Source organism: Thunnus maccoyii, chromosome 2 (assembly GCF_910596095.1).
Source record: "Thunnus maccoyii chromosome 2, fThuMac1.1, whole genome shotgun sequence".
Classification (NCBI taxonomy): domain Eukaryota; kingdom Metazoa; phylum Chordata; class Actinopteri; order Scombriformes; family Scombridae; genus Thunnus; species Thunnus maccoyii.
In genome coordinates, this window is record NC_056534.1 from 4,538,687 (window position 1) to 4,681,878 (window position 143,192).

The 143,192-nt window shown below is 40.0% G+C and overlaps 7 protein-coding genes across 9 annotated transcripts; 3 read left to right on the forward strand and 4 right to left on the reverse strand.

Moving 5' to 3' along the window:
- Positions 1 to 5,071: 5,071 nt before the first annotated feature.
- On the reverse strand, positions 5,072 to 32,195 carry wipf2a (WAS/WASL interacting protein family, member 2a). Its single transcript, XM_042389490.1, has 8 exons — positions 31,644 to 32,195; positions 27,182 to 27,327; positions 24,478 to 24,610; positions 22,692 to 22,826; positions 20,771 to 21,445; positions 16,028 to 16,270; positions 8,263 to 8,364; positions 5,072 to 7,387 (listed from the first exon to the last, which is right to left on the reverse strand). The coding sequence occupies exons 2-8, from the start codon at positions 27,242 to 27,244 to the stop codon at positions 7,344 to 7,346; spliced, it is 1,395 nt and encodes a 464-aa protein (XP_042245424.1). The 5' UTR covers positions 27,245 to 27,327; positions 31,644 to 32,195; the 3' UTR covers positions 5,072 to 7,343.
- Positions 32,196 to 34,251: 2,056 nt separating this feature from the next.
- Positions 34,252 to 35,107, forward strand: mrpl21 (mitochondrial ribosomal protein L21). Its single transcript, XM_042389491.1, has one exon. It carries the CDS (start codon positions 34,295 to 34,297, stop codon positions 34,877 to 34,879), a length of 585 nt encoding a protein of 194 aa, XP_042245425.1. The 5' UTR covers positions 34,252 to 34,294; the 3' UTR covers positions 34,880 to 35,107.
- A 3,685-nt stretch (positions 35,108 to 38,792) lies between these two features.
- On the reverse strand, positions 38,793 to 41,865 carry c2h6orf120 (chromosome 2 C6orf120 homolog). Of its 2 annotated transcripts, XM_042432482.1 has the most exons (3): positions 41,755 to 41,865; positions 41,050 to 41,078; positions 38,793 to 39,664 (listed from the first exon to the last, which is right to left on the reverse strand). In XM_042432482.1, the coding sequence occupies exons 1-3, from the start codon at positions 41,763 to 41,765 to the stop codon at positions 39,099 to 39,101; spliced, it is 606 nt and encodes a 201-aa protein (XP_042288416.1). In that variant the 5' UTR covers positions 41,766 to 41,865; the 3' UTR covers positions 38,793 to 39,098. The 2 variants fall into 2 exon arrangements, with proteins under 2 accessions (XP_042288416.1, XP_042288425.1); XM_042432491.1 differs by lacking the exon at positions 41,050 to 41,078 and having other exon boundaries at positions 41,755 to 41,862.
- A 2,295-nt stretch (positions 41,866 to 44,160) lies between these two features.
- Positions 44,161 to 71,845, reverse strand: npepps (aminopeptidase puromycin sensitive). The gene is made up of 23 exons (XM_042432470.1): positions 71,497 to 71,845; positions 66,304 to 66,388; positions 66,109 to 66,186; positions 65,807 to 65,928; positions 62,801 to 62,908; positions 58,854 to 59,054; positions 57,593 to 57,689; positions 57,463 to 57,496; positions 56,154 to 56,268; positions 55,449 to 55,613; positions 55,124 to 55,228; positions 54,976 to 55,036; positions 54,767 to 54,876; positions 54,430 to 54,493; positions 54,180 to 54,319; positions 51,286 to 51,420; positions 49,053 to 49,272; positions 48,465 to 48,607; positions 47,849 to 47,905; positions 47,555 to 47,662; positions 46,773 to 46,928; positions 46,077 to 46,124; positions 44,161 to 45,281 (listed from the first exon to the last, which is right to left on the reverse strand). Exons 1-23 carry the CDS (start codon positions 71,617 to 71,619, stop codon positions 45,135 to 45,137), a joined length of 2,622 nt encoding a protein of 873 aa, XP_042288404.1. The 5' UTR covers positions 71,620 to 71,845; the 3' UTR covers positions 44,161 to 45,134.
- Positions 71,846 to 72,935: 1,090 nt separating this feature from the next.
- On the forward strand, positions 72,936 to 82,391 carry mrpl45 (mitochondrial ribosomal protein L45). The gene is made up of 8 exons (XM_042391532.1): positions 72,936 to 73,042; positions 74,554 to 74,749; positions 76,310 to 76,427; positions 76,602 to 76,700; positions 76,826 to 76,874; positions 76,978 to 77,127; positions 78,480 to 78,653; positions 81,824 to 82,391. Exons 1-8 carry the CDS (start codon positions 72,980 to 72,982, stop codon positions 81,920 to 81,922), a joined length of 948 nt encoding a protein of 315 aa, XP_042247466.1. The 5' UTR covers positions 72,936 to 72,979; the 3' UTR covers positions 81,923 to 82,391.
- A 1,091-nt stretch (positions 82,392 to 83,482) lies between these two features.
- Positions 83,483 to 111,668, reverse strand: gpr179 (G protein-coupled receptor 179). The gene is made up of 11 exons (XM_042391531.1): positions 110,070 to 111,668; positions 108,944 to 109,052; positions 101,968 to 102,064; positions 100,869 to 101,089; positions 98,775 to 98,843; positions 92,358 to 92,467; positions 91,267 to 91,505; positions 90,368 to 90,506; positions 90,147 to 90,249; positions 88,707 to 88,853; positions 83,483 to 88,304 (listed from the first exon to the last, which is right to left on the reverse strand). The coding sequence occupies exons 1-11, from the start codon at positions 111,008 to 111,010 to the stop codon at positions 85,101 to 85,103; spliced, it is 5,379 nt and encodes a 1,792-aa protein (XP_042247465.1). The 5' UTR covers positions 111,011 to 111,668; the 3' UTR covers positions 83,483 to 85,100.
- Positions 111,669 to 122,266: 10,598 nt separating this feature from the next.
- On the forward strand, positions 122,267 to 142,955 carry socs7 (suppressor of cytokine signaling 7). Of its 2 annotated transcripts, XM_042389700.1 has the most exons (9): positions 122,267 to 124,088; positions 125,432 to 125,511; positions 132,287 to 132,421; positions 132,553 to 132,698; positions 133,268 to 133,436; positions 137,384 to 137,512; positions 139,964 to 140,099; positions 140,435 to 140,578; positions 141,961 to 142,955. In XM_042389700.1, the coding sequence occupies exons 1-8, from the start codon at positions 122,548 to 122,550 to the stop codon at positions 140,553 to 140,555; spliced, it is 2,457 nt and encodes an 818-aa protein (XP_042245634.1). In that variant the 5' UTR covers positions 122,267 to 122,547; the 3' UTR covers positions 140,556 to 140,578; positions 141,961 to 142,955. The 2 variants fall into 2 exon arrangements, with proteins under 2 accessions (XP_042245634.1, XP_042245640.1); XM_042389706.1 differs by lacking the exon at positions 132,287 to 132,421.
- Positions 142,956 to 143,192: the final 237 nt, after the last annotated feature.

The following is a 143,192-nucleotide window of genomic DNA, read 5'->3' on the forward strand; positions in this document are numbered from 1 at the left end:
CTGTGTCAGTGAGTCCCTCTGGTGAGATAGTGGAGGGCAGCTCAGTGAATCTGACCTGTAGCAGTGATGCTAACCCAGCAGCTAATTATACCTGGTACAAGGAGAATGAAGACTCAGCAAAAGCATCAGGACAGATCTTCACCATCACTAATGTCAGACCTGAACACAGTGGGAATTATTACTGTGAAGCCCAGAACAGAAGAGGACGTCATAACTCCACCTTATATCTGACTGTTGTGGCAGGTAAGTTTTTCCATTCAGCTACACACACACTGCACTAGGAGTCATTACACATCTGGCGTGATGCAGGTGGGAGGGGGGATATCTTTAACCTCCATCTGTACCAAACCCTTGTTGTGAAACTCTACAGTGTCTGGTGAGAAGAATGAATGTGGGAAAGCTGATATCAAGATCCAGAAACAAACCTGCTGCTGCAGTATGGAGTGCAGTCATCAGTGTTTAAGAGCTATTTGTTCCCTCTTGAGTTATGTCTGTATTGTTGGGATCAGGTTCAGCATATCTAATGTGGCCAAAGGCTTCTGTTTTGTTAATTATACTGGAGAACAGAATATCAAGGTGGAGCCCATGCAGGTCTGGAAAGTATCTGTTTCTTATGACGTTGTGACCACCTGTGTGCCTCTTGTTCACATGAGAGTGACACAGTCCAGATGATGATTAACAGCTCCAAGTTTGAGACTAATGTTTTGTGTGTCACTCTAAAGGTCCCGGTGTTTCCTCCGCAGGCTTCACTTCACTCAGCTGCCCGTCAGACCAGCTGCTTCTTCCCACTTTAATCTGAATAACAAACCGGGGCTCGGTGCTCTGGTTGTATCCTCATAGAGAGCCGAGGCTAACGTTAGCTTAGAGGCGAGCGGAGGCTAGCTGGCTGTGCTTCCCACCGGTCATGCTGCGGCTAACGCTCTGCTCTCCTCTTAGCTAACGTTAGCCCCGACTTTCCATGTGGATCCTATCGGAGCACCGAGCCCCGGTTTGTTATTCAGATTAAAGTGGGAAGAAGCAGCTAGTCTGACGGGCAGCTGAGTGAAGTGGAGTCTGAAGGAGGAATCACCGGAACCATCAGGGTGACACAATCTGTTGAGGGAAGCATAGTCAGGTGGTGGAGGAAAAGGCGACATATCGGCCTCTAGTAATCGGCAGAATTCGCTGATGCCGATATTTCATTTTAGAGCTTTTATCAGCCAATACCGATGACGTGCCGATAATATCGTGCATCCCTACATATTGTTATTATTATTGTTGTTATTATTATTATTATCATTGTTATTATTATTGTTATTATTGCCAAGTAGGTTTGCACATTCAAGGAATTTCTCTTGGTGTTGTGGTGCGTAACAATCAAACTATACAAGTTAAGAGAGAATACAAGCACCACAAGTCAAGTAATCATAAATAATTTACAATAAAAATATATAAAATATACTCTAAACTGAAAAGAGCTGTTAGAGTTTAAAATGAAGAGAATTGAATATACATATATTGACTGAAACATTGGAGCCAAACATGCTGTAATATCCTGATTAACTGTCAGTGTTTTCTTTTCATCGCTGTTCTCCAGGAGCAGGAAAATCAATAGCTGCTGGAGTAATAACTGCTGTTCTCCTGTCTATCATCATCCTCTCTGTCTTCCTGTGGATGAGGTAAGCACTTCTGTTTCATTATATCATTGATCAGAATTCAGTCATTTGTGTTTTTAATGAATTCTCCCAACCAGGAAAAAGAGAGCCTCCAATCAATGGTCTGAGGCTGAGGAGAGACCAGACAACAGAGAGAGGGTGAGGAGGGAGAGTTATACTATTCTATCCTGGTTCCACACTTCCACAGTCACTATCTTAAAGTGCAACTAGAAAACTCATCTGACTGTCAAGCACTTCATGTTGTTTCTTAACAATCCTTCTTCACACAAACCAACACTTTCCTCATTTCTATCACCCTCCAGACACAGCCGGAGGAGCAAGATAACCTTCTGTACACCAGCGTGCACTTCTCCAACAACCAGGCAGATCCTCTCTATGCCAACATCAGATCAGCTCAGCCCCACAGACACATGGAGGAACAAGAGGTTGTCCAGTACGCTGCTGTCACATTTAACAGAGCCGGTACTGCCCCGAGGTGAGCAGCTCTTCACACAGGAACATAGTAGCAACACTTTTATTTCAGTTTTTCATTTCTTACATTTGCCTGTTACATCTTTATTATGACTGTTTGAATAATTTAATACAATATCTTCACAATCACCTGATTCATTTTTTTATGTCCTTCTCAGAACCAGAGGTCAGGAAACTGAGGAAGATCCAGCTGCACTGTACAGCACAGTCAACAAAACCTCATGAACACATCAGTAATCTCATGTTTTGTTTTTATTTCTCATTTTTGAAAACAATAAGAACTCCTGCACACTGTCTCGCTTACTGCTGGAATATTTATTAAATTACAACTGTCTGATCTTCATCAGTGATAAATGTCTTTACTTCAACAGTAAAAGTTAAACTGTACATTTAAATTGCTCTAAAATATATTGTCTCTATGATGCTTTCTTGGAGAGGTCCACACTGAGATCTATATTTTAAAATTCAGTGGATACCTGCTTCAATAAAAAGTTTAAAAAATTAAAGAATATGTCTGAATAGGACATGGAGGAAGGTGCAACTCGGATCTCTCTGAAACGTTGTGATTTAATAAATATTCCAGCAGTAAGTGAGACAGTGTGCAGGAGTTCTTCTTATTGTTTTCAAGTTGCACCTTCCTCCAACACACCTGTAACATATTCAGGTGTGCAGATATTTATTTTAATTTTTATTTAAGCAGGTCACTATTGAATTTTAAAACATAGATCTCAGGTCCGACTTCTCCAAGAGTGCATCATAGAGACGAATATATATTTTAGATCAATTTAAATGGACAGTTAAGCTTGTTATTTTGCTGCTGTAGTAAAATTCCATTCAGACTCATTTGGACAACTGAAGCTTCATATTAGCTTCAGATAAACTTTTAAATACATTTTGCACAGAAGGAGGACCGTGGAGTTTGTCCACTGTAGGGTAAAGTCCCTGCATGTTTCGAAGGCAGACAGCACAAGCCTCAAACAACAGACCAGCTCTTTCTTCAACACCCAGGAATGCTGGCCAATATATATAAGTGAGAGTCCCAAACTCCTCACTGACCAGACCATCTAAACAAACTCCTGCAAAGAGAAAGGATCAGATAAGGAACCCCCATCTCCTGCATGGTCACCAAACCAGACCACTGACCCAAACCACTTTTGACCCCTCAAGCTACAAGAGCTAGCAAGATGGGAAGACCAATTCACACCCCCAAAGTGAATTGATAGTACCATTTGAACAAACAACCCCCACCACTGGTTATCATAACTCACCTCTAAGAGCCAGTCACACACAGAGACGAGCTGGTACCAACTTTAATCCCACTGTGGACTCTAATTTTCAGGACTTGGACGACCAACCCGAGAATTGATCACTGGACAAACCAGCATAAGGCACAAGACATGCTGCACAATATTCCATGCTCCAGTGACATATAGACACTCACAAACATTAACCAGAACACACCCTCAAATGACATGGACCCCTGCCGTTTGTAGTCAGATCAAGGAGAACAGAGGACTGTCAAACCCATGGAATTACAAATGTGGTTTTAGATTTTGTCTAAAGACAATTAATATTGTATGTTAGTTCATGTGTGTATATCACAATATGTGTTGTTATGTACTTTAGTTAGACTTTTATTCTGCTGCCTTTAAGCCAAGAAATGTACCATGAACATAATTCCATCATCCTTTATAACATTAACATGTTTAGTACCATTCTGCTTGTCTCACTTTCAGAACGCTTAAATTACTATCAAAAATGCAAAATTAAGAATCATGCAGTTGCTAAATAGTAAATACATTGATTAATGGAATAACCGTATTCAGGAGTTTAATCCGCCTGTCCATGAACAGGAGGGGACTGACTCTGCAACCCCTGGGATTGACCAGGATGCACCTTCTGGGTGGGCAGACAGAAACTTTAAAAGTGTCTTATCTGAGATTCTGTGATGCTATCCGCTGGTTGCTGGTTCTTCTTGCTTTTGTCTTTGTCTTCTTGCTTTCTGTCATGCTGGTTAAAAGCTTGCATTTTGTTAGTTTGAAGATGTGACTCAAACAAGAGGAGGTGAAACCTCAGAATGTAGAGTCATGAGTTGAGGAGAGCATAAACCACTAACCTAAGAGAGCATAAACCACTAATGGGAACTTTTCAACTCCAGACTGGCCAGTTTCCCTTTCCCTCTTGTGTCCTGTCTGTAAAATGTTGTGGTGTTTAATACTTGTAGCTGTAGAAATAACTGTTAAATAACAATAAATGTGTATATAACTAAAGTGAACTTGTTTTCTTGTGCTTGCATCTCAGTCACTTAACCTTACAAGACCTAAGAAAAATCATAAGATTAATAACAATCATAATTCTAATTGACCCCTCTTGTGTGGCCAACAAGGAGGACTATTTCCCTATTATTATACCTACTCTGATATGAGTTATGTTTCTGGGCGAAAAATTTCATATTGGAGTTGTGCACTATAATAACTCATAACTGCCCCCAAAAATCATAAAGCTATTTGAGTGCACAAATTCCTACAAATCACTTACTTATTGTGAGTGCATTATGAAGGGATCTTCTAATGGTCAATATGAACAGGATGAATAGTTTATAGCAAGAAAAACATGTTTCAATGTTCATAGACTTGAAAAATTGTGAACACATTCTTTAATATCAAACTTGTGAAATACAAAGTTTAGATTAAGTTTAAACTGGACTACAGTACATGTACATGGTACTTTCATATTAGCACAATCTGAAATGACCATTCAGAGTACTAATACACTCAAGTACATTTTACTTAAACTTTGCTTTTACTCAACTGAAAGTACTTTTGCACTGTGCTACTGTCACTTTTACTTTTGTTAAGGATCTGAGGGTTTTTTCCTCCACTGTAAATCATATGTACTCATTAAAACAGAAAAAGAGTAGGAAGAGACAACAAAGCAACTGTGCATCAGGTACCCTTTTTCCCCAACAGGAACATATTTATTGAAAATTATTTCAAATGATAAAAACATGGTTGATTAACATGAAATGACCACAGGGTTTTTGCTCTGAGAGTGGACAAGGTGAGTATACATCCAGGACAGGAAGTGCAGTTACATTTGTTGTTGTTTTTCTTGTGTTTTTGCCCTCTTCCACCTCCCAGACCCACCTTCACTACTTTCCTGCCAATTTTTACAAACAGGATCCCCAAAAGTGTTGGCTCGTTGGCAAAACCTCACATCCATCCATCCAGCTCTTTCACCCTTATGGCCAAACATCCAGAGAAGTGCTACAGAGAGTCCGCTCTATCAGACCAAAGCTCACCGACTGGAACATTGTTATAACTCTTAATCATTTCTCTTTCCTATATTACAAGCTTTTTACAACATAAAAATAGATCAATAACTATGATTACCATATTCCTTAATGTAAATATACAATATTTATTGCATTTTCAAATAGACCTGTTTTTTATTTACTTAGTTGTCATCATCTTCCCCCCTATAAAACAAACAAAATAATAAAATCACTGGTACCGCTGAGAGTGACAACAGATTTGTGTAAGGCAAGGACCAGCAGGAGGCGCTGCATCACTGAGAACGGAGAATCTAACCTCAGCAAACTTTTCTTTTTGTTCATTTTCCTGCATTGCATCTTTACTTTGAATATGATGTAATTAGTGTTTTTAAAGTCAAGCTAAATGGTTCATAATAACAAAAAGTGAAGTAAAGAACCTCCATCTGCTAAAAAAAAAAGAAAAACACAGTTCTCTGGCACTTAAGTGTTCCTTTTTTTGTTGTTTTTTTGGTTAGCTGCTACCAACTACAATCTGTACAAACTGCTCCTTGCATAGCAATTAAACAGCAACATATCATCTTTCTCTGGCCGTACAGTCATTCTATAAAAAGGGCCACCAGCAGCAAAAGTAAAATTATGGATTCAGAACAGAGCTGAGCTTTTTAGACCAACTTCCCTGGAAGAGGAATTCTGCAAAAAGTGACAAATGATCCCTTATAAACTCCTCCAAAGCTCTGCACTGCAAACCTGAAGCTAAATCATCTAAACTTGGTCCAGTAAACAAATAATAATCATTTAGTGTTGGCCTGTGCTGTGGCCCACACAGGAACCACAGTGTGTTTGGAGAAAGATGCTGGCTATGTGAACTACAGTTCATCAGACACATCAGGGACAAGTTATGGATGAATCCTCTTGGTGTTTTTCAAAGTTTTGTGTTACATTAACATGAATATACTCCTGATCCCAGGCTCGTTTCTTTTCATAAGTGCATAAATGAGCGTCATGCACAGTGTCTCGGTTGAGCAGTGAAGCTGCCGTGCAACATTGCCTGAAGATGGAAATATAAACACCCCCAAATAAAGGAAAGTAGGGAGAAAAACGCAGGAAATAGTCCCCTCTCCAAATGTAAAAATAAACAACCAGGCGAGGCTTCTGTCATAACTTGGCAAGCTTTCCAGTAATGCATTTGTCCATGAATAAAGAGAGAATTTCAAAATGTCAGTTATATATAGAACATCTATGAAAACTATCCTCACTCTGTGCAGTTCATTCGACTCCACCCGCTTTTGGCACACTGAGACAGAGAGCTGGATTCAAACGCACCCTCACCTGGCACTGCAGGAATGGCTATTTAAGAAAAAAACCCAAAATATAACCATTTATAAGCCCCACGTTCATGACATTATCATTGGTGTGGGAAGACTTCGAGTAGAATTCATCTGCTGAAAACTCAAACACAACTTCAAAGACAGTTTCCGTTCGTAGAGTTGAATTCTTGGCCCACAAATTAACGCTGACAATCCCCCCAAAAAATAAAAAAAGATGTTATTCAGCAAATCACCATTATTATCATAATTATGCATTAAAAAAGATGGAATGCACAGATTTGGAAGTTTCCAGAGTTTGGTCCTGATATGTAGTGTTGAACAGAAGCCCCTGCGTACAGTCAACAGAGGAGGAGTCGTGGTCACAGTCAGAAAGGTCGAGTCTGTTTCTCGAGTGGTTTTGTTCTCTCGTGCAAAGACAGAAGGTGACCGCCGAATAGTGTCAAACCTGCGTGGTGTAGTGTTTACGTTGCATTCCCCACTGTGCTTCCAGCTGGTGGTTTAGTGTTAGTGTGTGTGTTGTTGTTGTTGTTGTTGTGTGTTTGTGATTTGAGTGCTCCCTCCTGACCGTCCATCAAGTCGGCTGACTGAGAGTTCAAGTCCTGAGCTGAGGTCCGTTCACCTCATCACCGGCGGTGCTGGAGGAGCTACTCTCATCATGGCTGAGGGCAGAAGGAGAGACAAAGGTTACTACAGGTTAGTTGTCCCACTTAAACACACACACACACGTAGAAATGATTAACTCAGCAAAACACGCCATAAATTCCACACTGCTGCTGTGACATGAAGACAGATGAAAAGCTGGAAATGAGTAACAACTACACAGATAATCTCACAGCACTGAGAAAATCTTGTGTTAGTAAGTTGTGAAATATCCACATAAACCATTAAGCCACCGCTGCACAGAAACACAAGTCAAGTCACGGCTACACCACATCTGTCAAGTTAAACTTGTGGCTGCAACTAATGATTATTTTCATTATCGATTAATCTGGCAATTATTTTCTCAATTAATCGACTAGTTGTTTGGTCTATACAACATCAGAAAACAGTGAAAAATATCCATAATATCCTAATGCACAAGCTAGCATAATTAAATGTCTTGTTTAGTCTGATTAACAGTCCAAAACTCATAAATATTCAATATACTGTCCCTATCATGCAAATTTAAGAACCTGAAACCATTAAATATTTGACATTTTTGCTTAAAAAATGACTTATTGATTGTCAAAATTGTAATCATTTTTTGTTGATCGAATGATTGTTGCATCTCTAAATGAAACAACACACACACACAAACACAGATTCATCATGAAAAGTGAGTCACAGCAGCAGAGCAACTCATTTCTACCACAACAAAACAGAGTCTGATACTTTGGGACTGTGAGATAATTTATCTTCTTCTCTTCTTGTTCTTTCTTTGCTGTTATACTTCAGTACTGTACTTGTATCACGTCATGTTTTTTCCCCTCACAAGTCAAAGAAACCCAACTTGTCTGACAACAACGGAGTTTAAATAAAACAAACGCAGCCGTACCCTTGTTGTTTTTGCTGGGGTAGACCTTGCTAAAATGCCTGTACTCCTCAGGAGGTGGAAGGTCTTCAATGGGGTGGAAGTTGAACTTGGATTCAAAATCATCTGAGGGAAGAAAAAGTAAAACACAGAAAGAAAAAAATATTATTCAGTTTTCTAAAGTGAGTAAATATATATATATAAAAAAGTTACCAGTTTATACATTTGCATCTGCTTTATGAAGCTTATGATGCTCAGGTGTTGCTGGAGAGGAGTTGGTGTTCATTTTTAATTCTGTATTAATGATTGTAGAGTGCATTAAATAAGTTTTCTAATATTTTATCCACCTGATGTCTGTTAATGACAAAATATAAAAATTTAGTAGCAGTATAGCATAATTGTTGTTTTTATTGTTTTAATATTTAATATAAATATTAAAACTGTCATTAAATATTCACACTGAAACAACATACTCCTACTCAAAATTAATCTCAAAACAATTAACTACAGAAACAACAATTTGTTTTTTTTGTTTTTGAAAGATTTTTTTTAAAAATTGACCATTCATGCATTTTATTGTTTTTGTGTTACCCTGCAGTTGCTAACTATGATGACATGGCATATTTTTCATTGTGTTGTGTCTATAGTCCAGTTCATTGGATTTCAAATGACACCGTGACTGTGAGGTAAAAGTGCTGACTTTCAGCTTTAATTTGAATGCTGTTGTTGTTTTATGTGACTCTGTGTAATCTACCCTAAGCTGCCATTTTGTCCAGAGATAATGTGTCTCAAGAGACTTTCTGGTTAGATTAATACATAAATTTGAAGGTATTTACAATAGATCATCAGTATAGGAACTGTAGCCCTTTTATACAATCACTCAATCCTAGAAGATCAAAAGTAATTTGACAGTTCAACATACATAAATTGAGTCTTCATATTAAACATTTGGTGTCAAATTTTTTGCAGTTGTCAGGTGTCATGCAAGAACCAAACCGATTTGTTCCTAAGAGACACATAGAAGTAATTTAAGAATTTGTGGCATTAATTAAATTTCTTGCACTTAGAAAACGTACGAATGAAATTTACATGCTCGCCCCTGTTGTACAGTAAGTCGTGAACAGATTTCTTTACAAGGGGAGAAACACTTGTTTGACTCAGAATCATTAAGTCTTTATCTGAATGAATTTGGAGTTTAAATATTAAATCAAAATCAACTAAAATTAAAGCTGCAAGCAGCATTGAACGGGCCCTCGCGCCTCTGTGCACATCAGGCCGCAGCGCAATCGAAGGGCTTCTGTCATGGGCATGTAGATGTCTTCAGACCCGGGCTGTTTTCAGACAGTGCAAGAAGGAGATAAACATCACTTCCTTTGTCCACTATTTTGCCTGCTGCTGGGGCTGCTTTGCTGAAATTTCGTAGGGGGCGCTATTCAGCCAGTTTGCATCACTGATGGAATATTGTCATGTGAATGTGTTCAGGCCGGGAGAAGTTTGGTGCAGACTGGAGCATTTACAATAAAGTTATAGCAACTTTCTCTGTCATGGAGAGACATTGTGAGAATTTTCTGATGGGTGAGACATGTCTGTCTTGCTCACACCTGTGTCATCAAAATTATGCAAGTTTTGGGCCCATTCACTTGAATTTCAATTAGTAAATTGAAAACTCTTGATGAGTTTGTGTGTAAAACAAATTAATTTCCAAATTTTCATCAAGTCTATTTTTTAGAAAAGTAAAGACTTTTGACCCACATAACCTGGTCAAAGTTTGATTGAAATGTGTACTGTCAGGTGTGTAGAGACAATAAGTAACTGCAGCTGGACACAGAAAAATACTCATATATTTGAATGGAGAGTGTGAGTGAACCGCTAGGTGCTTGGGCCCTAATAAAGGAAAAACTGCAGTACAGAGCTACAAATTTTAGTTTTGATGATATTTTTCTACAGCACTTTATCACTAAACTGTCACCCTCACTCCATTTTTTCCCTTCCCCTCATAGGTCATCCCCACTACTGAATTATAAATAGAAGACCTATAATTATTGTAAAATAAATGATAATAACACCAAACTGCATACAAAGTTTGTATATAATGTACTGTATGTATATAGGCCTTTCTGCTGTATCCTACAAAAATGAGTTGCATTCAACCCCCACACCAGTGGTGGCTGGTGACTCAAAAAATTGGGGAGGACAGGAGGAAAATCAACATGGAATCTTACAACAAACTGCATCAAACTATATCATTGTCCCCCACCTGATGAAATCGGAGGGGTGGGGAGCAATTTTATATGCCAATAAAACAATTTGCTCTTAAAAACAAAAGCCCTTGAGTAGTGTAAAGGCTGCTTCTTTAAAGACATTTAGCTTATACATATTGTTTCTAAACAAAGAAGAGCTCATTTTAGCCATGGAGTGATTCAGATGTGTGATTTTACCAACAAAGCGAAATTCAAATTTACAGTATTGTTCTATTGTAACGACAGATTTATGTTCTTATCAAAAACAGACAAGATATCACATGATTTACACGTGTTTCCTATGTATTTTCTTAGTATACAGAAATATATAAAGTATCACAAAGCTTATAATGTGATACAGGAACAGATCAGTGCTGAATACCAGAAAGACTGAACACTAAAAACATTCACAGATCTAAAAGTGTAGGTACACATCAGAAAGTATTAATGCATGTATCAAATACATGACTTACACACTACAAAGCTGACATGTTAACACTAGGGGTGCAATGGATCACAAAACTCACGGTTCGGATCGTATCACGGATTTGAGTCACGGAACGGATCATTTTTAGGATCAGCAAAAAAAAGGGGGGATACAAATAAAACTTTGTTTCCATTTATTCTGTAACACACTTACAGCAAGAAACAGCAATGAACTTTTGCCCATGGTCTTAAATAAAAGCATTCAAGACAAACAACATTTAAGATGTCCTATGTTTAAATAAAATAAAATAAAATATATGAAATATTCAATGCTCAATTATTGCAATATGAGGCATGAAACATTCCTCTTTTAAACACGGTAGTGAATGAAATAGCCTCTGTCCACATCATCAAAACTCGACGATAACTTAGAAACATGAACACACGTCTTGTTCTGCAGCTTGTTGAACGAGCCACCAAACAAACATTCACCGCTAACATCAGTTAGCAGCTAGATGCTAATTAGCTGCTCAGCTGCAGCACATCAAACAGTGTGTAAACATAACCACAGATGTCACTTCGGACCCGTTAGATGCTGGTTTGATCGTTACCCTTCAAAATCCCTGTTAGCGACACGCTGTCTGCTCATGACTTGTATTTACAGCAGTTTGTTTACTTTGTCTTAAATGAGACATTAAATTTTGCAATTAATCCACAGTTCATATGCCTGCCGAACCGTGGGGGGCGATCCGTACGGATCACGGATCAACTACAATCAGTTACTCCACTAGTTAACACTTGTTATTCTAGTTACTTTAAGCTTATTACTCAATATACGGCTCAGCTTAAAAATGAACTAAGAAACTGTCAGAAGCAAGCAGCCAGACCTCCTGCACACTAATCATACAACATCAACAGGTGACTGAACAACTACTCAATTAAAAACTGGATCAATTCCACATGAAAGAGTGAGTCCAGACAGCTCACTGTAACTTCAACAAGCAAACTACACACAACACATATGTATATATATATGTATATAAATAATCTGCTGCATTCTTGTTAAGGAGATAAATTCACACAACTGCGCACAGAGACATTTAACCATCAGAGATGAAATTAGCGACCAAAGAGACAGAGAGAGAGAAGCTGTATCTGACTCATGTTATCTGATGTCTTCTTCTTTCTATCATGGAAATGAAGTATTCATGTCATAACATCCATTTGTGGCTGTTGGTCATCTTGTTTGTTAGTTACCAGAACTTAATGGCTGCTGCTTAACCAGTCTGATATCATTAGCAACAATGACAAACAAGCTAACTCTCCTGGTTGTTTCTCCAGTTGCTTCTCTCTCCAGCCTCCCCGGCAGTGTCCTGCTGCTGCTGCGCTGCACAGTCCAGATCATTTCTCCCATTAGCTTAACAACAGTCCTTAACAGTCCTTCCATGGATGTATAAAGAGTCTTTCAGGCTGCTATAACAAGCCAGCTGTTGCATTGGCTAACGCAAGGAGCTATCTACTGCTGCTACTCTGCCTTACAGTGGAGAGAATTGAAGATGGATTCTGGAAACTATCATTGGACCAACTCGATGTCAATATTGCATTCTGGTTGTTGATTGGTTACGGAGGCCATCCTCCCTTGGAGTATCATTTTACGTGTCTCTTCCAAAGAAGAGACAAAAAAATATGTTGTAAATAATACTGAAATTTGGTAATGGTTTATTTCAACCAAATATTCTTTTTTACATTTTGATGTCCCTCTTGCCTCTCAAAAAATAGAGGAGGATCAACCTCCTCTGCCTCTATGGACCAGCCTCCACTGTGTGTGGCACACTCCCCCCCTTTCTCTCTCCCTCTCAGTTGGAGAGGAGAATGTTAAAGTACATTTCTTGTGAAATCTCCTCATAAATCCCATTGTTTTGGCCAAATCTTACATTAAAAATCATATTTTTTTGTAGGAAATTTCGTTGCAATTCCATTGATACAGGTTTGAAAGTGGTCAGACTTATAATTTAGACGTCAGAAGCCTCTGTCTGACACAAAGTTCATGCCTTCCCATTGCTTTACATTGTAAGGGTGATGTGGCACTGCAACTTTCAGGGCTTATAAAATCCAAAACGTTCAAGTTATTGCAAAGTTTTTAACAACTTTTTTTCAGCACAGTGTCATAAGTCATGTATCAAAGTTTGAAATCGTTACCATTAACGCCCTCGGAGGAGATAGCGTTTGTTTGGGGGCCAAAATTGAGGCAAAGTCTTATATTGACAGGCTAATTGCGGACTTCCTGTTGTATTTAGGTCAGAGGTGTCAATGTATGATTTGTAGGTCTTGATGAGACGAATAATTGAGTTTTGGTTCGATCTCTCTACGACATTCCTACGGACCGTGGCGGGCATTTTAGTTACATGGGTGGCGCTAGAGAGCACATTTTGGCACTTTGGGGGTTAATTTTTACATGTTATCAAATTTTTCACCAGACCTGATGTGCGTGCCAAATTTGGTGAGTTTTTTGAGCATGTTTAGGGGGTCAAATTTAGGTTTGATGTCCCGTAATAATAAAGAAACAAACACACGAAATACAACAGGGCCCTTTGGGCTCAGGCCCTAATAAAACATATAACAGAGACAAACTTAATGCAAAACTAATGATCCGTTCAGCATATCATTATCCTCATGGCTTACTGCTTACAAGCATAACTGATGTGCTGATTTATGTCAGTAATAGTTGTAAACAGCTGGCTCAGGGTGTTTCTGCAGCTCGATGTCCAGTATCATGTTGTGTTGCAGCTGACAGTGTAACATCACCTACTGTAGGCTGCAATATTCTCTCCTCTAATATCTCCGTGACTGTCACATGACCTCTCTCGTATTAGTCGTGGAGTGCTTTGCTTTAGAAAGAAGTTTTTCCAGCATCTAAGTTCATGTCAAAGCTACAAGAGAGTTTGTCAAATCCGACTTGAAACAGTTGAATGAACAAAGCTCACAGAAGAAAGTCAGAGAGTTTCAGGAGAAGAATACAGAAATGTTTTTATATGGCTTCACTTCTTGCTTGTTCAGTTTGATCTTATTTACTTATTACACTTGTAAACACCTTTAAAGCCAAAGTGAAAAATCAACTTCAAATTTCATGTGCTGGAGAAGAAATTAACAGCATGTCACTGTCTTAATACTTTGAGTCTGTATGTAGACATGTAGGTGGTCATCTTCCTTGACATGAGTGACATGAATCAGTGATCTAGGAACTATCCCTGCCCTCCTGATTTGTTCCAGTACAACAGGAAACAAAACGGCTTGTTTGCATGGCTGCAGTGGGATATTTGACTATCGACAGTCAATCATCACTGCTACCTGAATCATAAACAAAACTGTGTTAACGACTCTTGTGGAGGAGTATTAGAAACACAGCTGAGGGGATGAAAAAAAAAAAAATCAACAAGGATGCAAAAATAAGAGAATAAACAGCAGAATAAGTGGTAGCTTTTAAGACTGAGAACTGAGGTTTGTGAGGCAGGATAACTGTCAAGAGTCAGAGCATCTCATTTCATGCAGAAAACAGCAGGCAGCCCTAACTATTAATTTAGCAACGACTCTGGCTGTTTTATTTTCCCTACTTCTCTTCACATTTGAATGCGGGTTCAGCCAGATTTTGGTCTTGGCGTGTGTGCAGCGCTCAAGAGTGGAAAGAAGTCTGGCTGCATGAAAATACATCAGTAACAGGTCAGGGTGAGATATTTTGGGATATCTAGGAGGAGGAGGACAGAATATTGTGGTAAGAGAAATGTGATATGAGCACAGGCACGAGAGTGAGATGAGAACATCAATATTCATCTCATATCTGTGCATTTAAGAATAAAGCTGGTGATTTTTATATATTTTTCTTATTGGCGACACATCTCATGTTTGGAGCTAAACCAACTATAAACTGATCTACCTACAAGTATTGTATGTGTGTGTGTGATATATCTTATTTCTCTCTGCTGTAGACCTCCGTTGTTGTCCAAAAACTATTAAAAACATGTCAATGAGTAACACTGCTGCACTGTGTGACATGTTCCTTCATTATGAAGAGTTTTCTCCAGGAGTTTGTTTACAACCGGCTCCAAAGAATAAAAACATCAATAAGATAGTAACCTGCCACTGCTCATGCACAAGTGCGGTTTTGTTTACAGCTTTGTTAGCTTGTTGTGCTACATATCACAACCTCTTGACTTTGTCCTACATTATAAATTTCTCAAAGAACTTCAGCACGAAGTCAAGGGGTTGTTTTATGTTGCACAACAAGCTAGCAAAGCTCTGTAAAGAAAACTACGTTTGTGCATATTTTTACTCTTTGGAGCCGTTGCAGTGCAGCAGTGTGACTCACTAACGTGCATTAACTGATATTTTGGCCACTTAGGAGCAGAGGAAACAAGTTGATACCATGAATTTGTCAGCAAACAGTTGCTTCTTTCCACATCCAGTAGTTACAGAACAACATTATCATTCATTTAGAGTCGTGTTTCTGTCCAACTGGTGAATGTAAGTCCAATATTCACTCTCTTTTAGTTCCGTTTTTGCTCTCTACCAACTCCTGAGGGAAATATCTGGCTCTTGAGCTGCTAAATGCTCCACTATGTTCACCAGCTAGTCTACAGCTAACTGTGTCTGTTTGTTGTTTGGTGCTGAGCAGGTAGTAAAGCCGAGGGGAGCTGCAGAGTTGCTGATAATTCTCTGTAGGTTCATTACTACGAGCCACGACCAACACATTACGCACTGACAGCTCAGACAGTGGCGTTATAAAAAAAACAATTACAGCTGCTTTCACAGTTCTGTTTGTAAAAAAAAAACGAGATATAACAGGTTAATCAGTCCGTGTTGGTAGGAAGGCTAGCTGTTTTCCCCAGCTTTATGTGTCTGAAAAAGATTTTTTTATGCCGTACCTTAAGCATGGATGTAAGTATTTTCTTGCAAATATTTTTTAGTTGACTACTACTAATTGTAATTTATTTATGTATTTAAAAATATATATACTAAATCAGTGAAAGTGTCCAGTAAATATTCATATCTTTTAGCAGCTGTGGGTGGTAAAAGCACAGATGAGGAAGAGGAATACAACGATGGCGAAGCAGTCCGTCCCGACTCACCTATGATGGACTTGGAGGAGGAGATGGAGGAGTGACCGTTCCGGATGGGCGGGGGCGGTGGAGGGGGTCCAGCCGGGGTGCGGGAGGAGGAGGATGATAAGGAGGAGGAAGAGGAGGGAGGCGGTTTGCCCACTCGGCTGTGGGACTCTGAGGTCGAGACAGAGCTGTGGACGCGGTACGGGGGCGGGGGAGGAGGGGCGTCCCGACCGCCGTTACGAGACCCGGGAGGGGGCACCTGGGGAGCTGTGTGGATAACACAAACACAAACAAACAAATGATCAGGATGATGTCACTCTCGACAATAGCTACACCAATCAGAGTGAAGGTTAGAGGCAGGATGTCTGAGGCCTCACGATTTTCATGGATGTTAGGTTTCTGATGCAAATTGACTTTATTAATAATAAATAGATAATAATCTAATTATAGTATCCTTAATACACCTATAAAACTGATTTCTGATCTTATTTTGTTAAAGTGTATTTTCCTTTATTCCCACAAATAACTGTCCCCTAATTAGGAATGTGATCTGATAGCCGGTGGCATTTTGGATCCAGTTCCTGGTCAGCAAGATACCCGAATCTGTTGAGCTCCAGCACTAACAAATCTCTTATCAAACCTTTTATCTGTTGTTGCTCTTTTTTTTAATAAGCAAAGAGCAACGTCAAACTTATAGACAGCAGCTTGTCATTTTTTAGCAGAAATGAAAATTAGCAGCAGATCAGAGCAGCTGCAGGAAAGTTAAATTTAAGACTTTTAAAGACGTTTTTAATACCACAGAGAATATAATTTATTACTTGTTTCACAGTCAGAGTATGAAAGATTAGATAAAATCCATTAGGAATGATAAAGGGTAGAATTATTTACCAATGTTCATGTTGGTCATTACTTCCTGACAGTATATAACAATCATTCCCAATAACATAACTAATTACTTATTAATCATTAACCTGGACGTGGATGAGCAACAGCAGAGAAAGAAAGGATGAATAGATGGATAGATTAATTACAAAGAGAACTAACTGATTTAAGGTCAGAGGTCTGGATTAACAGCATTGGGGGATTTTCAAGCGAGGTTTTGCTAAAATTACATTAAAAAACATTTTATAACTGACATCGCTGCTTACGACGGGTTTGAAAAAATATTAAGAACCTTGTGAATGAAATTTAAGACTTATAAATACCTTCTAAGGCCTTTTTTGAGGAGGAACGTAAATCAATACTTTTTAGGACTTCTCAAGACGTGCAGATACCCTGTGAGCTGTAGTTAATTAACGTTCATTGTGTAAAAGCCAAAAATGAAACGTGAATGTGTCTCTGCTGTTAACTGAACGTGTCAGATACATTTTTAATATATCATATATTATGATAATCACCGAGGAGCCAGGTGATCTTTGAGTTGTAGTTATTTTAGCCTTTAATTCAGTTTACTTTAATGACCACAGAGAAGCTGGTGGGATTGTTGAAAGATAAACAAAATTCGGTTCGATAAGGGATTTGAAAGGATTCGTATTTGATGAGTGGATTTGAATTCAATAAAATGCTATTGAATCCCATCTCTACATCAGCTACTGCAAGATTATTTGATATCATATCATGTTCAGATGATTTCAGCAGCTTTAGTGGAGTTTGACAGCGAGAGAAGTTTCACTGTTGATGCATTCAAGGAAGCTCTGATATCTGAGATTTGAGATCTCTTCTGACAGAAACATTTTTTTCATTTTAGCAAAAAAAAAAAATTACATTATTATTCTCAGAACATCAGATTTTGGCTCATTATTTTTATCATCTGTGTTTAATTCTCCATCAACTTATTGCTTATTATCGTAATTCTGTGACTCTTATTACCCAAATGTTGGAGTTTTCTTGAATGCACCACAAACGTTTTGGAAATGGTAGCTGCTTACAACTGCGATACATATAATGCAATATAATAAACAATAAATATACAGTTTCCTTCTAAATATTCACTATGATTGATTAAATATCTACAGCAAGTTTCAAGACACTTCCAGTTCACTTTCATGTCGTACTGAACTTAACATTGTGCTGCCTGGAAAGAAGGAAATCAGTCTTGAAATTGATGGTATGTTTTGAAAATTGATCAGTGATTATGTCAAAGTGTACACAATCAGCAGTTCATGGGGTAACACATGTTGGACTGCAACAGCTTTAACTTTATATATATATATTATCTGTTAATCTGTAGATTATTTTTCAATTAATCTTTTAGGCTAAAAAATGTAAGAAAATAGTAAAAAATGTTGCAATTTCTTAGAGCCCAAGATGATCAAACAGTTCATCAAAAAATCAGAAAACCAAATATATTTCATTTAAAATGATATAAAACAGAGAAAAGCTGCAATTCCTGTTTGATAAATGACTTAACGATTAATCAAAATAGTTGATCTTCTGTTGATTGACTAATTGATTGATCAACTAATCATTTCAGCACTAAACACATGCAAAACCACACGTATGGTTCTGTAAATGCTGCAAAAATAATGATATCTGACCATGTAAAAATGTCAAACTGTGTTTTGTGGTTTTATGTCATCACACATCAAATCTCATATGCCAAACGCCACATTTTAGCCTCTCAGACAGCAGTAACACACATCACCACCAGTTCAACACCAGCCTGTCTTTGCTTATAGTTAGTTTTCTGATGTCACTAACAGTCCTACACCACCAGTAACACATTTATTCTCTTTCTTATAGTCACTTCTAAATATATATACAAAAAAAAAAGAATGAGCAGAAAAAAAAGAACAATAAAAGAAACATCCTGAGAGTTAATGCATAAAGTTAGGGGGGGGAAAAGCAGAGAGAGAGAGTGAAAGTGAGGAGGAATGCTGGAATATTCCACAGGGCTTCAGGAATGCAGAGAAACCAGGAGGCCTCGTGGCGAAGCGCCGCAGCGTCCAATCACAACACAGAGCTCCGGCTAACAAGTGCCTTCCTGTTTTGTATGTTCGCTCAGAATTCTAATTATGAATGTTTCCAGTGAAATGTAAATCCAGGAGGAAACAAAATCAGGAAGTTTATCGAATCGATTTTTAAAACTAAAGCGTATGTTTGAAATCCTCCAGTATTTCCTTCTCTGTCAACACACACACACACACCCACACACCCTCTCTGGGTTTACACACTTGAAAGATACGGAGGCATCTAATATGTGCCGTCATCTACATAGCATCTACCCAACCAAGCCTTAACATGCCTGCCAACATACAACATATCTGCTCCACATGCTGCCATACTGTAATTTCCTCGACTGTAAATCCAATAATGAACAAAGTAATAACACAAACGCAGATGCAGTTATCACACAGTAGGACGTATGAAACTATATCCTGTTAAGTGTGCAGAAACTTGGCCGGCTGAGGTGAAACGAATCACGCCGCTGCGCTCTGCTCTACTTTCAGAGTCGAACTACAGTCATGTGGAGGAATACTTTTAACACAGAACGCTGCTTTAAAAAAAGGTTCAGAGATAACCAGTCAAAACTTGCTTTGGCCTCCGTATGAACATTCCTCCTCCTGAGAACGGACATGTTTGTTGTCTTCATCGCTGAGACTGATCAAACGCTGAATCGGACTGAATATTTGACATCCTTAAAGGACGGGTTCACAATTTTCCAAGTCTGTCTTAAAACAAGAGTCAGATTAAAGTGAGGAAAACCTCTTTCACTGTTCATTTGGACACCAAATCGAGGAAAAATGTAAAACAGTTTGGATAAAACAGTTAATTGAAATATGTGGCCTTGGGCTCTGATAAACTGTGAGGAGCATTCTTTACTATTTTCTCACATGGATAGATTAATTGATAACAAAATAATTGTTGGTTGCAGCCTCAGTTAAGGTCAAGGAAAAAAAAAGAAATGTATGTATTTTCTATTACAGGTGTGATCAGCCGCCTTACAGTTTCACTTCCTGTCACACTGTGTGAGGTGTGTCCAATAAAATCTATGTCACAACCTTTGTTGGTGCTGATTGATATCAACTTTGAGGAATGTCAAGATTGTGCAATGATCGCCTGGTGAATCATATCACTATAATGAAAACGGATACAAGCAAATCATCAACTTGCGTCAACCATCTGCGATGCTTTAATGTTTTAAAAATGAAAAAAAAAAATGTTTTTTTAAATAAAAATGGTGCTTTCTAAGATATATACAGTACATGCTAATGTGGTATAAATGTGTATATGTCTATGGGCGCTTAATATGTCTGTGTCAGCCAATAAACTCAATAATTTCCAATATTGATTATTATCTCTATTAATCTTTTAGTTGTTTGATTTTAAGAATGGCAGAATATTGTGAAAAAATGTTGTTTTTTGTTCGACCAACAGTCCATAACTCAAAAGATATTCAGTTTACTGTGATAGAGGACTATAGAAACCAGAAAATATTCACATTTAAGAAGCTGAAACCAGAAAATTTTAGCATTGTTTCTTGCAATCTAACTTTATTAAACTATAGCTGCTGCAAATATGTTAGTGTAACATGACATGTGACATGACATCTCACAAGTGTTGTCGGGTGAATATTTGACATCTGTGACTTTTAAAACACATATGAAATGTAACTGACTGCTGAAATAGAAAAATAATGAATCTCTTACTGGTTTGAATGGTTTTTTTTTATCTTATTATTGGTGTTTACTGATCTAATACAGAATCAAAGTCGTGGTCTTGAAGTTTTTAAAGGTGTGTGTGTGTTTGCAGGGTTGATGGTTTTACCTGCTCTGCGACCAGGCGGCTCCCTGGCGGGTGGCGGTGGTCTGTTGACCTGCTGCGAGGATGGAGACGGTGATGGAGGAGGGGGTGGAGCGTGGCTGCGTCCTTGGCTGCTGCCTCCAGATGATGTGTGTTTTTTGTGCAGCGAGTTGTGCCTCTGGGGCAGCTCCGGAGCCCCGCCCCCGTCGACGTGGGACGGCCCGTTGGAGATGCTGCCCGAGTGCGGTCTGTACGGCGGGGGAGGAGGTGGAGCCGCGGAGCCACCGGTGGGGGGTCTGCTGGAAGACGGAGGTGGCTTAACGGAGCTGTGAGCGGCGGGGCCTCTGTTGGGCGTCGGAGGGAGGGGCTTCTCTCTGCTGTGAGAGGAGGATGTGGAAGGTGCTTTCAGGTTGGGGGTGGGTGGGGCGTTGCCGCGGCCACCCCTGTTGAAGGGCGGAGGAGGAGGCGGAGCGGAGGTGCTGTGCTTCATCCCGCTGCCTGTGGAGGAGCTGCTGCTGCTGCTGGCGGGCCGGGAGATGTCAGGCAGCGAGGGCCGGTGGGAGCGCTGGTGCTCCGGCGGGGAGGGCTTGTTGCCTGGGGAGGGCGAGGGGGAGCGGCCTGTGGGTGGACGAGGGGCTGCGGGCCGGGACCCCGGGGGCCTCAGGGCAGATCTGCCCACTGAACCGCCTGTTGAACCATCTGGGTGGAGGACAGAGAGTCGGTGTTTGAAGTTAAAGTTTATACGTCACTCAAACACACATGGACTCAGCGTGTGAATATAGTTGAAGGGTCCAGTGCAAGTCAAAAATACATCATGGCAAAAAGAACACACATTAAATACATATAAAAAAGTAATAAATAATCAATAAATCCCCCCAAAATATAATCTTGTAAAAACGGTACACATATTTTTTTTTAAATTGCGATATAGATATTGCAATATTGTAATTTTAGTTTAAAATTAATTGAGAAACTTAACAGATAAAATACTCAAGACAGACACACATTGATGCAAAAATCATACAAAAACTGTATATCATCATTAACCACCACTAATCACTGATCAATAAATCATGCAGCCTTTACAGAAAACATGTTAATTCATCAAACATGTAGCCAAAATATTTAGAAATAATCACATCAGAAAAAATGAGCAGTAGGTGTGTAACGGTCCACAAAATTCACGGTTCGGTATGTACCTCAGTTTCAGGGTCACGGTTCAGTAGAGCAGAAAAAAAAAAAGGTAGAAAATAAAATGATGGTCTTTTATTTTGAAAAATGTAAACATCCATAATGGCTCATTGGCCAAAACTGTTACTGAAACAGTTCAGTTGTGAGTTCAGCTACAACAGTAACATGCTGCTCTAACACTGATGCTTCAGTGTTAATAATCTCATGATGTCATAAATAATAATATATCAGTCAGAGGGACCAAACCGCTACTTTTACTTCTACATTTTTCTCTTAGAACTGTTTTTTTATGACGTGCTGTCTGACTACGTCAAATGTTTTTGTAGTTGTTCTGAACAGCTTCAATCAAAGGCGGAGTGAAAAGCCGACCGTCACAGAGAGGGGGCGGGGCACGGGGAAACGCGCTATCGTCTCATTATGGAGATAACAGAGCGTATTTTATAACAGCGGTTGCACTCTGGTCAGTGTTATGGGTTTCTGACAGCAGCGACACTACAGAGTAACCAGGGTACGTTGGCTAAGCCGGCTAGCATACATCCATGAACATGCTGCAGATAAGTGGTGCCAAAAATTATTATTGTTCCGCATGTCATAATAAGCGGATTATTAAACTATTTTGACAGTAACTGTTTGCGTCACAGAGCCTATTCTTCCTACGACTACATGCACTGAACCGTACCGTGACAGTTCTTGATGAATATACGTACCGTTACACCTCTAATTAACAGTTTACACTAAAAAGTTTTTTTCTTACCTCCAACTGGGCGTAATTTGGGCACCCCTCCTTGGAAAAGGCCTCCCATTCCCATTGGACCTCCACCTCCAAAACCTCCACCACCACCGCCTCCTCCTCCTCCTCCTCCTCCGCCACCTCCTCCTCCTCCTGCTTCTGGTGAAAAGATGAGGTCAACATTAATATAGGCCAACATGAAAGAGGAAATGGAGATACATTTTGATACATGAAGGTTTTCAACAGTGTGGATGATAAATAAGTGTGCTCAGGAAAGAGAACAATGTGTCTCCATTTTAACACTTTTAACTGACAACACTTCAATATGAGTTAAACCTTTATCAGGTCAGACACATGTCAGAATATTACTGAATATGTGGTTTGTCAAATTAGTTCCTCCTCTCTATGCAAATATTCCTCTTTATTACCAAAAATATCATCCAGGCACACAGAGTGTGTTTTAAGACTTAATACAACACAGTCTGTGTGGTGGTAGGGTTCTGCAATTTGGCTAAACAATATTATATCTCTGTATTTTACAGCCTTTAGGGGATATACAATATTAATGCATTCTTTCTGAAATGTCTCAACTAAACAATTTAACAAATTGAAATGTACAAAACAATTTTATAATCAGTCCCTCCAGGAGTTTTTGTGATTGTTGTGATCAAAAATGTTTGACTTTGAAGTTTTATGTGATTTTTTTTGCAGGAATTGGCAAATTTTTTTGATTTTTTTTTAAAACTACTACCTAATAAAGAAAGAGTCATATGTAATCACTTCCTTTCGTTGGCAAATGAGAGGGATTCACTTTCTTTCATTCTCATCACAAGGTATGGACATTAAATTTATGATGATATATTGATGTTAAAATCTTCCTAGTAGCACCTTTGATGAGGGCAAATCTTGGGAATTTTGCAGGGAACTGTGCTGTTGTTTTGGTCCGAGTACGACTGCCCAAACAAATCACACCGAGGAGGAAAACCAACCAGAGACTGATTCAACCAGACTAAACTATACAAGTTTGAAAACACTCTAAATGGATATACATAGAGTTGCACCGTTACAAATCACAAATTAATCAAATTAAAGTTGTCAAGTATAAACATAGAGCACATGAATTAAAAAGACTCTCTCACTCTTTTGTGGAGCGAGGGACTTATACCTCTATTATCTTGCTTCATAAAAGCTCAAAACCTTTGTAGATTTTTTGACAAAATAATCTTGAAGGATACATTCACAATTTTTCCAAATCTGTCTTAAAACGACAGCCAGGTGCCTGAATGAACATCAAAACATGTTTTTCTTGCTGTAATCATTCCTCCTGTTCATACTGTGATGGGGGGAAAACATCCACAAGCCTCCTTATGTGCAAAAAGTCTTTAAAATGTCCAAACAAGGCAAATCAAGTAGATATCTTTCAACGTTTCAGTATTTTTAGCGCCAAAGTTCCTCTTTTTGTTACTAAACTTCCACCGCAGCTCAACAGGGAAACACTGTCCGAGGAAACAAGTTGTTTTAAGACACACTTGAAAAATCGTGAACCCATCCTTTAACCAACTCTTTATTCTCGACTTTTAACTCCATCTCACTGAGTTTGCTCAGTTGTCAGGGGTTTTTTTTCCTGGGTTTTTGAAGATGGTGAAATTTGGTTGAAATCCAAAAAAAATCCTTGTTTCCACGAACACAACACATTAACTAACTACAGTGACTGACATGTCTGTGCATATGTTTCTCTGTTTGTATGAACAAGCTCACATGCTGCACATCAGTTCAGGTTTGTGTGTTTCTGTAGATAAAGTGAACTTACTCTCTAGAACGGGTGCACTACGGTCATTGACCACGCCGACCTTCTTCAGCCTCGTGCCTTTGCAGATGTCTGACAGCAGCGCTCCTCGGCCTTTAGTCTCAGACGAGCTCAGCTTGGGAGGAGTTGTGTTTGCCTGTGGGAGAAATCAACGAGTATGTGATCACACCTACAGTTCCTCTGGTCTGAACCATAGTGGAAAGTTTGTGGACTTTGATTGTTTGGGTTCACACGGCACACTTAAAAAGACAACGTCAGCTCGAAAACAAACGTCACATGACTCAGTAGTTTTTTGGTAATGTCACCCTGTCCAGTTTGGGATTTCGACAGATTTTGACTCCAGTCCCTGAAACTGCATATTTTTTCTATAAATAACCTCGTCTGATGTTCGTGCCAGGAAAGAACACAATCATGGGAACACGATCATCAGCTCAGACTTCAGGTTCCTTTTTCCAAGAATAAGTAACTGTACTCCAGAGCTCTTCAAGGAAGTATTTGACTTGTTGTTTTCCGCTGGCAGAGCTGATCAAACATGGCTGTGAATGATTGTGCACTGCTGTCACATTGTAGTCTAATTCCTGTTGTGCTTATACAGCATGTTAATACTCAGTGTTTCCTTATCTACACAAACCAAATTGCTTTAAAGCGGACGTATTCTGCACATTTCCAGGTCTTTACTTATATATTGGGGCTCTACTGGAATATCTTTGCATGATTTACAGTAAAAACCTCCTTATCTATCTTATACTGGCCCTTTATGCAGCCCCTCGGTTCAGCCTCTGTCTCAAACAGGCCGTCTTAGCTCCTGTCTCTTTAAGGCCCGCCTCACAATGAGCCCACTCTGTTCTGATTGGTCAGCTTCAGGAAGCTTCCTCTGACTCCGGAGGCTACGTATACAAACTATAGTAGCAGGATTTCACTTCTTTTTCTCGTTATTTACTTGAAACGAACAATAAACAAAGACTAGAGAAAGGACGGTCATTTGTGGGCATGTGCAAACAGTATGACGTCATTATGAGCAGGAAGTGGAGGTAACTTTACAAACTAAGTGTTCAGAGCAGGTTGAAGCTCTGGCTCAGAGGGAACATTTTTACTAACGTTCATGTTTTGGAACCAAGGACCACAATAGAAACAAGTTTTGGACTTAATAATTTTATAGATATGTGTGACCTGAGCTCCTCCCTCTTATCAAATAAACTAAACTAAAAAAATACAGCCAGACTGATTAACGCATTTCTGAGACCGATGCTGATAGTTTAGAGTTAAAAATAAAAATCACATAATAATATACAATATCAGTTAATATTAACTTTACACAACACATAACATAAATACATTTTTGTTAAGTAAGTTTGTTCCCTTTTTAGCCAGACTGCAACAGCAGGGCCAGCCCGTGAGTGAGTGAGTGATGAAGTTACACCACTGGTCGGCCAGTGGATTGTTGGCGTTTCCCCATTGGCTGTTGCGCTTTCAAAATTAAATCGACGCAAACGGTTTTCTATTAGGTCATCAGGGGGCATTCACGGCACTTCCACTCATCGTACAGGAGACGCGCTCTGCAGTGCGTTTGGATTTTATAACTGAACTAAAAACCAGGGCGCAAACTTTTTATTTATTTTTTTTGACGTTTTCACATCACAAACGGTGAACAACAGCATTAAAATACAAGTCTTGCAGGTAAAACATGAGACTCATGTAGATTATATCAGTTTAGTGTAGGTGTGTTTGCTGTAACTGCAGTAACTGGGCGGAGATGAGCGTCAAGAATTTGCACCCAAAACTTTTATAATTTCCACTGCAACCACCAGATGAACATTTAATATCCAGGAATTCACATTAGAGACATTTACACACTAACACTGACTATCCCTGTGACAAACTGGCCACAATTTTGCACATTGTCCAAACATTGTCCAGCCATATACACGTTTTTTTTTTCCTTTCTTTTTTTACAACTGCAGCCAAGAAATGCACAGGACAGAACCTTTTACAGTCACTGGTGGACAGACTATAGAATTAAGACACCGTCTCAAAACATATATTTGGTATTTCTGTACTTTAATTTCACCTGACATACACAGAGATACCAGATAGTTTGTGGTATTCCTCACGCACTTGTCTACTTCCAGTCGATTCTTACCTTAATGTTTATCATCAGCTACTTAAGAATTTGTACCACGGCTCATTTTGAGTTCTCCAACATTTGATTGTCTTACCTCACTTGTAAGTCATTTTGGATAAAAGCGTCGGCCAAATGAAAAAAAAAAAAAGAAAAGGAAATTATGATATTGATATATCTGCACTGAGCTGATATCTGGCAGATTTATCGGTTGGGCTCTACTAAAAAGCAGCTCGTGTGTCATTCTGCACAGATGGCGATTAATAAATTGATGAAGTATGACGGGGAAAAAAGGAAATAAAGCTCCATGAATATAGTCTGATACAACAATGCCAAAAACTACAACCTCAACAGTTACAATAGCAGGTGCCCTGATGGCGGGTGAAGATTGGGTTCAGGCGCCGACCTTGAACCAAAACATCACTGGTTAAGAGTTTAGTTGGAGACGTTTGCTGCATATAATTCCTCGTCTCTTTACCGTCTGCTGTCTAATAAAAAAGGCATAAAACAAACTCTGCTACACTGAACTTTATTCTCTCTCCCTCGCTGTGGCTAATCTGTGCAGGTGTGCTCACGACGGTCACTGACCTCATTGAAGGTGGGGGGAGGCGGGGGTCCCGGGGGAGGAGGGGGAGGGGGAGGAATAGGCATCCTGTCCCTCTGTTGGCACCTTTCTGTGTGGGGTGAAGGACCGGGGACTTCAGCGTCTCAGCTGGGACGACACACTCTGACTCCTGAGAAAAAAAAAAAACAAAAACACATGAGAACATATTTCAGTTCAAGTGAAGCAGAGAGAATGAGAACTGAATCGTCTTTAACTGCAGCTGCTTTCTTGACTCAGCCTCATTCGCAGCCCAGCATGACGTCCTCAAATGTCTTGTTATGTCCCGACCAACAGCCCACAACCCTAATATGTTCATTTTACTGTCATAGAGGAATAAAGAAACCACCGTTTGAGAAGCTGGAATCAGAATTTGGAAATTTCCTCTTTTAAAAAAATGACCCAAAACAATTCATTGATTATCAAAATAGTTGGCCAACATTTTCAGCACCAGTAGCTCCATAAGAAGGTAAGAAATAAACCTTTTCCACAGGATGTGTTGTTGCTTGTTAGATCAAAATTTGAAGGCCATTTTTGTCCTTTTTTGGGGAATATCTGCACTGCACAGCAAAAAAACACCCAATCCCTACTACCAAGATCTGTCATACTATCTTAGGAAATCTATATTTATATGTAGGGCTGTTCAATATTTAACCGAATGTCTCCCTCCTTTCTTGAAGGACCACCAAAACTCTTCATAGGACTTGTAAGATTTGTCATATTCATTAAATCTTAAGCAGTAGCCAACATGAAGAATTGTGCTTGGAAAAAAAAACAAAGTGAAAAATGTTTTTTTCTGAATTGGACAATCTTCGGTTTTGAGAAAACACTTCTTTGCACACACGCAGTCATTTGAGTTGGTTCTCCACTGCTGTAGCTTAGTAATATTGGTGTGAAATGCGGAGCTGCAATGATCAGTAAATCAAGCCGTAGTGTAGCTGTATGACACCATACAGGAATATATAAGACTATACTGAACGGTAAGACAGACCGCTGATCATATATGCTTATGACAGTTACAGTAAATTGTATCTCCGACACATTGCGGTATACTGAAAAAGCGACAGCCCTCCTCAGTGGAGTCCGCCTTACAAGAAATGCTCTTTGAGAGAGATGAAAACTTGATTGCTGACTGTTCATAGTCTTTGGAGCCGTTTCTAAACAAACTACCATAATCATGCTCTTTTGGGGTGAAGGAACATGTCATCTAGTGCAGCGGTGTGGCTCACTGACGTGTTTTTAATAGTTTTTGGACAACAGCGGAGGCCTACAGCACAGAGGAATAAGATATAATAGTAGATCCGTTTATTGTTGGTTTGGCTCTGCACATGAGATTTGTTAGCAATAAGAAAAACAAAAATTGCCAGATTTACTCCTTACACTTTTGCCAATCCGTGTAAAACATCGCCCGTGATATCTCCATACCTGAAACTGCTTTAAGTGTGTCAGCTCTGCACACAATGACTGACTGAGGTCACTGGATCTCCCCAAACCAGTTAGCTGTCTGGGCCCATTGTTGCCTCATGCAGGCGGCGTTAGCTTCTCACCCCACCCTCACCCTCGCCCTCTCCGCAGCTCCAATCCTCAGGCTTGCCTGCTGCAGTGTCGGGGCAGGTTTTCACCGAGGGAAACCAAAGGAATCTCACCGAGCGAGCTCGCCAGTCAGCCAGTGACGTGGTTTTAAACGGAAAAGCACAGCAGCAGTAGAGGGAGAAACTGAGAGTGGGGGGTTATCTCTCCACTGGAGTCCAAAAAAAAAAAAAAAAAAAAAAGGGAAATGTTTCATGATCTGCTGAGTGCACAAGAATTGAAGCTGGTTCACTGACTGAATTAATTATTAATCCACTAATAATCTGAGTAATTATCCAATCACCATTAACATATCTCATACAACCACAAGACAGTTCAGGATAAACGCTCCCATTCCAAAATAAATAATTCGGCAGATCAAGACTTGTCATGTAAATGTTTTAGATTAGATTTACTGGTAAAACAACCAAAAAAAAACCAATCAACTGTTGGCTTTTCCAGTGTTAATCACTCTTCATGCTTCTTCATTAATACTGCAATGATTAGCTGATTAATCCATCAGCAGCAAATTAACAGGAGACAATTTTATTTAAATAAAATAATCATGCAAAGTCATTTATCAACTAAAAATAGCAACACTTGCTGTTTCAGACGCTGCGGTATGAAGGTTTTCTCTGTTTCATATTAATGTAAATGAAATACAGTTTTAACAGCTCAGAGTATATTTGGACTGGTAGCATTTAAAATGACATTATAACGACTAGATTGAATAATTGATGATGTGTTCCAGCTGACATTACTTTCTACTTTTGGGATATCGACTCTCTTCTATTCTGAATTACAGCTGATGCCAAACAAAAACTGGACTCTTGCTGACACAAGTATTTTTGTAAAAACATTAACAGATGTAAGAATTATTGAGCCTCTTGAGGGATAACAACAAAAAAAAAACATAATAAAAAATGTCTCTTGACACAGAACACAAGTATTTTCTGATAATATAAAACACAGCCGCGAGCCAAAGACGTGTGTCAAGGAGAGGAGTTTGATACAGGTCTGTCCTTTCAAAAGTTTACATGTGATGGAGAGCTGGGTTCAGCGAAGAGGGGAGGACGTCATAAAGAGGCTTGTTAGCTTATCCGGGGCTGCTACTAACAATTATTTCCTCATTTAATCAACTGTTTGTTCTGTAAAATGACAGAAAATGGTGAAAACTGGCGATCACTGTTTCCCAAAGTGTGAGATGTAACCTAAAATGTCTAGTTTTGTCCTGACCAACAGTCCACAAACCAAAGATAATCAGTTTACTGTCACAGAGGACTAAAAAAAACAGAAAATATTCACATGTGAGAAGCTGGAACCAGAGAGTTTTACTATTATTTCTTTTAAAAAATGTCTGAAAGTGATTATTTGATATCATAACAGTGGAATTCATCGATTTATCAACTAATTATTGCAGCTCTAATTCTATCCATCCTATTTATATGACTAGGATAGACTTAACATTAGAGCTGCGGCGATTAATCGATAAGTTGCCCACTGTGGAATTGATTAACAACTATTTTGATGATCAGTAAATTGAGTCATTGTTCATCTGGTTAGCTTCTCACGTGAATATTTCTTTCAGTCCTCTATGATACAGACATATAGACATTTTATAGACCAAGCAACTAAATCGATTAAACCTGGAACAAAATCAACAGATTAACTGATTGAAGCCCTTCTAAATATTAGAAACACCTCTCAGTAGTGTTCAACAGCACCATCAACATTATAACCCTCATGAGGGCAGGATTTATTGCAGGCCTGTATTACATTGCAACAGTTGAACCTGGGTGTACCTACTAAACTGAGAAGCGAATATAAACACACACACAACTGGCAGCTATACACCGATAAAACCAACAGGTCCTGACCTTTGACCCCCGTGTAATCTCACTAATCCTTTCCATTCAAGATCAAAGCGAGGTCTTAAAGTAGGTCATGATCGCTGAGGTTTGGTCTCCTTTAAGCTGTTCACCAGAACAGTTGATAAACAGCCATTTAAATGGAGAAAAAAAAAAAGGTTTCCCCACATCAACAGTGTGACGCTGTAAGAGAGAGAGAGAGCACAGAAATACAGCCAGGGAGGGAGGGAGGAGGGCTGTATGAGGAAGTTGGATGCTTTTGTGGTCAAGGAAATACACTGAGCTAAAGGCCTGTGGCTCTGTGTGAGTGTTTCTAGGCTTTTTGGGACACTGACAGCCAAAGTTTAGCAGAACAGGGCCCCAGTTTGTGCTCAGACACAGATTTTTCTCATAAAAACATCCTCCTTTGTCAGCTTGTTTAACTGTGTGACAAGCAGGCATTTATATGTTTGCTTTAGAGCTGCAACTGATTAGTTGTCAGCTGTTAAATTAAATGCCAACTATTTTCATAATCGATTAATCATTCTGAGTCATTTTTAAAGAGGACAAATGTCCATATTTGTGGTTCAAGCTTCTGAGATGTGAATATTTTCTGGTTTCTTTAATTATCTATGACAGTAAACTGAATATCTTTGAGTAATGGACTGTTAGTCGGACAAAACAAGACATTTGAGGTTGGAGGAAACAGTAATCGACATTTTTCACCTTTTCCTGTCACCTTATGGACCCAAAAGCTAATAGATTAATAGCAGATTGATATATAATACAAATAATCGTTAGTTACAGCCCTAGCTCACTTATTAAACCACAAACATGCATGTTATCGGATGAACTCAGAAGGAAAAAAACATGCAAACTAAGTGGCATATAGCTCAATAAAACTGGATTTATCAGGCCTACACAGGTTGTGCAGCCGCTCCCAGGTAAACATCCACTGCCTGAAATTAATAAAACCGACTAATACTAGCTGGCTTTAAGTTAGGTGGAGTAAAGTTAGCTTCAGTTTACTTACCCTAACTCGAAGAACAGGAGCTTTGATAATAGTCTCGCCCTCCAAAACAACATGAATGGAAAGTGCCGTTGTGGCAAATCCTTCGCCGCAGCAGTTTGACAAAAATTGTGATGGGAGGGAGCTGGCAAGTCCTGGTGATGTAACTGAACGCCACCAAAAAACACTCAGGTTAGCCGGCTAGCTGTTAGCTTCCTCTCGACGGTTTAGCAGCTCAGCTAGTGGCGGTTAGCAGTTAGCTGTTAGCACCGAGCTGTTTACTTCCAGCTGTCAGTGGCAGCGCGGTCCGGCCGGCGGGTAAATCTGCAAACAACAGCTCTTTAATACGCTACAGAACACAAGACAAACTGCCCAACGCGTCCAAGAGACACTTTTCTACAGTTTCGGGCAGCTACGGAAAACTTTGGCCGCACTCTGGAGCTGCAGGCAGAGCCATACTCCCCGCTGACACCGTTTATCGGTCCCTTCCTGCTCGGAAACCCGGAAACGGGCCGACCGACACAAAATGGAGGGAGGCAGCTCAGCGGTGCGTTCAAGTGCTGCAGTAAATTATAACTTTCCCACATCCAAGGTCGTAATGTAATGTTTTGTTTTGCAGCGATTCAAAGTAACTAAGTACATTAACTTAATTTGAATTTGAAGTACTTGTATTTACATGTTATGCTGTTTAATATTTCTACTCCATTACATATTCAGAGGGAAAAGTTGTAGTTGGAGTGCACAAGTGTACTTTAATGTCTTATTTTTATTTTATTTTAATGTTTTCGTATTTTTTGTTTTAATATTTTTCTTATTTTTTAAACTATTTTTAATGTTTTTCTTATTTTTAATGTATTTTGATGTTTTTGTGTATACAGCACCTTGAGTAACAACCACCATATGAAAAGTGCGATACAAATAAATAAACTTAAACTTAGCTGACAAAACAATCTCACCATAAGGTCCATTTAGTGGCTGGTCTGGAGCTCTCAGTCATGTCATACAATCTTCTTCAGCAGATTTTGTCCATTTGTCATGGAATTTTAGATGTTCACGTTTCAATTACTCTGAGCACTTTAAGGACTTTAAGGAAATGCTGTATTTTTTTTAGAGCACTACAGTTAGGCCTATGTGACAACCACAATTTGTTTGACATGCAAAACATAACTACAAAACAAAGATGAAGTTTAAAAAATATGAATGTTTTTATGTATTAGCTACCAATCAGTATATAAAGCAGTTTAAGTTAGTCACTGATTACACATGAATGCAACTCTTAATCTTTGATTTTTGCTGAAATATTGGATCATTTGAATGTTTATTGAAATGAAAGCATGTGAGAAGTTTAGAGGGAAAAATCACTATTTGGTGGAGCTGTTAACAACTCATAGACATGTGAAATGTGACCCCGACTACACACTTTGTCAGAAGCCAAAAAGGTTGGAAACCACTGGTTTCATCTTTAACAATGTGTTGTATTTTAAAAGCTTGTTATATTATCCATTGTGTCAAATCTTCATCTGAAAAGTAACTAAAGCTGTTAAATAAATGTAGTGGAGTGGAAGTATAAAATAGCATCACAAGGAAACACTCAGGTAAAGTACAAGTACCTCAAAATTACAGTACTTGAGTAAATGTACTTAGTTACCTTCCACCAGTAAATGTTTTCCCATTGTGATATTTTACTATTTATGTAACTTTTACGTTTATAAAGACTCATATGAACTTTTACCAGCACTGACAGACTGTTTCTGGAAGCAGAAAAGTCAGATGACAGTCAGGTGACATGCATGCGTACTGCCAACTGAGAGCATTTCCTGTCAGGATGGTGCTCAGCAGATGCTGTGTGGGGCGAGCCTCCAGGAAGAGCTCCGGGCTGTGAGAGAAGGCTCTAGCTACAGTCTTACAGACTCACCTTAACCCTACACAACACACCCACTTTACTCTCCCTCCTCATGCCTAAACCTAACCAACCTGACCAACAAAGGCAACGAGTACTAGCCAATCAGATCTAATTTTTTGGGAAGGGTCTAACTGCAGTCTTGCAGACTTACTAGATACACCCACTTCACCACATGACACCCCCTCCATGTTGTTACATGACACACACCCTCTGACCCCTAACCCTAACCATCTCACTGCTCATGCCTATAGCTAACCAAGTGGGTGTGTCATGTAAATACTGCAAGTAGGTAGATAGACCTACTTAGATTTTTTAGCCTCATGCACCTTTGTGCAACTTTCATAGGAATGCACGTTTCCTCGGGCGGTGTTTAACTGTTGAGCTGCAGTGGAAGTAATGTTCACTAAAAAGAGGGACTTTGGCACAAAAAAGACTGTAATATTGAAAGATATCTACTTGATTTGACTCATTTGGACGCTGAAGCTTCTTATTAGCGTCAGATAAACTTTTAAATCCATTTTTGCATAGTAAGAGGACTGTGGATTTCTTTCATTGTAAGTGCATTATGAAGGCATCTTCTAATGGTCAGTATGAACAGGAGGAATAATTACAGCAAGAAAAACAGGTTTAATGTTCATTTGGGCTCCTGGCTGTTGTTTTAAGACACTTAAAAATGTGAACCTGCCCTTTAACTGTTTCCAGCCCTGACAGACAGTAAGGTGACTGTAAAGTCGCGCATGCGCAGCGGAAACGGAGAGCATTTCCTGTAAAGATGGCGCTGAGCAGAGGCTGTGCGGGTCTGTGGAGGACATGCAGCACGTTGGTGCCCAGACACGGTCTCCTGCTCCCCGCTGCTCTCCGGCCACAGAGCACCGTGAGCGGGGTCGTACTGCCCCGGACGTCCCTGTCCAGCCCGCCGTGGCCTGAGCCGAGCCCGCAGCCGGAGGAGGAGCAGCGCGCCCGGCACGCCGCCACGGTGAGCACCGTTAACCAGATGATCCACGGGCAGGACTTCGGTCGTCTGTTCGCTGTGGTGCACTTCTCCGGTCGCCAGTGGAAGGTCACCGCCGAGGACCTGATCCTCATCGAGAACCACATCGAGGCGGACTGCGGGGAGCGGATCCGCATGGAGAAGGTGCTGCTGGTCGGCGCGGAGGACTTCACCCTGATCGGAAGGCCTCTGCTGGGGAACGAGCTGGTCCGAGTCGAGGCCACCGTCATCGAGAAGACCGAGTCCTGGCCTAAAATCCACATGCGCTTCTGGAGGAGACACCGGTTCCAGCGCAAGAGGACCATCATCCAGCCGCAGACGGTGCTGAGGATCAACAGCATCCAGCTGAACCCCGCACTGACATGATGAAGAGGAGGAGGAGGAGGAAGAATAATATATCACACACAGACAGACTGACTGACTGCTTGATTATAAATGTGTAAACAAACATGTCAATAACTTTGTTCGTAGTCTTGTTGTTGCTTTAATACAAAAACAAAACCAAGACTGTGTTTCTCCAGACTGGAGCAGATGTTGTTCACGTGTTCGTTGGGTTTATTATTGTAAATAAATAAATAGTTTGCAGAAATGTGACTGGAAGATATTTAATGTCTCTGTCTCACCAGTAACAGTCGAAGGATGTAGTTTCTTTTCAAATTTTTAGTTTTAAAATCATGAAAAGGTATGAAAAGGTGCAAAATGAAAGTTTAAGATCCACTTCAGACATGTATTAAAGGGCGAGTTCACAGTTTTTCAAGTCTGTCTGTCAGGAGCTCATACTGACCATTAGAAGATCCCTTCATACATTTTTGCACAGGAGGAGGACTGTGCATTTTGTCCTCCATCACTTCCATTGTAAGTGCATTATGAAGGAATCTTCTAATGGTCTGTACGAGCAAGAAAAACATGTTTCAATGTTCATTTGAGCTCCTGACTGTTGTTTTAAGACATGACTTGAAAAATTGTGAACTCGTCCTTTAAGTTATATATGAAAAATATAACATCCACTGGTTCCAGCTTCTCAAATGTGAAGATTTGCTGCTTTTCTTCTGTTTTATGTCACTGTAAATAGGAAAATAACGAGTTTTGGATTGTTGGTCACTTGCAGCTTGAGTGTCATATATATTCAGTAGTTTCTAATATTTTACTGACTAAAAGCTTAATGGAAAGAATGATCAATAATGGAAATAATCATGGGTGCAGCCCACCAGCTAAGGTGTTAGAGACTACACACAGTGATGTTCTGAGTACTGAGAAGGTTTTCTGGTTGTTTTGATAAATATTTTTTCCACATTGCATTGCAGCATTCTCCCAGTTTATCCTCAAGATTCAAACCATCAACCTTCAGCTAACGAGCTGTATCACCTGAGCTCCACTCCACATTCAGCCTGAAACAAACAAAAATGATTTACGAGACAGAAGAATTATGACAGTCTGTAAAACAAAACTGCTTTATTAAGAAACCTGATTGAATCGTCTCTGGAAACAGGAAACCTGCAGAGGACTGATCTGAAGGCACTGTTGAACATTTCTGCTCAGTGGTGACAAGTTTACTTATAAATGAACTCTGATCCCGGAGGTGATGTTTCAAACCAGGAGCTTGTCCAACAGGCAAAAAAACCCCAAAATGAGCTACCGAACCAAATAAAACCTCCTGATGTAGAGCTGCAACGATCAGTCGATTAATCGATAGACGGTAAATTAATCCACAACTACTTAGACAATCGTTTAAGTAATTTTTGAAGCAAAAATGCCAAATATTTGATGGTTCCAGGTTCCTAAATGTAAGAATATACTGCATTTCTGGGTCAATTACAGTAAACTGAAAATATGGAGGTTTTGGATTGTTGGTCGGACAAAACAAGACATTTCAAGATGTTACATTTAACGCTGCAACGATAAGCCAATTAATCAATTAGTTGCCAACTACTGAATTAATCGAAAAACTATTTCGACAATCGATTAATCATTAGGAGTCATTTTTTTAAAGAAAAATTCTCTGGTTCCAGTTTCTTAAATGTGAATATTTTCTGGTTTCTTTAGTGTTCTATGATAGTTAACTGAATATCTTTGGGTTGAAGAGAAAACAAGACATTGGAGGACGTGTTTGGAAAACACTGATCACGATTTTTCACCATTTTCTGACATCTTATAGACCAAACAACTGATCGATTAATGGAGATAACAGTAGACAGATTTATCAACAGTTAAAATAATCGTTAGTTGCAGCGTTACACTGATGTTAACACGTTGGTAGAAATGTCTTCAGAGGTTCCTATTTGGAGCCTAAATTAAGGAAACAACAGTGAATTAGGAATCATGGTCTGCTTTGGTGATCGTCAAGCGTTAGTGGGACAGTATCAGAAAGTATTTTGATGATTGTCCTTTTCAGACTTTACTGTGTGTGTCCAACAACAACCTGTCCTGCTGGAACCTCTTCTCAAAAACGGCTGATGACGACTGTATTGCTCAGTTGTTGTTTTTTTTGAGTGATGTCGATATGTGGAGTTAAGACAAGCGGTTTCATTCATTCGCAGGCGGAAGTGAGCGTCTGCCACGACAGAAATCTTGGTTAGATTTTAAGATGTATGAAAAGTTAAAGGATAGGTTTTTTTAAACACTCACATGTCTTGTGTGCAGCTTTTAGTCGCTGTGATCGTTACTTCTCTCCGTACTGGCTGTGAAGTGATTCCTTCATAACGCTACTACGCTGTAATAGAGTTAAACTAACACGAGGCTTCAGCTGTTTGAGGTAAACAAATCAAACAGGTGTTTTTATCGTGGCAGTTTGCGTGAAGGTGTTTTTTCCTACCAGTTATTATCACTTCCACCAAACCACAGCATGAAAACACAAAGAGAAAGAAGTCGTCTACTAAACTACTTTGAAAGAAACTAGAGCTGTGATGATTAGTTGATTAAGTTTTCAATGGTCAATTAGTAGTTTTGAGTCCAAATTCTCTGATTCCAGCTTCTTAAATGTGAATATTGTCGGGTTTCTGACAGTAAACTGAATATCTTTGGGTTGTTAAGTCGGGACAAAACAAGACATTTGAGGACGTCGTGTTGGGTTTTGGGAAACAATGATCGACATTTTTCACCATTTTCACAACCAAACAACTAAAGCTGCAACAATCTTTCTATTAATAACCAACTATTTTGATAATCAATTAATTGTTCTGAATCATTTTTCAAGAAAAAAGGGTCAAAATTCTCTGATTTCAGCTTCTTAAACGTGAATATTGTCTGGTTTCTTTAGTCTTCTATGACAGTAAACTTCATACATTTTTGGACCAAACAACTAATCATATAAATTCAAGAAAATAATCAACAGATTGATCAATAATAGTTCTTAGTTGCAGCCTTAGAAGAAACCCATTTGATTTGGCTGAAAGCCTCAGTGAGGTTCAAACAAAGTGCTTCACAGAACCAGATGTTCTAGCAGATTTTGTAACTTTCCAAAAACAGACAATCCCGTTAAATTTACAGCCACTTCACACAACCATTGGCCAAGCCTGCAAGTAGGCCTAGTTTGAACTCTCATAGCACTTTATTCAAAAGCCTGTTGGCCCTCGTTCGACCAGACAGCTGTCACTCTGCTGCTCTCTGTTAGCAGAGACTCCGGTCTGCTAAAACGTTCCCTGATAAACCTGATAACTCCACTGAAATTAAATGAATGACATCTAAACATCAGTAAACATCAGTATCAACGAATTCATTTACATTCCTGGTTTATCGGGTCATAAAAGCCGAGCAGCCTCAACAAATAAAAAAAAAAAAAAGAAAAGAAAACAAGAGCTTGATACTCCATTCGAGTCCCAGTCCGGCAGGGTATCTTTCCGTCATGTCACCCCTCGTTTCCTTCCAGCTCTCTACTCTTACTGTTGAGTAAAGACTCATAATTTGTACGTTTCATCGCGTCGAGACTGTAAAAACACGTAAAAGATGCGGAGTTCATGAAGAGAGATCACAGAGACTCTGATCTTAAGAAAGCATTTTGCTCTCAATGAGTCTCTTACGCTGTAGTTGAAGTAGGAAATGATCACTTTGCGGCCAGTATGGCCAGCAGGAATGATTCTAGTGACCAGTAACTCTCTCAATATAACTGTGGGCATGTGAGTGTTGTATTAAGATGAAAAACCTATCCTTTAAGATGCCACAAATATTCCTCTCAGCGGTTAACCTCTTTCCTCTGTTGTCCCAGAGGCCCAGATGTAGAAATCTGCGCTTTACCTTAATTACACTTCATTCACTGTTTGTATGAAAAGGCAAAGCACCCTGCTAAATTTGACAGGTTAATGTTCATTTGCGTATCTTCAAACATACATACTTATTACAGTTTGACTGGAAACAGAGAGAGAGATACGTATTTACTTCAACTTTTTTAAAGGTTTCTATCAAGTATGTAGGTTTGATCACAAGCAAGGAATTGTTAAAAATGCTAGAATTCCCACTGGAGTCTGGTGTGACATTTTCTCATCCGTACAGAACGAAAGAAAAATAATCTTTAATGTATCGGAACTAACTGAGAAAGCAGAATCTCCTCCTTCCGTCACAGCAGCAAGAAAGGAAGGAAGGAAACAATTTTTCAAAACAAAATCTCAAGTATAATCTTTAAAAGTCCGATTAGAATCGTCCAAAAGATCGACTCCTCTTCCTGAAAGTCCTCGTCTGCAGCCTGAGGGGATTTCTTTTGCTTATGTCCGTCTTCTGAAGAGTACAAGCCCTTTTCAAACGGGTCCTGGAGCACCGTCTGATCGTAAAACACCCGCATTTCAAACTCGCTCTCCTTGTGCGACGGGTGGCCGTAAATACCGATGCCGACGGGCCTCGCGAAGTCCCCCGGCACCACCACCACGTCATGGCCGCAGGTGGCCGACTGCAGCTTGTAGGTGTCGAAGCTCGGCCGGAGGGTTTTATCCGACACGTAAAGGTCCGCGTCTCCTTTGAGGCTGCGCATGTGCAGGATGATTCTCCCATCGTGGTTGAGGCGCAGGTAGCTGTAGTTTCCCGCCCCGATGTGGCCCTGAACCACATGGAGCAGCACCCACTCTTCAGGGACGTCGTCCTCCGAGAGGTTCAGGAAGCCTCTGGCCTGGGACAGCAGGAGGGCGACGACCAGACCGCTGCAGCTCAGCATCATGGTGGAAGCATCTGTCGATCACCACAAGACACAGATGAAAGCAGAAGCTGCAACGATTAGTTCGTTAATCAACTGGAAGAAAATTCATAGCCAACGATTTTGATAGTCGATTAATCGTTTTGAAAAATTTCCTGATCCTCATACATTTTCTGAGATGACTAAAGAAACCAGGAAATATTCACATTTGAGGAGATGGAACCAGAAAAATTGGGCTTTTTTTTTTCTTTTAATAAAAAGGACTCAAAACGATTAATCTATCAAAATCATTGGTGATTCATTTTCTGTCCGTCGACTAATCGTTGGAGCTCGACGCTGAACGACTCATTAAAACTGAGACAGATTAAATGCTTAATGAAAACTTTTTAATTGATGACAAAAATAATCACCAAGAGCCCAAACTGTGACTTTAGAAACAGACGTGATGCTCTGACTTCATGATGACACCTGGAGAAACTGATCTAATCAATCCTACTAATATTAAACATGTTCACAACTAGCAACGTCTAGTGGTTATTTGACAGGAAATGTATCAGCTCATGTTAACGTGTCAGCATGACAACTTGAGTGCCTGCAGTTAGAAGTTAAAACAGCTACCAAATGTAAATAACAAGATTATTTCCATACAGGTGGTTACATGCTAATGTATGTAAAACATATCGTCATATTCTAAGCTGCTAAAGGAGAGACAGAAAATTCACCACCAACAATTTTCATGATCAAGTAATTGTTTTCTGTAATTTATCAAGTAAAAAAAGTTCTTCTCAAATGTGATAATCCTGCTGATTTTCTCTGTTTTGTATCTTTGTGAATTGATCGTCTTTGTGACAGAAGGAGCAGTTTATAAAACGTCACCTTGGGATCTGGGAAATTATCCCAGTTGACATTTCGGCAGATTAATCAATAATGAAAATCAATAGCTGCGGCTTTTGTTCAATGTGTTTAAGAGTCTCTGGAGTGAGTCATCGACCTTTAGTGGTTTCCGGATGAACGAAGCATTTATTAGCTCATGTTAATGTGTCAGCATGAGGTTGCTTTATTTGTGAAAACTGAAAAAAAAGGGCGATTTCACTGCTTTTTCCCATCCAGACCACATTAGACAAATTAGAAAATTTACCCTATATAGATATTGTGCATTTGTATTACAAAAGGTAAACATTTCTACCTTCACATTTAAGTGAAAAAGAGGAGCTCTACATGGTTACAACCAACAACATGGAGAGACATAAAATCCTGCTGTGAATTTCTACCACAAGATCAGTGAAATGGCCCTTTTTTTCAAGGTCCGCCCTACAAGGTGAACCAACAAGATTATTGCTAATGCAGGACCAGTTTTAGTTCATATTGTACTTCAGCTGTGCTAATTCTCCCCCACAAACTTGCTATTAAACCAACTTACACACAGTGAAACTTGGACTTCTGAGGCCCCTTTCCAAGAGAATAAAGAATAAAAAGAGAAACCTGTAAGGCTTCCTGCTGAAGACAAGTTAACACAGTTTCACCGGTGAAAACCTGAGCTGAGTGTCTTCAGAAAAAAAAAAAAACGAGTCTAAACGAAAACCTTTGAGTTTCAGTGAAGCTAAAAATAACCTGCTGGGTCTCTGACCTTTGAAACGGTTATAACGGTTACAACGTTTATCACCGATTAACCAGGACACTTAACACCCGCTTTAACATCCAGCTCTACGACTGTTAAAAACATTTATCTTACATGTGACAAATCAAAATATTCAAGCCTCATTTGTACGAACATTTGAGTTTCATGCTAACATGCTAACATGTCACCTGCCAACAGCCTTCATCAGTCTGACAAGGTGAGTTTTTAAAAGAAAGAAAGACAGAAAATACGTCCTACTTTAATTAAATGTTTAGCTATATAACTGTTAGCTCACCGGGTGTTTTTTTTAGAAATAAGACTGACGTTAGCTTGAGCTATCAGCTAGCTACTTATTTAGCCGTTACGCAGCTAACTCTGCTAGCCTGTTCAGGTTGAGCTGAGTCCGGTTATGTTTCCAGAGAAAAGCGAGGCCGCAAAATAACGTTAAAACTTGAGAATTAGGCTACGAATGAATCGGCAAATTAAAACTCCGGTTCGTTTACTTACACAGCTGTCATTTCCTAACCAGCATCTTCATCCAAACAGTCAGAAACCTGCTGGAAACAAAGTTCACTTCTTCACTTCCTATTTCCTCTCCGATTCTCCCACCAGCTGAGACCCGCCCTCACTGCCGCCCTCTGCTGGATACAAACATTAAAGGACGGGTTCACAATTTACCAAGTATGTCTTAAAACAACAGTCAGGTGTCCATATGAACAGTGAAAGAGGTTTTCCTCGCTGTAATCATTCCTCCTGTTCATACCGGCTGTTAAAAGATCCTTCAAATGTGCTTTCAATGTAAGCGATGGAGGCCAAAATCCACAGCCTTATATGAGGCTTCAGCAGTCTGAGTTAGTCATATCAAGTGGATATCTGACACATTTACAGTCTTTTTAGCTTCAGTGTTCCCCTGTTGAGCTGCAGGTGGAAGTATAGTAACAAAAAGAGGGACTCTAAAGAGACTAACGTTGAAAGATATCTACTTGATTTGACTCATTTCGGCGGCTGAAGCTTCATATTATTCATTTTTGCACAGAAGGAGGACTGTGGATTTTGTCCTCCATCACTTACATTGTAAGGTCATTATGAAGGGATCTTCTAATGGTCAGTATGAAGAGGAGGAATGATTACAGCAAGAAAAACGTGTCTCAATGTTTGTTTGGGTTCTTGACAGACTTCAAAAATTGTGAACCTATTCTTTAAAGTGTCACACAGCAAATAGGGGTCCACTTGCTAATCCAGCGTTATCCTCTATTGGTGTAAGAACAGTTGAATGAATATCCCAACAGCTTCCACCCGTCCTGTTCGCTGTGAAGCAGCAGGAAGAAAACAAACCGCAGGAAGGAATATTTAATGCACCTGAGAAATGTCTTGCAGTAAGAGATAACGTATCATCAAGTGTTACTTTATTGGACTGCATATGTATGTTTGCCAAAAGTCAAAGCTGTCCTCCCTGACAGCTTTTCCTCTTGGTATTATAAGTCAGAACCACAAAGACATTCCACATTGTTGAACTGAAGTCATTAGAAAAAGACAAGAAAACATTAAACGTCTCCGCACGGTCGACACAAAACTCAAAGTCTCCTACCGACACCTCATCAAAGCAAAAATGTGTAGAGATTTAAAATTTTCTGCTCGTAATTCTTAAAGTTGATCTGTAACAATTTTATTCTCATTAGGTTTAATGCAGATATATAAACAGTCTTCATCTGTTTCAGTGCTGCTATCGATCATCTCGTCACGTCTTTAAAAAGGACAGTTTCACAACTTTTCAAGTCCGTCTTAAAACAACAGCAGGCGCTCGTATGAACGGTGAAAGAGGTTTTCCTCGCTGTGATCATTCTTCCTGTTCGTACTGGATATTTAAAGATCCCCTTCAGTCAGCATGAACAGGAGGAACAGCAAGAAAAACTATTTCACTGTTCATTTGGGCTCCTGACTGTCTTTTTAAGACAGACTTCAAAAAACTGTGAACTCGTCCTTTAACGTTTGATCTCATACAAAATGTCGTTAAGTGCATTAAGAGCCGATAAATTACAAATCTGTTTCGGGGGCATGCACACTCACACCTCACTCATAAAAAAAAAAAAAAAAAAATCAATCAAGTGTACTAATTTCACATGATTTGTTTTTAGAATCCTTTTTCACTTTAATGAACACCAACTGTAGTTTTTAACAAAATAAAAAAACAAAAACAAAACAAAAAAAAAATAAACAAAAAAAAAGAAAAAAAAAAGAAAAAACCCAACAACTAATGATCCGGGGGTGGGGGGGTGGTGGTGGTGGTGGTGGTGGTGGTGGGGGGGGGGGGGGGGGGGGAGGGGTCTCAACAACAGGTCGGATGACTTGGTATGTTTTCAAAAACCACATCAAATTGTAAATTCTATATAGATATACTCGTTCAACAAGTCTGCATAATCTGTCACATTAGATACATTTGTGGAAGTCACTATTATCACCACTTCAGCGTTTTTTTGTTTTTTTTTTAAAAGGTTTTTTTTTTTTACTGCAAACCAGTCGACCAATTTAAGGCGTCCGAGTTAGACGGCGGAGTCAAGTCGATCTGTCACGTCCACAAAGTCCAGACCGGGCCTCGCCGGACTCTCAACCCTATGAAGAGGCGTTTTTCCTGATGTTATTTCTGAATGAAAAGGCCCCGAAAAGTAGTGTTGTGATGTGTTTTTTTTTTTTTGTTTTTTTTTTCTCCTCCTCAGAATATAAGATTATCTCAACATTTAAATAAATCACTGCATCTGATGTCTTATAAAAACACGCCAATGTCTTCATTTCATTGAGGGTGGCAGATAAAGAAACAGGTTTGTTTTTTTTTCCTCCTTTTTTTTTTATAAATATGCTTGTTGATGATTCAAACTATACAAATTCTGACTGAACAGAGCTCTGGGGGGGGGGGGGGGGGGTTGGCGGGGGAAGGGTGGGGAGGAGGGGACGGGGAACGGATAACCATGAACTTTTTCCATTTAAATCTTTTAAAGGAACATCGTCCGAAAAAAAAAAAAAAAAATTTGCATTATACATTATACAGTTTACAATGTAGTACCATGCTAGCGCTGCTCGCCTCATCCTAACCGTTTATTAGCAATGGAGAATCACTGCTGTTGAAAACTACAACACACACTACTGTTATTAACCCCATTCTGCCCAGGTGCCTTCTGCTTTCAGCAAATCACAACGCCCGAACAAGAAGGGAGGGGCGGCGGGATGGTGGGGGGGGGGGGCGAAGGGGGGGGAACACAAACTGAGAGGAGGGGGGACAAAAATGAAACAAAAACAAAAACAAATCATTTTGTTTGTACAGAAAACAAACAGAAGTAAACAAAGCAGCAAATGCAGAAAATCACACTTCATGCATTCAAAATGAGCAGGAAGGAAGGGAGGGAGGGAGGAGGAAGGGGGGAGGAAAGAGGGGGATTCACAGTTTTCTCAGCTACGACGCAGAGGTGGATGAAGGGGAGTGTATACGGGTGTGATACAGAGTGCGTTAGCAGGGTTAGCGGTCGTTACGAGGGTCGTAGTGTTGCAGCGACGTCGCCGAGCGCCGCTTTAACGTTACTTGTTGATTGGCGGGAGGTGCCGTCTGCTCGTGGACAGAATGGGGGTAAAACTACATTCCTGGTCTGACTAAAATGGATTTGCTTTGTTAACGTAGAAAGAGTCTCTTTGTGTTTCCAACACTTTCTTAAATTCTTGGCTTTATCTTCTTGTTTCATAGTTTCTTTAGAGAAATGAAGCCTGCTGTAAGTACGTCTGGTCGCCCACTCTGGTCTGTAGTGAGGGGGGGCCGAGGCAGCTATGATGCTGGGAGGTCCGCGCTGGAGGGAGAGGGGGGAGGGGGGAAGGGGGCTGGAGGAGGCGGCGGGGGCGGCGGCTCAGACGGGGGGCGCTTTGCGCTGCAGTAGATACTGGTGGATGTCGTCTGCGTCGCGTTTCAGCCAGGCGGCGTTGAGGAGGATGTTCTCACAGCACTGCTGCACCGTGCGCTCGGCCGCCGGCGCCGGGTGACTCTCGAAGAAACTCTGCAGGGACGGAAAGAAGTTCATGAAGTTCATGAAAGAGTTCACACCTTCTGACAAAGGACAAAGAAATGTAGCTGACAAAACAATGTCAACACAAGGTCCATTTAGTAGAAAAATGGGAATTTAAACATCTACAACATGAACTTTTTCTGCTTGGGAAGATCATATAAGTTGATCAAAAGCTCCAGAACAGCTCCTTAATGGACCTTGCAGTGAGAATTTTGTTTCCAAGGTCAAAAAAGAAATTTCAGTCTCAACAAAGAAACTATCTTTGAAGGGAAGCAGTTAAGTGAAGCTGCTGTTTGTAGGTTTGACATCTTTAAGATAAAATGTCAGAAACTCTTCAACAAAAGGTCACAAGTCCTTCACAAAATAAAGTCACTTCCCCAGAATGAGTCAGAAATACTGAATGTAAAAACTATAACACATATTTGAGTATATTAGAGTTAATTTACTCAAATATGTTAATTTAGAGATGCTAATGTTGCTCTCTGACTATTGGATGTGTAAATATGCAGCTGTTACTGTGAAATCTTTTCTGCCATCTAGTGGTCAAAATTGCTAAATGCAGCTTGAAGAACAGGTTATATTTGTTGTTTTAAGTACTGAACAAATCTGTTCCAAAACAACATGCATTTAATTTCAGAAAAAGGTTGAAATACTTTTGTAAATTAGCACTAAATTCTTATTGTTTTCTCCAGAAAAAGAACCATTTCCAGGAGTACACCTCTTTAAAAAAAATAACTAACGCAACTGCAGAAAAAACTAACGAGAAGTTTCGTGAAGCGCTCTCACCTTTACTTCGGCAGCCATTTTGTCAATAGCGAATCCATCAACTGTGAGCTGCAAAGAAGCAAACAAGAAACATATGAACTGAACAGGAAGAAAAACAACAAACTCGAGAGGTTTCTGCACTTTGACTGAAAGCAGTTTGGTTACATTTTTTATTGAAACTACGACTATCTGCAAACATAAAATGTGGAAAGTCCAACTGCTTTGTGGTTAAAAACAACAGAACTTAAACTGGTGTTTCTGGTTATTTGTGAATTATGATAATTTAGTTCAGAAAGTAGAATAAACGTGTGGTCGTCTGTGTTGGGTAGTACGGCTGTAGATTCGCTTCCAACTCATTTCTATGTGGATAAAATTCGTGCAATCAGGGAGATCTCCAACATCCATCCGGCTTGAGAGAGCGGAAATATCGTTCAGGAAATATTGTTTGTTTATATTCTTCTTTTATAGCTGTGTGGTGAAATACTACAAGAAGCAGAGAGGTTGTTTGACAGTAGTGAGTGTAAGGACTGTGCCAGAGGTTAATGATGTTTCATAAAATGCTGAATTTACAACTTTGTGGACTGTTTTAAGCACACTAGTCATGCTAACTCACACAGTTTATGTTTACAACCCTTTGCCATGCCGTTTCCTGCCCCACCCCCCCTCCTCCTCTGAGCAGGTGGATTTTGATCTGACTGCAGCTTTAGTCTTGTTTACCTTGATGAGCCGTGATATGAGGAAACCACCCTGGTAACGGTTGTAAAGCTCCTCCCAGTTGTCCTTGACAAACTTCCAGGCAGCTTTACGGCCTTGTTTACTGCTTCCTGCTACGCCCCCGATTACTGACACCGTGTCCTGAGGACGAACCTCTTCCTGTCGGGGAGAAGACCCAGAGAGAGGTTAGCTGTAGTGGAGATTATATAAAGGCTCAAATGCTGTCAGCTGGCTGGTGAGAAACCCTCCCTGTTAGAAAACTTGGACACTGAGCCAAAAAGAAAAAGGCCTGAAACTCGTTTGCTGCTAAAACTGCGACGATTAGTCGAACAACAGAAAATCAGCAACTATTGATATGATGTTTGATTAATCATTCTGAAGGTTTTAGCCTCTTAAACATGAGAATTTGCTGCTTTTCTTTGTTTTAGACTAATAGTAAGTTGAATATCTTTGGGGTTTTACGATGTTGTTTTCACTGTTTTCTCATGTTTTACAGACCAAGCGATTAATCGAGAAATAATTATTATTACTAGACAGATATGAAACTTAACTGCACTTTCCTAACAGTGCATTACACACAGCATTTCACTATAAATCATTCAGTCATGGCCACACAGCACTGAAATGTCATTTAACACAAGGTCCAGGAAAAAAAAACAACAACAACCTCAAAACCTAAACTGTAACCTCCAAACCACATGATTAGAAGCACATTTGTTGATATGTGACCTTTGTTTCATTTCCTCTGTCACTCAAAACAAAACCAAAATCGTGGTCATATGTACCGAGAGGGCGAAGGTGAGGACTTTCTGGATGAGGTCAGGGGCAGATATGGCGCCGAGCACTCGCTCTATACGATTCTTCTCTTCCTGCATGTCTGCTTGCTTGTGAAGCTGAGGGACGAGACAAAGAATAGATATATGAGAGAGAGAGAAGACAGAATAAATCTAATATTCTGACAGTGATCACTTCTGACAACCTTTTCTCATTCCCTTGAATGAGAAAGTGTGTCCTAACTTTTGACTGGTACTATATCTAACATGTTAATTGTGCAGTTTGCTGATCAGCTGAAGTTTTACCTTCATCATCGTGTCCAATGTGGCACTGTCTCCGTGCTTCAACACTGTTAAATACACCTGAAAAAAAAAACAAAAAAAACACAAAATTAATACTTCAGGGAGAAACAGCAGATATTATTTCACACAGAAAATGTTTTTTAATGAGTGTGACAATTGTTGAGGCTGTCATCTGCTAACTAAACCCATCACAAGACAAGATGTGTCTGTGGGGGATCTGTACAGTTTACCACTTCAGCTACACAATTTCCTGGAAGAAACCCTGATGTCATCCCGCGAGCCTTCACCCGACTCACTGCACGTCAACTACAGCAGCTGACGACTTGGCAATGGCACAGATAGGCAAATAAAAACAGTTGAATCTAAGTGTCTATCCTACACTTAAACAAATACGTTTGCAAGAAAAGCGCTCAGGCCATATTTTGAACGTGGTTTGGTTTCAGAGAGTCAGATGTTGAACAGAAGACATTTATCTGCAGGAAATGCAGGCTATCAGTTGTTGTCAGTGGCAACGATAGAAGCCTCTTTTATCACCTCAAACAGAACCATGAAGGAAACGAACATTTGGGGAAGTGCTCCAACAAAAAAGGGCCACGTGCGTGGACTTCTCGTTGCTTACCGGGCTCCTGAGGTCTGCAGGCAGGCTCTGTTTGCCCTCCACGTGGTCCTTGAATCTCCGCCGGGCCTCCTCCAATGTGGGTTTGTGTCCCGCCTTCCCCAACTTCCCAAGAACCAGCCCTCTCAACAGGGCGTCCAGATGACCTGCAGGACAACAACATCACACTCGGGTTATTGTCCTTCTCACCCAACAGCACCACGCTCCTCCACAGGTCGGGTTAAATCTAAGCTTCATCACAGGATGGTAACAATAATTTGTATAAACCAGAACAGTAAAGTACAAGTATGAGCGTGAGAAACACTCGACTCTAATTCCCAATTTATGTATTTAAGTACATTTACAAAGCTTCAATTGATAAATAAAGTGAGTTACACTTATGTATAATGATATAAACACACTGCATTTTTGGTAGCAGTTAAATCTAAAAGAACTTTTTCTATATCATTTTCTATTTTCTACCCTGCGAGAATCAAAATAACATGGTGTTTCAGTTAAAAGTATATTTAGAGTAAATTAAACTATGCGGGTCTAAAATAAAAAGATTTGAACCACATGACAAGTTTATTCCTGTCCGGCCCCCTTCCTCACCTTCCCCTGGTTTGCTGTCCCAGGCCAGTTCGAGGCCGATGGGAGTGAAGAGGTCCCTGATGAACTCCTGGATCTCCTCGTGGAAGTCTGTGTGGGACAGCAGCGAGGACAGCACTCCCAGGTTGCAGCTGAGGTCGCTCCACACTGTGTAGTTGGGCTCGTTAACAAACGCCTCCATCAGTTTCAGCACCTCCACCGTGCTGATCATCCCCGCGCGAGACTGAAACCACAAAAGAAATTAGCATTTTGTAGAGTTTAAAGATTACAGCAGAATGAAATCACTGTGTGTTTGAAAAATAACAGATTTTGAAGTGAAGGCCTGCCGTACTGAGTCGCCTTTCATGTCACTTTGAAAGATATTAAACAGCAGGTTTTAAGAAAAGCCTTAAATATAAAACCTGGAGAATGACTGGTTGAAATTTGTATTAAAACATCTCCTGATAAATCATTTAGTAAGGGTGCAACTAACAATTATTGTCATTATCGATTCATCCACAGATTGTTTTCTCAATTAATCAATTAGTCGTCTGGTATAAAATGTTCAAAAACAGTGAAAAATGTTGATGACTGTTTCTCAAAGTCCAACGTGACGTCCTCAAATGTCTTTAATCTTGACCAAAAGTTCACAAACCAAAAGATGTTCAGTTTACTGTCACCGAAGACTAAAGAAACCAGAAAATATTCATATTTAATAGTAAAAATAATATCATTCATAGTGAAACTCAAAGTGCTACAGTATTAGTCACATAGAACACATAACATAAAGAAAATATGTCCTGAATAGAAAGGTATTTGGGCCTTTTTTTAAAAAAGAGTCTAGGGTCTGTGCTGCCCTCAAATAGTCAGGAGCTTATTACTGGGGGTCCGGAGACAGATCTGAGGGTGCGGGTGGAGGTTTGTGGTATGATTAGTTGATGGATTTATATGTGAGTAGCAGGACTTTGTAGTCAGTCCTGAAGGAGGAAGCCAGCCAGTGCAATGAAAACAGAATAGGTGTTATATGTTCATGATTTCGCACTCTCATCAGGATCCTGGCAGCGCTGCTCCTGCCAGGGATCCCTGTGAAGAGAACGCCGCAGAAGTCATTACTGCAATGCGCTACAGTAACGACTACACACACGCACACACACACACACACAGTAGCGCATTTTTGTCAACTGACTAATCGATTCATTGACTAATCGTTGCAGCTCTGTTATTTAGAAACAACCTAAATGTGCTTTACTTATGACATATTCTCCAAACCATTAACTGTTTCATTCAAGATTTGGTCACTTTTCTTGTGATTTTGATATGAAACACTTTCTATAAAGTTTCATGTCATAATTACGTCTGAGCTTTGAGGTCAGGATGAGGTCTGTGGTGATTAAGCTAAAAGGTGAAGTAACGTGTGAATGAACTTTTTTTGCCGCCTAGTAATAAACACATCCATAAAAACTGTTTCCCCCTAATTTTGCAATGATCGCTGCTCTACATCCAGGTGAGGACAGAAATGAAAACAGAATCGATAAAGTTTCATTTTAATATGGTGACACCAAATTAACCCTGATGTTCAGTTTAACAACATCATCTCTGGAATTCAATAAAGACAAGATTTACGGTTAGATGCCTGCGTTATTCATCATAACTCAGCATGTGATTCAACCATCGTAAAAAAAACAGTTCTTTCATTGTGACGCCAGGTATGAAGGCATGAAGGTGTGACATGAAACCTAAAACTGACTCACAACAGCAGCTGAAAGAAGTAAAAGAAGCAGCGGGAGATGAATGAAGTCACTGTGATTCATCCGTTACATTTTGGTTACAGAACACACAAAACAGAAAAGACAGATTTACCATTTTTCTGGTCTTTACTTTATCTTTTATGCGTTATAATCATCTGTTAAGACCTTCTGAAGATCAACTGTGAGACGTCATGTTAAAAGGGGAACTCTGTAGCCCGCTCTTCATCTCTGCTGGACGCTAGCAGCTCCAGGCTAACACACCACAATCTCCGACTGGACTTCCTTTCTCCACACATGTCCACACACATGTCAAACTGGCCCTCAAGCCCTATTCAGTCTTCCTCTCTTCTTCTTCTATTCTGCACCATGTATTTGTTTACATTGGGAGGGAGTGGACTTCCTTTGCATGGGGACAAACGATTGGCCATTTGGGGGGTTTCTAAATACTTCAGATGTGGCTCATTCCATTTGTCACGAAGGGTAAAAAAAGCTTTGTGCGTCAGTCTCACCAGGGAGAAGAGGTCGTTCTGGAGGCCGAGCCGGTCCACGGGCTGCAGGCTGAGGTCTCTGATGCCCGGCAGCAGACTCTCCAGCATGGATGAGCTGTACTGGATACGATAGAAGCCCACAGTGCCGGGGTTGATCTGTAAACAATAAAAAGCAGCAGGGACACAACTGGGTCAGCCTGTGGGAAAAAAAGATTACCTCTCACACTCAGTACTCTTATCCAGCATGGCTTAGAGTGAGTGAAACAGAGTCGTACTAATGCTAAAGCTCGGGGGTTTAGTGTTTCCTAAAACGCTGACAAACACTGGCAATTGTGACTTATCTGGGGCCGCGTTTATCAAGCTTCTCAGAGTAGAAAATCACTCCTAACTGGACAAAAATTCTCAGCGACACATTTTTGGTCCTACTTTTAGGACTATGGCCCCGTTTACACCTGGTGTTAACATCCGTCTCCACATGTGTCTTGAGTTGACCACTTGTGATCGGATCTCACTTCCCCGCTCTATATGCAAATAAACAAGGATAATTATATTAATTAATTTGTTTATCCTGTTATCAAACAAGTTGAACTTCTTTGGACCCGGAGGCAGCGATGCAATTCCCTGTCTAGTTGCCGGAAAATAGAGGACGTCAGTTGAGTAGGTGGTCCTTCAATGTGGTCCAGGAGGCATTGCGTTTACACTGCTAAACGAATGTGGTCACAAGTGGCCCAGACCACCTCCGATCCGATCTGATCAATCCATCCTCAATGCGTCTTGGGTGCGTTTACACCTGTATTTAGAGCTGTCCACTTGTGATCGGATCACCTGAGACGGATGTTAATACCAGGTGTAAACAGGGACTAAGAGTAAAAGCATTTGATCAACTCTCTTAACTTAAATCACTCCTGTCTTGGTCAACATTTAGGAGAGCTCCAGAGGTCATCGCAGTTTCTACTTTATGGTTGAGTGTCGTAAAACAGCGGCGTCACACTCTCTCCTAGGAACAGTCCTCCTCCTTACTAACAGTCAGAGCATGATGCTTCATAAATGAGTCTAAATTCCTACTCTGAGGTAGGAATATTTTTAGTTCCACATTAACTTTCAGCACGATTCCTAGGAGTAATTCTGAGAAGTAGACTACATCTACATTACTCCGTTTAGTTCTGTAATGCTGTTTCCTTGTGAAAATGACTTGTGAGTTTCCAGGTCAGGTTCTGTCCACAATGAATCACTTGAACTTTAGAAAACTGCTTAGTCTCTTTTTCTTCACCATCTTTTCAGTTGACAACAGCAAAACTGCATCACAGCCAACATCAGATGAGGTGTAGGACAGATGGCCCAGCTGACCAAATCACTATGTGATGGTCGCAACGTCGTCCAACAAAAATCAATCAATCAATCGTCAGAAAGTTGTCTCATTAACTTTGCTGCCACACAGCCGCCGGCTCTGACTGGACAGCTACAGACAGTCTGTTACTCTGCTGACGTTCATCTCATTCAACCTCTGTTCAGTCCCCTCCGGCTACACTGTGTCAAATTCACAATATCATTTTTGTCATTTACGTATTTTTCTGTTTCTGTTGTCAGACAACGGAATATGAAATAGTCATTTAATTGCATCTCATAAACACTACATGAGCACCAGCAGTCAAAATCATTATTTTATAATCGTGATACTCTGGAAAAGCAGTTTTGGGTGAGAAAACACAGTTTTAGTCTGGACGGAGGGCTGAAACAGAAAGAAAAAGATCTGTTAACAATTGTACTAACTAATGTAAATGTATTCAGAAGCTGAACAGCTTATTGCTCTTAAGTTAGTCGTTAACAGAATGTTGAATAAGTCTGTAAACAGTGTTGGAGCAGTGGGGATTTAAAATCAGTATCGGCTGTTAAAAAAAGTGCAATTCATTTTCAATCTTTTGTTTACTTCCTGAGGAATCTTAACTCAGACAGCGACATCATCAACGGCTCCACCAATTTGCAACTCGTACCCGTGAGACATTGCTCAAGTCTGTTCATGTTCTTGCTGCATTTGTCAAAACCCAAATTGATACTCAAGTCAAGTCAGTTTATTTATACAGAACAATATCATAAATCACTACTTTGCCTCAAGGGGGTTTACAGTCGGTACAACAAACGACACAGATGATGAAAATCTCCCCCCAAACACCAAAAGAGCAAAATTACAAAATGGAAAATTCATATGATACCATTACAGATGGCTTGTAAATATATATATGAAGAATACAGATCCAAAAGGACATCGAGTGACTCCCTGCTTACCAGCATTAAAGTGGTATTTTAAATGTACACTGTGTCTTTGTCAGTAGACTTGGCAAACAATTGTACAAACTAAGCTGGTTGACAGAGGAAGTGTGAGTGATGATCACATCCTCTCCTGCTCTTCCTCCCAACTGACAACGAGGAACTATATTCACCGAACTTTGTTTGACCTTTGATGTTTCACTTGTAAGGAAAATCAGGACGGACTGACGCATATTTTTCTTATGACTCACTGATTCAGCTCAACCAACAATCTGTCACTCCCATGCAAGACACTGGAAACTCCACACAGTCTTGAGTTAACAATAAAAATGGTCCACTTCCATTCAGAAGAGGGTTAAAATTTACCAACGATGGTGATCGTCTAGCTTAAAGTTTTACCTGTTTGTATATAAATGATCTTTCTCACAAACTTGGCCTGACTGCATTTAAAGACAGGCTTGTGGAGCCACATTATTGATGGCATAGTGTTTTTAAATTACGTTATGTAAAAATAGATAGAAAGGCTACTCTGACACTCAGCTTCTAATACTTTCTAAGGCCTTTTATGAGGGATTGAATTCAATGTCTTTTAAGCAGATACAGTGGAAACAGTAGCTGCTTGTGTTGGAAGAACTGTAGACTGGCCTCACCTTGATCCACTGGTCTGGGCTGACGCTGCTCAGGGTGATGGTTGTCTCCGGTCTGTCCAGCAGAACTTTGAGCTTGGTGCATTTGGGGTCCTCGCTGGTACAAATACTAATGGGGACCATCCAGTTGGGGCAATCTTCACCTGTTCCAACAGAGAAGAGAGGGAGCCAATGAGAAACCACCGCAGCATTACATCAACCAAACAAAAAGTCCTGTTTGTGTGACCAATGCTATAACAAAAATCACACTTACCATTATGTGGTCCACTGGCACAGAACTTCTTCTGAGATATCTTGAGGACGCGGTCCTCACCTTGCTATAAATAACATCATGGTCAGTGTATATAAGAGGCAACAAACAGTACAAAATAATCATTTCTGCTGGTTAATTTGACTTTTATGTAAAAAAAAGGTAGGTAGCTAATATATTTTGTCTGGTGAATCCTTAAATCAACCAACCACTGTGGCTGGAGGAGTCTGTCTGCTTTCCTGACCTTGAATAGTTTTGTCATTGCACCGAATGTTTGACATTGATTTAAAGCACTCAAGTCTGGTGGTCGATTTAACAGCTTGTGTCCAGTGAAGCTCACCTGTTCCTGGTCCACTACAATAATCGGGAAGCCCATCTGCTTAGTCCACGAGCTCATCACTGCACCGATGGGTTTCCCACTGGCCTGTTCCAGACAGTCCCATAGGTCCTCTGTGGAAGACAGCCAGAAAGTAGAGGATTAGGAATCCAGGAAATCATATCGCACACCTGTTTCATCTTTAATATTATAGAATATTTCCTGCATGTTACCTGTTGATGCATTTTTATGTTGGAATTTCAAAAGATAGGCGTTCATTCCTTTCCTAAAGTCCTACAGAGAAAAAGAGAGAGGTAAGCCTCGAGATATTAAAAAAAAAAAAAAACAGAAACAAGCTGCAAGCAAACTTTTGTTTCCAACCTCGTCTCCTATGTAGTTGTGCAACATGCGGATCACAGATGCTCCTTTACTGTAGGAGATGGCGTCAAAGATTTCATCTACCTCTGATGGATGGCCTACGTTCACCTGAAGAACATAACATCATCCGACAGTCAAAGCGGGGAACATCCACAGAACACGACCAACCCAAGAGTTTAGAGTCTAACGCTATACCTAACGCTAACACCGTCCTGTGTACCAAGACATTATTTGCCCTTCAAACACTCAAAAATAATAACTTGAGTTAAAATAAATAACCAGTCATCATGAAAACATGGCTCCTAGTGGACTACAGAGTGAATCCCACCTCTATGGGATGGCTGCTGTCCAGTGCGTCCAGGTCCAGAGCGCGGGTGTAGTCGGCTGAGACAAACTGGGTCCAGATGTCGTATTCTGGGAAGCAGTGGTCCACACACAGATATTCGATCCAGGATGCAAATCCCTCATTAAGCCACAGATGGGTCCACCATTCCTGCACACACACATAAAACCAAAAAGACCACATTTTAATGCTCATGTCCTTCAAAATTGTTCCTTTCCAAAATATGATCAACAGATAAAACAAATACTGACAAATGTTCTGACTAACTGGTGGATAATGGGTAAGATGTTGACAAAATAACATTCATATACTGCATTTTCTTTATTTTGGAGATATTTTATATGCATTTCAGTACATTTCACTGCAAACAATGTTTTTTTTCCCACATAATGGATGTATAAAATTTTGGAAATTGATCCTTTTAGTTTAGAAATTTTGTATGTTGTTACTTTCCAACATCCAGAGCTGCTGGGTGAATGGTTTCTCCATTATCAAATGTCTTTCATTTCCTCTTTTTTTTGTCACTTTAACAAACTATCTTTCAGTTAGTGCTACAGTTTTTTTTAAAAGACTCTTCCTATTTTGTTACTATTAATATTATTTTCAGTGTGGCTCACAAGGTGTACAAGTATAGGGCTGACTGAAAGTATTTTGTGTTACAAATAGCTGATAGGGTTTATGGCTGGTTACCATGGTGACCAAGTTTCCAAACCACTGGTGGGCGAGTTCATGTCCCACCACCAGTGCCACCCACTGCCTGGAGGACGAGCAGGAGTTCTTCGGGTCGATTAGCAGAGCTGTCTCCCTGCAACACCACAGAAACTGGAGTTAAAATACAAAGACGGCTGAAGGTCGACACTTCCTGCAGGTTTCCCTTCATCAGCTGCTGGGCTGTTTATTAAAAAAAAAAAAAACTACAACCAGATGGCTGCAAATGGTAGAGGAATGGAGCCCGCTGCTGTACGCGAATCACATGTCAACTGAATACCAAACAGGTGGCAGCACATCCAATAAACTACAGAGCAATTAAAAAGTCATCAGTGTCGGTTAAACTAGAAACACACAACTGCAACAAGTATTTTTCAGAAAAGAAGAAATAAGCTGTTTTATGAGACTTAGAACTCCACAACCACAGTTAAATGTGTGTAATAAAATTTAAATGAAAACTATGATTTAATACAACTTGGGTTTTATTTGTGAAGGTCTGGTGATCGGTTCAGGTGGTTTTGATAACACTGAACATAAAGTAATAGCTAGGATCTTGTAAAATGACAACATCACTAAAAATAGGTCAACAAACAAAAGCAGGTAATCAGACATGTTTTAAACCCCCAGTTAGTCAAACTAATTCAGAAGAGAAACAAATGATTGCAAAAACTGTTCGTTATTAACAACCATCAGACCTGGGTCAACCTTGACCAATCATACTTGTCGTACTTGTGCAAACTCACATTTTTCCAGTTGCCGTGAGGGATTTTTAGCGACATTACAGGTTGACACACTTTCAAGTGGTTGATAAATTGGCATAAATTGTTGGCTTCTTTACAACCTCAGCAATTACCTTGATGAGTACAATGTTATAACTAACTGAACTGATGGCCAGAGCTATGACACCAAAACCCACGTTGTAATAAACCATAGTTTTTCACTTCAACATTAAAGATTCAAGATTCAAGATGAACTTTATTGTCCCACAGAGGGACAATTTGGGAAATTTGTCCTGGGCTCTTCACCCATACTGCAGCATTCAACTTAAAATATTTTGTTTTGTTGCCAATATGCCAGTATAACTTTGTTCATTTTGAAAACTCCAAATAAATGGTTACATAAATTAATTTGTGTCTGGCCTCAGTCGTGAAAGGGTCGTTTCACCTCAGCCATTAATGCATTAATGAAGTTTGTGAATGACATGTTAGTTTTTCCGGTTTTGTTAAATTGAAAAAAAAAAAAAAAAAGATGATGGTTTTAAATGCAGTAAGTCAGAGCAGCTCATATTTACCTGTAAGTAACAAGGCCCCAGTTTTCCATGGCACCTAGAAGGGAGGAAGCAGCACATATTTCACTTTCACTTGAAACATTTTCAGTGGAAATGTCTCAGATTTCAGAATGAGGATTTGACAACTACTGACCAGCAGCAAAATCAGCAATAGCTATGAGATCAATTTTAGGCAACGGATAAGGAACACTGAAGTAGTCTTTGTAGAAAGGTAAGGTCTTAGTTGCAACCTGCAAAAAAAAAGAAAAGAGCATTTAAAAACTTCAATCTTCTTATTTGAGGTCTGTCAGTCTTAAAATATCAGGACAAAGTCTATACAATCAGACTTATTGAGACAAAATGGATCAAGCAGAGAAAGTATTCAGGTTGAAATTCATCATCGCACAAATACTGGTAAATATGTCTGTTTTCTGTGCATTTAATCACTACTTCAGTAACATTTCTTAAAAGGTAGAGTCAGAGATTCTAATCCAAAACACTTTTTGTGAAATTCATCAAATATCTCCTCACGGTCCGCTAGCTCTGTTCTGTCTGTGCGCTGAAAAAAAAATCCAGTGTCCATACGCAGCACTGGCTCTGCAAATGGGCATGTAAACATAATGATTCAGAAGCTAATTAGCAACAGGGGGTGTTTGTGCACAGGACAGGGGGAAGTCATCAGAGCAGCTGTCTGTCTCCCGTCTCCAGCACCGGTAGAGTTGCGAGGGAGAGAGAGAGACGCTGTGGCCAATTCACATGGAAAGTGTTTTCTCACGGTAAAGATACGCTTCCATTTTATTGAACGTATCAATCCACACTGAATCTGAGACAGTCTCACGGAGACCTCCCACGTTTTGGCAGCTGTTTACATCATACAAATATCCCGCAATATGTGTGTTTTGAACTTATTAACCATATAAATGAATCAATAAATACAAACACTGTTGATTTCTTGCCATGGAGCTGGTAAGCAACCTATTTTGGTTCAGTAAATTTGTGCGACAGACGGTTGCTTCTGCAGACGGAGACGCTAATCGCAGGTGAAGTGAGAAGTGGGAGTGAGAGTGCGGGTGGACTGTTGTGCTCACATGAGACGAATTTTGTTTCCCCTGCTCATGATAATGTGTGAGAGGAACAGAGGTGACTCTACAGCTGACGTATCACTGTTGATTCTGTCGTATTTCTTTTTTGGCCGTTGCCATGGCAAAGTGCGTCCATGAATTTGGGGGGCGGAGCTTCTGAAGGTGCATGAAGGGAGGGGTGTGTTTGTTTGGGTGTTAAGTTCAAATATCAACAATCTTTCTCCAGAATGACTGACTCTACCTTTAATCCAGGTCTGTGGTCAGTGTCAACAGTGGTTTCCTGCCCTGAAAATGTGAAGAAACCCCCCCCCCAAAAAAACCCAACATGCTCACCTCCAGAGCAAACTTCCCTTGTTCTGCCTTCCCGACGGGCGTGTAGACGCGTACCGTTACACCATCTGATGATTGATTCTCCACAAAGTCATATTCACCGATGACAAAAGCTACAAGGTATGTGGACATGATGGGTGTGGTGGCAAACTTCACTTCCACGAGGTTTTCATCATCTGGATATGGCTTTCGATCAATGACATTCTGGACAGGAAAGAAATGTGACACATGATAAGGAAACGGAAAACTAAAAACAAAAAAGCATTCAGCTGAGCTGTTCATGTTGGGACAATGCCATGATTTCACAGCAGATCATTGGTCAAGAGAAAAAGCTTTCGACTCCAAACCTTTATACATTTTTTATAAGGCTAAGAGTGATGTTGTCTAACATAAACAGACTAAAAGTCTGAAACACTACCGGCAGCTGTTAGAGGCTGAAATATTCATTACACGAGTGTGGTGCCTGGAAGTAGAACAAACAACACACAGATGATTTTGTTATTCTAAAAGCTTTACCGGCTGTGGAGGTAAAAAAATTCAAGTTTGTTCTGATGGTCGTGTTAGAGCAAAGGTCATGAGGTCATTAAAGAGTAACCACACACCCAAATTTTGCAACCTCCCCTTCCAGCATATTTTAAAAAAGCAGAAGAGGACTGGACAATGACTGTAAGGGTCTTGACCTCGTGGCTGCGTAGTGTGTGACACAGGAAGTAAGGTGACATTGACCGACCAACGCTCAGTGTAGCATGAACAGCCACAGCGATGTTAAAAAGGTGGTAGTCAGAGCTAACCAGCCATCAGCAGCTGCTGTCAGACTCTCCGTGTCCACACTGGAAAAAAACAAAGAGTCCGCTGCAGCTTTGACCATCACTAGAAGCACATTCACGGTCCTTTGTAAAAGTTTCTGTGTGGCACCTTTGTTGTAGCTGAGCTAGCGGTTCTGCTACGAGAGGCTCTCCGGTGTGTTTGTGTCAGTACGTAGCTGTTAACATTCTTTTCTTATATAAATTTCATGACGTAGATAAGATCAAAAACGGTTGACTCTGTCAGCGTTGGTCTTGCAGGGGCTGATTTAAAACAGTAGTTGGCGTGTTGAGCAATTTTCAACCCATTTTAAATTGAGTGTCAATGATAATATCAACACCAGCATCACAGCATTCATCACAATACAGCCGTATAATTTAGTTTACAGCTCAAAAAACACTTTTAAGTGTGCAGTACCTCTTTAAATTCAAAACAGTTCATCCTCTGGAGAGATGCTGGTATTCTAACAATTATTTTAATTATCAATTAATCTGCTGATTCATTTCTTGATTAATCCAATAATTGTTTAGTCTACGAAATGTTAAAAAAAAGACAGTGATGTCTTCGTACTAACAATGACTAACAGTCTAAAATATTTAGATATTCAATTAGTTCTCATATGAAAAAGAAAAATAACATTTTCACATTTGAGGAGCTGGAACCATCAAATGTTTGGTATTTTTACTTGAAAAATGACTGAAACTATTAAATCGATTATCAAAATAGTTGCAGATTAATTTTCTGCCGATTGACTAATTGATTAATCGACTAATCGTTGCAGCTCTTCTTCCTATTAGTGTTTGGCGTTTAACAACTTGGTGATTATTAGGTTCCATCCTCAGGAATCTGAATCATCCATTAAAAGGATAAGGCTGATATTTTTTCCAACAACGAATCCCATGAAAAGACCAAAACCAACAATGTGTTAGTCCATCTGTCAATACTTTCTGACTTCCCTACTGTCTGTTGTTCTCAGCTCCAAAACCACCACTGCTTATTGATAACACAAATCTTTAAAAGCTCACAAATATATTGTCTCATTTTCCTTAATTTCCTAAAAAAAAAAAAAGCTGGCTGCTGTACTTTTTACCAAACAGGAGGAAATTGGTTTGGGACTCTTTTCAGCAGCGGATGAATACACCTTTGGTTCTCTAGTGAGTATTTCTGGCGGTGTATGTTCACAGTGATGAAGGAGCGTGTCACGCAGTGCAACAGCGCGACTCACTGATGTGTTTTTAATAGTTTTCTTTCAACAGCGGAGGTCTGCGACACAGAGGAATAAGATACATCAGGCTTTAGATACACACACACACACACACAATACTTGTTAGGAGATGAGTTCATTGTTGGTTTTGGTCTTTTCATGGGAACTGTTGACAATATGAAAAATCTACAACATCGCCACACATCAATTTAGTATCAATGTTGTCACTTACGACGATCAGGCCTGCAGTTGTTGAGATATCTTTCAATATTTGAACCAAAGTGTAAACCACTGACCTGCATCTGTGTACACAGTCAAGCTAAAAGCTGCATTGTCTTGCGCTGGACTTTAAAAGGTCACAGTATACTTGCTGAGAAAAATACATTTCAACCAGTATGTGCACACAAAAGGTCAAGAGCTGGACTGGCATCAGCCTATGGCAGAGCACAAGTCCTGCTGGACTGCAATTCATCTATTACACATCACTATTTCTATTATTAACTAGGGTTATTTTCCATAATCATTGGTAATTTGTCTTTAAAGAGTCCCTCCAGACATGTTTTAAGACATAAAAATACTCTCCTTGGAAAAATAATGTGTGTGTCTGACAGAGTTTTTCCACACACAAGTACAATTAGTTTGTGTGGATTAGCTCTATGTATCTGCAATATTGCTCATTTCCAAACCACTTGACATTAAAAAGTCCATTCATGCACAGGAAGCTTCAAGTTTCCACATCACACTTGTGTAAGTTTCATGATCGATGACCATGACCGATGTTCTCCGAAATAGCTGTGATGTCACAAAGATCCTGCTGGTAACCGTTACACGTGTTAAAAATCAGATTTAAAAAAGGTGAGCTCACACAAACTTTCCACTTTCAGCGGAAAGTGAAATGTGAACGTGTGAAATGTGGAAAAACAGCCTGAACAAACATTATGCACAATGAAGCTGTCTCGTCAAGTCTCTATTTGATATTAAAAAAAAACAAAAAACAAACACATTATTAAAGACCGACAAACTCATACTTAGTCATCAGAAACACCCAAATTTAACTTGGTCAGCGCCCAGATGAACCGTGTTAGCCTGGAGGGGTGGTGTTGTTAGAAATAATCTAAGCCAGATGATGTTTTCTGATGCAATTTTGCTGCAAACGCCTTCAGTTAAGGGGGTAGTTTGGATTTTTTGAAGTGGGGTTGTATGAGATTATCCATAGTTTTATATAATTATTCTCTCTCTCTCTCTCTCTCTCTATATATATATATATATATATATATATATATATATATATATATATATATATATATATACACACATACATATATATTTATAATCCTACGCATGCTGCACACTGTATCACGCCGCAGATTAGCTGTTCTGCAGCGTAATACAGTAAGATTACAGGAGTTCTGCAGTTGAGAAAATGAAGTGCCAAAGGACAGTAAAGGGCTGTCTGGCAGCGGGTAAAGTGGTGAAGATATTCTAAATATAGTGTACACTTAAACTGATATTGATTTTTTTTTTAGTTGGGCCTTTTTTTAGACGACTATAATATTTTTTTCTGCCGACCTCGTCCACAGCTGTACATTGCTTTGCTTCTGTGCCTGCTTCTCCAAACTGGTAGCATGCCGACCGTAATACACTGAATATACATAACCACCTCATTCTACCTCCCTTACAAAAAATCCAAACTATCCCTTTAAAATCACTGAAAACAAAACACAAGATGTGACAAACAGCAGTTACATTTCACATGTAGTTTAACACAACATTAGCCAGAGGTAGAATGTGCAGTGACTGTCTGATATGTAAGCTACACTAGAAAAGAAGGAAAACACACACACACACACACCAAAAAAAACAAAACTTGGCCTCAGAATGTGACCCAGGCTGTCCGGGGTTTAGAGTTTCTCAGAGGGAGGAGTGAGAATATGACACATACCATATTTGACAAGGCTACTCGGTCCTTGGGAACTATCAGAGCGATGTCAAAGGTGGCTTTGATAGCTGGCTCATCCCAACAGGGGAAAGCTCTGCGAGCGTCCGTGGCCTAGAGGAGGGGGGGGGAGGGAGGGAAGGGGGGGACAGACAGAGACAGGACACAAAGTGAGACGCTGTGTATTGAATCCAGATGAGTCCAGACTGTGTTTGGATCCAGCTGAGGTGAACTGCAGTTCAAAGCCCATCATCAAAGCGCATCTTCAGCGTGGCGTCTCCGCCACGTATCTGTGAGCAACTACGATCGCTAAACACACGCTGGCGCTCAGACGAGCAGGTACAGAAGACCGCGGGAGGCTGTTCGCAGACTGGATACAACCAGGGCTGCAGATGATGAAGTTGTTCAGTATAAAATGTCAGAAAATGGTGAGAAATGTCGATCACTGTTTCTAAAAGCCTAAGACGACGTCCTTAAGTATCTTGTTTTGTCCCGACCAACAGTTCCAAACATATTCAGTTTGCCGTCATAGACGACTTAATAAACAAGAAAATATTCCCATTTAAGACGTTGTTTTTTTCTTTACAAATGACTCAAAATGATTGATTATCAAAGTAGTTGGAAACTAAGTGATTAATCAACTTATCATTTTATAAATATAACTACACAAAAAAAGAAAAAAATAGTAAGAAAAGCTGAACGAATGACACCTCCTCTGTAGACTGATGAGGAGGTCTGTTGTCTTGTAAACAAGATTTTTTGGTCTTTCTACGCATGTAGGGAGTCGCTGTGGTTTCCATGTATAGCAATTATTCGGGTGGCCGACTCAGATTTACACCAACCACACTTTTATTGTCTGTTTTTTTTAGACATTTCATTTAGTTGTGTGAGCTGCCACCAGACTCCTTCACTCTCAGTAGGAGCAGGAGTCCAGTGTTTCTGTCTGTGCCAGGTAATGCCCTGCAAGAATGTTTTTCAAAGCTGATTTACTGAAAGCATCGAACGTAGCTGTGGTATTTGTAGCATTCCATTTAAGTAAATGGACTGGGACCAGACGATTTTATCTACTAAGAAGACTTGAGGAGGGAGGGGACATATGTGAGTGTGAGCTAGTGACTAATAAGAGAAGCCGTTACTGAGCTGATTATCATCAGTGTCGGGACAAGTTCAAAAGTCATAAATGACTTATTACTCATTTTAAAACTCCTGCAGTTCTAATCAGATTACTCATCACTTCCTTCACTCACAGCCCTCTGAGTGTCTTTCTTTTAATAAAAACCAAAACAAAAATCATACCGGTAATTTTTTATCTTATCTAGATTTTGTCTGACAGACACTGATTGTACCACCATGATGCATTTCCTGCTGTGTTACAACTGATCCCACTCTTTCACATTTGCTTTGTCATGTTTGGTGCCTTCCAGTTGATTGTGACGTGGACACAACTTACATTTTAAAAAAAGAGATATTTTGATCACCTGACGCAAAATAATAATCAGTTCTATTTATTTTGCCTCTGCCAGTTTGTACATAATTGATCTTCTTCCCTCCTGTGTTACCATCTGTGTTGTGACAGCTCCAGGAGAAGTTAGCCATGGCGAAAAACACCTTCCTTAACAGATATTGACAAAGATTCGAGATCATCACCTTAAAACTGTTATGTAATGCTACAGCAGCACTAGGAAAAGAAATAATTAACACATTGCATTACCGTGATTGCTGTCCTGTGATGCACGACGTTTATTGTGTTTTGCTTTGTATATATTAGGATATCTGGGAAATCTTATGATATTTGGTGAAGAGAGTTTCTATTAAGACAATACAAACTTCCTGCTCAGCTTGTAGGAAGGTCTGTGTCATATAAATGGATTTCAGACCATCTCTTGGTAGGATTTAACTGTTCTGAATTGGTAGATGAGTGCGATAGAGGTCGGATCATGTTAGTTCGGGACCGGACCGAGACCTCCTCCTCTACAGCGTCTTGGTGAGGTTGTCCTGGTCAACACCTGAGTGTGATTACTGTGTTCAGATCTGCTGAAACTAATCGTACCGAGGGGGAAAACAAAACAGAAACCGATTCAACCGGTCTAAAAAAGCGCATGTTTGAAAATGAGTTTGAGCTCGGTGGCTCCTGTAGCCGGGGGAGCTTTGCATACTGGGATGCAAATGAGCTTCTGCATTTTGCTTCTCTTGTTTTTTGTTTCTGTGTGAAAGGAAACCGAAACCAAGTCGGAAAACGCATCAAATTTACCAACAACCACTGATTTGGACCAGAGCAAACCAACTATAGGTTTGAAAACAAATTTTAGCGCGAGCAGTACGAGGCCATAAAATATTTTGGTCCTGCTCTAAAGGACGCTATGCGATTCTGAAAACAAAGCTGAGCAATAATTATGTAATTTTTATGGTCTAATTGTGTGGTTATTACCTTGAACTTGGACTGTAACACCAATAACAACAATATACTGATTTCTAACTAAAGTAGGTCATCAGTACGTGAGGTAACCAGTCTGTCACATGAAATCTGTGTGAAGCCAGTACCTGAGTGTTGCTGAGAAGTGTCAACCACAATGAAAGACAGCCAAGACAAAGTTTTTTTTCTGTTCACTTTTCTGGTCACTGACTCACTCTTCTGTGTGTGTGTTGGAAGGATTAATGGAGAGAAACGAACCTTGACCTACAACTTATTTTTAAAAAAAAAAAAAAAGTGCAAAAAAAGATAGGGAACGCATGTGATTGATGACTTTTACATGCACACTGCTGGTTTATATCCTGCAGGTGACGGTGTCCAGTCTAGACTGACCTGGATTGAACTTTCTTTTCCAGAAACACATGTAAACAGCATTTTTTTTCAAAAGCATATAGAGTGAAATATGAGCTATTGCCTAATCTTTGGGACAATTCTGGAAAAACAACAACATTCACATGACCGTCACATCCTCCTAACATTGCAACCCAGGCAAGTATTGGGTTAAGCAACCCCCCCCCACCCACCCCAGGCCATCGACTCACCTCAAACTGTGTGACTGCAGCGTAGCGGATCTCTCCACCCGGAGTTGTATATTTACTTCTATAGAATCCTTTCATTTTGTCGTTCAGCTCACCCACAAAGTCTATCTTCAACGTGCCAGAGCCTGGGGAGGCGTGCACAGAGAGAGTTGCACTGTTCGTTCAGCCATGACCAAGGGGGGAAAATTTGTTATTTTTCAAAAGCAACAGTGATAGAAAAGTGGTTTAAAAAAAAAAAAAAGAAAAAAGAAAAAAAAAAAAAGCAGGGACAAGCAACAGCAGAGTGACATCGAGTCCCTTCTTACCTTTCTGTAGAGCGCTAGGAAATGACAGGGTGACTTTCTCATCCTCATTTTGATAGTTGAATCCTGTAGCATTAATTTCTGAACAGAAAAAAATAAAAGATGAGATCAGACGAGAGCAACAATTTTCCATTTATGACAATTTTTTTTTTTTTAATAAAAAGGGGGGAAAAAAAAGGCGGAAAAGCTGACACTCACCTTCTCCTCCCTCCGGTGCAAAAGAAGCTGTAATGATGTCGATGTCAGCACAGTTCATCACAATCTGATTTGTGGCTTGTGTAACCTGTAAATATTGACATAAAAACAGCACAACTTATACTTTGATAATCTTTGCTGTGTTATGATTCCGAATCCAAATCTGTCCAGGAACATGAAGGACATGATGATGAGTATGCAAATAAGCCAGAGTTTTTGTTTTGTGTTTCTTTTAACAGGTGCAGGAAAGAAGCTACTGGCTAGGGTTATGGTAGGGGGTTATGGTTAGGGTTAGGGTTAGGGGGTAAGGGTTAGGGGGTAAGGGTTAGGGTTATGGTTAGGGGGTTAGGGTTATGGTTAGGGGGTTAGGGTTATGGTTAGGGGGTTAGGGTTATGGTTAGGGTTATGGTTAGGGGGTTAGGGTTATGGTTAGGATTAGGGGGTAAGGGTTATGGTTATGGTTAGGGGGTAAGGGTTATAGTTAGGGGGTAAGGGTTATGGTTAGGGGGTAAGGGTTATGGTTAGGGGGTAAGGGTTAGGGTTATGGTTAGGGGGTTATAGTTAGGGGGTAAGGGTTAGGGTTAGGGTTATGGTTAGGGGGTAAGGGTTAGGGTTATGGTTAGGGGGTTAGGGTTAGGGTCAGGGTTACAGAGGCCGAAAGGCAATACTGGTCACTGATAAAGAATCTGTTGAGGTATGAAAAGAAAAACAAAGAAAAGAAAACTAACTACGGAGCCTCTGACATGTGATGTGTAAAAACTGATTGTCCGACTTATTGAGGGCCGAATACAGTCTCACACATGGATGCGGTGCAGTTTTTCCAGAGACACTTGAAATGTTCAGGAACATTTCCTGCATGGGGTCATAAGTAAGCCACCTCAAGACCTGGTGACATTTCAGGGAAAATACCAGTGAATGAAAGCAGTAACACAGCAGGGAAGGAGGTTACGTCTGTCTGATGAAGCTGCATCAATCGTCCAAAGCTCCGTCAGATGCTGAGCCACCTTCAAAATCTTCAATCTGAAGTCTGTGTGTCTTGGTGCGACAATATCAGAGCATTCTGTTCTGTTCTTTTCATCGTTATTATCTTTAATATCACATCAATAATGTTAACTACTCTTTCGGAGCGCAGAGCACAGTTTTGGTGAGCAGGCATACGGAGAACAGAGATGCCGGGTGTCACATCCATGGAAAAAGAGAGACTGCAAACCGGTTTGTAATTAAGGATTTAAAATTCACTCGTCACTCCTGCTGATTAACGGGGGCTCGGTGGGTGGACATGCCGCTCCGCCGGAAATATCTCTAAATGTAGCTACAGCATTTCAACTGTACAACTGTAACATTACATCGCTATCTTCATACTCTCTGCTACGCACTCAACCATCTATCCCAGCACTGCCGTGACACGTGTGAAAAGGCACGAGACGGATATGTAGCTGCATGTGTGAATAGTGAAGATCACTAGCGGTGCCTGAAAGGTTACCCCAGTAATCTACCAGGAACTATGTGTGAAAGAGGCTCTAGTGACATTCATGGTTTGTGGCAGCGCTGCTGTTTGAGACGCTGTCGGAGGCTGACACAGCGACAGAGAGCCAGTAATTATGAAACATGCCGGGCGAGTGGCAAATTGCCACATTGCTCAGGTTTCTTCCACTCCATTGTATGTTACCAAAGCTTTCTACAAACCGCAGGTAAACAGGGTATTACTGAAGCAATCTGTCACTCTGGTGGAAAAAGTTTCACTTCCTAGCAAACACACAGCCATTAAAAAAAACAAAACCAGCTCCTGCTGAAATGAGGATTTTGTAATTACCGAAGGGAAACATTTAAATGATTAATACAAGAACAGAATGTTTGAATATATTCAGAACTTATTTGAATATGTTCTATGAATATATTTTGGCTGACTATATTTTGAATGGTCTTGCTTTTTTATTTTATTTTCCAGCATAAAATTTATGCCTATACACACACTCCTTGTGCTAGGTGTTGTTCTAAATGTTTCAGTACTAATGTCGATCAAATACCAGATATACTGATCCCAAAACCCCCAAAACATACTTGTGGAAATTGATTGTCATTTCAAAAAGCATTCAATGCCAACTTTCACTTAGTTTAGTGCCAAAACAATGACTAGATTAACTGACAGAAAGATAATCAACTGAATGTTCAGTTTACAATGACTGTTGGTCAGACAAAACATCGTTCATTTTACAGATTTGTATTCATGTTCTATGGAGGTTTAGTTATTTTATTATTATTAATTTATTACTATCATCTGTTCTTGAGAGTGAAGCAGTTTATATCCCATTGGATAAGGTGTCATTTAAAGCTAGTATTTACTATTTTACACATTTGAACCATGTATCATGATGTGGTCCGTCTTGAATACTCTGATAATATGAGTATTTACAGACAGGTACAGGTGTTAGACCACTTAGCTGACAGGTGTCTGCGCTTGCACAACAGAGCAATTTACACGCTGCAACAACAAAATCCTGAAATAAACTGAAAGCTGGTTTGTTTGTTTTATGTGGTAGTTATATAGAGGCTAATATCTTGTTATGCCCGCTGTATCAACAAGCCAACTGATTCACTATTACAGGACGGGTTCACAATTTCTCAAGTCTGTCATAAAACAGTCAGGAGTCCGAATGAACAGTGAAACATGTTTTTTCTTGCTGTAATCATTCCTCCTGTTCATACTGACCATTAGAAGATCCCTTCATAATGCATTTACGATGGAAGTGATGGGGGACAAAATGTAAATGTATTTAAAGTTGATCTGAAGTTAATATGAAGCTTCAGCGTCCAAATGAGTCAAATCAAGTAGATATCTTTCAATGTTACAGTCTTTTTAGTACCAAAGTTCCTCTTTTTGTTACTATACTTCCACCGCAGCTCAACAAGGAAACACAAAGAGGGAATTTGATGCTAAAAAGACTGTAAATGTGTCAGATATCCACTTGATATGACTAACTCAGACTGCTGAAGCCTCATATAAACTTCACATCAACTTTTAAATGACTGTGTGGACACACTGTGGATTTTGGCCTCCATCACTTCCATTTAAAAACACATTTGAAGGATCTTTTAACAGCCAGTATGAGGAATGATTACAGCGAGGAAAACCTCTTTCACTGTTCATATGGACACCTGACTGTTGTTTTAAGACAGACTTGAAAAACTGTGAACCCATCTTTTAAGTCAGCTGAGGGGTAACCAATGTTGGGCTGCAGTTTTCATATCAAATTGACCCAGAAGGGATGTTAAAAAGAACTGCTTAACTAGAGCTGCTCTGATAACAACTAATCATTCCATTTCATGCTCAGGTCAGTGTTAGTAGATTCGTATGTAACGTTTAACTCAAGTGAACTGAATGTGTGCGTGAAGTGGAGGGTGAGAAGGGCGACATGATGTTGCCATGATTCAGCAAACCTCAGTGAGCTTTAGCCAGCGACCAGGTTACTTCACTTCATTCACTGATATCTGATTAATAAAACCAATCACAATGTTTGTTTATAATAACTTCTGGCACTGAGAGTGAACCAAAACAGTAAAGTTGCATCCGGACAGCTAAACAATGAGCTGAAACTTGCTATGAACCTCTATAAAGCTGAGTGGAGCTGCAGAGTCGCTGATAATTCTCTGTAGGTTCATCACTATGAGCCACGACCAACACATCCAGCCACTGACAGCCAGTGGTGGAAAAGTACATTTTGCTTAAGTACTGTACTTAAGTACAATTTTGAGGTACTTGTACTTTACATTTGATGCTACTTTATACTTCCACACCACTACATTTCAGAGGGAAATATTGTACTTTCTACTCCACTACATTTATTTGACAGCTTTAGTTACTTTTCAGATGAAGATTTGACACAATCCTCTCCCATTAATCATCTCACGACCCCTCAGATTAATCTGGTGACCCTTTGGAGGGGCCCGACCCCTAGGTTAGGAACAACTGGACTAAACTAGCTAACTGTATATAAAGTAGTTCAAACCAGCTCCACCTCCAGCAGCTACAACAGTAACATGCTGCTCTAACACTGATGCTTCAGTATTAATAATCTATGATGTCATATGTAATAATACATCTGCCGTCCCAGATCCTCTCTGTATGGAGTTTGCATGTTCTCCCCGTGTTTAGGTGGGTTTCCGCCGGGTGTTCCAGTTTCCTCCCACCATCAAAAACACGTATGTTACGGTTGAAAGGACCAGTGTGTAGGATTTAGTGGCAACTGTAGAAACATGGCGGTGCAACATGGTGGGCTCCATGGAAGAGGACCCGCTCCATACGTAGATATAACAGGCTCATTCTAAGCTAACGAAAACACAATGATTCTCATTTTAAGGTGACCATACACTAATTAAAACATACTCATGAATATTATATTCCACTTCTGCCAAGTCCGTTCCCCTTGATACCACTTAATTCTGCACACTGCACCTTTAATACTCCTGTCAGTAACCCTGACCAAGGCACTGGCAAAAAGAACTGGAGTTGGTCCCCGAGGCGCTGCACTGCGGCTGCCCACTGCTCCTGGTGTGTGTGTGCACAGGATGGGTCAAATGCAGGGGATCAATTTCCCTACGGGGATCAATAAAGTAACACCTTCTTCTTCTTGAAACCATTACTTTTACTTTAATACTTTCACTACATTTTGCTGCTAATACTTATGCACTGTTTAAGTAGGATTTTATACATTGCTGTTATTGGTGCTTTTACTTAAGTAAAGCATTTGAATACTTCTTCCACCACTGTGCATTGGTGTCACAATGAGTTAACGTTGGTGACACACAACAAACTGCTCTTGAGCGCATTTTCAGGAGCTGTTAGCAGACAGCTGCTAAGCTAACATGAGAGTGCAAGTCTGCTCCATACAGGACTGTTGTGCTAGTTAGCTTCAATTAGCGTGCGGCTAGTCGCTGAAATACGTGCCTAACTGTTATATTTTTATCTATGCGTTTCTTACAGCCACTATGAGCCATGTCAGCAGTCTTGTCAGAGGTGGTTAGCTCGGTTAGCAACTGACAGCTACATGCCCAACACCGCCAGCTAACCCGGGCTGCTACTGCCGTTATCAGCTCTACAATTAGCTCGCTAGTAAACGTTAGCTGGTCAGATTACATAACAACATCCCCGTCATGCACTGACAAATGTATGTAGCTTCACAATCCGGTATAACATACCTCCACCACCGCCTCCAGCTTGCCCTCGAAAGTGAAGTCGATGAGGTCGGGCTTCAGACACAAGCCGTAGTTGACGGGGTAAACGTCAGTCGGTAGCCGAACGAAGGGCCTCCTTTCGGGCATGGTTGCTGTGTGTTTGGCCGGCTGCGCTAACGAATACGGTTCTGTGTGTAACTCTCTGGATGTTAACAATACAGAGCTGGTTAAAAAACGGGCTTCGACGGGTGATCACGGACTGCAGGAGGCGACTCTGTGTATGAGATGTATCCCTCTCCGCACTGCCAGCTACTCTTCTCTCCGCTCGGAGCCCAAACAACTCAACTTAACCAACGTCGACCCTACAGACACACTACGTCATCACGTTTCAGCGCTACGTGCCAAACGTCATGCGTATATTAGCTGTGCAAGTGTGCAACCAAAAACAATTTTACTATTACTATAAAATCTTATCAGTGGAGGAAGAAGCATTCAGATCCTTTACAAATATAAAAGTGCAATTTATAGCGATGTAAAAAATAGTCTATTACAAGTACTACATGAAAAATCCTACTTAAAGATCACCTCCACATATGTAATAACGGTAATAACACATAAAAATACTCTGCTTGGAACAATAATGTATGTCTAGTATGGTTTTTCATCAAGAAAATCCTTAAAATGGCTTCTACTCCTTTTCCCTCATTAAATAGAATCTATGAATTTAGTGTTTGTGCACTGGAGGCTTCAAGTTTCTATGCTTTCCACTTTCAGCAGATGAATGTAAAAAAAAAAACAAAATACTGTACTTACATCATCCTGCACAGTGAAGCTGAAGCTCAAACATCTAACTGTAGGAACAAGAAGAAAAGCATAATTTAGAGTGGAAGGGGACTTTAAAGATCCCCTCCAGACATGTTTTAAGACATATAAAAATACTTTGAATAATGATTTCTGTCTGATATGGTTTTTCAACAAAAAAGTTAAATCTTTTTTCAATTCCTAAAATTACATTTACTCTGGTACAGTACGAATGAACGACTGACCTATCGATCAAAAAAATAATTCAACAGAATAATTGATAATGAAAATTGTTGCGGCTCCACCCAATTGTCTTGTTTTGTCCTGACCAACAGTCCACAACCCAAAGATATTCAGTTTACTGTCACAGAGGAATAAAGAAACCAGAAAATATAATTTATATATCTCTCATATATCATTTCACAGGACATTGATGTAGTTAACAAATCAATCCATCCAATGAAAGTGGGAGCTTTAGGCCTTTTTCAATGCCTCAGGATAAGTCTCAATAGTAGAAATAGAAATTGGGTCTAATTTTTTAATTTTTTAAATTATTTTTTATTTTAATTTTCTATAGACCAATCAGTATTCAGATGAATGAATACATGAATCTACACCCTCTGTTACAGTAGGTGGCGGTATGCACTTTTAAAGTTGGTTTGCGATCCGCCAATAAAAACGAAGAAGAAGAAGAAGAAGTGGCAAGATGGCGATGCACATGAGGAGGACGCTGGTAGCCCTTCACCGAGCGACAGGCAGCAGTCTGAAGGTACTGAGACATTTAATGACACTTAATATATGTAACGTGTAATTTGTAGGAGAAGCAGCTCGTTTGTTTTTGCATGATATGAAAGCTGCACAGAGTCCTGACCGGAAGTCGCTTAACGTTAGCTCATGTTAGCTAACTGTCAGGAGGAGAGAAACTGTCCTTTAAGACACATAAAGCACAATAACATCCACACAGATACGTGGGAGCATGTTTCTGACAGGAAAAATGGAAAAAAAAGTAGGATGAAATGTTGAACTGGATCAATGAAATGGAAGAACTGGCGTTATAATGAAAATACTCATGAAAAGTCACAAAGTCGAATTGAATATTAAGTCAAAATTAGGAGACACTAAACTATGAGATGGTAAGTCAGTCAAAATGTTGGCTTATTACCGCATAATTAAGAGGTAGTATGTAAGAAAGATATTTATATTTCAAAATTTCCATTCATTTACTCTTAAAGGACGAGTTCACACTTTTCATGTGTCTTAAAACAGCAGTCAGGTGTCCTTATGAACAGTGAAAGAGGTTTTCCTCGCTGTAATCATTCCTCCTGTTTATACCAGCTATTAAAAGATCCTTCAAATGTGCTTTCAATGTAAGTGATGGAGGCCAAAATCCACAGTGTGTCCACACAGTCATTTAAAAGTTGATGTGAAGCTTATATGAGGCTTCAGCAGTCTGAGTCAGTCATATCAAGTGGATATCTGACACATATAAACAATAAACTATAAACAAAAGCAGGTTGTTCAAAGTTGACTGGAAATCACTTTAAATGCAGCTCAGTGTCTCTTAGTTTGCTTTCACACCTGTAGTTCTGATCTATTTCCTGTTCACACTGACTTTTTACAAACAAACCAAGAGGTTTGAAGTTTATACAGACTGAAAGGTAACTTGGTGATTGTCGTCCTGCATCATCAGGACCAACATGGAGAAATCAAATTCCAGTGACTGACAGAAGTTTATGCAGCACTTTAATGCTTCTGATGTGAATATTTGGTTTCCCCTGAGTAAATAAAACTATCAATCTATATTTATGTTCTTTGGTGTCACAAAGAAATAACGTCTCGACATGTCTTGTTTTGTCCAACCAACAGTCTAAAACTCAAAGACATTCAATTTACTATCATATATGCCAAAGAAAAGCATCAAATTCTCACATTTAAGAAGATGAAACCAGCAAATATTTGGTATTTTTGCTTTAAAAAAAAGCACAAAAACAATTATAATTGCTTATCAAAATAGTTGCCGATTAATTTTCTGGCATCGACTAATAGTTCCAGCTCTAAACCATAAGACATGCTTATCAAAAATCTTATTTATTTATGTTAAAAAATTATGTGAGTAAACAATTGGCCAGTATATCTTTATTGAATTTAAAAAAAAAAAAACCCTCAGATACTTAGCAGTGTCGGTTATACGCCTCTAAAATTAGTGACTATATGTTGCACGGAGATAAATAATAATTTTGAAAATGATGGTTAAACATTTATTCTCCCTCCTCCTCTCAGAATGCTGAGACGTCTCTGGACGTGTGGCATCCCGTCCCACTGTTCCTGCCGGTCCGGACCAAGAAGCGATATTTCATCCCTCCGGCGGTTGGGCTGAAGGGGACGAGGTCGGAGAACTTGGAGGCCAAGGCCCAGACGGCAGGCATCGTTTTCAGACAGCAGTACATTGAGAGGCCCATCAACATTTCCTGCACTGGTAATATTGATCATTTGAAAACCCGATAATTATCATGTTAACTCAGGAAACAACTACTCTTCCCAGGCTCCTCGCTAATGGTTCTGTGAGGCTGAACCAGACTGTAAGATAGATAGAGGAGTAGAAACGTTGACCTGATGATGCAGCTTTTTGAATTTCACCGTGAATGTCGACAAATAAAGTCGACATTTGCTGCGAAGGGTGGAGCCGCTCGTCATCAATCAGCCAGCATTTGTGCATTAAAACTCCTTTTGTTGGTCAAAACGGTCTCAGTAATGGTGATATGTGTGTGTTATAATTAAAAACAAGATTTACAAATGTGTAAGATGATTTGTGGGTAATTTATGGTATTCAGGAATGCATTGTCCAATCCACAAACAGATATACACCACAACTTCAATAAATATCACCATTTTTTATATGATGATAATAATAATAACTTTATTTGTATAACACTTTTCAAAACAATAGTTACAGAGTTCTTCACGGAGTAAAGGAACACCAAAAGCTTGAATAAAATGTAGGATCAAATAAAAACAAAGCAAAACAAACAAACAAAACCACTCAAAATGCAGGCGCAGTAAATATTAAAGCCAGCTCAACACAATTAAACAGCAGGCTGTAGATTGAGAGCAGGAAAAGCTTGTCTGTACGAGTGTGTTTAGAGAAGAGACTTGAAGGTTGGAACTGAGGTGGTGAGTTCCTCTGGTGAGGCGTTCAGAGTCGGGAGGCCTCGACAGCGAAGCCTCCGTCACCTCTAGCTGCCGACCTTGATCTAAGAACAGCCAAGAGATGCTTCACTGAAGGACCTCAGACTGTGATTTCATTTATAAGGAGTTCAGAAATGTATTTTGTAGCAAGAACCCGTTTAGCCTTGAATGTAATTAGTCAAATTTAAAAACGTTGCAGCCAGTGAAGAGAGGCCATGATGGGGTGATGTCATCACATTTCCTTGAATTAGAATTAAAATCTACATATCGTGTATAAATATTCAACTTCAAGTTCATAGATTTGTCAGGTTGTTTTGCATTTATTTACAGCTTGTTACATGTGTGTGCACTGATCGCCTGATGTGTGTGTATCGGGTTACATTTGCTACAATATACAACATATGTAGCGTTTAAGTACTGATGGAAAACTCGGACGTCTGGCTTTTTAATGCATTCATGCCAAATTTCAAAATGGGGAAAGGAGTTTTTCCAAAAAGATTAAAAAGCTCGTCACCCTGTGATTAGATAATCATTAACCAAGTAGTTTCATGTGGAATATTCTGGTGTCATGTAGCTTTAACTTTATCAAATTCAATATGTAAAATACCGATATATTACTTCAAGGTGTGATGAATTTATTTGTAAAATTGTTTTACATTCATTCAAATTGTTTGGTGTTTGTGGATTGGACAAAGCATTCATGAACATCATAAATAACCCACAAATCATCATACACATTCGTAAATCTTGCTTTTTTAAATTTTTTTATTTCATTTATCACCATTATTGAGACTAGTTTCTCTCCATGAGTATACACTTATTGATCAGTCCTGTCTGCTGTCTTCACCAGCGGGAATCTTCGACGCCTACATCCCTCCTGAGGGCGACGCTCGTCTTTCCACTCTGTCTAAAGAAGGACTGAAACAACGGACCGAACAGATCCGACAGAGCGCCACCACACAGCTAGCGTAAGAACGTCTCTCTCCGTCCTTATCTTGTTGTTCCTGTTGTTTTTTTTCTTGTCAAACATCTGGATTCTACAGAAGAGAGTGGAGTTTGTTTTGGAGGAAATATATATGTTTCACCTCAAATATATCAACTTTTCACCAAATATGTAAAAGTTTTTGTCGTTGTCTTCACAGGATCCGTAAGATCAAAGAGCACGACTCTCAGTTCACGACGAAGGATTTTGCAGAGCGAGCTCAAGAGATCTTCATCGAGGCTCACCACGCCCTGACGCAGTAAGAAAACCAATTGTTTCACACTTCAACCGGCCAGCTGACAGCCGCTCTCACTCTGTTTATTACAGTGAGACATTCGTAACAGAAGTGAGAGTTAAAGACCGACCTGCTGTTTTGTTTTTCAGGTTCAACAAGGAGAAACTGCACTCCTTGGTGACGGAGAGGTGTTACCCTGTAAGTCCTGAAGAGCCTTCATTCAGTTTCATCAGTGTCTCCTCTATTTACTCTTCTGGGTGTCTCACTACAACTCCCATCATTCCCTCTGTCTCGTGTTCAGGAGATGACGAGAGGGAACCGCTACAAGACGATCCGCTGGAGGTTCGTCGAATCCCTGGAGGCGCCCAAGGTGGTCCAAGCCCGCTGCCCTGACATGATCAGTAAAGGCAACCTGTACGGTCAGGTGACGGTCCGCATGCACTCCAGACAGGTATGACTCTCCTGTTAACGGACTATAGTTTTTTCTATAAATGTGTGTTAATATCATTTTGTTGGATATGATTAATACAGATACTGTTTCCAGTAGTTCTTAACAATGTGCTGCCAAGAATAAAGTCCAGTTTTGAGCACAAGTTCAGTTAAAATCACATCCGAACATGAAAACTGAAAATAATCTCACTGTAAACTTCTGTTCATCAGTCAAATACAAGAACAACAGCACTGAGAAAGTTGATATTTGTACAGTGTTTCAGGTGAAATGATGATGGCTTCATAAGATAGCATTGCTTAAATAATGAACTACTGCTCTTTATGATAACAAATAATTTTATTCATCCTTTATTTAACCAGAAAGATCCTATTGAGATACAATATCTCTGCTATCAGGGAGTCCTGGTCAAGATGACGGCAGAAAAAAATAAAAAGGTTTCTAAAAAAGTACATAAGAAGACAAATAACAACACAAAAACATACTAAAAAAACATGCAGGGATCAGGAGCCAAAAAGATTCATGGTAAATAATGGCACTTGTTAAAAGTAAAATGGAAAACTCTGGATCATCTGGTGATCTGTTCCCTAACATTTTTTCACTTGTTTCAAAATACTTCGGAGGTAAATCGTGGCAGTAAAGGAAAACGATGTAGAACATAAATCAAAGGGACGAAACAGAAGAGGTTTTATACATCATATTACTTATATCTCCATATCACTCCGAAGTATTCATTAGCATAAAAGTTGGCTTTAAATTTCTTCTTTAAAAGGAATATGAGGATATAAATATGATGCTCCGTTAGCAGGACTGCATAATCATCATATTCACTGTGACACTTAAAGATCCCCTCCGGACATGTTTTAAGATGTTTATAAAATGTTCTACTTTGAATAATAACTTTAAAAAAAAGTTCAGTTATCTTGTTAAAATCCTTAAAATGACATCATCTCCTACTTCGCCCTCATTAAAAAATTCAGAATCCCTAAATAAGTTTTTCCTGCTGATATCTCCTCCTTCCCAGTGTTCAAGTTTTCCACATCACACTTCTATAAGTTGAATACTGAACCACGATTGGCTCCAAACTAGTTGTGATGTCATAACTAGTAGGTACACATGTTGAACTGAGATTTAAGGAGAGCAGAGAGAAACTTGTAATTACGATAACTCTGACAGGACATGAATGCAGCATCAACCTACTGAACTGACTGTTAATCTCAATCTGCTCAGATAAAGACTGATTAATTGCAATATTATTATAACCTGCAACGCTGCCCTCGCTTCCCTGCAGAGCAGAGACCTTAACCACATGGATCTTTTTTCTTTTTTTTTTTTTATGTCGTCTTTCCCTGCAGACTCTGGCCATCTACGACCGCTTCGGTAGGCTGATGCTGGGCAGCGAGGAGCAGCCGAAGGACGTCTTGGAGTATCTGGTCATAGAGCGACACCTCGTCAACCCGTACGGCCGCTGGAGGTTACACGGAAAAATAGTGCCGTCCTGGGCTCCCGCCAAGGACCCGATTATTAAGGTGACCCTCCGCTCTGCACCGACTGACAACATTTATCTTTTACTAAGAAAAAGGCAGAGGTCCAAGGCACTCTCTATGTCAGAAGGAAATTAAAAAGCCTTTATTAACTGGACAGTTAATACTTCACTTTAATGACCACAGGAACAGGGTCGGTGAAATATGTTTAGTGTTTCAGGCTTTTCATTATCATTTTATTATTTTTTCCGTAAATTATTTTTCCGTTCCTTACTGTTACATATGCTTTTATACGTTATCTCCATACGGCTTTTACTTCTTCTCATAAAATAGACTCATAAATATCTCCCAAATACTTCACCCATCATTTTAATAAACCGTCTGAGCTCCTCATCGTCTTTCACTGAGGATGTTCAACAGTCCTGCAATAAATCCTACTTTCATGAAGGTTATAATTTTTGTTAAAATTGCTACTGATATTTTGTCCGAACCCGTTTGTATCAATGAAGGTATTAGAAACACTTCTCATTATAACACAATACAGTTTAACAGCATCATGCTACCGTTATGTTTCGCTTGCTAGCAAACAGTTGCTTATTTACAACATTATCGTTCATTTAGAGTCGTGTTTCTGTCCACCTGGTGATTATAAGTCCATTATTCACTCTCTTTTAGTTCTGTTTTTGCTCTCCACCAACTTCCTGAGTGAAATATCTGGCTCTTTAGCTGCTAAATGCTCCACTGTGTCCACCAGCTAGTCTGCAGCTAACTGTGTCTGTTTGCCGTTTGCGTACAGTGGTTTTTTAGAGCTTCTTGCAACAAAACAGCTGCCTGATGTGGCCAAAAATGACACTATGAGAGCGCTGAGAGTGAACCAAAACAGTAAAGTTGCAACCAGACAGATAAACAATGAGCTGAAACTCACTATAAAGCTCCGTAAAGCTAAGAGGAGCTGCAGAGTCGCTGATTATTCTCTGTAGGTTCATCACTACGAGCCACGACCAACACATTACTCAGTGTCAGCTTGTTATTATGAAAAATATTGATTATATCCGCTTCAAGTAACACACAGGAGATGTGCTGGTTAGTGTTGTTGTGGTTCAGACCTTAACCACATGGATCATCTGGTGATCTGTTCCCTAAAGTTTACGTGCGTGTCGGTGGATAAACACAGTCCCGTTAAATTCCCGAGGTCGTGTTAAGTGTCTGCGCTCGTCCTCACACTGTAATGTCATTCTGTTCGCAAGACCAGAATAGAAGATGACTTGCATTACACGCATCGCTGCAAAACGTAGAGAGCGTAATCACCTTAAATCTGTGACTCAGCCTCTGCAGTGTCTCAGATGTTCCTGACAGATGGAGCCTGACAGATGCTTCTCTGACAGAAACGCAGAGTTTTACCATCAGCGCTACTGCAAAAGTGTTTGTCAAATAAACATAAAAGTGGGGACACAGTCTGCTGGAGGCCAGAGCTGTAATCAATTAATCAATTAATTAATCTCCAACCATTGTGATCATCATTTTAATGCATTTTTAAGCAAAAACTGCAAACAAATGTGGGGATTTTAAGCTTTTCTGTGTCATACATAGTAAGATAGATAGTAAACTGAATATTTTTGGATTTTGGATGGTTGATCAGACAAAAAAAAAGACAGTTGACAACATCACCAAGGACTCTAAAACCTTGTAGCTGACATTTTTCACTATTTTCTGACATTTTATAGACAAAACAGTTATCAAGATTAATCGATAATGTAAGTAAGTTAGTTGCAGCTCTACTGGAGACGTCTTTATTCTCATAGTTGCTTTATGATGGCCAGTACTTAAACAAGACAGAAGAAAGTTTCTTCCCATCATTTATTTACAACAAGAAAATCAGAGAGATTTAATTATCTAATTAACCATAACAGAATGCTTTAAGTCTCAAGATAAATCTTAAATGGTGTTTGTCAGAAACAGTGAAAAACATGGATGATGTTTAATTGTACTTAAATTATTTTACATTTTCTGTACTTTTCAAATTAACAATGGCAGTTTTTACATGCATATGCTACAGATATCCCAAAATTAGCTTCACCAAACCTCTTCTGATTCTGTGGTTATTTCAGGCTCCTTCGCCTGTCAATCAAAACCTGTCGAGCCAACCGACAAATGAAAGCAGAGCATTTTCACCAGCTGTGAACAAAATTTTAAAAAAAGTTTTTTTACATCATAGCTCAATCAGCTGCTCTTGTGTTTATGTAACTGGTAATCATAAAATTGAAAACAACCAAAGTAAATAGCAAATACTTCCTTATTCTAAAAAAAAGTCTGGGAAACATCTACAGTGATATAAAAGAAAAAGAATAAAGGAAGGTGTTTGGTTTTTCTTTGGCAAGTAAAGGACGGGTTCACAATTTTTCAAGTCTGTCTTTAAAACAACAGTCAGGAGCCTAAATGAACATTGAAACATGTTTTTCTTGCTGTAATCATTCCTCCTGTTCATACTGACCATTAGAAGATCCCTTCATAATGCACTTACAATGGAAATCCACAGTCCTCCTTTTGTGCAAAAAAATATATTTAAAGGTTTATCTGAAGCTAATATGAAACTTCAGCGTCCAAATGAGTCAAATCAAGTAGATATCTTTCAATGTTACAGTCTCTTTAGTGCCAGAGTCCCTCTTTTTGTTACTATACTTCCACCGCAGCTCAACAGGGAAACACTGAAGCTAAAAAGACTGTAAATGTGTCAGATATCCACTTGATGTGACTAACTCAGACTGCTGAAGCCTCATATAAGCTTCAACTTTTAAATGCATTTTTGCTCCAAATGAGGAGCAAAAATGGATTTTATCCTCCATCATTTACAGTGTAAGCACATTTGAAAGGGATCTTCTAATAGTCAGTATGAACAGGAGGAATGATTACAGCAAGAAAAACCTGTTTCAGTGTTCATTTGTGTGACTGATTGTTGTTTTAAGACAGACTTGAAACATTGTGAACCCGTCCTTTGTTATTTTCCGTTGGCTTCCCACAGTGTTGAATGTTGCAAACTGGTTTTCTCATTAGGGTCTGCAGTCAAGGTCCACTGGTAACAAAATATGCTGTTACATTGCATGTGGAGTGGATGGCACTAATGAGAGATTCTTTATTTATCTGTAATATATGAGACAATTTGTGAAATATATTAATTTTAATTTATTTTTCTAAAGTTGCTCCTCTTATTCTTTCAGACTGTTATGATTCCTGGTCCAACCTTGAAGCCAGGAGAAGAGTTTGACGCCCTCAACTATGAAGTTCCCAAACCAGAGGCAGTACAGTGGCATAAATAGACCACCAGGTGGCACTGCTCCTTTCTTCAAAACCACAGTTGGACATTAACAGCAGTCACGGGCCAAATGCTGTTTAAAATTTGGCTGTGGCTGGTTAGTTAGTCCGTTTTGGCAGGAAACCAGGCTTCCTTTGGAGGCTTTTTTTTCTGTTTTGAAAAGTGCTGTTGGCTGTTAAAACGTTGAAGCAGCAGGTGAGTTTTAGGATGAACAAACTGCTTTGTCTTGTAGCCAATAAAACTGCTTCTTACTCTGCAGCAAATCACCACATAACAGTCTGGATTCAACCAACTCCTTTCAAGACTTTTTTTTTTTTTTTTTATGAGACTAATTTAATGTGTACATGTAAAGAAAATAATAATAAACAGACGTCCAGAAATTGCATGGTTTATTTCTGTGATGAATATACTGCATGTTGACCTTGGGGGGGAAATACAAAAATAAAGTGTCCCATCTGCTCTTCTTCACACCAGTAGATTTCAGTGGATTTTTTTTTCTTTTATCAGAATAATCTGTCATAGAAGATACATACAAAACTGAGAACAGAACATAGGCTGTTTCTCTCTCTGCAAATCAAGGGATGTGTTACAACATTTTTTTTTTTTTCTTTTTACGTGACAACAAATTACAGCACGCTCATTCAAAAACACAAACATGCAACGATGCTCACAAAACTAGGTCACTCCATTGACAAAAAAACTTGGCGCGGTGGTTAACAATGAGATAAAAGAAACCTCGAGTCACTGTAGCTGTTTGGGACTGAATGACACTGAAGCAGCTGAAGTGCTGATGATTGCCACCATTTGAGGAAACTGACACAATTGCTGGCATGGAGATGGTTATTACATCAATACAGACTACTGTTAACATTGTAATTATTATCCACCTAAAGACCTTTTCCAATATAATGCTGCTTTTAAAAAGTCACAATCATTTGCATCTAAAACTTTGACTAACAATTCTGAGCCTTTTTAAAATATTACTTTTCCTTCTCAGAGTGTGAAATATAGGCCTGTTAAAGGGGACATCACATATTTTTTGTGATTTTTCACAAAATCAGTCATTTTTATACTGGTATGATGTTGGATTTCTATGTTAAACATGGTTAAAGTAACAAAAATTGAGGTGAACATATGAAAAATGTTACTTTCAAGTCAAAAGTCAGGGCCTTAGCCTGTTCTGAATGCTTGGTTTGCAAAGTTACCTCTCCTTTCTCCTTGTGATGATGTCAAATTGTTCACGCATGACCACAAACAGCCTAATTTCAGATCAGATTTCAGCTCGAACATGTATGGATGTATTTGAGAAACTGACATTTGGGGTAAAGCTTGAGAAAAAGAAGTTAAATCCTACTACCATTTGTTTACGTAGCTTCTGCTTCCTGAAGCTGGCCAATCAGAACAGAGTGAGCTCATTGGGAGGAGGGGCTTAAAGAGACAGGAAGTAAAACTGCCTGTTTCAGACAGATGCTGAACTGAGGGGCTGCATAAAGGGTCAATATAAGATAAATAAGGAGTTTTTTAACTGTAAATCATGCAAATATATCCCAGTAGAGCTCCAGAATATAAGAAGAAGAAGAAGAATATAAATATAGACCTGGAAGTTAGGATAATACATTCCCTTAGCAGACTAATAGTCATAAGATATTTCACCTAATTATGAAGTTAAACTGAAAAATCTGTCAAGTTGTTTCTTCAGTGTTATTGTCCCACTGCACATGAATTGGGTCATCCAGAAGGATCTCTTAAAATCTAGTACTTAAATCATATACGTAAATATTATTGTAATGCCAGAGACGTGACTACTGTGTCTTTCAATGACGACGATAGTATTATCCCCCAAAAGTTATTTTCAACCCAAACCCAGACTAGCAATTTTTAAGTTTACCAATTAAGGGGAAGTTGCTCTACTGACGTAACCTTATGCAATTTATTGAAATTAGACCTCACCTCAATAATTCACATTATTTGTGACATTAGACAGTAAATTTCAGAGTTGGAAGCTGGCCAGGTCCTCAAAGTATACAGTATCCATCAATTTAATGTTCTTTGCAATTACTAAACATTTAAACTGTATTTTTCACATAGTTTGTAATCACATTGTCCCATTTTAGTGAAATTGGTGTCTAGTGCATTGCATCCACATAATAAGCAATGTCATCACTTTCTAAATGTTCAGATATAAAAGGATTATGCAATTATCACTCCACTGTAAGGGATAGAAATTTTAGGCTGTAAGATTGAGTTTATGGTTATTTATGCACATTTTTGCCTTTTTATTTTAGTTGTTATTTGAAGTGGTGGAATGTTATTTTTCCATTAATAAGACGGAAACAAAAGTGAGAGAGTCATATCAATCATTGGCATTTAGTCATGAAATCAGTCACTTACGCAAACATGTATGCATAGTTTTATCAGTCATTAAATTTAATTTGACATCCATTGTGTTCCTGCTGCTTTACACTTACTCTTCCTTCTACTTTGAAAATATAATTTCCACAAAAAAGAACAAAATAAGACTGAATTTATCTGGTGTATGCTGGTTAAGAGTTCCATCTGTTGGGTCCTGTGCTGCATTGCGATTAGCACTGTGGACCTGCTTAATTTAGGTTTTGTGACATATTCACCCCAGGCATAGGTCCAACATACGTATATGGCAAATTGTCACCTTAAAACATACAAAGACACAAAAACATCTTAATTTAAAATGGGGGGTAGAAGCAGGAAGAAAAAGGACTTCATCTAAATGTCTTAGATGCCCTTCCAACGCCAAGAAATGTTCGTAGTTCGTTGCTGGGTCAGTGAGGGACATAATGAGTCTGACATATGTGCTTCAGTAAAAAGAAAAGATATTTTCAGTCAGGTTTGCATAACTGACAGTGTCCAGCTCATCAAGCCTGTACTACATTGCTTCTTATTGGACAGCGGTGTGGCCAAAATAAGATGTCCAACCCTTCATAACATGGCTCTAGCTTCTATCTTTCATTAGCCAAAGAAATTGTCCATCAGAGAGGGCTTTCAGCTTTGCCAGCTGAGCTGAGCCTGCAGTCTGACCTCCCTGTGGAGCTGGGGAAGTTAAAAAAAAAAAGTTCCCCTGACCATCACTTTGGATACCACCAAAATGGTTTTATTAAGTTCACCTCCCCCACCGAAAGTGAAAGTAAATGCTGGCTAGGTTTAGGTCACAAGTCAGGTGGGAATACGAGGGCCTCAGCAGCACATTCTGCATCATCCTCTTCATCCTCTTCAGGAATATTCTCTGGCTCCCATGTAAAAACATCTGAGGCATTGTCTGTGAATGAACCAGATCTGCTCCTTACCATCTCCCAGGGACACATAGCATCACGCCGGCCCAGGGCTAAGTTTTCTTTAGCTTCATCTATCTCCTCTGTGCTGATATATGCTGCAGTCTCTTCTACATCGAGAGGCTCCTGGTTCTCTGTGACGTCATCTTTGTCACTCTTAGGACTATCAACCTTGTTTTCACTTGATGTTTGTGGATCTGTAGATTCCCAGGGACAAACCTCTGCTGAGGTGCTATCTTGCTTTTTGACAACTCCTGGCTCTTCAGTCTCCCATGGACAAACATTTGCCCGAGCACTGTCTTGTTCTTTTAACACTTTTGGCTCATCTGTCTCCCATGGACAAACATCTGCCCGAGCGCTGTCTTGCTTTTGCAGAACTTTTGGCTCATCTGTCTCCCAAGGACAAACATCTGCCCGAGCGCTATCTTGCTTTTGCAGAACTTTTGGCTCATCTGTCTCCCAAGGACAAACATCTGCCCGAGCGCTATCTTGCTTTTGCAGAACTTTTGGCTTATCTGTCTCCCATGGACAAACATCTGTCCGAGCACTATCTTGCTGTTGGACAATTTTTGGGGTGTCTGTGTCCCATGGACAAACATCTTCCCGGGAATTTCCCTGACTTCGTAGCTTCTCTGATGCTTTCGATACCTCAGTTTTGACTGTGCCTGCTTCTTCTCCTGTCTCCCATGGACAAACATTGGTCCGAGCTGTGTCTTGCCTTGCATAACTCTGTGATGCTTTGGAGGCCTCTGTCTTTCCTGATTCTGGTCCCCCAGTTTCCCAAGGACAAACATCTGCCAGTCTTTCTGTTCCTTGTGACACCATTTTGGTAGCTACAATTTTTTCAGGCGGCTCAGTTTCCCAGGGGCATACGTTTACTCTTGCATCACTACCCTCTATCCCTACTGATGCACCCTCCAAAGTTAAGACACCTGTTTGTGAGTCTTCTGGTTTGTCTTGATGTCCAGATTCCCAGGGACAAATATCTGCCTTGATGGTCATTTGTGAAGGTGAGCCTGTATTTGTTGGCTCTGTGTTCCCCTCTTCCCACGGACAAATATTTTCCATTTTAGGTGGATCTGGGAACTCCCATGGACAACTTTCTGCTGTCTTGGTGACTTGTCTTTCCAAATGCATGGCAGTTGATTTTACATGGTAATGTTGCTCATTACCTAAACTTTCTTTTGATCCATTGGGATAGACGGCAGGTTTCATAACTTTGTGTGGTAAGGGCACCATCAGTGATCCCTTGGTGTCCACGGGATTTAGGTTTTCATATACAATTTCAGCCTTGTCCTGAACATCCCAAGGACAAACATTAGAGTATTCATTATCATGTCTTATTGAAGGTAGGGGTTTTTCTGCAGTCTCCCAGGGACATACGTCTGTTGAATGTTTCAAAGACTGTTGTGTCTTTGAATCTCTTGACAGGGTAGCATGAGCAATAACGGGAACATCTTGTGATTCCCAAGGACACAATTCACCACGAGCACTTCCTTGTCTTCTCACAGTCCCTTCCCCTTCAGATTCCCATGGACACACATTAGTTCGTTCAGATACCTGTGAATCCCAAGGGCAGACGTCTGCTTTAATGCTCTGTTGCTTCCTTGGTCCCTCTCCTTGCTGTAAAGTACCGGGTCCTTCCCATGGACATATATCTGCATGAGAAATAGTACGAACTGGTGTAATTCGATTACTACCTCTTCTGTGAGTTGAAGGAGTCCTCGAACTGCTGGCAGTTTCCCAGGAACTTATACTACTACGTTTGCTGTTCTGCCTTGATAAAAACACATTTTCATATGTGCCATCTTTTTGCATATCATCTGTGTCCCAAGGATGGACGGCAGATTTGACAATCACAAGCCTTCTTGGGCTCCTCTCGGAAGAATCCACAGAGGACAGTCTTATTGCATTTTGCTTCACAAGGCATGGTTTTCCTTCTGTTGTCGTCATACTTCTTTTCTGCAGTGACCTCTTTTCCATGCTTGGACGTCTACTAGATGTCCCTGACCTTGGTGTTGTGGAAGCACTTTCCTGACTTTTTTGTGAAACAGAATCCTCTCTATTTAGATTTTCCTCCTTGCTGGATTTGCTGCCTGCATCCATGGATCCCATAATAGATTTCACAGAGAGCCACTTACTGGTGGATGTGCGGAAGGAGAAGACACGCTGATCTTTTGTGACTTTTGGTCTTGGAGTGCCTGGTGCACTTGCTGACACAGGAGCCTGTGGTTTGGGGGACTCATTTTCACCTTGTGTTCCCTTTTCCACTGAAGGAGTCTTTTCTACAGGCGGTAAATGGTCCCAGGGACAGACCAGCTTAAATGGCGATGATGGCTTTTGTTCCTCACCATCCTGGGAGTTCGCATAGGTGACATGCTTCTGGCTCTTGTCCCCTGATTGTTCTGGCTCTACATCCCAAGGACAGACCTCAGCCTTGTCAAATGACTCTGACTGGAGAGCACTCCTGGTCTGGTCACTAATGGAGATGCTCTGCCTGGACCTTGTCAGCACTGTGCTGGATCTGACAACCTTTGGTATGTTCTCCACAGAATGGCCGGTAGTAGAAGTCAGACTCCAGGTCTTATGAAGCCTGGTGTGATCAGGATGCAGGAGATTGGTATCAATTGTCAGATTTTGGGCACTGGCTGACTTACAGACCCCTGGTGGGATGTCTAAGGAGTCTGTCTCAGATCGTTGGGAGGATCTCTTTACACTGTTGGGCTTTAACATGGAGTCACGCCTGGAGGAGTCTCTTTCTCTGACATAGTGATGATCACTTTGGGACTTGCGAATGGATGGTGATCGTGATGTAAATGAACTTTTGTAACTAATACTGACAGTATCTGGGGACCTCCTAAAAGAGTCAGACATATTCACACTTCTACTGCGGAAGGATCCTTCTTTCTCCTCACGGCTGCACTGCCGGCTCATGCTTTCTGGGATCTCAGCAATTCGTCTAATAATGGATCTCCCCAATGTACATCGAGAGCTTCGCTTCTTTGACAGATGAGGGTTGTTTGCGGTCATCTTCTTGGTCTTGTGGACTTCTAACTGGGCATATAACTTCTTCAGTTCATCCTGGTGCATATGAAGAAGGGGGAATTGATGGAGGGATTGAGGAAATGGTGGAAATAATTGAGGAGAGGAAAAGACATGGAGAGTAACAAGTCAGAGGAAAGGTAAAAGACACGTTTGTATGTAAGAAGAGCACAGTTTAGGATAAGAAAAGGGTAAAGGGTGGAGAAAGGTCATACAACATTTGTTCATTCTACCGTTCATTGTGAGTATTTACTGGTAATTTATGATTTAAATTATAATACATTTAAGAACTGTTTAAGTGAGTCTAAATGTGGTCATAACTGAAATTAAGGGACATTTATTTCTTTATTTAAATGTAACTTTTGGAATTTCTTCCACCTTTTGTAAATTATGTCCCATTGCAAAGTGATAACATCGTTCTGAGGGGACAAGAGAGTTTACCCGAAAGTCATCCGGGTCCACACAGGGCTCACTCCAAGCAGAGTGAAAACTGCTGTTGAGGTATGAACCGGAGCGCCGCAGGTCCACTTCATCTTCATACACCTCTGCTGCAATCTCCTCTTTTCCGGGCTTAGACACATGAAGAAACTGCGGAACATACACAAACATACAACTTGTATGTAAATATTTAACATATGTTAAACAAAAATGTGTGCAGTTATGCACATTGTTAGATGTGTGTAGCAGAGCACATTTTCTAGCGATAGTAGAACTCTGTCCAACATGAATCCAAATGAATTTTGTGATCCACTGACTTTTCTTCTAGTTGATAAAACTCTAAAGAGAAGGAAGGTATTGAATTTTAGTGGGTGAGACAAGGAAATAGCTTGTGGTTTATAAAGAGAAAAACATCGCTGTCATTGTTGACTGTTGGCAGTCGACAGGGGAAACGTCTTCAGTGTCAAAGTCAAATCCACGACGACCCCCTGCTTATGATGTTTTGCAATGGTATAACTATGTCATGCAACTTACACCTTTGCTTCACTTCAGTTCATGACAAGATGCCTCTAAAACTATTGACAGTATTACCATCAAGCTCAGCTACACTTTGAGATTAATGACAAAATACAATACGCTTATTAGCATGCTAATATTCTGAATGTTAGCATGTTAATACTAAAGTTAGCATGCAGTTAAAGGCACAACTGAGGGAGTCAGTCAAAGTTGAATGTTGAATCATGTGGCACCACTCTCAGGACAAACCTTTGTCTTTGATAATCGACTAATTGTTTTTCCAGCAAAAATGCAGAAATTTCATGGGTTCCAGCTTCTCAAATATGACTATTTGATGCTTTTGTATGTCACATATGATTGTTAGGGTTTTTTCTGGACTTTTGGTTGAATAAAACTACTTTTGAGTAAGTTAACTAATTTTCTCCATTGTTTTAACTTAAGTTTTTCACAAAAAAAGTGAAAAATGCCTATCACAATCTGCAGATTAATCAATAACGAAAGTAATAGTGCAGCTCTGACAAATAGCACAGTCATCTCTGTTTTCAGGTTGTAAGTAAAGGTCAACCAGACTTCCTTCCTTTGTCTCTTGAGGACATTTAACCACTTATCCAAGAAGCTCAGCAACTCTCATATAGCGTGTTAACGCCTTAGTCTGAAACAGCAACAGTTTCTAATGTACCATCACTTCAATTAATGGAATTATAAAATATTACACATACATTCTAGTTCATGTATTGTGAACATGTACTGTATATGTCACCTGAATATTAGGTACAAATAGGCACAAAGAAGTGGCAGTTTACACTCACTACCACTGGATTTTGATGCACACTGATAACATTATTCAACAAGTCAATTAAAACTGTTGATTGAACTGTCTGATTGATCACCTGTTGACTACATTATTCCATCCTACAACCGAGTTACCTTGGGAATGAAGAGCAGGGCAAGTGTCACAGTGATGGTCACATGGGTGTGTGTGAAGGAGAGCAGCAGCATCCAATCAGGATGGAGAGAAGGGAAGGTAAACCTGGGGGAGACAGAAAACACAAATTGTCCCACATCAGTGTCCTGTTTGTACAACACACTGCTGAGGGTTAATTTTTGTGCATCTTCAGTCAGAGAAACAGGTCATGCTTGTTGTTTACCGGAACAAGTGGAACATGGAGGAGAGGAGCAGCTCGTTGTGGATGGCGATGCCCATGTAGCGAGGTTCGTGGAAGGCTGAGGGGACCGGCCTGACAGCAGTCCACAAAGAGCTGCCCCAGCACAGGAACAGAAGCTCCGCTGTGGCAGGAGAAAGAAAGGAAAGAATACATTGATGTCTTAAATTTGTTCAAGTTTAATATGTTTCTGTCATTGCTAATACTGATGAAATACTAAATAGTGTGTAAACTGTCATCTAAGATAGTTGGAGGTAAAGCTGATGTAAGCTAAGAACATTGTTTAATACAACTTTGGCCTTATATTCATATATTCCTGGTACAGTTTTGATCAACCTAACTTATCATATACACACACAATTACAGACATTTCAGGTGTGCTCACCAATTTTATCTCAGAATAAAGTGGTTTAGATAATGAGGCTGAATTATTTTCCTGTTTACAACCTGTCTGACCCCCATTTCTTGCTTCGTCAGACCTTGTTGTAGCAATGTTACTTCATTCTGAGATCTCAGCAATTAACTTTGGTGAGTACAATTTTATTATTACTAAGAGAAAGGATGGCCAAAACAACAAAAATAGGACCCAAACTGTAATAAAGTAGAATTCTTTTTCAAAAATAGCAATATTTTCTCCTGTATTTTCCTAAAATTTTAAGCATTTTTCCATGTTGATGATGGTGTTTCAATAAAGTTAATATTGGCTTTGTTGTCATAAATGGTTGAGCATTATTTGAAGTCAATATATATGAGAAAATTGTGTTGAATGAAATAATCAAAACAACAGTTTAGATACCAAACATTTTAAATAATAATTGTGTTGTTGGAGTGAAATAGAATAGTTCTCTTTCAAGAGTCAAGGCTTCACTTTCGCCGCCACTCACCCACAGCCATCATGTAGTCCCAGCGGTCCAGGTAGCACAGGTTGAAGCCCTGGCCGTCTGTTGTGTTGGTTGTAATGAACACCGGGATGTTCCTGTCACGGTTCTGCAGGACGCCCACCGTCCATGCACACAGGAACCAGCTGACCGTCATCAGCATCACTCCCAGAATCCTCAGCAAGTGGAGGCTGGACATGTAGGGCATTCTCTGGGCTGTGCGTGAGAGGAACACCTTCAGCACCCTGTGCAGAGGCGAGAGTCAATCAATATTCGACTACTGAAGACAAAATGTATATTTAAAACATCTTCAGAGTTTTTGTAGGGTAGTGGTGGAAAGTAACTATGTACATTTACTCAAGCACTGTACTTAAGTGCAATTTTGAGGTACTTGTATTTCCATGTGATGCTACTTTATACTTCCTCTCCACTACATTTCAGAGGGAAATATTGTACTTTCTACTCCACTACATTTATTTGACAGCTTTAGTTACTTTTCAGATGAAGATTTGACACAATGGATAATATAACAAGCTTTTAAAATACAACACATTGTTAAAGATGAAACCAGTGGTTTCCAACCTTTTTGGCTTTCGACGTCTTACAAAAAGCAGTGTGTAGTCGGGGTCACATTTCATGTGTCTTTGAGTTGTTAATAGATTTATCTGGTGACCCTCTGGAGGGGCCTGACCCCTAGGGTCTATAGTCCACGGACCTTAAGGTCAAATCAAAGTTGAGAACTACAAATTAACTAGTTTGATTATCTTTTAATCAGTTGTGTTTGTCCAAGATTCAACAAGTAAGCTTGAACATGTTTCGATTTGATATATGTTTAGTTTCTATTACTGCAAGAACTTATTGATAAAAACATCAAACATTTTCTGTGCAGCAAGAAAAAAAGAACTACAAGACTATATTTAAGACACAAATATTCATTTTTATGAGCGTAATACAGGTCAAATTTTTGTTTCATGTCAACTGGCTATGTAGATTAGGTATGTATGTATGTATGTATATGAATGCATGTCAAGTATAAAAATATAATGGTGTGTTACAGAAAAATAAAAGAGGAGTAAATCTGACAAGCCAAAACCTACCTGTACATTTTCAGTGTGACAGTGCCATAGACGATGGAGAAGCCCAGCATTCGGACCCAGCGGAGCAGGATACACCTGAAGGTACTCGGCCTGAAGTACATGATGAAGACCTGCAGAGCAGAGAGACAATGAAGTCAAACAGCAACAGTGTGGACAACAAACTGCTATAACTGCAACTTATATGTATATTTAAAAGTAGAACACAGAATAAAACAGTGCAAAGAATACAAAAATAAAACCAAAACAATTAAAAAACATAAGAAAAGGTAAGTTAACGTGAGCTTTAAGAAGGGATTTAAAAGATGCTGCAGAGTCGGCTAGCCTGAGATACAGAGGCCCTGAGGCAGGGCATTGAAGGTGAGGGGCACGGACTTGTAAGGCTCGGTCACCTCAGGTAACAAAGCCAGTGGGAGGAACCAGGAAAATCTTGCCTGAGTGACTGCCGGTGCTATCACTAATTATTTCTACTACTACTACTAACAGTACCACAACTGACATTCCTGCTGATACCACTAATTTTACCACCATACTACCTACAGTTTTTCTGTATATGAACATAATGCCCACCAACTGAACTTGATAAAACATCTCATATCAGCATACACGTGTCTGATTTTCCTTTTTTTTTCATTCTTAATACTTTCAGTCACATCCAACAACAGGTTGCTCTGTTCAGTATGAAACAGCTCCTGTAGAGTGGATGACTGTAATCCAGGAATTAAGCTCATTCTACTGTGACAGTCAGTGTCAGTCACTCTGGATAAGAGCATCAGCTAAAGCCTAAAATGTGAATGCAAACACACATCACTGTGTTCAAACCACTCCTACAGGATAAACTGCTCAGATTGGATACATATAGAGTCAGAGACAATGTGCAGTAAACATCAGAGGAAGGCAGTTTTAATCAGCAGAAATGGCCTGCACTCAATGGCAGATTGGGATCTCGGATATAGGCGGGGCTTAGCTAGAGAGAGAAGTAATCTGATTGGTCAAGGTAAAACTATTCATAGTGGGTGGAGACTTGAACCCGGTAACCTCAGTGAAAACGATAAGTCTGATGCTCTTCAACCATTTGAAGTTTTGCAGTTTTATTATTCTGATATAATTAATACAAAAATTGACTGAATGAACAATGAAGTTTCTGCAATTTAGATTTAGCACCACTACCGAGCAATGTTGGGCAGAGGTGGAAAGTAACTAAGTACATTTACTCAAGTACTGTACTTAAGTACGATTTTGAGGTATTTGTACTTGAGTATTTCCATGTGATGCTTCTTTATACTTCCACTCCACTACATTTCAGAAGGAAATATTGTAATTTCTACTCCACTACTACATTTACTGCAATACTTTAACTACATCAAGCTCATAATACTTATGTACTTTTACTTTAGTAGGATTTTTTTTCATGCAGGATTTCACTTGTAATGGAGTATTTTTACATTGTTGTCCTGGTACTTCTGCTTAAGTAAAGGATCTGAGTACTTCTTCCACGACTGGTGTTGGGCAATTTACTTGAAAAATGTAATCACTTACACATTACATATTAGTCATTAAAAAAAATAATGACATTACTTGACTTATAATTTGACAGCGATTAATTAATTAATGTAACAGCATTACTTACAGCATTACTTCACTTTTGTTACTCAGCTGTCAGCACTGTCAAAAGTGCCCTTAAAACAACTTCAAAACCTCCACACCCGCATTACATGTTTAACACATGTAGGAAAAGAAAAGGAGTTTTAACAATTAGCCAGCTGACACAGTTTGGAGGTTTTTACTGACCATCAACAGCTATCTTAATATTAGCTGCAGTGACTGCATGAAGTCCCGTCCCATTGTTGTCACAGCCTCCAACTTTGAACTAAACCTGCTAATTCATGACTTCATTTACTCAAGTACTGTACTTAAGTACGATTTTGAGGTATTTGTACTTGAGTATTTCCATGTGATGCTTCTTTATACTTCCACTCCACTACATTTCAGAAGGAAATATTGTAATTTCTACTCCACTACATTTATCTGACAGCTTTAGTTACTTTGCAGATAAAGATTTGACACAATGGATAATATAACAAGCTTTTAAAATACAACACATTAAAGATGAAACCAGTGGTTTCCAACCTTTTTTGGCTTTTGACGTCTTACAAAAAGCAGTGTGTAGTCGGGGTCACATTTCACATGTCTATGAGTTGTTAACAGCTCCACCAAATAGTGATTTTTCCCTCTAAACTTCTCACATGCTTTCATTTCAATAAATGTTCAAATGATCCAATATTTCACCAGAAATCAAAGATTAGAGAAAAAGTCCAAAAACTGAAAACAGATTTGTGTATCAGAACTTTGTTTTTTCTTCTTTCCTCTCCCATTAATCATCTCACGACCCCTCAGATTTATCTGCTGACCCTTTGGAGGGGCCCAACCCCTAGGTTGGGGACCACTGGGCTAAACTAGCTAACTGTATATAAAGTAGTTGAAACTAGCTCCACCTCCAGCAGCTACAACAGTAACATGCTGCTCTAACACTGATGCTTCACTATTAATAATCTATGATGTCATATAAACATAGCACAAAAAGTAAGGAAATTTGTGTTTGGTAGATTATTTCTTTGTTGTAACAATGCTTCTTGGCAATAAATCTTATACCATTGGAAAGCCTGTTTATTTCCCTTTTAAATGGTGCCACATTTGTAAGGAACATGCATTTGTGGGATGAGCAGCAGAGTAGAGTATGTGGCTTGCACCCATGAAAAATTTGCCAAATCTTCTCTGCCAATGCCAAACAGCTTATTTTGCTGTTGTTTTGAGCTTTAATATATCAGTCAGAGGGACCAAACCACTACTTTTACTGCAATACTTTAACTACATCAAGCTCATAATACTTATGTACTTTTACTTTAGTAGGATTTTTTTTCATGCAGGATTTCACTTGTAATGGAGTATTTTTACATTGTTGTCCTGGTACTTCTGCTTAAGTAAAGGATCTGAGTACTTCTTCCACGACTGGTGTTGGGCAATTTACTTGAAAAATGTAATCACTTACACATTACATATTAGTCATTAAAAAAAATAATGACATTACTTGACTTATAATTTGACAGCGATTAATTAATTAATGTAACAGCATTACTTACAGCATTACTTCACTTTTGTTACTCAGCTGTCAGCACTGTCAAAAGTGCCCTTAAAACAACTTCAAAACCTCCACACCCGCATTACATGTTTAACACATGTAGGAAAAGAAAAGGAGTTTTAACAATTAGCCAGCCGACACAGTTTGGAGGTTTTTACTGACCATCAACAGCTATCTTAATATTAGCTGCAGTGACTGCATGAAGTCCCGTCCCATTGTTGTCACAGCCTCCAACTTTGAACTAAACCTGCTAATTCATGAATGTAGGTCTACCAGCAGCTAACATTGGTAAGCCAGTTAAAAGACACGACATGCAAATAAGACAGCAGTAAAATCATCCGGAGATGCATTTCTCCTCTTTTGGTGGCAGTTAACCAGAAAGCCATGCCATTGGTCTGATAGCTCATTATTCCGAAACCCCAACAGTTTGAAAAACTTCCCATTGGACTGAGAGCCCATTAGTTCGATGGCCAGTTATCCCGAAAACTGAAGCCCACTGCACCGGAAGCCCATTGCTCCAAAAATACACACTCTCCCTGGAGTTTTTAGCCCTTAACATTTTAGTGTATTTTGACGTGCAAATGCAAAGATACCGTTTACAAAATGCTTGCTTTTTAGTGCATTTACTGCATATTAACCATAACCCTAACCCCTTACAGTAATTCACAATAAATGAAGCAAAAATTAGAGGAAAGCTTGGAAAAAAAATCAATCTTGTGTGTCAGAGGGTTTTGTATTTTCCTTATAAGCGTTGCTTCACCATAAAATCACAAAATATACTCTTTCCAGTGGAGATTCAAGGCGATTGGGAGGTGATAGTGCGACACACAAGTTGTCTGTTTAGCTATGAAATGGGAAAACACAGATTAACAATGGAGTTTCTATGGATTTTATGTTGTTTGTTTGTTCTTATATTGATTCTGGATCATGAGGAGAAGGAGAAAGCTACAAACCTTTAAGAGCCACTTTTAAAGGCAATGGGGGTTTTGATACTCAAAGGGTACATTTAAGCCAGCTACGTTTAAAAATATCTGGCTGGTTTCTAGTTTTCACATGTGGGTCTGAATGTTGAAAAGATCTGTTCATACATGACATGACCCTTCCAAGCAGGATATTCAATTTGTTTACTAGATACAAACTACAGGGAACAGGGGACAAACATATTGGCAGGTTGGAAAATAAGGACACCACAGAGAAAGAGTGTCCTAAATACTCACACAGGCTGCCAAAATATTGGATTTTTTAAAATCTATTTTCCAGTTCAATGGCTGTTAATCCCCCTAGTTGAGTTGCCAATATTTTACAAATCACAGAAAAACCTTCCAAAGGGAGTATAATGATTTATATTCACAACCTGATTTTCTCCTTAGATTTTTACTGGCGATAAAAAGGCACCATATCTCCAATGAAATGCCAAAGTTTTGATCGCATCACATGAGGACATCATAACCTTTAGTGCGCTTTATCCACAAATACTGCTGCTTTTGTTCCATGAGAGCTGTATTAAATTTTACTTGGTATTAAGCCGAAAAAAAAAAAGGACTCTCATACTGAAAAGCAAAATTCAGCGCCAGTTCCTATTAATGTGACACATATAATGGATGTAGCATTCAGGGGTTAAAATGAATGTGGGGCAGCAGCTTTAGTGAAGCAGAGGCTTTGTATTTGCTAAAGCTGGTCTGAATGTGTGCACATTGCACAGCCAGCAGAAATTCGACTTTGCTCTCTTTTATCCTTTTAATCAATAATACCAATGTTAAAGGGGACATATTATGCTTTTCATGATTTTCTGTTATTTATATACTGATATAATGTCAGAAACACGTTCCAAAATTTGAGATGAATATATGTAGAAATGCTGCCTGCAAGTGAAAAGCCAGGGTTTCAACCTGCTCTGAATGCTCCGTTTGCAACGTTTTTCTTTACCTTGCAGACGAGCTGATGTTGGCTTGTCGTACATGCCCACAGACGGCTGTCTGTTCTGTAGCCAGCCTTGGTTGCTAAGGTTGTTGCTAAGGTTTTTCCATGTGTTGTTTGCATTGTCCATATTTCAGATCAGATTTCGGCTCAAACATGTACAGATGTATTTGGTGACATTTTGACTAAAAAATGACAAAAAGGAGTGAAATCCTACTACTATAGTTTGTTTCTTTGTCTGTTGACGTAGCCTCTGGAGCCAGAGGAAGCTTCCTGAAGCTAACCAATCAAAACAGAGCAGGCTCATCGGGAGGACAGGGCCTTAAAGAGACAGGAGCTAAAACGGCCTGTTTCAGACAGAGGCTGAACTGAGAGGCTGCATAAAGGGTCAGTATGAGATAAATAAGGAGTTTTTAACTGTAAATTATGAGATAGAGATATTCCAGAAGAGCCCCTGTTTAAAATATATAGACCTGTAAATGTGCATAATATGTCCCCTTTAAACTAACTATAGACATAAGAAATAACACACAGAATAGAAGTTTCAGCACTACGACCATCCTTTGTGTGCACACCAATCAATGCCTCCACCAGGTGATCTGTTTGTAGATCAAATGGACATCCCACCACAATGACTCCCCACTGAGATGACAGAGTGACCCGTGACCTTTCCTCTGAGACTTTATGGTTTCAGAACTACAGTCAGCCATGTGGGCTGCAGTTCACCTTTGGATTGGATCAAACTCATAAACCCTTTTTTAGACCTTGAATATGTACCATCTAACGGCTTCTTCAATCTGTTAAATTAACGGCTTTTTGACAGTCGCGTCAATCACGTCTCGAGGGGGCACGACCAGGTTGCTGAATATGGCATTACGGCTCATTCCATAATGGTTCTGTCATGCCTGAATAAAGTCATTACAGCACATTTATGTATCGTCACCTCTGCTGCCATAAGAAGGGTCCATTAACACGTTCACACATCACATTCAACTAATGATCAATGACCTACAGTACAGCGCCAGCTCTGCACACACACTGCATCACTCAGAGTCAGCAGGATGGGCTCACATCGACTGACACTTTCAGATAAATGGATAAAAAGTCACGGTTGGCGTACAGTAATGGCTCTTTAATTGGTAAAATGAATCTAAAGATTGATTGATAATCTATCACTGGAGCAGAGAGACGTTATGAAAACTCACCCACCTTATTTCCACTTAAACACACATGCCCTCACCCCATTCACCCTCCCACAAATCGTCCATTATGATATAATCTGCAGTGCTGTGCTGTGCAGTGATCTGTAAAGAGCTCTAATCTGCGACACCCTCAGCCAGCCGACTCAGCCAGCCGACACTCACCGGGAAGTAGAGGAGCAGAGAGCCAAACAGGATCATCTCTAGTAGCAGGAGGCCAGATGCCCGAATCCTCTGAGGAAGGAGGAGATGGAGAGAAAGCACAGTTAGAAAGTCATAAGAAGCTGTGGTGTCTGTTAAAGGACACGTTCACAATTTTTCACGTCTGTCTTAAAACAATAGACAGGTGCCCAAATGAACATTGAAACATGTTTTTCTTGCCATAATCATTCCTCCTGTTCATACTGACTATTAGAATATCCCTTCATAATGAACTTATAATATAAGTGATTGGGGACAAAGCCTCCTTCTGTGCAAAAGTGTATTTAAAAGTTTATCTGAAGCTAATATGAAGTCTTCAGAAACAAAACAACAACTTTTGTTTACTTTCAAGCTTTCTTTCTAGCTTTCTATCCAACTAAGTCAAGTCAAGTAGATATCTTTCAACGTTGGTCAACTTTAAAATTCATTTTTGCACAAAATGACTTTGGCCCCCATCATTAACACTCACCAGCCACTTCATTAGGTACACCTACGCAGTCTAATGCAATCCAATACAACAGCTCTGCCATAAAGTCTACATTTACGAAGCTTATACATTTTCAATTTTTGTTGAAATTGTCAGAAAGGTGATAATTCTAATTTATGTTAATTATTGAGGTAAGAGTGGGTGGTGGTGGTCTACTGGAGTGCATTATATTGAATGGTGTTCCTAATATTTTGTCCACAATATTAATATATATGAAGGGGTAAAAGAGGAAATATTGAATATGATCAACATATTTGACCTGAAACTTTACATTTAACGGGAAAAAAACACAATATACCTACAAAACTAACTAGAATAACTGCTAATCACTAGTTAGATTAATTGAGCAAATAATGACGTTAGCTTAGCATAATCAGATATTTCCTTCTCACTGCAAACTGCATGAACACTACTAATTATAAGACACACACATCTCTCCAGGTATGCAGATAGAAATAAAACAAATGATTAGCAGTTAAGTTTATTTTATCTTTTGGCTCCTAAAACTGTTATTTTAGATGTTATGTCACAGTTTGTGATGCTAAAATGACTTCCTGTTTATACAGTCGGTTGCTTGTTATTGGACAGCGCTACAGATGTTTCACATTAACACATTACTAAAGTATTGTCACAACAAAATCAGATTTATACATTAATGATATCTGTGATATCTGTTTTTTATTGACAGCAGCTGTGGGGCGTGTCGGTGTCTATGTTTGATTGACAGCAGCTGGGGGGCGTGTCGGTGTCTATGTTTGATTGACAGCAGCTGGGGGGCGTGTCGGTGTCTATGTTTGATTGACAGCAGCTGGGGGGCGTGTCGGTATCTGTGTTTTATTGACAGCAGCTGGGGGGCGTGTCGGTATCTGTGTTTTATTGACAGCAGCTGGCAGACTACTGGTGTTACAATGTACAGAACGGAGAGTAAACAAACTGCTGTAGCTACAAGTCATGTTCAGACAGTGTGTCACTAACAGGGATTTTGAAGACCAAACCAGCATCTAACGGGTTCGAAATGACATTTGTTGGTATGTTTACATGCCTGCTAACTGATGTTAGCAGTACACTTTTGTTTGGTGGCTTGTTCAACGTGCTAAGGTGCAGGTGTGTGTTCATGTTAGTAAGTTAGATACAAAGGAAACTTTAGCAGGAAAGCTAATGTTGGTTGTTGTCCAGAATCTGTGGCTCTTGTGTTGTGTAGCAGGATGTTGTCAGGCTCAGTGTGACTGTCTGCTCTGCCTATGATAGAACAGATTTGATTGTATGGAAATAAGAACTCCAGCTACGTAAGCATATGGTGGAACAGTATTTAATCAAAATGACCACCATCATGAAATCAAAGGATTTAAAATTATCCCTTTTGGTTTCTGTTTTTTTCCTCAAATGAAAACACAGGACAAGTGATTTACATGTATGCTGTAGTAGACGAAAAAAAAGGCAATTTAATTTCAGTTGGACTTTAACCAGCATAATTTATAACATAATGTGTCATGACTGAACTGCTCTCCTGGCATCTCTCTATCCAACCTCATCCATACGGTTGCCCTGCTGAGCCAAAAGACTTGACTCACCCGATTCCTGCGATGCTGGTAGGCCACCAGCATACTGACGAAGATGAGGAGCATGAAGATGCCCTGGACGGCCAGCACGCCGGCCCTCAGAAGCCAGTCCTCCTGCACCCAGCAGGGGGTGCCGTCCTGACAGCTCTTACAGCCTGGCCAGCACGGGAGACAGATGGGCATAGCCGGGTAACACAGGCTGCTGCCGTCACTCCCGTTCACAGGGCCACCATCTGCATCATACACAGACACATGCGTCTACACCTACACAAACCCATGTGAAGACCTCGTGTACATGTGACTTACATCTCCAAACCCTCATACATAACATACAGCAGTATGGAAACAAGAAAATCATCATTAAATATCTAATGATGATATCCCCAAAAAACCTGGGGGGTTAATTTCTGGCTTTACAATAAATACAAGAGTTCACAGGTGGGAAGCCAGTGAGGGATCATGTCCATGTTTCCATATAGCAGCTTTTACAGGGTGATTAAGCCATCTGCACAGATAAGGGTGGAACTGGGAACTTCTCAGTGACAGTTGGGAAAAATACCACAAATGTCTGTTCAGTATTTAGTGCCAATTCATCAAGTAGATGTTGAGATATTTCACTGGATAAGTGACAACTTTGACTTGCTGGTGGCACTAGATGAAAAGTCAGAGGATCACCAGAAAACCATTACAACTTATCATCTGGTCACTATGAATGTGACCAAATTACATGGCAATGCATCCAATAGTTGTTGAGATATTTTGATAAAAGCCAAAAATGTCAACCTCATGGTGGCGCTAGAGGAAATGTCAGAGGATCACCAAAGTCGACAGGATTCATCCTCTCCGGAACTTGAACGTCTGTGCAAAGTTTCATGGTAATCCATCTAAGACTTGCTGAGATATTTCAGACTGGAACAAAGTGGTGGACCAACATCGCCATCCATTGAGCCCTGCCTGAATCTCGGTGTTGGTTAAATGGACAGTAATCAGTCTACAGGACTTTAAAGACCAAAAGTCAAAGTAACCTCATGAGTACCAAAGCCTCTGATTAGTTAGTTATTTACTAATTTTCCTTAGTTATTTAACCTGCTGTGGTCTGAGATTGACTTACCTGAGTCCTGAGTGGCTATGTCAGGGTTGTAGTATCCCTCTTTACAGCGGCAGCAGTACTGACCCAGCCGAAAGCCCCGACCTGGAACTGGCATACACTAGAAGAAACATTAAGAGTATTCAGTTTAAGGTTTCATTTTCCTCTTTGTTGTTCTCTGTTGTTTTAGGTTCTCATCCCCTATCCTTTGAGTAACTGTAAGAACAAATAGTTAATAAAGTGCTTAATTATTAGTTTTGTTTCTAGTTTATAGGTTGTTATATGTCTTTTTTAAACTCACTTTAATATAATGTTTATATTCTTTATTTCTTTACTCTTGCTGCTACATCTCCAGAGAAGTTGAGATTAATGAAGTATCTTATTACTGGTCTTATTTATTAGAACAGTAGAGTAGAGACAGTAGATGACAGGAAAGACATGTAACAAAGGTCACCAGTCTGACTTGAACCAGTTCAGCACCTTAACCCCTTGGCCACCTGTCTTTGATCTGTCTTATCTAGTTCTTATTTTATTTTATTTTAAATCTATTTTATTAGATTTATCCCTTTTTAAAAAATTTCTCATGTGCATTTGTCTCAAATTGTTTTACTGTTTACATTTGTTCGGTCTAATCATCGGCGTGTCAGTCGTCTGTAAAGCTCTTTGAATCACACTAACCTGTACGAAAGGTGGTACACAGATAACGTTTAACATGTTTAACACCTACATTAACATGCGTCAAACAATCGCAGGATATAAATGCCAAATTAAACAATGCTTAAAATAACCGAATAAGAGTGTCCGGTGTCCTGGACAAGACAACAGCAGACTGCAGATGGTCTGGGCGGCCTCAGGTTCAGATAACAACTGTGAGAACGTGAAGCAGTGATGCTTTTCTGCCGGCTTACAATACCTGAGTGAATAAAGGTTAAAAACAGGGTCACATTACTCTATCTCACTCTATTTCCCTCTGATGCTAGCTTCAATTTAGCCAGTCGGGACAGATAACCACACACACGCACACACACACACACACACACACACACACACACACACACACACATACACACACACACTTGTATGCTCTGTGTGTTAATCTAAGTTAAAAGCTAAATGGATACATAAAACCTCTACAGAGAGCATTATCCTTTTCTAGAGAAATCCCATCCCAAGCGTACCAAAACACAAACACAAACACACACACACAGGCCTCACATACGTATATACAAACCCACAACCCCCTTATCAGATGCTCAAAGACCTAATGGCAGGGGCTGAACATTAATGTGATATGGATTAAACACAGCGGTCAACTTAATTCTCTTCGGGGTTGCATCTCAATTCAACAGATCGTCATAGTAAATCACTGGATTCAGTCATCTGTCATGTTTAAGTTGAAACTACAGGTCAACACGGCTTCATGGCTACCTCGAAGTCTGTTGTTACATCAATGTATTAAAAAAAAGACACAATAGATTAAAATAAATATTACTCGAGCCAAACATTTCATTTAGCATCAAACCTGGGTCTCACATCTGTTCTCATGTCTGTTAAGGTTTTCTCTGCAATGATGCTAAATATCATACATTATACATACATGTATTTAGATGTGGAAACATAAATGGTCCTGAGGTAGTTTGGTATTCATTTAACAAATACAAACTCTTTAGTCAGTCAGTTCTTGCAACTGAGCGTCTGATTGTATTTTCACTGTGTTTTCAGCACTTATTCAGCTGACTATAGAACATGCAAAAGCTTTAGCAAATAGTGTATTATCAGCGGAAAGTACAAACTAGTTGTTGCAAAAGCATATTAAAGCATGAATGGGTGTGAAATCCTAATTAAAAATCCCACTCATTTTTTAAAATATATAAAAATATTTTTTTGCCACAAAAAAGTTCAGTTACCTAATGAAAATCCTTAAAATTGCATTAACTCAAAGTGCCCCAGTAGCTGAATGGTTACTGCGCATGTTGCATAACCACAACATCCCTGATTCCAGCCAGGGATCTTTGTTGCGTATCGTACTCATCTCTCTCTCCCCTTGTTTCTCTTCTGCCTCTGACAAGATGAGAAGAGACCAGACAAGACATATTGAGAAATGACAGAGAACAGGACCAAACAGGACAGGAGAAAGCAGCTGACCCAGTACACGCTCTGCTCAGCCAATGGCTTTGAATCCTCTAAGCCAGGTAGGACCGGATGGGACAAAAGGTGCCATGTGGATTTGGGGATTTTTTAGGACTGTTCTCCTCTTATGTTTCAGACCTCTGTGAGTGTGGTGCATAAAGAGGAAGTATGTCAGCGGGCTGGATTATCGCCATAATCCATCAGATCATCCTGCAGCCCGCCACCCAGCACAGCCATCTTTAAATAGACGACTGAGATGAGAGGTAGAGGATTGGGTCTGAACAGACAGGCCGGGCAGGGAAAAAGGAGAGTACAGCAGAAAGAAAGAGCTGTAGGGGTGGATGGAGGGGGGGGGGGGGGGCAGACAGAAGAGTGGAAGTGTGAATGGGTGAAAGCATGAGTGAAGGATAAAAGGCAAAAACGAAGTAATGAGCACAGACAGAGAGGGCTTAAACCTTTTTGAGAGGTCGCAAACAGTTTAAAGTGTATTTGTGTGATGTAACCAAAAGTCAGAAACATGACCGTTTAAACAGCTTGTCCACAGTTGAGACGGTATTTACAGGAAGAGGGAGTAAACTGAGTTGTGGTGAATCTACGTAAATGCTGGCAACACATCACATTATGTTGAGATTAAATGTTCATTCTTGATCTTAGAAACAGCAGCTGATCTGGAGCTTTTGATGACATCACACAATCTTCATCAGTTTGGCAAATTGTAGATGTTCACATTTCCATTTTTTCTGAGTGCTTTAAGAACTTCTTGTCCATGTTGGCTTTAAAGTTGAGACTGAAAGTTAATTCTTGACCCAAACAATCTCACCAGAAGGTTCACTCAGTAGCTGTTCTGTACTTAAAGACAACATGGAAAAAAGTCCTTAAAGGACATGGTTGGCAATTTTCTATATTTCTCTTATTGTTAATAAATCTCATGTGCAGAGCCAAACAAGTATTAACAAGTATCCAAAGCCTGATATATCTTATTCATCTGTGCTATTGTACAAAAACTATTAAAAACACATCAATGAGCCACACCATTGCACTGGGTGACATGTTCCTTAAGAAGGATGTACTGAAATTCTTTGAGAATTCACAATTCAGTACAAAAGTTAAAAGGTCTATGGCACAGACGAATAAGATATATCAGACTTTGAATACACACACAATACTTATAATAAGATAATAGATCAGTTAACAGAGGATTTGGCAAATTTTTCATGGGCACAACCCACATACTCAGCTCTGCTGCTCATCCCACAAATGCATGTTCCTTACAAATGTGGCAACATTTAAAAGGGAAATAAACAGGCTTTCCAACAGTATAAGATTTATTGCCAAGAAGCATTGTCTAACAAAGAAATAATCTACCAAACACAAATTTCCTTACTTTTTGTGCTATGTTTATATTATTCAGGTAGAGGTAATAAATAAGCTCACTAGGCTTTTTTCCTCTCCCTGCACATTGATTTATTTCTTGTTGACTGTGTGTATTTGTTTTATTTTAACCTGAACAAATAAACTCAATTTGGCAACCAATTATTGGAAAACGGGATGACAAATCAACTAACAAATAAGTAACTTTTTTTTTGGTTCAACCACATAATTTGAGTATCAGATTACTTAAGATTGAAAGAAATTTGTAGAAGAGTTCAGAATGGTGGAAAATCAGTTTAAATGGAAATGGCCGATACTACTAGGCTCATCTTGAATCAAGAAAGGAAAAAATATTTTGCCTGTGGTCCAGGTGTTATGAGCAAACAAGACTAAAAGTCTACAGCCATGCTAGCAGCTCTGTGAGGCTTTGCTTAAGTCAGCAGAGCTTTGAGCTAAATGCTAACATGCTATAACGCTCACAACAAAATGCTAACATGCTGATGATTAGCAATAAATGTTTGAATTTGCCTTGAAAAAGACTAAGTATGGTCAAAACATTGGTCATATAATAAAATCACTGGAGCTGTGTGCAGCCGTCTTCCCTTTGACACACACCGTTGCCATGACCAGCACCTAGTTTTTGGTGTCCATTCACCGGACAACTCTTGCTGACTCTAACAATAAATGTTTACCATGGTCACCATCTTAGTTTCACATATTAGCATGCTATTAATCACTCATTAGCCCTAAACACAAAGTACAGCTGAGGCTGATAGTTTTGCAGGTGTTGCGGTAGATGACAAGTCAGAGGATCACCAAAGTTATTAAAATTCATCCTCCAGGGAACATTAATGTCTGTACCATCCATCCAATATTTATTAGAACCATTAGTCAGCAATTATTTTGATAATCAATTAATCGCTAAAGTTATTTTTCAAGCAAAAATAAACAAACTTTGCCAAAAATCCAGCTTCTCACTTGTGAGCATTTGCTGCTTTTCTTTGTCTTATGTGATAGTAAATCGATAATTTGGGGTGGGGGGGTTAACCATGCAACAAGCTATTTAAAGATGCCACATTGAAAACTGTAACAGGCATTTTTCTCTATGTTCTGACACACTTGTAGGTCTGCTCCTACAAGCACCTTGGAGAGGAACCCCTAGGGGCACTAACGAACCAAGTGGTATCAATGACCTTGATAACAACCCCACAGAGGTTAAATATCTGTGACTCCCTGCCAGTCAGTTAGAACTGAAGAAGCCACTTGGATGAGAGGCAAAACATGTTCAAGTATCTACAACCAAGTCCAATTACCCTCGATTCAACCCTCCTTGGATAACCATGACCTGGATGACTGAGAATCTTCACAGACAAGTACCTTGGCATTCACTTGGACAATACCTTCAGCTGGAAGGCCCATGTTGAAAGTTTTTGTTCTCATTTACAGCAGAGATTATACTTTTTACGCAGACTCAGGATGTATGGGGTGGATCAGAGGATTATGTTTTTATTCTATCAGGCTGTATTAGAGAGCATAGTCAGGTATGGGATGTCAGCATGGTATGGCAATCTCTCCGTACAGTTAAAATCTAAGCTTGCTCATCTGATACGGACTGCCATGAAGGTTATGGGGAGGAATGAACACCAGTCCCTCGGGTCAGTATATGAGCAGTCTGTTCTCAGGCAAGCACAGAGAGTAGTGTCTGATCCATCTCATATTCTCCATGCCGAGAATGAGCTCTTACCCTGTGGAAGACGATATGGAGTAGCCCAATGTAAACTCAACCATTTTAAAAACTCATTTGTGCCTACCTCAATTAAAATGATAAATAATGTTTCTTGAAGCTGCAGGGTTGTGCAATAGATTCATGATATGATGTGAGGGATTTTGTAATATGTTGCTTGTTCTTACCACTAGTTGTATAATATGTGCAATATGTGTAATTTGTGGTTGTGATGTGCTACAGTATGTGTTGCTTTGTTTATATGTTCTTTGTTTGTTATAATTACTACGTTGGAGGCAGCTACATGATGAGATGATATGTGTCATGTGTGCAGCACTTGAGTCCAAGACAAATTTCTCTACGGGGACAATAAAGTCTATCAATTCATATAGCAGTGTTTCCCCTAGGTTGAGTGGTTTTGCCTGGCAGGCAACCCATTGTTGCTAACCTCGGAGCCAACCCCCCTTCACTTTTTACAGCAGTTGGGAAAGACATGACTTACTAACTAACGACAACTAACGTTAAAAGTAAAGATAGGCTTTGATGTCTGCTTCCTGGCTCATTTAAAAAAAGAGAGAGAGCACTAGTGAGAGAGAGTGAGAGAGAGAGCACCAGTGGTCGAGCGAGCTACAGAGTGAATGAAGAGAAGGAGCACAGGTAGCGAGAATGCCGGTGAATCAGATCAATAAAATGTTATTTTCTGATTGTTTCACAGCGGTTACATTCCGGAGGACAAATAAACACGCCCACACCCCCGCACACCTCTGCTTGACCCTGCAGCTAAACATCGCACCGCCTGATTTGGTCTGAATACAGTCTTACTGCTAACCTTTTCCTCTGTGCTCCGCTCGCATTCACCATCACTTTTCTGACGCTCGCTCTCTCACTTAACCACTCACTCGCTTACGCTCTGCCTTATTCCTTACGCTACCTGGAGTTTCCCAGGCAACGAGACAGACATTGTCTCACGTTTCGAAACAGCGCTGCTCAGAGGCTCACGAACACCATCGATTTCCGAATGAATGGATATTTGGCATTATTTTTGGCATTTAAAAAATATTTTTTGGTGTGGTTGGGGTTCTTGTTGGCCTGGCGGCCCGCCAAGGGAAACACTGATTATAGTATCGTATTTTATAGAGGGAACAATTATTCGATTAATTGAGAAAATAATCGGTATATAGAATAAATAGTGAAACTAATCGTTAGTTGCAGCTCTAATATTTATTGACACATTTTATACCCATTACCTTACCCTAATCAGAGATGTCAACCTGCTGGTGGGGCTAAATAAAAAAGTTATAGGATCACCAAAATCATTAGGATTCATCTTCTGGGGACCTTTAGAAATTGCACCAAATTTCATGGTAATCTATCCAATAGTTGCTAATATATTTCAGTCTGGACCAAAGTGGCAGCTAGACCGACCAATATTACCATCCTCAGAGCCCCTTCACTAGCTTGACAAAAATGTAAAGCTGCCTTTAAATGGCTATGTGGTGGTGCTGTTGGATTCAGATCTGCACCAAAAACAAGCACTTGTTCTTTTTCCCGTAGCCTAACTTTTCACCAAATTTAATTGAAATCTGTCAAGTAGTTTTTCAGATATTCTGCTAAATAACAAACAAACATAAACTCTCTGGCAGAGGCAATACACCAGCTACTGGTGACTGTGGTTATGAATCATTGGTTCCTCTGTAATTGGGGCAGTGTGATCCTACAAAGACTAAATAGTCAACAAAAAAGTCAACTTTTCTATTCTGGTTCTATTTTGTTTACCTCCATGGTGGTGCGGTTGCACTGGTGTGTATCAGCAAACCAGCTGTCTCCTGTTGCACACTGGTCCAAGTCGATGTCCTGAATGTTGACATCCACACGGATCACACCTCTGTACACAAACACACACACACACACGTGTGTCAAAGAGGGGAAACAAGAGTGGCTCCAAATATCATCAGACTAATTAGAGTCCCTTTTTTCTGCTGCAGCTCTGTATTTCATCTACAGAAACCTGCATGGCCTTTAAGTGGATTCCTTTTCAAATGTCAGATTTTATCCAGCTCTATTGATTCAAACACATCTTTCTATTCCAAATGCTTATAAAAGTTTTCTCCAGAGTGCTGCAGGAAAGGTCACAGGGGCCAACACAGAGCTAGAAAGGATGGTGAAATACAAATACTGCTGCAATCAGGTTCAAAGCTGCTAACTGTTTACAGGGACTTGCAGAAAAAAAGGGCTTATTTCTAGACTTGCAACCAAGAATTTCTAAAATGTTTTCCTGATTTTGATGATGTTTTATAGGCAGAAAAGGGGAAACTTGCTACAACTTCAATGAAAAGTATGAAAATCAGCCAAACTGGAGTCACAATTTCAAAGCTTGATGATGCGTTCAAGAGGTCTCAGCAAAGTCAATCAATGATGAGTTTCCCACCAAATGTTGCATTCAAACAACGCAGTTGTCCCAGTGACTAACTCAACTTTCACAAACAATGTGTTGTTTACAAATCTGTGATGACTTATTCTGCACATAATGGACACATACTGGACAACAGTATCTATTCAATACAACACAGCATCCAAATAACAATTTATCCATCATAATGCATGTTTATGAGTGCAGTTTCTCAGCTTGTTGACAACACAGCATGCACATACTGTATGTTTTGTTCATGAGACATGCATTAACCAATTCCAGTAACTCATGACCTCCTGAAATTGGTCACATGATCACTTGACACTTCCAGCTACACCTGTCTAAAATTAATGGCATCACCAGCATGAGACACCTTGTATGGATCCCTGTATGAGTTAGAAGAGTCTGATTACATCTGTTTGTGTGTGTGTGTGTGTGTGTGTGTGTGTGTGTGTGTGTGTGTGTGTGTGTGTTCAGGCTTCAGGCCCTAACCTGAACTCGGGCGTCAGGTCAGGCTTGAGGCCGTAGAAGGACGTGGACAGGGTGAGCATCCAGCGGGGCACGAAGCGTCCATCTTTACAGTTCAGGAAGGGGGCACTGGCCCAGCGCACACCACTGCGATTGGTCACATAGCTGTCGCCCTGCCCCCACTTGGGCGTGTCCAAGGTGCTCAGGTCATTGAGGAGCACCCGCTTGGACAGGCCTGCCAGCGGCTGGTTTGACTCTGGGAATTTAAAGCTTCTGAACCAGCTGTCGTCAGGGGCCGGGGCTGGAGGATGCAGGCTCTCCCAGGCCTTGGATAAGTCCTGGAGCACGATGGCCTGCGCCTTGGCTGTGGGGTTGCGGGTGGCGTGGAGCACTAGCTGTGGCACCAGAGCAGACGGGTCAGCATCAAAGGTGAGCAGGGCATGCTGGATGAGCACATCGGCCTCCAGGAGGGCGCGGACCAGGGCGTGGTACCACTCCATGTCCTCCTGCACCGTGCTCTCCCGCAGGTCGCTGGCTTGGAATATCATGTTGAGGAAGTTGGCGGTGTTGGCCACAGCATCCAGAGCCGGCCGGAGGGGGCCACCAAAGCTGTTGGGCAAGGGTCCGGTCTGCCCCCCTGGGCTGTACGCCCGTGAGCAGCGGGCCACTTCCAGAGTGGAAGGGTCTCCAGTGTACAAGAAGGTCTCTGCTGGTGACCAGTCATCCTCCTCTGAGGGAGCTTCTGAAGGCGTCGTAGCAAACCCAGTGGGCTCAGGGGGGCTGAAGGAAGTGGAGAGGTTGCTGAAGGAAGTGGAGAGGTTGCTGGAGATGTCTGAAGTCGCTGTACTGTTCATTGAAGGGTCAGTGCTGTTATTCACCTCCACTGTGACTCCTGATGGGTCTGGAGTCACCTGCCCTCTGAGGAGGCATGGGAGCAGAAGAAGAAGAAGCCAAACAGGACCCATCCTGGATTCACTCTAGAGAAGAGGAGGAGGAGGGGAAGGGGTCACACACCTACAACACCGTCTCCTTTTGGCTCTTGAGCCCCTTGTATTTCCCTTGAGGAGAAAGAAATGTCACATGTTGCCGGAGGTCTGGACTTTCCGCGCAGACTTGGAGGTGCTGCAGCAGCAGCAGGTGTCCGAGAGGAGCGCGGCCACTCGGTCTGCTCTCACTTACACTGGGAGCGCACGGCTCCATCTGTGCGGCGCACGGACACACGCACGCGCCCTCATGCGCTCGCGCAAGCACTCACATGAAGCTATCATTAAACCCGCATGTCCTCGGTGGTGCTGCTGCTGCTGGTGGTGGGACACGGGGCAATCCTCGCATCTCCGCAGTCCTTCCGGTATCTACAACCCGCGGTCCGCCCAGCCCCCGTTTTTCCGCGGTTTACAGTCGCATAGCCGTGCGCCAAGATCCAGAGCAAAGCAAACGCAACGTGCGCAAGGAGGAGGAGGGGGCGGAGAGGAGGAGGAGGAAGAGGGAAAAGCCTTAAAGTTGGGGGATCCCCGTGTCAGGTGGGAGGAGGAGAGAGGAGAGCAGATTTCCTCCTTTTTCTTTCCTCCTCTCTCTCTCTCTTCTCCTTCTTCTGTATCCCGCTCTGCTATCTGTTGCTCCAAAGAGCTTCCAACCCGTCTGATTGAGGCTTGTGATGCTCCCCCCCCCCACTCCCTCCACCTCATACACCATCCCCTCTCTACCACCACTCCCTCTTCCCCTCCCTAAGCTTCATTCACCCTGTGTCTGCTTCCTCTGTATCGACAGGGACGTTCACCAGTGCTGAAAGGTGATGAGAGTGGTACATCTGTTGTGTGTGTGTGTATGTGTGTGTGTGTGTGTGTTCACAGAGGAGAGGATGATGCAGTCAGTTAGAGATGAGAGTTAAGCTCTGCTGCATTTGGGCATCCATCAAGAATCCCCTTGCTGGCTGGATGGATGGATGGATGGATGGATTAACCCCTCCTGCACAGAGAATGGATGGGGAAGAGGATGCTCTTTTACTGCATGTGCACACACACACACACACATTTGCACAGCTATCCTTGTTAGGACATTGCATTGACTTCTATGCATTGTGGACAGACTAACCTAAACCGTAACCCTAACCAGGACCTCAGAACTCAGACCTCAGGTGCCTCATTAGGATCGGGCTTTGTTCCCCATGAGGACTACTGGTCTACACACACACACACACACACACACACACACACACACACACGCACACACGGGAGGAGATCATAGATGCAGCATGTTGACATATTATCAATAAACAATCAACAAGAAGAGATTTAAATTTTATAATTGTTTGCAGGTTTTTGCAATGTCAGGGAATTCCCCACTTGTGTGTGTATGTGTGTGTGTGTGCACTTCAGTGTACACTGTCTTTGTGTTTGTGTGTGTGTACGTGCACCAAAGTCTGGATGAGCGAGAGATGCTGCATGAGAGGCATGAGAAAAAAAAGGGAAGAAAGAGAGAGAGAGAGAGAGAGCAAAGTGAGGCGTGCTCGCTAGGAGGAGTGATGCAGGCAAGAATCCTTGTTTTGGTGGCCATGGCAACCAGTTTCAGAGAATCTCTCCCCCCCTCTAATACACACACACACACACACCACTCCCACCTCCCACCCTGAGACTTCACTGCAGAGCAGCAAAGGTGCTGCAGTCGAGTCTGAGGAAGACAATAAGGCAGAATACTGGATGTGTGTGTGTCAACTGTTGTTGTGTGGTAATAGTGTTCCTGTCTGTCTTCATATAGCTGTGAGGAGATCACACAAACAACATGTGTAAAGATGAAAAGACGCCGTCGGTTAAACGCAACATGAGTCACCTTCTGCTGCTTGAGTTTCCTACTTTTACTTTTTTTTTCTTTCTAAACATTTTTCTGTGATTCTCTACTCTAACGTTGCTCAGGCACACTGAGATTTTAACCTTACACCCAACGGTGGAAATTAACTAAGTACATTTACATGCTACTTTATACTTCCACTCCACTACATTTCATTTGACAGCTTTAGTTACTTTTCAGATGAAGATTTGACACAATGGATAATATAACAAGCTTTTAAAATACAACACATTGTTAAAGATGAAACCAGTGGTTTCCAACCTTTTTGTCTTTTGACGTCTTACAAAAAGCAGTGTGTAGTCGGGGTCACATTTCACATGTCTATGAGTTGTTAACAGCTCCACCAAATAGTGATTTTTCCCTCTAAACTTCTCACATGCTTTCATTTCAATAAATGTTCAAATGATCCAATATTTCAGCAAAAATCAAAGATTAGAGAAAAAGTCCAAAAACTGAAAACAGATTTGTGTATCAGAACTTTGTTTTTTCTTCTTTCCTCTCCCATTAATCATCTCACGACCCCTCAGATTTATGTGCTGACCCTTTGGAGGGGCCCGACCCCTAGGTTGGGAACCACTGAACTAAACTAGCTAACTGTATATAAAGTAGTGTAAACTAGCTCCACCTCCAGCAGCTACAACAGTAACATGCTGCTCTAACACTGATGCTTCACTATTAACAATCTAATGATGTCATATATAATAATATATCAGTCAGAGGGACCAAACCACTACTTTTACTGCAATACTTTAACTACATCAAGTTCATAATACTTACGTAGGATTTTTCATGCAGGACTTTTACTTGTAATGGAGTATTTTTACATTGCTATATTGGTACTTTTACTTAAGTAAAGGATCTGAATACTTCTTCCACTACTGGTTACACCTCTTTATTATGTTTCTACCTTTCTACTCCCTGTCCTAGTTACGGAGCTACCTCCTCTAGAGGATGTGTCTGATGATATCCGTGATGTGGCCAGGTCAACAGGGCTCCAGGGAAAAATGAACTGTTTCGCCCCATTCATGTATAGTTCATACAACAGACTACACTTCAGCTTATTGTGCCTGCATCTAATCAATAAATCATTTTTGGATTAAAGTCTTTTTTCAAGCCAAAATACCAAACATTTAATGCTTCCAGCTACTCAAATGTGAGAATCTGCTGTTTTCTCTTGTCTTACGTTATTAAATAGTATCAAAGTAAATTAAATATTTTTGGGTTTTGGAGTGTTGGTGAGACGAAACAAGACATTTGAAGATGTCATGTTGGGCTATATAGAATTGTGATGGATATGCAGATGGGTGAAAAATTAAAGGAAAAACCAACATGAAGTGTCTTAATATGGAGTCAGGCCACCACAGGACTCCAGAACAGCTTCAGTGCTCCTTGCCAAGTCTTCAGCTCTGTTGGAGGGATGAACACCATTCCTCCACAACACATTCCCTCATTTATATATATAACCTTTATTTAATCAGGTAATCTCATTGAGATCAAGATCTCTTTTGCAAGAAAGACCTGAGTCCAGCAGATACAAAGAAAAACAAACATAGCCAGCCATAACAAAATGACATAAACCATCAGAGACAATCACACATACCCCTAAATAGATTTGAAGATGAAAGTTTATATTATATCATTTGGTCTTATGGAGATGGTGGTGGAGAGCATTGTCTTCAATCAATCAATCAATCATTTTTTATTTATATAGTGCCAAATCACAACAAAAGTCATCTCAGGGCACTTTTCACACAGAGTAGGTCTAGACCGTACTCTTTAATTTACAGAGACCCAACAATTCATCCATGAGCAAACACTTGGCGACAGCGGTAAGGAGAAACTCCCCTTTAATGGGTAGAAACCTCAAGCAGAACCCGGCTCTTGGTTGGCTGCCATCTGCCTTGACTGGTTGGGTTGAGAGAGACCTATGGAAACGTCCGTCTTCCATAGGTGTTCAACTGGGTTGAGATCTGGTGACTGTAAAGACACTTGTATTTTATTCACATCATTTTCATACTCACCAAACCATTCAGTGAGCCCTGGTGCTCGGAAGCATCTGCATTTGATATGTTTCTCCACTCTTTTATTCATGTTTTTCTTTTGTCCACTGTCTGTACAGTGCTGTGCAAAAGTTTCAGGCACTTTAGATGTTTGGATTCTGTTATGCAACACCATCAGGGAGGCGTTTGATCGGTCCCAAAGTTATTCTGCAGCATGACAACGACTCATAAAGAACTATCTTCAGCAACAAGAAGAACAAAGAGTCCTGCAACAGATGGTCTGGCCCCCACAGTGTCCTGATCTCACCATCATAGAGTCAGTCTGGGATTACATGAAGACACAGAAGCAACTGTGACAACTTCTCCAAGATGCAGAAACAACCGACCTGCCGAGTACCTGAAAAACTGTGTGCAGGTGTACCGAGGAGAGCTGCTGCTGTTTTAAAGGCAAAGCTGCTCACAGCAAATATTGATTTCCTTTAGGTTTCTTCTTTTTACTGAACTTTGTATGAAGCTCATTGATAAATGAAAAGGTTTCATGTCATTATTTTTGAAAGCATCCTCACTTTACATTTAGTGCCTAAAACGTTTGCACAGTACTGTACTCGAGCCAGAAACTAATTAATTAAGCAAAACATAATGAGAATAATCGTCAGTGGTGGAATGTAACAAAGTACATTTACTGAAGTACAGTTTTGAGGTACTTGGACCTTACTTTAGTATTTCCATTTTAGGCCATTTTCTTCTTCTACTCCATATATTCAAGGCTGGATTATCAACCAGGTAAAGCAGACAACTGCCCAGGAGACCCAAAAGCCTCAGGTTAACTCCATATCATTTGGGTCTACATAATTTGATTAATAATAAGTTATATGACAGGTCCTCCATCCTCCATCCTGGTCTTGAAGAGGGACTCTGTGTGAAAATATTTTGTGCACTTCACTTTAAAGTATATATTTGGTGACTTTCTATATTTTTCTTATTGTCAACAAATCTCATGTTTGGAGCCAAACCAACAATGAACTGATGTACTAACAAGTATTGTGTCTGTGTATCCAAAGTCTAATATATCTTATTCCTCTGTGCTGTAGACCTCTGTTGTTGTCCAAAAACTATTAAAAACACATCAGTGAGTCACACCGCTGCACTGGGTGACATGTTCCTTCATTATGAAGAGTTTGGTCATGTTAGTTTGTTTAGAAACGACTCCAAACAGTAATAACAGCAATCAGGTTTTCAGTCTCCGGAGAGTAGTTCTGTGTAAAGCAGACGTCACTGAGCATGTGCAGGAACACAGCTCTGTTTACAGCTTCACTAGCTTGTTGTGCTACGTAGCACAACCTCTTGAGTTTGTTCTGAAGTTCTTTCAGAAATTCATGATGTAGTAATATTATAGTTTTGTCAGTAATGTGCTCACAATATCTACAGATGTCAGTATCTTTGGATATGATTGATTTACGCTTCTTAGTCCCTTTTTCTACTAAATTATAAGAAGCCTTTAATCTGAGTGTAGATGAATGATGAGTGATGTTTGAACTAACATCACACAGATATGAATAATTAGTCTTTTACTGTGATTAATTAGGAAGAGTTGAGTGTGAAAAGCTGTTCAAAGCCTTATTTATGAAACTGAGAGGAAATCTTTGGGGGGGGCAAATTTATATTTTATCAAAACTTTTCCCTTAAAGAGGGACAGTGGAGAGGCAAACGCTGTCTTATAAAGGGAACAAAGCAAAACAAGACAAGACAAAATGGAGTAAGACATGACAAAATAAGAAAAGATGACATGATCCTTAACAAAATGAGACAAAACAAATCAAGATGTTACGAGACAAAATGATATAAGATGAGAGCTGAGAACATAACACTGGATGGACGAGGCATGGTGATATAAAACAACCCAAGCATGAAAAAGCAAAAAGGAAACGATAAAACCATGGTGTAATGTTAATATTGAATGCTGCTGACCTCTGACCTCTGGGCTGCATCACATCAATATTCAGCTCTGCAGGGCAGGTTGTTAGTTTGATTACTCCACATAAACCTCAGATATGAACAAACTCTGCCTTCATCTCTATGGCTCACGTGTAAACACACGCAAACACACACACACACACACACACACACACACACACACATACACACACACACACACACACACACACACACACTCACTGTAAGGATTAATGGCCCTTCATCCACTCTCCCATCATTGCAGCAGCAGAAGCATCCATCACTGCTGGGTGGACTGCAGCGCCATCTGCCTGTCACTCATTAATACAACACTCTGGTTAAAGGACAGGTTCATAATTTTTCATGTGTGTCTTAAACCAGCAGTCAGGTGTCCATATGAACAGTGAAAGACGTTTTCCTCGCTGTAATCATTCCTCCTGTTCATACCGGATATTATAAGATCCTTCAAATGTGCTTTCAGTGTAAGTGATGGAGGCCAAAGTCCACAGTGTGTCCACACAGTCATTTAAAAGTTGATGTGAAGCTTCTATGAGGCTTCAGCAGTCTGAGTTAGTTAGACAGAATAACAACAATCATAACAATAACAATAACAGCAACAATAGGAAGGACACCAACAGGACCGCAAAGGCTCAGGCTGCATCCCAGGGTTTCCTGCGAGATGAGAAAGCACAAAATACTCAGCGGAAGAAGCCAAGTTGGTAACATGCATTGAAAGTACATGAATGCATACAGAAGGAGAGGAGGAGGAGGAGGAGGAGGAGGAGAGATGAGCTCAGTGCATCATGGGAAGTTCCCCGGCAGTCTAGGCCTATAGCAGCATAACTAAGGGCTGATCCAAGGTGAGCCTGGTCAACCCTAACTATAAGCTTTATCAAAAAGGAAAGTTTTAAGCCTACTCTTAAACATAGAGAGGGTGTCTGCACCCCGGACCGAATCTGGAAGATGGTTCCACAAGAGAGGAGCCTGATAGCTGAAGGCTCTGCCTCCCATTTTACTTTTAAAGACTGTAGGAACCACCAGTAAGCTGCATTCTGGGAGCGCAGTGTTCTAGTGGGATAATACGGTATTATTCAAGATATGATGGTGCCTGACCATTAAGGGCTTTGTAAGTTAGGAGAAGGATTTTAAGTATAGTAACAAAAAAGAGGGACTTTGGCACTAAAAAGACTGTAACGTTGAAAGATATGTACTTGATTTGACTCATTTGGACGCTGAAGCTTCATATTAGCTTCAGATAAACTTTTAAATACATTTTTTGCACAGAAGGACTGTGGATTTTATCCCCCATCACTTACATTACAAATGCATTATGAAGGGATCTTCTAATGGTCAGTATGAACAGGAGGAATGATTACAGCAAGAAAAACATGTTTCAATGTTCATCTGGGTTCCTGATTGTTGTTTTAAGACTGACTGACTTGAAAAATGATGAACCTTTCCTTTAAGACAGCAACGTGCAGGTGCTGATATTCAGCTAACGAGCTATGAGCAGCCACTGAAAGACTCTCCTGTACTAGATGTGTTATCACTTCCTGTGTATTACATACTGCAGTGCTCCTTATTTACCATTTACAATATGAGTTGTACCATTTTCCACTACAGGAACTTACTGACCTGTACCTGAACTTATACTCTTGGTCCCGGGTTCTGCTTTTGTTTCCAGTGTCGTCGGCCTGCTTCAGAAACTCTCAGGAGGTGAAACTAAAGCAAGTTTCAGGTACACATGATTGTAAAATATGTGTCATCACAGCTCAACTATGACAAAGACAACATAGTAGTAACCACCATTTGACTTCTGTGCACACTAAAAATCACTGGGTTAAATTTTTACCCAGTTTGGATCGATATAGCACCAACACAATACTGGGTTAATGTCACCCAGGAAGCCACTCAAGACAAACAGTTGTTTTGACCCAGTTTTTTTTATTTTACTGTTTGGTTATTTACTCAAACTAACACTTGTTATAATCAACTCTACTCTTTTCAAACTTACATGTCATTGTTTGTTGTTTGCTAATTACATGTGTATCATTTTAATGTCATATGCACGTCATTTTGTATAAGAAACAACATATTTGTGACAGTTTTTAGCTGAAGTTTGTCGTGTGTAACACTGGGTCAAAATAACAAATCACTACTGGATAAAGTTAGCCCAATGTTTTATTAGTGCTATAACGACCCAAAGTGGTTAAAAATTGAACCCAGTGATTTTTTAGTGTGTGTACATCACCAAGGACGAAGAACAATGAGAGAATAATAACTCAACTGAATAATTGAGAATATTAACTAGAATAAAATTCATTACCATATAAATTCTGTATACTGACAGGTTTGTGTTGCAGAAATTAATTTTTTCTTCTTTCAAACTCTGTTAATCAATCTCACAACTCCTCAGATTTATCTTGTGACCCTTTGACAGGGCCTGACCCTCAGATTGGGAACCATTGGACTAAACTAACTGTATATAAAGTAGCTAAAACTACTTCCAGCAGCTATAACGGTAAAATGCTGCATATGTATCAGTCACAGGGGCATTTTTTTGCAGATCAAGTACTTTTTTGCAATAATTTAAGTACACTCAACTTATAATGCTTCTATACGTAAGTAGTAGGATTTTATAAGTAGGATTTTGTTGGAGTGGTACTTTTATGTAAGTACAGAATCTGAATACTTATCCACCACTGGCTGTGGAGTAATTTATAATTAGTGCTAAAACTGAACTCATTCATAAGAACTGAATAAAATGACAGATGATGAGCAACGTGTCTGCGTCAGGGTGCGGCTCGCAGCCAAGAATAAGACGATTAAAGCACTTAGGAAGAGTGATGGTCCTCTGACAGAGAACTTAATAAACTTGTTCTTAACTCATCCACATATCTGGGACTGGGAGAAAGCCAGAGAGATGCCTTCACTCCCAACGCCTTATTAAATGTGAGCTATAAATAGTTCTGAGCAAATTAAAGTAGGTGGTGTCGAGCAGTCGTAGCACAGTGATTACAAAGTGCTGGAGAAAAAGAAGCACTGAGTTGAATTGTATTGAAATTTCTTCTTATGTTTTAATGTTTTTCATTAGTTTATGTTGTGCAAATGAAAAATGCTAAAGTTTACATGCTAAAGATACAAGTTTCTCCTTTTATATTTACAGCAAACTTCACATTTTGAATGTGACTGACGATAAATCTGAAGGATCGTGAGATGATTATCAGAGTTTAAAAGAAGAAAACATAATTTCTGCGACACAAATCTGTTTTCTTTTTTGGAATTTTTCTCTAATCTTTGTTTTTTGTGATCCTACACTTCCCATAATGCAACTTGATAGCATCTCTCATCTTTTAAACTCCACAACTCCAGCTCAGGATGATTACAGGCTTTCTGGTGAACGTTAAATGTCAGGTCCTATCAATATGACATCATCTGGGATATTTTCACAGTTTTTAGGAAGTTCCTGAACCACAGAAGACATCATACAGCTGTTTTCACAGGCTGAGAGGTTTTCATACTGCGGAAGATTTAAAATGCCAAAATTAAAACAAAAAAATAGTATGTATTGTATGTATGTATTTATTTCTCTTTATGCATGTATTTACTGTGTCATGATTAAATTAAAAACATATGTAAAAGAACAATTAGTTTCTCCTGTACTAATCTGCTTTGTTGTTGTTTTTTTAAACAAATATATTTTAATACATATTACTGCTGGGTTATTTGAGACCATTTTAGCATAAAAGTGTCAAAAAAACAAAAACAAAGTGCATATGACATCCAAAACTGCAAAGGATACATGTTATAAACAATCAATGACAAACAGTGACATGTAGGTTTAAAAAGAGGTGGAGTTGATTATAAGAATTTGCAACCACCAGCTTTTAGTTTGGGTAAGAAACCCAACAGTATTATGAAAAATAACCCTAAAACGGACTTAAAACGACCCCTTATCTTAACTTATTTTTTGGTGCTTTATTGACCCAAATTGTGTAAATTTGGACCCAGTGATTTTTTAGTGTGAATTGTTTTTCATTGTGACACTATTGACTGTAGCCTACATTTACCATTTAGCAACCGGCTAGCTCACAGGAAATAGCTTTAATGTGAAAGGCAGCATATCATGGCTGCCATCAGTGACGATACCAGATTCCAGATTCATGTCATATTGAAGTTACCGTATCGTTAAGAGTTTTTGATTTGTAACAATTGCTCACATCAACCTCCGAGTTGCAATTACAACTGGGGAACTGTGATTTTCTGAAAGCCCTGATACGTATATCCAACTTGGCACTTAATGATAATAACCAAACAAACATGGACGCCTCATGTCAGCTAAAGTCTGTCGTTCAATGTAATTAAACTCAAACTGAATGCCATTTTGGCACTGATGATGCATCTCTATCTCAAAAACAGAAAAAAAGCTCCTTGCACCTCCTCATGGAAACTAATGACAGTGCTTTGTATTTAGTATTGGCGGCTCTATGCTGCCCCCTGCTGGTCAACACTCAAACACAATTCACCTCCTTTGTATCCTGTGCTGTGATTTGATTTTAATGTCATAATGAAAAACGATTCATTCTGTAGGACAAAAAATAAATAATTGTCCTTTTAACACACACACACACACACACACACACACACACACACACACACACATATATATATACTAATAATGACACACTAATACAGGCTACATAAAAATGAGAAACATACAACAACAATGCATATTGTATTTCACTTTATTTATTTGTTTGATTTGTTTTTATTTAGGCTTTTTAAATCTTCCATACTCTCCGGGACGAGAAAACAGATCGTTGTGTGTAAAATCGTTGAAGTGCCCCTTTAATATTATGCAGTGTCACAACTGACCTCACATGGGATTAACAATAAGAAACACTGCACAAGTTGGATGAAAACATCGACTTCACCAAATACATATCATGTGCAAAAGAAGTTATCCACTGATTTTTTTTTTTAATTTTTAATTTTTTTCTAAAAATAGTGACCACGTCACAAAAATAAGTGACAATTAGGATGGAAAAATATTATAATGTAGCTGATAAAACATATATTAAAACCAATATAATGAAAACCTGCATTGGAGCATCACAGAAACAGAGTGGCTATTGATTTATGAATGAATAATATAAAGAGGACAGCGGTGTTTTGCTTTATGAATTATTATTATTATTTTTTTACCTTTAGCCCCTTATAAGGAAAGAAAACAGAAATCAGCGGTTCAGATGTGGGGCTAGATCAGGTAGCCCTGTGATATTAAAATGCCACAGACTAATTTATAGCTCTCATCATCGGTGCTCATAAAGTGGTATTATGGGCTGAGCGGAGGAGGGGCGGGTGGGGCCTGGCTGGGAACACAGAGGCAGACTGTGGTCACTGACCGGAGACTCTGGGGCTTTTATTCTACTGAAATCAGACTGCATGTGTGACCCAGGGGTCCGCCTGCTGCCGGGAGCAAACTGCACTCATTTCCCTGTTTTTTGACAGATGGATGCTGTCTTGGCGTAGGGGAGGAGGATGAGAAAAAACGCCTGGTATATTTTTTGGCATTTTCTCTCATAGCCTATTTATGGGAGGCAGCGACGGCTTGGCCCTTTCTTTATTATAGGAAAGAGATCTCCGCGGTTAGCTATGTGAAGTATCGCCTAATAATTCTCATTTCGCGATCCTGAGGAATAATTATGAACAACGCGCAAGATATGTCGCCCGATTTCGTGTTGATGCGCCTGGTTTCCGCGGCCGAGGATGACCGCTTGGACGCAGAAAACAGGAATCTGCCGCCGGGAGGAGTGGTGGCAGGGCTGGGGAAGGAGGTCCTGGCTCACAGCGGCGTCAAAGCGGGGTTGGATATCAGCCGAGATCCGACGGCGGGCCTCGAGCATCCCAGCAGCCGCCTGAACAAAGCGCAGGCGAGCGGCGAGGGCACGGCTGCACCTGACACCGGGGTGACGGAGAGCCGAGCCCCGCTGTCCGCGCCTCCTCCGCCGCAGAGCCCCATGGAGGCCCAGGGCTTTGACTTCGCTCCCAGCCCCGGCCTACGGCCTCAGCTGCTGGTGTTTTCCAATATAATGCGGAACGGAGAGGGGATTTTAGAATTAGATCATCTGAATCAGCCGAGGGATGCTCTGGGTTTGGAGCAGAGCCCGGGGTCTGGCTGCTCCGGCCCGGCTGTCAATAACAACAACACCCTGAGTCCCGGAGACGTGCAGCAGCAGAACCTGCTGGACCGGACATGGGGAGCGCATACGCCGGTCTCAGTATCCGCGGAGATGCAGGGAGCTGCGGAGCTATGCCGCCGGCATCGACTCATCACCACCCCACCCGAGTGGCCCTTATTGTCGGAGAGATCCAACCCTCTCACCGTGATTGACTCTAAATGGGGATGCGCCACCAGGGACAGAGAGGGAGCCGTGTTTGAGCTGGCCCGGCGGTTCGGGGAGCTGGGGGTCGGTGCGGTACCCAAGATGCTGTTCAAAGCAGGGGAGCTCCCGCAGTGTTCCTGTCAAGGAGCACACGGGCCGGTAGGACGGGGAGTGGAGCCCGGGGATGACCCGACAGAGACTAGCGATGCTTTGTTGGTGCTGGAAGGGCTGGGGAGCGAGGATGTTGCCGGTCTGGGCATGGACGAATGCCCGGAGGATGAGACGGATGATGAGAACGGACGCCGCGAGTTTTTGCTCAATAGGAAAAGGGAAATAGTTAAGAAAATGTCCGGGGCTTTCTCCATCAGCAGTTTCCAAGCGGAGCTGAGGAGGCAGGTGGAGGAGATGGCACCGGCGGCGACAGAGGCGGCGGCAGCGGCGAACCTCGGCGCGCAGGTGTGCAGCCTTCATGGGAACTTATCTAGCCGGCAGGTAACCTCTGGGGAATCAGAGGTGGCCACCCAGGTTTCAGCCACGTCCCCGTCACCTACACCGGTACAGAGCTCACCTTGGGCCACAAGCCCAAACCAGAGCCAGGCGTCGACACCGAGGAGGCGGCCGGAGCGGTGCGCCAGTGCGCCGCGGACTCCCACGGGTCGGGCAGGTGGAGAAAAGACACTCAAAGTTCCAGGGAAGTCCAAAAAGGGCTCGTTAAAGATCCGCCTGAGTAAACTGTTCCGGACTAAAAGCTGCAGCGGCTCCAATCACCTCCTGGACAAGAGGCCCTCAGTGACCTATTCAGTATCTTCTGCCGGGAGTCTGGTGGACATGGCCGCTGGTGCTGAGCAGGATGCGGACAGGTGAGCAGGTCCACATGGCCCCAAACTGTCCAAGATTAGTCTCAAAATGTAATATTCTTCTTTCTCATTGTCAGTGAGAAGAGATCAAACCATCTTGAATGAATGACATATGGGAAGTTATTCCAGAGGAGCATTTAGAGCCAAGATATAAACTGTTTTTATTTACCTCAATGAGCAAAATCAATTATAGGTCAGAGATGTAGAAAAGGTGAATGTCTGGAAATGTTAGAAGAGGTAAAATATTTCTTTTTTTATTGGGCAGAAAGTGTCCCTTCATGACTTTCATTACAACTGCCCCCAAATTGGAATCAGACATGGTCAGAAGTTGTGAATAAAGCCACAAATCTGATGGTTTAAATAGCCTCCATATGTAGGTCAGGAAGTTTAAGGACTAAAAACAGAAATGGTCCAGCTTATAAAAAATCATGGTCTATGATTGCAGTCATGTAAAAAAAAAAAAAACTCAGAGACTTTATGAGCAGTAAAATCATTCAGGGCTGCAACTAACATTATTCTCATTATCTATTAATCTGCTGATTATTTACTTGATTAATTGTTTTCTCTATAAAAAAGAAAATAGTAAAAATCTGTTATGATTTCCCAGAGTGGTTACGTCTTTAGATGTTTTGTCTGACCAACAGTACAAAACCCAAAGACACATAGTTCATGATCATGTCTGACAAAGAAAAACATTAAATCATCACATTTGAGGAGCTGAAACCAGCAAATTTTGGCATAGTTGCTTAAAAGATGACTAAAATGATTATTCATTTATCAAAATAGTTGCTGACTAATCAATTAATTGACTAATTGTTGCAGCTCCAAAATCATTTGACCTTTTAAAAAAAGCACATTTGACTCCAGTCATCAGATGAAAACTCACTCATGTTTTCTGCCATGAGCTTCTGATTTCTTTCTAAGCTTGACAGTCATTGTCTTCTAATGGCTTGGATTAGTTCTAACTCCTCCGACTGGCAGCTTATTGGCCGCCTGTCAGACGTTCAACAACTTTTGTGGTGCTGCATGTGATCAGATGTTGAGTTTTTTTCAAACCTTTGTGGCTTGTCACCCTCGATCCCGCTCACTGCTTAGTCATTATGCACAGCAGCATGCGGAAGGAAGGCTATGATTAAAAAAAATCTTAGCTTCAGAAGTCTGACTGCTGAGCATCAAACAGAAAAAGTAAAAAACCAAGAAACCTGCAGGACCTGAAACTGCAGACACACATGCACATATACCTAAAAAGCTAACGTTGTGAACTTTTGCAGTTACTAACACTTCTTCTCTGCACTTAACACGCTTTTTGCATTCTTCTCCTTCTTGTCTTGGTGTCTGTCCTGCAGCCACAGCCAGCCCAGACTGACCAGGGCCCACAGTGCCTTCTCCCCTGCCTCGCTCTCTGCCTCGCTCTCTGCTTTCACTGGTAAGGGCTGCTCACTGCTTTGGCTGTAACTCTGACACTTTATTTACACAACAAAACACTAAAACTCTCCACATAAACTAATATAGCATCTTGATCATGTTGGATTATGGTCATAAACATTGTGTGGTCCATTAAAGGAAGTCATTTCAGACAGACTAACTGCCCCAACACTCCATTGGTTGATTTTCCAAAGTTTTAAATATACTTTTATACATTTCTCTGTTATCACAAATGGAAATTGACTCTTCACCACAATGTTTCTATACTCACCCATTCACACACACACTCACACACCAGGAGCAATTTGGGGTTCGGTATCTTGCCCAAGGACACTTCGACTTGCTGACTGGAGGATCAAACCACAACCCGCTCAACCTCCTGAGCCACAGTTGCCCATAAGTTGAAAATGTGTATATTAAGTCTTGACACTACTATACTGTATATATTGTACTTTTTGCTCTGCTACATTTATCTGGTTTTACATTTATATGATACAGCTCAACATTTTACACACAAAACATACAGTAAACGTATAAAATATGATGCATTGTTGCAGAAATAAAATGTTCAACGGTATATAAAGTAGTTCCACCTCCACTAGCTACACAGAAAATGCCGGATACCACTTTCTAATAAGGCGTACTTAATAAAAGTTTAATAAGTTATAACTAATAGCTTTATTAATATTTATTAAATCAGAATGATAGATGAATCATGGTTTATTTATCTAATTAGGTGTCATTATTGTTACTATTACCAGTCGTTGTCAATGCCCTTGTGTTTACTCCTGGTTTCTGTGTATATTTGACTATCTGTCAAAATGAATACAACTCTGATAATAAAAAAGTTAATTAATCATAGGCCAATAACAGTTGTGACTTTTTAGTTTGGCAGAAAGCAAATAGGCCATTCTGCATTAGAATAATTTCACTTTGGTAGTATATTTTTCTGTACTACACAATTATGTACTTTTACTTGATTGAAATTTTGAATGGAAGATTTTTTCGTGTAATGAAATAGTTTTACACTGTATTGTTATTTTTACTTAAGTATAATTTGAATACTTTTGCCACCACTGCTACCACTGTTCTAAACTGAATCAATGCAAGTTTTATTTCAAGTACATAAATGCTATTTGTAGAAACTGTGAGGCTGCAATTATATCAGGTTAGCACAGTTATTGAGTCAATTATACATAAATGTTGAAGGATATGTTTGGTGATTTTCTATATTTTTCTTATTGTCAACACATCTCATGTTTGGAGCCAAACCAACAATGAACTGATCTACTAACAAGTATTTTGTATGTATCCAAACCCTGATATATCTTATTCCTCTGTGCCGTAGACCTCCATGGTTGTCCAAAGACTATTAAAAACACGTCAATGAGTCACACTGCTGCACTGGGTGACATTTTCCTTCATTATGAAGTTTGGTCACGTTAGTTTGTGTAGAAACGGCTCCAAAGACCAATAACAGCGATCACGTTTTCAGTCTCCGGAGAGTAGTTCTGTGTCAGGAAGAGGCCACCCGTTTCTCTTTACAGTAAACAATCACCAGTTTTTCATGCTTGTCCTATTGTTCATTCTCTGACCCAGACATTGTAAATTTCTCAAAGAAGTTTAATAAAAAGTCAAGCCTTTGTGATATGTAGCACAACATGCTAGCAGAGCAGTGGAATACTTAAGAGAGTCAAAACTTGATTGCTGTTATTGGTCTTTGGAGCCGTTTCTAAACAAACTACAGTGACCAAACTCTTTGGGGACAAGGAACATGTTACCCAGTTCCCACTCGGTGTGGTTCATTGATGTGTTTTTAATAGTTTTTGGACAACAACAGAGGTCTACGGCACAGAGGAATAAGATATATCAGGCTTTGGATACACACACAATACTTGTTAGTAGATCAGTTCATTGTTGGTTTGGCTCCAAACATGAGATTTATTGACAATAAGAAAAATACAGAAAATCAACAGCCATATCTTTTAAATACAATCTACTGTACATGTAGATTCTCTACACTCATTGCAACCTTTAACTGATGTAGCCTACTTTTTCATTTAAGGACTGAAAGAACTAGATGATAAAAATAAAAACTGTTACCATTCAAACTCTGTAACTGGTGCACCAGATCCTAAAAGACATGATTTAGCGCAAGGCAAAGGCCTGTGGGTAAGAAGTGTGAGCAGGTCTGTAGCTCAGCTGGCAAAAATTATTTAGCTGACTTTATAAGAATCATCCCACAACACCTCCACGGGGGCTCAGATGTAAATTCTGGTTTCCCACATCGCTCGTAGGTCTCGGTTTTGCTTATTTTACTTCTTGAATATAAGGATTTTTTTATATATAGTTTTTGGTGTTTAATGAACACATGCTTCACACAGGGCTAACCACCAATTAGACAGAAACATTAAAGCTACACCAGGCAACATTTCACACTGGCAGTCGGGCCCCATAGGAGAGAGGGTGAGCTGTTTGATATTTTGGGGATTTCAGAAACCCAGAAGTCCTGCGCGCAGCATGCTCATGTTTACCAAGGCAGCTGGTCTATGATGTTTCAGAACCAAAGAGGAAAGCTAAAGAGATCATAGAGGAAGAGATCTAATCTGGGTGAGTCCAGTTTCCTCTACTGTTTAGGAGACGGTGGGGATTTGGGTCTTACATTGGAATTTGTTTCTTTCTCTGCCAGTAACCATCCCCAAAGTGCAGAATTTCACTTTGGTAAACAATGAGTCTGCAACATCTCAATTAGCGGGGATGGGATGTTCTTTTTTATTGCAGTGATTTAGGCTGATTAGCTGGGTGTAATTTCCCATAAACATCCTGCCTGCCTGGTGCAGCTTTAATGGCACTCTGCAGCACAGACAAAACACAGCAGCATCAGATATACAAACCATCTTTCTCTTTGCTTTCTTTCTCTGTTTGTCTGTTTTCTCTCCTCCTCCTCCTCCTCCTCCTCCTCCTGCTTCTCTTCTGGCTTCAGGTGAGACTGTTTCTCTGGTGGATGTGGATATTTCGCGGCGAGGGGCAAATACGCCACACCCTCCCACGCCTCCCCCTCCTCCACGTCGAAGTCTCAGTCTGTTAGGTACTTTTCTTTTCTTCTTGTCTGTCTCTCCATCTGTAAACTCTTTATCTTTTGGTTTTCCGATGTATATATACATAGATAACAAAAATTGAGGATACACGCTTAACATCCTCTCCTTCTATGAAATGCACGGGTGCTAGAACTTCAAAATCGATACACAAAACAAACTCAAAAATCTGCATAACATGACTTATGTTAACAAGATTATTTAATACACAGAACCCTTCCTCGGTGTGCTTGTTTGACTGATTCGTTAAGAAGATACATCTGGCATAAACATCCATAGGAGCAAAGATATTCACAGCAGTAGCACTTTAGGACATAAAAAAATCAACTCATAGTTTCAAAAAACATGTCAAAAAATGAAAAATCCTCATTTAAACCATTAGGTGTGAGAGAGCATGCAAAAAATGTTTATCCAGAAAGCTTCTCTCTGGAGTAACAGTCTGGGCATGTTAACCACCTCTATGCCCATAAATCTGAGGTGGCAGACGTCATGTTTATGTTCATTAAAATGCAGATATATATGATATATGCACATACTGTGGATGCAGCATTCTGGGCTGTGGGATGAGTCTCAGCTAGACATTTAAGGATGTCATCTTTGGTTTTGGAAAACAGCGATGGATATTTTCACCATTTTCTGACATTTTATAAACCGACAACTAATCAATTAATTGAGAAAATAATCGACAGACTAATTGATAATAAAAAGCAAAGCAAACCTGGATACAGCCTGTGTCCAAGCACCCACCATCATTTTTGATCAACAAAGTATTCTAGTTAGTATTTTGTGATAACAGGAAGTGCTGGAAAATTGAGTAAATTGATTGACAATCCAGTGAGTGGTGATCGCTGTAAGAGCAGATAAACTTGTATGCATTCAGAGGGGAGTCTACCCCGGATCAATATGGCAGCCGAGTTGATGCATTAATACAATGACTAGCGGCACCTAATGTGGCATCTATAGCACACAGACGTACAACTACATAATATGTCTTTGTACAATATTTCTGATCATCGTAGTAGTAGAAAGAAAGATGCTTCTTCTGCCACATGATTCATTTTTATCAGACTCTCTGTGGGTGACTTAAATGTTTTGTTAAAAGCTACTAATTTTACATTTCTAATCTAATACTGCTACTGTTATCACTACTGACGTGCTAATAATAGCATTATTGCTACCTCTACGACTGTACTATTATTTATAAAACTACTGCTAGTACAAATTCTATTTCTATCACTACCATTGCAACTTTTTCTTGCTACTACTACAGAAATGAAGAGAAATACTGTATATGATAGCAAGATAACAGTTGAAGCCTGATCAAGTCTTCGGTCGGTCGCAGAGAGCTTTACCGTCGCCTTTTCAAGTTTAGATGAAAAGGAAGCTCTGGCAGTTTTTCATAATATTTCTGTCTTAGTCAAATTCTCGCTTATCAGTTTTGTTTGTGTCATACATTTCTGGAAACTCTTGACACAGACGAGTTTTTGTAATCTGCTGTAATCTGATTGGAAGAGCTTTGAAAGGTCAGCTGCAAACGACAGATTTAATTTGAAATCTTGGTGCAATGACTCAATCGATGCCAAAGGAAAAAACAGTTTTTACTCTCAACACAGGAAAACAATCTGTACCGGGGGGAAAAAAAACAACTTTTTCTTTTGTTGCTTGGACTTTTAGGGACATATTTATTAATAATAATAATCCTTTTATTTGTATGGCACTTTTCTAAGTAATAGCTACAAAGAGCTTCAGAGAGCAAAGGAAAACCAAAAGATTATAATGAATAAAACCAAAGATAAAATATTAAAAACACTAAAACTGTCCATTCTTTGTTCTGTCATCAAAACACACAAGAACCAAACACTCATACAGAGATTCCCAACAAAGGGCAGCTTGCACTCACAGGAAATAAACTGTAAACGATGTGAAATGTAAAAAGAATATTCCTAAGTATCAGGGCATTTTATATTTCATGAGCATTTCTCTGACCTTTAAGATACATTTTTTTTGCTCCAAGCCTGTTATTTTCTGACCCACATATTCAGCAGACCTAAACACAGACACTGTGTTTGTATTTGTAAATCACGAAAAGACCAAAACCAAGAACGCTTGGCTCAGTAATTTCATAAAACAGCTGGACGCTGCAGTATTTGACAAACAAAGGAGGAGAAGGAGGAAATAGTGGATTTGTTGGGGACTATTTTCAGCGGTGGATGAATCTACATTTGGTGCTCTAGTGGGTATTTTTGGCAGCAGGACAGTGTGTGTGTGTGTGTGTGTGTGTGTGTGTGTGTGTGTGTGTGTGTGTGTCTGTCATGGTAAAGAAGGAACATGTCATCCAGTCCAACAGTGAGGCTCTCTGATGTTTTTTTAAGAGACTGTCCTCCCAAGAAACATGTTAGCTGCCCAGAAACGACCCATAGTTACATTTGAGTGACAGATGCCCGCAGCATGGTGCAGTTCAGATGATGTATATGTATATATATATATATGGACAGATTCCCTCATTCAGAGGACGAGGGGTGAATGGGGGCAATAAGCCAATAGTCGACTTTGCCGCAGGAGACGACTGTTCGTTTCGTGTTTATAACTGCGAGTCGGGGCAGATTTTTAAAAACTATAACTACTGTTAAACCTAACTAGACCTTAACAACAGCTTTGTCACATCATAAAACACCATTATTTTTTAACAGTGATTTGTAATGATTAGGCAAAGCACAGACAAATGAGGCTGTCCTGCCGATAACTGCCACTAGGGGCGCCAGATTAGAAAACATTCCTACGTGTTGTTCTGGAGTCACATGGTCAAACAGCTCTTTAATTTGGAGGACTTGCTGTTTTTTGTGATTTCCTGTTATTTATATACTGTTATGATGTTAAACATGGTCAGGTGAACATATCTAGAAATGCTCCCAGATTGTTCGCACATGCCCACAAACGTCCGTCTCTTTCGTAGCCTTTGTTGCTAAGGTTTCTCACGTCGTCCACTGGCATTTTTTGGATCTGATTCGAGCTCGAACATGTACGGATGTATTTGAGAAGTTTACATTTCAAGTAAAGAACGAGAAACAGAAATTAAATCTGACTACTCTTGTTCGTTTACGTAGCCAATCATGGAGCTGGCCAATCAGAACAGAGTTAGCTCTTAAAGAGACAGGAGCTAAAACTGCCTGTTTCAGGCAGAGGCTGAACTGAGGGGCTGCATAAAGGGCCAGTATAAGATAATTAAGGACTTTTTAACTGTAAATCATGCAAAGATATTCCAGTACAGTCTCAGAATAAAAATATAAACCTGGAAATGTGCATGGAACGTCGCCTTTAATAGTTTTTGGACGACAATGAAGTACTATGCCACAGAAGAATAAGATATATCAGATTTGAATACAAACACAATACTTGTTAGAAGTCATTGCTGGTTTTGGTCTTTTCATGGGATTTGTTGATATAAGGAAAATACAAGATATCAACAAACATATTATTAGTTAAGTCTTTTCTGTCCGATGGTGTTGAGAAGACCTCTATCCCTCCTTCTTCTGCTATCTTTCCCCCTCCTCTCTCTTCCTCTTTCCTTACTTTTTGGCACTTTTCTTTTTTCCTCTCCCTCCTTCCTTTCACCCCTTACCTCTTTACACCCTTGTTCCCTTCCTCTCCTCCTCTCTCCTCTCCTTCCTGTCCTTCATCCAGATGACATAGCCGGGCCTCAGCCTGGCCCTTTCCTAGTGAGTGTTATGGGAGCCTCCCTGCAGTCCCTCCCCCTGCCTCTCCCCCCTCCTCCTCCTCCTTCCCACGCCACCATCCAGCACAGTCTCAGCCTCAATGGTAAGACGTGTCAGCGGGGGCCGATGGGATCAACTCCTCTGTGCTCTAAAGAGGAAATATTTATAAGAACGTGACATGTTGATGTTAAAAGTGCTTCATTTAGCTCTCCTGACACTCTCTCCCTGATTTAGACGCTTTCCTCCGGGCCCTTCCGCATTCAAACCCATTGCCGGCTGATGCTCCACCCACCGCGAGACAGGCTCCGCCCCCCATGCTGTGCGCCCTACGGCGGTCTGAAGCCAGTAACTTCACCGCCAGTCTGAGAGAGCTGGAGAAGGTGAGACCAACTGCGAGTAATGTGTTGTCACTGTGTTGAGAAAAAAGCGAGAAAACATTACTACAAATTTCTGTAAAAATCAATAATCCTACATTTATTTATTGTCACGTCTTTCATTCAGGTGGAACACATGTTGGAGTTATGTTAGCTGGCTTTTTTACAGAGAGATTTAGAGATCATCAACTTGCACATTGTCCATCTCTCATCATTTTTGTTTACTTTTAAAACATTTGATAACAGGGACATATTATACTTTTTCTGATTTTCTGTTATTTATTCTGTTATGATGTCAGATATTATGTTAAACATGGTCAAAGTTACCACAACCTGAGGTTAACGTATGTAGAAATTCAAGTCAAAAGCCACTGCTCTGAATGCTCCGTTTGCAAAGTTACCTCCACTTCCTCCTCATGATGATGTCAGATTGTTCCCACGAGGGTTCGTCGTTGCTAAGGTTGTTGCTAAGATTTTTCCATGTGTTACTCACTTGCATATTTCGGATCAAACATGTACGGAGAAGTTGACATTACTACTATGTGACGTAGCCTCCTTTGTGTCTCTGCGTGCAGTGTGGCTGGTACTGGGGTCCGATGAACTGGGAGGACGCAGAGATGAAGCTGAAGGGGAAACCGGACGGATCTTTTCTGGTCCGAGACAGTTCAGACCCCCGATACATCCTGAGCCTCAGCTTCAGGTCACAGGGAGTGACACACCACACACGCATGGAGCACTACCGCGGTGAGACACACACACACACACACACACACACACACACACACTATCCTAACCGTATACATTTTTCTCGTAGACAGTATTACTCTCCTGGTCAAATCATCAGTCCAAAATATGAACAGCTATGTTAGAAAATATCTGGTTCTTTGATGAAAAGTTGAAGGTACAAGCCTGTGAACATAAAAACTTCAAGGTCGAAATCCACTACAACTCTCCCGATGTGCATTTCGGCAAGAAACATCCAATCACAGGGCTTAAAAACTGAAAACTGAAAATTTAATCTGCAGATTAAATCAATTAACTTTTAAATTTTGGGTAATTTGTGGATGATTTTAGCAAATATGGCACCATTTTTTTTTAAAATTTTCTACGCTAAATCACACTGGCTACTTCTCCATAGCAACAGCATCAGAGGCTCATGGGTAATATACTATTTAGAGCCATCTGCCAAACTGAAGGACAAAACATTACAGTATTTCTCTGAAACGAAGTTTAAATAATGAATACTGGTGGCGTCCTGTGTGTCTGTGTTCAGTCACATTGAGGATATATCGTTGAAAGAAAAATATTTAAATTGCAATACAGAATGGGGAAAAACACCAGCTGCTCCTCTCACTTCGCAACTCTACACTGATTGCTTTAATAATCCCCTAACACTTAACACCAAAGACGAGCCTGATATACACCAAAAAGGACAGTAAGATGGACAGCCTGCACATGCAGCACTACATTGGGTGGGTGTGGACCGCAGACCCTTGCAGAGGCATGTGGCCCAATATGGTTAGAGCCTAACCCTTACCTTCACTTTAACCGTAACTTTTACCTTAACCCTAAAAACAAGTCTTAACCCCCAAACAGCTGTTTGGGAGAAGAAGTCGTAATTTTCCAAAATGTCCTCACTCTTAGTGTGAAGCTCAAAACTGGTCCTCACAAGGTAGAAAGATAGAAGTACAAGAGAGCACACACACACACACACACACACACACACACACACACACACACACACACACACACACACACACACACAGAAAATTCCATGCATATCTCACATTATGCTGTATAATTTATGCATGTATTTATGTGCAAATATGCAAGCATAATACATGCTCACAGCAAAGTGACACACATACACACACACACACACACACACACACACACACAGAAACATATGCATCCATATGCTGGTCATTGAACACCTCAGGCACACATGCAAGCTGACCACATACTAACATTCATACTGTACATGAGAGGATGATTGTAATCTTTGTTACATAAACTGCAACTTGCAGAAGGAAACAAAACACCATATGTTTCATTAAAGGTTTCATTGTTTTTGTACATTTTTAAGTATGTAGTTTTATCATGATCACTGATGTTGATGTTTAAATTTTAAAGTAAATCTAAACCAACACACACACACAAATTAATTCAACAACTGATCTGCCAGTTTGTCGCCATCGTCCTCCTCTCCTGCAACATATCTTCATCTCTTCTGGCTGAAATATCACTTCCCTGGTGATATATATTTACATTTTCCATGTCTTCCTCTTTTCGTTCTATTTGTGATGTGTATGTTTGTCTCAAACTTACACACAAAAATGAATAAACTGCAGAATAGAATAAATAAGATAAAAATTTAGATCATAAAAACACTGCAGCATCGCACAGAAAACAAATAAATAATAAAAGCAGAGAGTGACCAGTCATGTCTTCATAATGACTTTTAAAAGAGAAAAGGTTTTAAAAATATGAATTCAGGGGGAATAAAGAGTTGCAAACCACTAAACTCTGGATTTTAAGTGGAAACGTGGAATAAAGAGCAGTGAATAAACACAAACACATCCATGCAGAGATTCAATAAGGTCACACTACAATAATGAATCATGAATCACTCACATAACACCACATGCACATTTGAAAACACGCCACATGTGTGACAAACTAACAAGGTGACTCATGAAAGATACATACGAACGGGGCTCTCCATTAATGAGTCACCATTAGAAAGCTTTAGAGTCATGCCTGCAAACACATTCATTATTCAGACGTGCAGCCCCGACTGACACAACACGTTCACATCAACACGATCACGTTTGCATGAACGCATCATAGCCTGACATGAATCGAGGGCAGAAAGGCTTCCAGATAAATAATAAATAAAGAATAAATAACATTTTTGTTGTTTTTTAAAGCATAGACTATACTTACAGCTGATGCTGGTGATTGTTCGATTTAAATTCTTCTCGCTTTGCACTCTACATTTGACACTGTGGATCACTCTATCCTATTGGATAGTGGGTTGGCATCAGGGACACTGCTCTAGACTGGTTTAAATCCTATTTATCAAACAGAACTTTCTCAGTAGTCGAGGGAAATGCCTCCTCTTCTGTGGCCCCTCTGACCTGTGGTGTTCCCCAAGGCTCCATCCTTGGCCCCTTGTTGTTCTGTATATATATATGCAGCCACCAGGACATATACATAAACACAAATTCCAGTACCGTTATTATGCAGATGCAAAATGTATGTCCCATTAAAAACCAGTGGCAGAAATAAAGTGCTGGATGTCCCAAAACCTTCTCCAGCTAAATGAAAACAAATCAGAAATAATTCTCCTCGGTGGCCAAAAGTCGATTTCTATTTTACAGAAACATCTGGAATCCCTGTCTACAAATATCAAACCTGCAGCCAGAAACCTGACAGTGACCTTTCATTTGAAAAACAAATTACAAATATGGTTCAATCAAGCTCATCCATGCTTTTATTTAATCTCTGTTAGATTACTATAATTCATTGTACTCAGGGTTAAGCCAAAAAATGATCTCATGCCTTCAGTTGGTACAAAACACAGCTGCTCAGCTTTTAACAGATACTAGAAGACAAGATCACATCACACTGCTGAATTGCTGCTTCCCTCTGAGTTAGAGGGCAGCCTCAGCTCCTCGGGCAGGACTCTGCTGGCTGTTCCTGAGTCCCGACTCAAGACTAAAGATGACAGACTTTTGCAGTCAGGGTCCCTCAGCTCTGGAGCTCCCTGCTTGAGAATCTGAGGCTTGCAGGATTGGTGACATCTTTTATATCACTTCTCAACGCATATCTTTAAGAAAAAAAAAGCCATTTATTAATTCTAGCAAACCCTTTTTATTTCTAACATGTCTTACCTGTTTTACTAATAAATATTATTATTATTTCTCATAATATGATGTTAATGTCTGTCGGTCAGTCCACCACCTTGGTTCAGACTGAAATATCTCAATTTATATATAATATATTTGATGCAATGCCATGAAATTTTGACATTCATATTCCCCACATGATGAGTAGTTACAGCTTTACCCCAAAGCACTGCTGTGCCTATGTACAGCCTCACAGGAGCTTAGCTTAGCTTAGCACGAAGACTGGAAACAAAGGAAAACTGCTAGCCTGGTTCTTTCCAAGGATACGCACTTACCAGCACCTCTGAAGATCACAAATAAACACATTATATCTTTTTTTTTTACCTGTACAAAAACCAAAGTGTAATTGGAAATCTAAGGTTTCACTGGTTGAAGTTTTTATTCATACCAACATGTGCAGCACGAGGTCATCATTAAAAATTCATTGTTTTCCCAGAAGTAAGAATTTTCCAGGAAGTTGAAGTCAGGACTTGGAGTAAATAACCAACCAGTAAAGTTCCTTTCTTGGCTTCTTTTACACACCATCCTTTCAGCATTGTTCAGGTAGATCTGTTTTCATTACCCAGCCAATCAGGATTAAGCTGTTAATCAGGTCATGCATGTAAGAGTGGAGCTGAAACAGTCGGTGCAAAGGCTGAAGGAGACGGGTAACTTGAGCTAGATGCTCTGACATGTTTACTGTAATTACACACATGTTTAAAGATTAATGTGGGAATGATTAATAGATGATAAAATGCTACATGTGTCACATGAAGAAAAAACGTTTCTCTCCACCTCCAGGGACGTTCAGCTTATGGTGTCACCCGAAGTTTGAGGACCGCTGCCATTCGGTGGTGGAGTTCATTGAGCGAGCCATCATGCACTCCAAGAACGGCAAATTCCTCTACTTCCTCCGCTCCAGAGTCCCAGGTAAAATATAGGTCATATATCTGCACACAGCCAAAGCCGATCAAAAATGGATGTGAGCTGCCACTTAGTGAGAAGTGCCTGAGACACAGAGAAGAGGACGAATATATTTGAGTGCTTGTAGGTCTGCATTCAGCCTGCATGATTTATGATTGTGAGAATGCATCTGTAGTATGTGTGTTTTGTCCTTAAAGGACGAGTTCACAGTTTTTCCAAGTCTGTCTTAAAGTCAGGTGTCCATATGACCACTGAGGTTTTCCTCGCTGTAATCATTCCTCCTGTTCATACTGGCTATTAAAAGATCCCCTTCAAATGCACTTTGAAGGATAGAAGAAAGACAGAAGTACAAGAGCACAGACACACACACACACACACACACACACACACACACACACAGTTCCATGCATATCTCAAATTATGCAGCATAATTTATGCATGCATTTATGTGCAAATATGCAAGCATAATACATGCTCACAGCAAACTGACACACACAAACACACACACAAACACACGAACAATGCCTACGGAAACATATGCATCCATCTGCTGGTCATTGAACACCTCAGGCATGTAATATGGACACACACCACATGCATGATGTCACATTACCGTGATGAGTCATTCATGTTATTCATGCACATATGCAAGCTGACCACATACCAGCATACATACTGTACATGAGTATACAGTATAAAACTGCACTCAGCAACATTTACTCTTCACTTCATCTAGATTGTAATCTTTGTTACATAAACCAAAAGATTTGTCAGATTACCAACGGTCAAAGGATTTTGACGCTCTTAGAAATGATCGTAGATTAATGAGTGACCTCTAAACACTCGTAGGAGGCTGAGAGTGTCTTAAAGGATAGCTTCACAATTTTTCAGGTGATCATATGAACACTGAGAGAGGATTTTCCTCGCTGTAATCATTCCTCCTGTTCATGCTGGCTATTAAAAGATCTCCTTCAAATGTGCTTTCAATGTAAGTGACAGGGGACAAAATCCACAGTGTGACCACACAGTCATTTAGTGCAAAAGTAAAAAAGTAGATGTGAAGCTTATATTCAGCTTCAGCAGTCTGAGTTAGTCATATCAAGTGGATATCTGACACATTTACAGTCTTTTTAGCTTCAGTGTTTCCCTGTTGAGCTGCGGTGGAAGTATAGTAACAAAAAGAGGAACTTTGGCACTAAAAAGACTGTAACGTTGAAAGATATCTACTTGATTTGACTCATTTGGACGCTGAAGCTTCATATTAGCTTCAGATAAACTTTTAAATATATTTCTGCACAGAAGGAGGACTGTGGATTTTGTCCTCCATCACTTCCATTGTAAGGTCATTATGAAGGGATCTTCTAATGGTCAGTATGAACAGGAGGAATGATTACAGCAAGAAAAACAGATTTCAATGTTCATTTGGGCTCCTGACTGTTGTTTTAAGACACACTTGATAAATTGTTAACAAATCCTTTAAAATACAGTAAGTATGTATGTTGAGGACATACACTTGCCTTCAAAGTGTGAGTATGTGTATTTACAACGTCTGTCCAAATATTTGCCTATTTTGAGCACTTTAATACACGTTCACGTGCCATCAGTTAGCAGGGAAGTATGTGTCACGTCTGAAAAACGCCAACATCCAGCCCAGTTAACCACCATTCCAGTTGTTGGTGTTAATTAACCTGTAAACTGGATTTATGACCAACAACAACCAACAAACATAAAGAGGTTTTTGACATGTTGGATTTTGTGTAGATATCATTATTCACATCCAAACACTACACAGTTATAGCAGAACTTCCACATGTGGCCATCGCTTAATGTTGAAACTCTGTCCTCCTTAATGAGGCTGATAATATGCGACATTGTCAAAATATATATTAAATATAATAATATGCTCTTTTATCAGTGAATTTGAGAAACATATTCCTTCCTTGTAAAATTTATCAGACAGAAACCATTCAAAATTATATCATGTTATGTCTCTTTTGTGTACAGTACGTAAAGTAGGCCTCCCTGTTTATTAACTGCTTTCATAATTATAATGTGCTCAACCTACAGCCAGAAATATTCACTAGAACATCAAATGTGTATTAATCCACCACTGAAAGTAGTCCCCAACAAATGCACCATTTCCTCCTGTTTGTGTAACATTGACTTAAAACCAAAGTGCCCATCTGTTTTAGGAAATTACTGAGCTTTTTTTAAAAAAGAAAAAAGAAAGAAAGAAAGAAACTATATATTTGTGAGCTGTTTTGAAAGATTTACATCTTCAGTAGGAACCAACGTGCTTCAATGTGCTTGGGGCTGAGAGCCACAGACAGGCTGGGAACGTTAGTTGTAGATTTTGTCCTTGTGTGGGATTTGTTGACAATTTCAAAATATAGAATATTTTTTTTATTATTATCCGTTAACTGGAGATAATACTATGTGTGTGTGTGTGTGTTGCAGGGCTTCCTCCCACTCCGGTTCAGCTGCTGTATCCCGTATCTCGCTTCAGCAACGTGAAGTCGCTGCAGCACCTCTGTCGCTTCTGCATCCGACAAATCGTCCGCATCGACCACATCCAGGAGCTTCCACTGCCCAGGTACTCAGTCAGACCCTTTAAATATTCACCTGCTGAAATGTACACCTGTGATAATAGAGAGAGCAGCACTGTTTCACCACTTTGGCCCCGACTGAAATATCTGCTGCATGTAATGCCATGAAATTTGGTCCAGACATTCAAGGTCCCCAGAGGATGAATCCTAATGACTGTATTGATCCACTGGCCTTTAATCTAGCGCCACCAGCAGGTCAAAGGTCTCACTTATCCAGTGAAATATCTCAATATTTACTAGATGAACTGGCACAAAATGTGGTACAGACATTCATGGTTCCCGTGTTGTTGATTTTTCTGTGTTTGCCCTCACCTCTCTCTAGACCGCTAATCTCCTATCTGAGTAAGTTTTATTACTACGACCCCGAGGAGGAGATGTACCTGTCAATCAAGAGCATCCGGAGGGTGGTGGGAGCAGAGCAAGCGACCGAGTCGCAGACGTAGCAGCAGAGATCTTCTCATCTCAAGTGAGTTAGTTTCTCATCTGCCTACTTAACCTGTGAAACTTAAAGCTATTAAGACCTGTCAAAAGGGATTTATTTATTCTCGGTGGTGAGATGTGTTGATTTTTAGGGTTTAATGTAATTTTCATGCACACTCAGAACTTATTCTGCTAATTTCAACTCATGTTTGAAGGAAAGCTTTTTTCTAATACTTTAATCTTTCACTACCTTATAAAAACGTGAAGAAAAGTTAATCCTACCAAACTTTGATTAAAAACTAAACAAAATGTTGAAAAAATACCAAAAAAACCTTTATTACATAAGGCTGTGAAACATCTGTCAACCATAACGATCTACGCAAAGGTTCAGCTTTTTCTGTTTTGTCAGCTTTTGCAAAGACAGCAGTGGTCTATTTCACAAAGTGTTTAAAGGTATAATTGGACATTTAGGGAGAATTACACATATTCTTCTTCTTGAAGAGAGTTAGATGAGAAGATCAATACCATTCTAATGTATGTTTGGTGAAAGTACAGCCAGCAGCCAGTTAACTAAGCCTAGCGTCAAGACTGGAAATAGCTACCAGTGCTCTGTCTGAGGGTATAAAAATACACCAACCACCACCTCTGAAGCTTTTTATAGCACATAATTTGTTTAAGTCGTACAAAAACAGCTTAAAGGTTGTTCTTTGTACCACTCTTCAGATGTGTTGGTAATTTTGTTTTTAGCCACATGCTAAGCCACAGACTAAATATCTCCACAACTCTTACATGTAATACCATGAAATTTTGTTCAGCCATTCGTGGTCCCCAGAGGATGAATCTTAATGACTTTGCACGCTAAATTCTAATATTCAAAGATAATCTCTCTAAAGAAATATCTGATATGATCAATATCAACATTATTATGGGTATATATAATGTAAATGGAAGAAACCATCACTAACTTGGTTTATAAATGACTTAAATTTCTTTTTCTTTATTAATAGTAGCTGATACACAGCAGCCAATACAACAACTTTGTCTAGCTATGTGGCAGTTTCTAGCGTTTTGACCCAGACTTTATGTTTTATTTATTTATTTAATTATCTTCGCCACCACATCTGTGTGATTGTTGATAAGGTCTCAATATGTAAATGATTTATGGTATTATTTTTATTTATACACACATATGTACTTATTATTTTTTAATTTTTTGTAGACTGTTATTGTAGCCTTTCTGTTGTTTCAGTCTGTTTCTATTTGTTGAAGAATGCATAATAAATGTTCCTACAAGAAATTGTACATTTCGGTCTAAATAAAGCCTCACAGAGCTGCTAGCATAGCTGTAGACTCTTGGTGTTGGTCCAATATATCTCCTAACACGTGGCTGACGTTTAACTCTAACTGGACTCCAAACTGTGTCTCCAGGTTTCTGTATGGAGGACTGATCTCTACTGGTCTGCCAGTCTTCCAGCATCAGCCGGTCAGAGTCCCTGGAAATCTCTGTGTCCAGTTGGACTGGGATGGACCCACCTCTCTGTTGATTTGGACTCATGAAAGGAGGGAAAGTGTTTGCGATTGGATGGTGGGAAAACTGCCGACGCAGAGGACTCAGCCTCGTCTGAGGAGGGACTGAAAAAATTTTCTCACCTGCAAAGACGTCGGCAAAATCAAAAGGAGAGCCTGAATTATGAACTCACTTTGCAAATTTCCTGACCCTGATGAACTGGACTTTTAAAACACAATGCACTGGTCGATTTGTACAACTGTCGTTTTGCTGCCGTTTCTTTGTTTTTTCTTCCATTCTGTCAAAATGAGGTTTTTGGATTAAAAGACGCCCTCAGGATAGATATACACACACAGAGGAAGGGCAACAGAGGCCCACCATCCAGCATTTGGACAGTCGAGGTACAAGTGGTTTAAAAAACACAAGCCACCATGTTGGAGGACTGATAAACTCAAGGTCAGGTGAAATTCACATCATAAATCATCCAGTAACCTACAGACTGTTTGGTTTATCTGCCTTTATCTGCCTGAGAAGAACAATAATCCACTGTTAGCTACAGTGCTAAAGCTAATGAAAATTACACAAGTGACATAAAATTTGATTAAAAATTGAAATCAAGATTTAATCAATTTAATAGAAGTGCTTTCTGGAGCATGAACACTGCAACATTTGAATGTATTGATGGTGTCTTAACTGTTGATCGATCCATTTGCATCATAGGTTATTATTTGTACCTTGTTGAAAACTTTTTACTAGCTGAAAAGGTGAGTCAAAACCTGAATCACAGAGGCTGCTTTACTTAGTCTCACTTCAATAATTTGGTCTGACATCATGTTCATGTTAGCTGATTTCCATTTGGAAGAAGGGATTAATTTAAAGTTTGTCATGTTGATTGAAGAAATACACGCATCAAGCACTTTATTAGGAACACCTGTGCAATCTAATGCAATCCAATACAACAGCTCTGCCATAAATTCTACTTTTACGATGCTTATACGTTTTCAGTTTTTGTTGACATTGTCAGAAAGGTGATAATTCTACTTTATGTTTATTATCGAGGTAGTGGCTGGTGGTGATGTACTGGAGTGCATTATACTGAGAATTAAGTAGAGTTATCACCTTTCACTGTCAACAAAAACTGAAAGTGTTTAAG

Bases quoted from the DNA above. Each gene is read 5' to 3' on its own strand.
- npepps (XM_042432470.1), bottom strand. From the start codon at position 71,619: ATGCCCGAAAGGAGGCCCTTCGTTCGGCTACCGACTGACGTTTACCCC. The intron at 49,273-51,285 runs GTGAGACTGACG...TTGTGGTTTCAG, and splicing joins AGAACGACCTCTTCTCCCTG to TCTCGCGCGGGGATGATCAG. The intron at 45,282-46,076 runs GTGAGAGCGCTT...CCGTCCCTGCAG, and splicing joins AAATGGCTGCCGAAGTAAAG to AGTTTCTTCGAGAGTCACCC.
- mrpl45 (XM_042391532.1), top strand. From the start codon at position 72,980: ATGGCGATGCACATGAGGAGGACGCTGGTAGCCCTTCACCGAGCGACA. The intron at 76,428-76,601 runs GTAAGAACGTCT...TTGTCTTCACAG, and splicing joins AGCGCCACCACACAGCTAGC to GATCCGTAAGATCAAAGAGC. The intron at 76,701-76,825 runs GTAAGAAAACCA...TTTGTTTTTCAG, and splicing joins GCTCACCACGCCCTGACGCA to GTTCAACAAGGAGAAACTGC.
- wipf2a (XM_042389490.1), bottom strand. From the start codon at position 27,244: ATGCCTATTCCTCCCCCTCCCCCTCCTCCCCCGGGACCCCCGCCTCCC. The intron at 21,446-22,691 runs GTAAGAAAAAAA...TCCTCCACCCAG, and splicing joins CAAATTACGCCCAGTTGGAG to ATGGTTCAACAGGCGGTTCA. The intron at 7,388-8,262 runs GTACGGCTGCGT...TTCTGCCCTCAG, and splicing joins CCCCAGCAAAAACAACAAGG to CCATGATGAGAGTAGCTCCT.
- c2h6orf120 (XM_042432482.1), bottom strand. The intron at 39,665-41,049 runs GTAAGTTGGTTT...GGTGATCGACAG, and splicing joins AAGTCCAAGTTTCACTGTGT to ATGCTTCCACCATGATGCTG.
- socs7 (XM_042389700.1), top strand. From the start codon at position 122,548: ATGAACAACGCGCAAGATATGTCGCCCGATTTCGTGTTGATGCGCCTG. The intron at 132,422-132,552 runs GTAAGACGTGTC...TCCCTGATTTAG, and splicing joins GCACAGTCTCAGCCTCAATG to ACGCTTTCCTCCGGGCCCTT. The intron at 140,100-140,434 runs GTACTCAGTCAG...ACCTCTCTCTAG, and splicing joins CAGGAGCTTCCACTGCCCAG to ACCGCTAATCTCCTATCTGA.
- mrpl21 (XM_042389491.1), top strand. From the start codon at position 34,295: ATGGCGCTGAGCAGAGGCTGTGCGGGTCTGTGGAGGACATGCAGCACG.
- gpr179 (XM_042391531.1), bottom strand. From the start codon at position 111,010: ATGGGTCCTGTTTGGCTTCTTCTTCTTCTGCTCCCATGCCTCCTCAGA. The intron at 91,506-92,357 runs GTAGGTTTTGGC...GCCTCTGCACAG, and splicing joins GTCACACTGAAAATGTACAG to GGTGCTGAAGGTGTTCCTCT. The intron at 88,854-90,146 runs GTAACTCGGTTG...TATGTTCCGCAG, and splicing joins CCCTGCTCTTCATTCCCAAG to TTTCTTCATGTGTCTAAGCC.